Source organism: Silene latifolia, chromosome X, assembly GCF_048544455.1.
Source record: "Silene latifolia isolate original U9 population chromosome X, ASM4854445v1, whole genome shotgun sequence".
NCBI lineage: Eukaryota > Viridiplantae > Streptophyta > Magnoliopsida > Caryophyllales > Caryophyllaceae > Silene > Silene latifolia.
The window spans coordinates 207677200-207821378 of NC_133537.1; the positions used below are offsets into that span (position 1 = coordinate 207677200).

At 37.9% G+C, this 144179-nt stretch overlaps 1 non-coding gene across 1 annotated transcript; it reads right to left on the bottom strand.

Annotated features, from left to right (window-relative positions):
• Window positions 1-57547: 57547 nt before the first annotated feature.
• On the bottom strand, window positions 57548-57654 carry LOC141624418 (small nucleolar RNA R71). Its single transcript, XR_012534224.1, has one exon. It is a non-coding gene; the product is annotated as a small nucleolar RNA R71 (small nucleolar RNA).
• Between the last annotated feature and the right edge of the window lie 86525 nt (window positions 57655-144179).

The window sequence follows — 144179 nt, forward strand, 5'->3', positions numbered from 1 at the left end:
CCCAATTTGTGACACCCCTAAGACACCACTAGTTGCAATAGAAATCTCATTTCAATACCCGTCCCTTGGGATCCGACCTTTACTTGCCTCTTTACTAATTGTAGAGTTGTTTGCGAAGCTATAAATTGTGTTTTGATTCGGACGTGACCCAACGACCAAACCTTAAATTGTGAACACGAAACGGTCCGATCAAAAATGGCGCCGTTGCCGGGGACGGTGTTTACTTGATTTAGATTTCCTTAATTGTTATTAGTCGTGTCTTTATTTTCCTTGGGGAAGTTAAACGCCTCAAGGTTTGTTCTAATCGTTTTCAAGTTGTTCGATATTTTGCGAGATGGACTTTATAGATTGTTTTGTAGAGGACCACTTAAGTATACCTTTCTTCAAAGATCCCATGCAAGCATTGGAGGCCTTGGAAGCAAGTAAGGCTAAAAATATGTATTGGGAATTGGAGGTGGATCTTTTTGAGGCCGCTCTAGCTGACAAAGAACTTACTCATGCACAACCCGAATTAGTACATAACATCCTTGTGGAAGCATGTCAACCCATAGAAGATGAGCAATCCATCCTAGAAGATATTTTACAAGCTCAAGAGCAAGAGGAACCCATCATGGAATTTGAATATGATGAGGTTGATGAAAATGAAGTTGAATATGCTATGAGAATGGAATGTCAAATGGAGATGGAGCAAATTCTCAACGAAACTCCAAAGGAGGAAAGTGAGGTACAAACTCCTACTTTAAAACCCCTTCTCCCAAACTTGAAATATGCTTACCTTGATGAATCAAAGACCAAACCCGTGATTGTTAATGATAGACTTGATGATGACCAATTGGGAAAATGGCTTGATGTGTTGAAATAACATGAGAAGGCTATAGGTTATAGTCTAGATGACCTTAAGGGGATAAATCCCAACTTTTGCATGCATAGAATTCATCTAGAGGAAGACCATAGACCTACCATTCAACCCCAAAGAAGATTGAACCCCCACATGCAAGAAGTTGTCAAAGGAGAAGTTATGAAATTACTTGATGCGGGAATCATATATCCTATATCGGATTCTTTGTGGGTTAGCCCCGCCCAAGTGGTTCCTAAGAAAGGAGGCACCACGGTAATGACAAATGAAAAGAATGAACTAATACCCACAAGAATGATCACCGGTTGGCGTATGTGTATTGACTATCGAAAATTCAACTCCGCAACAAGAAAGGATCATTTTCCCCTACCATTCATTGACCAAATGCTTGAGAGGTTAGCCTCCAACAAATTCTTTTGTTACCTTGACGGGTATTCGGGATTCTTCCAAATCCCTATACACCCGGATGACCAACATAAGACCACCTTCACATGCCCCTATGGTACTTTTGCATATAGGAGGATGCCTTTTGGTTTATGTAATGCCCCCGCCACTTTCCAAAGATGCATGATGAGTGTCTTTTCCGATTACTTAGAGACCATAATGGAAGTTTTTATGGATGATTTTAGTGTTTATGGAAAGGACTTTGACTCATGTTTGCATAATCTTTCTCTTGTATTGCAAAAATGTGAAGATGTTAGTCTTGTTTTAAATTGGGAAAAGTGTTACTTCATGGTCAATGAAGGAATTGTTTTGGGTCATTTGATTTTGGAAAAGGGCATCGAGGTCGATAAAGCTAAAGTTGAGGTGATAGAGAAACTCCCACCTCCCGTGAATGTTAGAGGGGTGAGAAGTTTTCTCGGTCACGCGGGTTTTTATCGTCGTTTCATAAAGGATTTTTCAAAAATAGCGAAACCCCTCACTCAACTTTTGCTTAAAGATGACCAATTCCAATTCACTGATGAGTGTGTTGAAGCTTTTAATAGAATCAAGGAAGCATTAATCTCGGCACCAATCATCCAACTACGCCGTTGGAGCGGTTCTTGGCCAACGGGTAGGGAGAGCTCTTCACGCCATCTATTACATAAGCAAGACCCTCGACCCTTCCCAAGTGAATTATGACACAACCGAAAAGGAGCTTCTCGCCATTGTCTATGCTTTGGATAAATTCCGTTCCTACTTGCTTGGATCCAAGGTGATTTTATTTTCGGATCACCGTGCTCTCCGACATCTCTTGATAAAGAAGGAGGCAAAACCAAGATTGTTGAGATGGATTTTGCTTCTTCAAGAATTTGACTTGGAAATAAGAGACAAGAAAGGAGCCGAGAATGTAGTGGCGGATCATTTGTCAAGGATCCGGTTTCATGATGAAAACGGAGAAACCCCGATCAATGACTCATTCCCCGACGATATTTTGATGGCCATTCAAACACAACTTGAAAGGCACATCACCCCATGGTTTGCCGATTATGTCAATTATATTGTTGGAAAGGTACTCCCTCCAAATTTGAACAACAACCAAAGGAAGAGATTCCTATTCGAAGTGAAGAGGTACTTTTGGGATGACCCAAACCTCTACAAGGAGTGTGGTGATGGGCTCTACCGGAGATGCATCCCTCAATGGGAAATCCAAGGAATCTTGGAAGGATGTCATTCATCACCCTACGGTGGGCACCATGGAGCAAGGAGAACCGTTGCAAAAATTCTTCAATCGGGCTTCTATTGGCCTACAATGTTTCAAGATACAAGAGAATTCATCATTCATTGCGATGCTTGTCAAAGAACGGGGAATATCTCTTCGAGGAATGAAATGCCACAAAGGGGCATTCTAGAGGTGGAGATCTTCGATGTTTGGGGAATCGACTACCAAGGGCCCTTTGTGACATCCAATGGGAATAAGTACATCCTTGTAGCCGTAGACTACGTCTCAATGTGGGTGGAGGCAATTGCCACCCCAAATGATGATGCAAAAACGGTCACCAAGTGTGGACAGTAGGCCGCCCACGGGGGCGCTTGGTGAAAATGAAACAAGCGTTTGCATTTTGTATGGAGTCGCCACCAATTTTTATGGGAAATTGGAACCGTTCGAATACCTCGTGTCATGTCAAGACACAAAGTAGTGACATGAACACTAAGCAATCGTTACCCTTAGCATTCTATGTCTAGAATGACTCTCGTAGATGCCAATGAACACGGGTGCTCACGGAGATCTGGAGTAAGGGGTGAGGGTACGTATTAGGAAGCTCTTTTGATCGAACACCTAATCCCGCCCGCCTCGATAGCGGTCTCTACTAATGATTAGGGAAGTTATTCGTACTCGATATATCGTCGGCTATATGCATGCAATGCAACATCCAAGTTTTAATCCTAACATGTGGAAATTTAACTAAGTCGGTTGACAATTAGTTAGCAAACAATTAATGTCGAAGTAGGATTTAATGCTCATTTACATGTGAAAAACATACAAATGATAAAAGAAATACAATAAATATAAATTACAATAATGAAAATTACATTAATTACAAAGGAATAGGCGATTTATGTCGAAAATACCTTTAAAACGGATAATTTGAGAAAAAGAAATAAAAGAAAGAAAGAAATAAATTAACGAACAGGAATTAGGGTTTCGGAGACTCTTTGGAAGTGAATCTCGGAAAGATATGAAAAAGATACGAGAAACACGCAGAAAAGGGCCAGGGGAGAGGCGCAGCAGCCACTGCGTCTCTTGGAAGAGGCGCAGCACCTGCTGCGTCTATTCCCAGGAGGTTTCCTCCTGCTGAAGAAAGATTTCCGCGTTTGAGTTATGGTAGGACGGAAATAATTCGATTTCCTTAATATCTTATACGAATATTACGGGATATTATTTGCCAAAAGATAAAATTTGTGAAATATGGAATAGAAATATCCGGAACATTCCAGAACATTCTGACTCAGGATTTAACGGTTATCAGAAAATGGAGACGGTTTTAGGCCCGGACTCCGAATGTACTCTAATTACTGCCAAAACGACCGTATCGGGACATAGATAACAACTAAGAGGTCGACATTAATATTTGAGGAATCACTTGACGATAATCTTACGAACTGTCACAAATCGTTCCGCGTATTAAACATGCGGCCCAATCATCACCGGGTGGTTTGCGGGAGGTGCAGAAATGAGGTATCTACAGAGCCCCCACTTTGACTGAGGCTTGGACAAGGCGAAAGTCAAAGTATAGCCATCAGGTCAATCGAAGATTAAAACCTGACGACTATGGTGACGCGAGGCGGTTCAAGGGGTCTGAACCAAGGACCTGTCGTCGGGAACATTTTAGAGTCTGTCGACTATCGGGGAGGGTCGTTTAAAGTCCATTAGACTACGTAAGGAGGCTCGCCAGCCATAAGGAGAGACCATACTTGAGACTTCTTCCTCGAGATGCTTCCGGAGTTGCATAGGAGCTAAGGTTGAGCATGGGAGCTAAGGGTAAGACCTAAAGGGTATATAAGGATTGTGCTAGGGTGTGGGACCCTAAAGGAAAGCATTGACGGGAAGGAGGCCTAAAGTAAGTTCAACTTAAGGGGTAAACCGGAGGTTGGGTATAGGAACTCTATCGGTTTGGGGAATTTGAAGGCTTATGAACCTAGAAGGAGTGGGATCATATAGTTAAAAAGTCCTAATTTCGGGTTTATGAACCTAAGAAAGAAGGTTTTGGGTTTGGGAACTTCTGGAGAACGACATCCTCGTCGGACTCCGCGGGGAAACACGAAATATTGAGAGTAGCAGGACACGGCTGGGAACTGCTGAGAGGAAACTGTTTGGATAATCTTTGGGAAAATATTGCAAGTAGCAGGACACGGCTGGGAACTGCTGGAGGGAAAACTGTTTGGATAAATGTTAATCATCACGTCTTGAGAGAGACAGTATGTCCGCTTACTCTCGCTGGAGACATCATGGGGAATTATTCTTCTTGTCATGAGAGGGAAAGTATATCCGCTTACTCTCGCTTGAGACATAATGAATGTGTGTCGAATTTTCGTGAATAAGTAAATGCTCGTTGCGACAAGCAAAATGAGTCTTGGAAGGAATAAACAATCTGCTTTGGGAAATGCGAGAGAACGAAAGAAAATCGTCGAACGGACCGAAAGAGTAAAATAGCATCGGGCAAGAGACGCACCAAAGACGGGCCCACGAATAACGAACTTATAACGAATTTTTGAAAATCCGTATGGAGAGAACAAAAGGAAGAGGCGCAGCAAGAGCTGCGTCTCTTGGAAGAGGCGCAGCGCCTGCTGCGTCTATTCCCCAATTTGGCTTTCCTGCGTAAAAACGCGAAAATCAGAGGGATTGTTTCATTTGCATTTGAAACACAAATCACTCATTTCTCTCTCAAATCTTCACCATTTACGCCAAGGTTTGATTCAAAAGCTTGCTTTAAACATGACTAATCGAGGTATGTGTCTTAATCTTGCATTAATCATTTACATTTGTTGAATTTTGAGCCGCGAAATCTAGGGTTTTCGACCCTTTTGATCGAAAATTTGGGGCTTTTCCCCCAAATGGATTTGCCATGTCAAATTGATGTTAGAAACGGATAGTAGGTGATGTTAGGAACATAACCATGTATTTGTTTCGAATTTTTGTCGAGTTTTGAGCCTTTGAGTGAAATTTTGAGACGGTTTTACAGCTAAACCGTAAAGTGCTTCGAAAATAGCCTTAGGATTGCCCATTTGCGATGAAATTTGATATTTGGGATCCTTGGGTGATGGGTAAACCTTCTACCATCTCGGAATTTTGGTTTGTAACAACTTTTTCAGGACACCTTTCTAGGGCATAATCGCCGTTATAGCGAAATGCTGCCGAATTTTCGACTTGAACCCGGAACTAGGCTTCGAATTGGACTTGACTTGACCCAATTTATCACATGAGTGATCGGGTTGATGGGAATATGGCCAAGGATGGCAAGTAAAGGGCGTTTTTAGGGCTTTGAAGGCTCGAAAACTCCTTAACAAAGGCTTGTCGTCATGTGACGCGGCCTGAATTTGCTTTAACGTTGCAGGTGATGAGGCTTCTACTTCTGGGAGAGCTCCCATGGAGATAGACGCCGCTAATGTTGAGGAGGCTTTAGAGCAGGCCTTCACCGCTGCGGTGATGGCTGCTAAGTTTCACGAGGAGGAGGCCGTCGAGGAGGAGGCGATCCCGAGACGAGCCAACATCGGGCGAGGAGGTCGTCAGCTGAGGGGAGCTCCTGCATGGGCTGAGACCTGAGAGAGTAGGCACCTCGTGTAGGCCGCAGAAGGTCACCTGTCCTACAGGACGGTGAAGAGCTTGGCAAATAGGAATTCACTACTCACCACCTGTCCTCTTTCATTCTTTTTGTCCAAATTTCTTTCAAATTTCATTCAAAACTGAAGATAGCTTTGTTTCAAATCATAATAGGAGGCCGGGAACATCAGGTCGTTCTCGGGTTACACGACAGCGATGGAGCACTACGAGCAGCGGTCGGCGGAGGAGAGGGCCATGATCGAGCGTGGAGCGTTCGGTCCTCTGGTTCGTGTCCGGAGGGATATCGTGAAGAGGAAGTTGCGAGGCTAACCTTAGCCTTGTCCGCGCTTTCTTGGACCGATTCTGGGATACGACTTCCACATTTCACATGCCTTTTGGTGAGTTGGGAGTCACTTTGCGGGATTACGGCATGATTTCCGTCCGCCGTGTGGGACCGAGGAGATGGTGTGGCCGAGACGCCATGAGGGCGGACTCGGCCGAGGCGAGGAGATTGATCGGCCGGAACTTGTCGCCGAAGGTCACATTCTGACTGCCGGTTTGGTACCCGTTCTTACGTTCGAGACTACTTTGCGGGAAGACCCGTGCGCCGGTGACGATCGATGGGAGGGAGACGGCTCCTCCCCTGTCTGAGCAGGGGCTCGTCGTGGCTTTGGTGGTTTCTGTCTTCGATTTACCTCGGAGACAAGGGCGAGAGGCATCACGACGAAGCTCCTTCCCTTTCTTTCGACCGAGTTCCCTAGGGCGCCGGGACCGGGTCATCTTCTGGTTTTGCGGTCCTCATCCGCTTCATGAGGGCCATGGTTCGTCCGGAGCGGATGGAGAAGGGGACTTCTCCAGGTGCTGTCGGGCCTGGACTACTGTTGGAGGTATGAACCTTCTTTTAGACCAAAGTAAATTCCTTTCTTTATCAAATCACGAAAGATTGTCATTGATTATTCTGCTTTACAGGCGTGGGTGTACTCCTACTTCCCGAGTCTCGCGCCCATGAGGACGGAGCACCGGGAGGGGCCTATCCTGTGGTGAGGGATTGGGTGATGTGCCGGACGAAGAGCAAGCGTTCTTCTCACAACGTCTACCGGCGGGACGTGAACGCCCTTCAGCTGAGCAGCGTGAGTATCCCATTCGTATTCACTTATACTTCTTATACTTTCCCTTTACTTGATCATAGGAATGATCTTTGCCTTATCTTGTCATAGTGGGTGCCCAGACCTTGGGTGGAGTATGCTGGAGCGCCTCCTTTTGTCGCTGAGGTCCTTCGACCTAGGAGCCCGAGCCGACTGTTGTTGAGGACGTCGATGGGTCCTGTGTGGTACTTGGGCGAGCGTTTGGCTCGTCAGTGCTCTCGGGATGCGTTGACGGTTCCCGTCGATCCTCCCAGGACGATGTTTAGGGAGCCTTCGAGGCCGAGAGGGAGGCGGACTTGGGCCGGTGCCGGTGGCGACGACCTTCTTCTCCCCGGCGAGGACTACTCGGCGTTCCTTTACGGGAGGTTGGCGTGCGGCGGTAGTGGTGAGTATCTTTTACTTTTTCTTGATTTGATTTTGAGAATTACGACGAAAGATCATCGATTGGTGAGAGCTATTTGTCTTTGCAGGAGGTCGAGGCAGCGGGCATCGAGCCCCCAGTGTACCCCGAGACCCTCGAGTACACTGACGCGACCGGGAGGACGACGATCTCCGAGCTGCGTGACTTTGACGTAGCTGTGACGGATGCTGGCCTAGACGACCGGCAAAGATCGATTCGGAGGGTGAGCCTCTAACTTGTATAACTTTCGTGGAGGAACACGTTTGATTGAGCTTGTTCAATTTGCTGAGAATTTCCTTTGAAAATGCAGGTTGCGCCGTCCCGCTTCGTGGCACTATAGAGGGTGGCCAACCGGCTGCGAGCTACTGCCATCGAGGCACTCGTCGGTGGTCGAGGTCGTCAGGTATGAACCTTATTTGATTTTTTGATTTTTGATTTCCAATTTTGCTTGCATCGATTGACATGAGCCAATTTATTGTCATTTTATGGGGTGACCGCGAGCCGGAGCGAGAGTTGACCCGATCTCGGGAAGAGACACTCGCGTGTTGAGGGAGCTCGAGGTTCGGGATGCCGAGATCGCCGCTCTTGTGGCGAGAGTTGCCGAGTTGGAGGGCGCCAGCGAGTTTTGTGTAGTTTTGTAGACTTGTACATTTGGACATCGATTTTGAACATTTTTGGACTTTGTTTGGGGGCGCAAGCCCCGGTTTGCTTGTACATTTGCTCTCCGTTTGGTGTATATACGACACTGAGTGCCTTTGCTTTCTTGGGTTGTGTTGCTTGTACCTGCAAGTTAGTTCTTGAACAGGTTTGGTAGACAACGGTTTACGCCGTCATACATCCCGAAATTTACATAGAAATCACGCAAAACATACATTTATATATACATATGGCCTTAATTAGCGCAAAATGAGACTCAAAAGACCACAAAAATGCAAAAATTTTGTCGGAAATGACCGGACGGTAGGGAGGGTTACCCCCTAAAAAAAAAAAAAAAAGATAAATCTATAAGTTAGAAAATGTAGAAATGAAATGCTGAAATTCGTTAAAAACGAAAACAAAAGAAAATTATTTCCCAAAAAGAAAATGAAAGTTATTTCCTAAAAAAGAAAATGAGAATTATTTCCTAAAAAGGAAAGGAATTAAGTGTGATGAAATGGCGAAGGTGTCGACGCGTGCGTCTCGAAATGCGTGCCCGTGAATTTAGGAAACTCGAAACATGGTAATCTTCTCGTATTTACCAAAATAAAACCCCGCAAGAATAGGAAATCATGCGTTATAGAATTAGGAAAGATCCAACGCGGAAATCACGAAGTGAGATCGGGAAGAGGCGCAGATGAGTCGCGTCCCTTTGAAGAGGCGCAGCAGTCTTTGCGCTGTTCCCAAGCCGGTCCGTTCGCGGATTTTTGGAAACAAAGAATTAGTATAAATAGAAGCGTCGACGGAGCTTTATTTCACATAAATCTTCCGTCTCTTCTTCGTCTATTCACATAAAACTCCCAAAATAAATCTTCAAAAGAAAATTTTTCATTATGAATACTTTGGAGATCCGCTTGAAGGAATGGACCAATGAATTTTCAAATATGGAGAAGCATGACATCGGTGCTTATAACCTTGGGTCTTTATTGAGTTTGAAACTCATTAAGGTTGTAAAACCGTTCTTGGATGCTTGCCTTGACTATTGGGACCCGAATTATCATGTTTTCGCGTTCCCATGAGGTGACATTTGCCTATTTCCTGAAGAAATTGATGCTATTGGTGGGTGGGACCCCGAACATTTACCTGCCATTCCTTCCACTTCACAAGGGTATAAGAGCAAATTCAGAGACTTGCTTGGACTGACCAGACTTGAGGTGGATCGTCTAGTTACCCCGAAAGGCGTGAGAATGTTGGACTTTGTGGACCGATTCATCAACAGGGCCGACCCTACTGTTTCTCATGTTGCTAGGAGGAGGGCATTTGGCTTTTGTTTGTTGCATGTGTATGTCTTCCAAGGGCATGTTGATGAAGACTTGAGAGGTGATCCCCGTCTTTTGGGCCTTATTGAGCAAATGGAGCTACGCAGGAGCCCAGCTTGCTTATGCTTAGGAGAGATTATTTTGGGCCTGGATAATAGGAAATCCAACCGCGATCTGCCGTTCTTGGGGAGTCCCGTCATTCTGCAGGTAAAGACACACTTTTTTTTCTTTTTCTTTTTTTTTTTCGTTTTCGTTTTCGTTTTTTTTTTTTTTTTTTGATGTCTAATACCTGCTTTTGGTAGGTTTGGCTTATGGAACGGCTCCGATTGATCGAGCCCCCAGTTCATGCACTTTCCTATCATTCCCGTTCGATTGCGATGAGGACGCGGTTGTACATGGTGGACTTCACTCGGGTCTGTGATTATTAGAAGAATAAGCTGAAGAGTGATGATGGCCCGTTGTTCAGGTGGGTCGTACCGTGGTGGCATCTCAAGTCTGTCACTGGAGTGTCTTCTTTGGATCCTACTAGGTCCGCGCATTCCTGGATTGGAGTTTATGGTATGCATCTTCCCGGAAAGATTGATGAGGCAAGTTGGGCTGAAGTAGATGATCCCGAGGCTTGACACCGTCCCGCAGACTGCTATGGCGCTTACTACCGAGAGCCGAAGGGAGTGGGCTATTAAATGGGCCCAAAGAAACATGTGGTTCTTGAACTTCTCCGCCAATGCTTTGTGGGTGTCGATTCTTATCTCGAGGTGGAGAAAGGCCGCAACTCCGGAAGAGCGCGAGAGATCGAGGAAACGCGAGCCCGTGACTACAAGGTGCGCGAGGGAGAGAAAGAGAAGGAGAAGCATCCGCGGAGGGGGAAGAAGAAGCCGGGTTTCAGGTCATTCATCCTTCGAAGAAATCAAAGACTACTCCTGTCGCAGAGATGGTGATTGGCAAGAATGGAAGAGTCAGGCCTCGAGAAAGACCGTTGATGATTAGTTCTGAAGTGGTGCAAGAGCGCCCAGCTCGAGGTCGTGACAAGAAATATGACAAGAATGACAAGGGCAAAGGGAAGATGGAGGAGTAGCCCGAGTCTTTATTTATTATTACTTGGTTATTATTATTATTATTGTTGTAATAAAAGGTGGGGTTTTTAGAATCCTAGCCTATTCTATTTTTATTATGTAACGTACTATTATTATTTTGGAAACGAATGAAATAAAAGGTTAAATGGTTATGAAACCGTTGGGATTTTCTACTTATTATTCTTGTCGAATTTCAAATGCAATGCAAATGTCCTTCTATTTAAATTTGATATATAATGGGTTGAATCCTGTGAAGGATTGCCTACGTATTCACTTAAAAAGCGAAATCAAACCCTTGCGCGTAGTTCGAGTAAATGTAAAAGAATAATCGTTCGAAACAAGAGCTTGTAATGAACATAGAAAATAAGCATGAGCTTTTGCTTACTCTGGAGGTGCGAATTTAGTTTATTTGATGATATGAGGATGACAAACTTGTCAAAATGCAAGAGCACAGTGACATCAGCTTATTTCACCGGGGCCGGGGGCGTTTATTTAGTGCCACAAGAGCGACACATGGGTTTACGCGAGGCGCGTGTTTGGTCCTATTCTAGGCATAGTACCGTTTCAGTTGGTCAAGGTTTGTGGGGTTTGAAAACTCATTCCCATCTAGGTCTGTAATTCTAACCACACCCCCTGGAAGTATGGATTTGACTAGAAATGGTCCGGCCCAATTAGGTTTGAATTTTCCCCTTGGGTCAACAGGTAAAAGAGCCCTAACCGATTTGAGTACTAAGTCTCCTTCTTTGATGTTTCTTGGCCTAACCCTTTTGTTGAAAGCTCGTTTGATACGTGCTTGATATGTTTGGACATTATGTAAGGCACGTAGCCTACGCCCATCCAGGAGGATGAGTTCTTCATATCTATCCTTCTTCCAATCGGCCTCCGGGATTTGACTTTCTAGTAGAATACGCAGGGATGGTATTTCTAGCTCGACTGGTTGTACGGCTTCCATGCCGTAGGTCAAATAGAAAGGAGTACCCCAGTGGGCGTCCTAACAGATGTACGGTATCCCCATAAGGCAAAGGGTATTTTGCTTGGCCAATCTCTGTAGTTGTCAATCATTTTCTTGAGAATCGTGACAACATTCTTGTTTGCCGCCTCTACCGCGCCGTTAGTCTGTGGTCTATAGGGCGAAGAGTGGTGATGCTTAATCTTGTATTTGGCTAGCAATTGCTCGGTTTCAGCTTGGAAGTGTGACCCATTATCGCTAATGATCTCATGTGGGCAACCATATCGACAGATGATGTTGTTTTGTATGAACTTTGCTACATTTTTAGCCGTAAGACCAGTGTAGGAAGCCGCTTCTACCCATTTGGTAAAATAGTCAATTGCCACTAGAATGAAACAGTGACCTCCTATTCCGGATGGGGTTATCTTTCCGATTATGTCAATTCCCCATGCAGAAAATGGCCAAGGAGACGTCATTGTGTAGAGCAACGAAGGAGGGACATGTTGTACGTTCCCGAAGATTTGACAATTGTGGCAATGTCTTACGTATTTGATGCAATCGGATTCCATTGTGGTCCAATAATATCCCAGATGTGTGATTTTCTTTGCCATCATAGGCCCACTCATGTGAGGACCGCATTCTCCGTCGTGGACTTCTTCCATCACCTTTCGTGCCTGTGAATGATCAAGGAAACGTAGGACTACACCAAGAGGTGTTCTTTTGTATAATTCTCCTTGCATCAGAATGTATTGGGAAGCTAATAGGTGTATAGCACGTTGTCCCCTCTTGTCCATATCCGGTGGATAGGTACCATTAAGCTTAAAATTCAGGATTGCTTGGAACCAGGGCTCTTGTGTGATTTCCTCTTCATCGGTGATTTGGTTGACATAAGCCGGCTCTGACCGTCGTTCGATGCACAGAGGCATTTTCATCATGTGATCTGGCATTTTTGTCAAAGATGCAAGTTTCGCAAGAGCGTCTGCAAATTGATTTTCCTCCCGAGGTAGGTGTAGGTATGTTACGTGATCAAAGAATTGAGCGACTTGGTCTATCCTAGCCTGATAGGGTGCGAGGCTTTCACTTCGGATTTTCCAAGATCCTGTAACTTGGTTGATGATCAGTGATGAATCCCCATGTACTCGGAGGTTTTTAATGCCTAAGCTTACTGCCGCTTGTAGTCCAATGAGACAAGCTTCGTATTCTGCAGCGTTGTTTGTCACCTCGAAGTCGAGTTTGACAGCAATCGGTGTATGCTCACCTTCAGGAGAAATGAGCAACACTCCTATTCCGAATCCTCTTAAGTTTGATGCTTCATCAAAGTATAGATCCCAGGAGTCTACATCTGTTTGAAGTATATCCTCGTCGGGAAATGACCAAGTATCTATGGTTTGTCCGTCGTTGATAGGATTTTCTGCGAAGAATTCGGCGATGGCGCGACCTTTTATGACTTTCAGTGGCACATATTTAAGGTCGAATTCTGAGAGCATCAGAGTCCATCTTGCCAGACGTCCGTTGAGGACGGGTTTCTCGAAGAGGTATTTGACTGGATCCATTTTGGAGTATATCTTGACGGAGTAGCTAAGCATGTAGTGACGTAGCTTCTTCGTTGCCCACACAAGAGCGAGGCATGTCTTTTCGAGTTGTGAGTATTTGCACTCATATTCCAAGAACTTTTTACTTAGATAATAAATAGCTCTTTCTTCACTTCCTACATTTGAGCCAAAGATGGCACCCATGGTGGTTTCGATTCTTCGTGAGATATAAACCAAGAGGTTGATCTCGTTGTGGCGGCATGAGCACTGGTGGTTTAGCCAATATCTCCTTGATTTGGTCAAACGCCTTTTGACAATCATCATCCCACATGGTGTGGTCTGTTTTCTTGAGTTTCTTGAAGATAGGCTCACAAATCATCGTAAGTTTCGATATGAATCGACTTATGTCTTGTACTTTTCCCCAGAATCCTCGACTTCTTTTTCTCGTTTGAGGTTGTGGCATTTCAATCAGAGCTTTGATTTTGGAAGGATCTATTTCTATACCCCGTTGGCTAACAACGTATCCCGGAGTTTGCCGGATGTTACCCCAAATGTGAATTTCGAGGATTGAGCCTCATGTTGTACTTTCGTAGCCTTGCGAAGAACTTGCGAAGGTTCGCAATATGTCCCTCTCTTTCTTTAGATTTGACGATCATGTCATCTACGTATACCTCAACTTCTTTGTGCATCATGTCATGTAGGAGTGTAGTTGCGGTGCGTTGATATGTAGCTCCGGCGTTGATCAATCCGAACGGCATTCTCAGATAGCAATAGGTTCCCCATTGGGTGACGAATGCGGTCTTATGCATATCTTCCATGGCCATCTTGATTTGGTTATAACCCGCATATCCATCCATGAAGGATAGTAATGCGTGGTCTCAGATTGTCCACTAATATGTCAATGTGAGGTAGAGGAAAGTCATCTTTTGGACTCGCTTTGTTCAAGTCCCTAAAATCAACACAAACACGGATTCTCCCATCCTTTTTGGGTACGGGTACTATGTTAGCTACCCAAATCGAATACTCGAAACTTTGATGAACCCAGCTTTGAATTGCTTGTCAACTTCTTCCTTAATCTTTAGAGCCCACTCCGTTCTCATTCGTCGAAGCTTCTGTTTCACAGGTTTGAAACCCGGCTTAATCGGAATCCTATGTTCGGCAATATCCCTGTCGATTCCTGGCATGTCTTTGTAGGACCAAGCAAAAACGTCTTTGAATTCATTTAGGAGGTCTATGAAATCGGCCCTTTCGGTAGAGCTCAAGGTAGTTCCTATCCTAAGTTCTTTGGGTTCTAGTTCGGTTCCTACGTTGATGGGTTCGGTGTCCTCTATTACTGGTCCCCCTTCCCCTTCCTGTAATATTTCTTTGGCTACGTAGGGAGGTAGTTCGATTGAGTCCGGGTCCTGGTCATCCTCGATCATCGTAAACGAGCAATTGCACTCAAGATAACACAAAGAGTAAAGCGAGAACCCGATTTATTCATATTAAGATTTGAGTAAAGTTGAAACAAAGAAGCCAACCGATCCATGGTCAAGTGGCGGCAAAGGGACAAAGATGGTTGGGGCATTTCCCGAACTACCGTGACTACTCGAGGCTAAGCTAGGAGAAACGAAGGAGTGGGGATGACAACAGAATAGACTCTCTAATGACTTCCCTAGACTCCGACTCCGACTCCGACTCCGACTCGAACTCATCGTCTTCCGGTTCTCCTTTGAACATCTCTCCTTCTCAAGTGGTGAGCTTGAAGAGTCTTCCTTGATTGTTGGTCCATTTGATTGATTTTCTCCATCCTTTCTGCGCTTCGCGTCGGTTTACGTGATCAACGCGGTGGGGTTGAAGCGATCGTCTTGAAGTATCATAGTAATGATCTCATCCTCGCGCGCCCTAACGAATCGATCTTCTCCAAACAATAGGCTAACAACTTGTTCGTCTAAGCAAGGTGCTTGACGGGTTTTGACGGTAGGAACCGTTTCCGGAGGAATGAAGTAGCAATCGTGAAAGATCTCGATTCCGGCTAACTTCCTCTCAAGATAGTGCCAAGGTTCGGGAAATCCATGAAAGAGCTCCGAACTTCCTTCTTGAACAAAGTACCCATTTAAAGTGGGGAGATATGGCCTCATTTGGATTCCCACGTGCTTGCGGTTTTGGACTTGGGCGAGCATTTCGAGAACTTCTTCTTTTGTGGGTTTGTACCCTAGTCCAAGTGGTATCCTCTTTGAGTTGCCTTCCTTGTATGGTGCGAAGGTATTCTTCCGAATAGGGTTCAAAGGCATTCCAAGGAAGTATCCCTGGGATTTGAGTATGTGGTTGACCACCAAGTTGGAGTAGGGATTATAGTATAAGGGTGCCAACTCACTTTGTATAACGCTTACACTTTGGAAGCCCCCAAGTTCGTATACGGGATCCGCAAGGACTTGATTGTTTGATTGCTTCTCGATTATTGCCTTGATGGGTGACGAAGTGATCGTCACTACTTTGCCATTTAGTGGGATGTTGATCTTTTGATGAAGGGTGGATGTTACCGCTTTGGAAGCATGAATCCAAGGCCTTCCCGTATATGTTGAATGAAGCTTCGATGTCCACTATTTGGAAGTTAACCTTTCGTTCGATTGGTCCCGTGGCTATGGTTAGGTTAGCAAGTCCTACCACTTTTCGTCGTGTACCGTCATATGCACGTACACCTTGATTGGTGGGAGTCCAATCCGACTCTTTCATGCCTAGCTTGTATGCCGTTTTGAGGGGTATGACGTTGATCAAGGAGCCATCATCTACCAAGGTCATTGGCACATTCTTCTTTAGACAAATGACGGTGATGTATAGAGCAAGGTTGTGATTAGCGCCAAAAGGTGGCAAGTCTTCGTCTGAGAAAGTAATAGGATTACTTAGCTTAGGTGATTCTTGGAAGACCAAGTTGACTATATCTTCAGGAGTAGAGTTATGTGCTACATTTAGTTTGGCCAAAGCTTGCAGTAAAGCTTGCGATGTGGGAATGAGCTTGCTACTAGTTGCCGGACGAAAGATCACCTTTGTTTTCTCGTAATTGCTTGAGCAAATGGTCGGTGGGGTCATCTTCGTTGTCATTTGGTGTGACGACGTTGGTTGGACCGTTTTGAGTAGTGTTTTGATATGGGCGACCCGAACGAGTTAGGTGATCCACATCTTGGTCTTCACCATTTTGGACTATTTCTTTGACTATGGAGTTTTCAATGAGATACTCGTCCTCATCGTCATCGGCCCAAACCCCATTGATTGCAGCTAGTTCCCTCATTCTCATGATATCACCTTCTAGCCGTATGATTTGATCGACTAGTTTATCAACCACGGTGACTACTTCTTGCATAGTGGCATTTTGAGAGAAGATCAATGGTACACGTTCTTTGGGTGTTGCGTTGGGATTGCGTAAGGTTGTTACCATGCTTTCTAGTTCCCAAACTTGTCTATCTACACTCCTTGCCCATGTGATGAAGTCGGAAATGGTAGGGGAGATAGTAGAGTAGAGCCCTTCTTTCTCAATTGCATGAATTTCATTTTCGGTGGGAGAAATGAGGTGTGAGCAATCTAAGGTAGATTCATCACTTGTAATCACTAGAACTCCAAGAAGATTCTGAGTGTTGTTGGGTTTACCTCCTGGTGGTATTGGGAGTCGACCGTCTTCAATCATATCTTGAAGCACGTGTTTCAACTTGTAGCATTTTTCTGTGTCGTGCCCTTTGCCCCTATGGTATTCACAAAAGATGAATTTTTATCCCAGAACTTGGACTTCCTTTCGGGTTCGGGAGTGGGTCCAATGGGTTGGAGTTTACCTTGCTTCATTAGCCTTTTTAGAGCGTTGGAGTAAGTATCCCCAAGGTTTGTGAATTTCCTTGGTGGGGTAGTTTTCTTGGATGGCTCGAGAAGGTTAACCTCATCGGTCTTACTAGAAGAGCCGTATGAACGACTTGTGGACCCTTGATATCCTCGACCTACCGTTTTGGACAAGAGTCCTTTACGGATGTCATCTTCAATTCGTGTCCCTAATATGGTTAAGTCCTTGAAAGTCTTGATGTTTTTATATCTCAAATGATTGGCATAGATGGGTTTGAGATTATCCACAAACTTTTCCACAAGAGTAGCCTCATCCGGGCGCTCAACTAGTTGAGTGCTAGTCTTCCTCCACCTACTTAGGAAGTCGGTGAATCCTTCTTTGTCATTTTGGGTAAGAACCTCTAGAGTACGCATGTTGACTTGGATCTCGGCATTATCCGCATATTGTTTAGAGAACTCGATTGCGGCGTCCTCCCAAGTAGCGACCTTCTTGTGATCTAAAGTGTAGAACCATTGCTTCGGGATGGTGTCAAGAGAAGAAGGAAAGATCCTTAAGAACATCTCGGGTTTGATGCCTTTGATAGACATGTAATCCTTGAAGGCACGGATGTGGTTTAACGGGTTCTCATGTCCCTTGAACTTAGGGATATCCGTCATGTTAAAGTTAGTTGGCAATTTGGAATTGACGGCTTCATACTTGCGATTGTACTCCCTATAAATGTCATCCCCCTTAAGGTACATCAATTGCTCCTCTAGGTATTGGAGTCTTTTCTCAGCTGCAGTCATCCCCATGAAAGGATTCTCATCCCTGGATTCATCATCGGAGTTACGTAGTACTTCACTCTCAAGAGGAGGCAACCTTCCCTCTACGGCGTAGATACGGCCTTCGATGAGTTCAAGGCGGTCATAGGTTTGTTCTTGAGTAGATTGCATTTGGGCTAGCGCGGCCAGGATTCGATCATTACTATTCTGGAGTTGGTGGAAGTTTGTTTCATCACTTGATCCGGGCATCTTGGAAACTGAATAAGAGATCGGCGACGAATCAAAACACGATCGACCATTCTATCACACTTGCTAAAAGAGGAAAAGTTTCGACTCGTGAAGTGGGTGTGTGCCACTTGTGTTGAGTGAATTTTGAAGAAAGAGAAGGTCTTTGAAAATGTGTGTCATAGTCAACTGTAGTGTAGTTGTAGGAGTGGACTCGAAATGAGGTTTTGAAATGGGCTTGTGGCCCGAATTTTGACACGACAAACGGACAGAGTTTTGACCGGATTTTGCGCTAACTGGAAGCCCTATTTCGAAATTCTTGTTTGAAAAAGGGTTTTGATTTTTGAAAATTCGTCATGGTTTTGTTTAGAAATGGTGATCACGTAAGGTTTACACATTTATACAAGCATTATAACGGATGTTGAGTGCATTTAGAAGGGTTTTGGTTTAAAGGGTGGGTTGCCATACCGAACCATCAAACCCGAAGTCTGTGGAGAGGCTCGTGCCAAAAAAGAGTAAGGCCGATTCCTAGTCCATTTCCTCAAGTAGTGAAGGCCCTTGTTACAAACAAGAGTAAGCATCATGGTATGGATGACGTCAATCGCTATCCATCCTTAGGCCCAAATAAGAATTAGGACCGTTTAGACGGGACGATTGGTCGAATGGGTTGGGTTGGGCCTAGGAAGGCCGAATTAAACGGTCTAGGAAGACCGAGTTATGAAAACCGACAATTGTCTTGTACAAACTATTCCCTAACCTTGTTCAAGTTTCACCCTTGGCTACACGTAAGTGTATTATCCCCCGAGTCGCCAAATCGTGACGACGGGCCGCCCCACGGGGCGCTTGGTGAAAACGAAACAAGCGTTTGCATTTTGTATGGAGTCGCCACCAATTTTTATGGAAAATTGGAACCGTTCGAATACCTCGTGTCATGTTAAGACACAAAGTAGTGACATGAACACTAAGAAATCGTTACCCTTAGCATTCTATGTCTAGAATGACTCTCGTAGATGCCAATGAACACGGGTGCTCACGGAGATCTGGAGTAAGGGGTGAGGGTACGTATTAGGAAGCTCTTTTGATCGAACACCTAATCCCGCCCGCCTCGATAGCGGCCTCTACTAATGATTAGGGAAGTTATTCGTACTCGATATATCGTCGGCTATATGCATGCAATGCAACATCCAAGTTTTAATCCTAACATGTGGAAATTTAACTAAGTCGGTTGACAATTAGTTAGCAAACAATTAATGTCGAAGTAGGATTTAATGCTCATTTACATGTGAAAAACATACAAATGATAAAAGAAATACAATAAATATAAATTACAATAATGAAAATTACATTAATTACAAAGGAATAAGCGATTTATGTCGAAAATACCTTTAAAACGGATAATTTGAGAAAAAGAAATAAAAGAAAGAAAGAAATAAATTAACGAACAGGAATTAGGGTTTCGGAGACTCTTTGGAAGTGAATCTCGGAAAGATATGAAAAAGATACGAGAAACACGCAGAAAGGGCCTGGGAGAGGCGCAGCAGCCATCACGTCTCTTGGAAGAGGCGCAACACCTGCTGCGTCTATTCCCAGGAGGTTTCCTCCTGCTGAAGAAAGATTTCCGCGTTTGAGTTATGGTAGGACGGAAATAATTCGATTTCCTTAATATCTTAAACGAATATTACGGGATATTATTTGCCAAAAGATAAAATTTGTGAAATATGGAATAGAAATATCCGGAACATTCCAGAACATTCTGACTCGGGATTTAACGGTTATCAGAAAATGGAGACGGTTTTAGGCCCGGACTCCGAATGTACTCTAATTACTGCCAAAACGACCGTATCGGGACGTAGATGACAACTAAGAGGTCGACATTAATATTTGAGCAATCACTTGACGATAATCTTACGAACTGTCACAAATCGTTCCGCGTATTAAACATGCGGCCCAATCATCACCGGGTGGTTTGCGGGAGGTGCAGAAATGAGGTATCTACACCAGGCTCTTCAAGAAGATAATCTTGCCAAGATTTGGAGTTCCTAGAGCAATCATTAGTGATGGAGGAACGCATTTCCATGAGAAGAAACTTGCATCTCTTTTGACCAAATATGGTGTTCAACATAGAACCGGCTTGGGATATCATCCTCAAACAAGCGGTCAAGTTGAGATTTCAAATAGAGAGATCAAGCAAATCCTTGAGAAAGTTGTGAACAAGACTCGGAAAGATTGGAGCACAAAGCTTGACGATGCTCTTTGGGCTTATAGGACGGCCTATAAGACTCCCATAGGAGCCTCCCCTTACAAGCTTGTCTATGGAAAAGCATGTCATTTGCCAATCGAATTGGAGTACAAAGCTTATTGGGCAATCCAAGCACTTAATCTTGATCTCAAATTGAGCGGTCAAAGGAGGATGATTCAAATCCAAGAGTTGGAGGAATTCCGACTACAATCCTATGAGAATGCGAAGCTTTACAAAGAAAGAACGAAATTGCTTCATGATAAGAGAATTAGACAAAAGGCCTTGCGCAAAGGAGACAAAGTCCTTCTATTCAATTCCCGCTACCGACTCTTTCCGGGAAAATTGAACTCTAGATGGATGGGTCCTTATGTGATAACCGAAGTTGGAAAATACGGAGATTTCGAACTCAAGGCGGAAGATGGAAGCAAGTTTAAGGTTAATGGTCAAAGATTGAAGCCATACTATGAAGTAGCGTTTACTGGAGAGGTCGATGTCACCTACCTCGGGCCTTCTAATCCTTGAAAGAACTATCGAAGGGAGAGTTTGGTGGAGTCCTCCCTAAACCACCACTTGTAAATATACTAACCCTCTAACTTGTATTTATTGTTTTATTGCTTTTCTTTCAATAATTAGCATGAACTCTTTTCGTGAGCGTAAGTGAGGGAGGGTTACTAATGAATTTTGAATGAAGGAAGGAACCAATTTTCGAATGTGGGGACGCATCTAAAAGAGGAGAGAAAGTCAAAGGATGAATTCACAGCCTGAACACGTGCGTGTTCCCTGGAATCCGGCCGTCTTGCCGGAATCCGAGCGTTCTGAGGACAATCCGTCTGTCCCGCTACGCTGAGAATTTGAAGATTTTTGGACTGAGGTTGAATTCGAGCGTCTCAGAAGGAGAAACGCCCGTCTTGAAGAATCTGGCCGGATTTGAAGAAAGTCGCCCGTCTTTCTACCTATGCATTTCAAGGAAAATCGCTGTAAAGGAATCCGTCCATCTTCAGAAGAAGACGCCCGTCCCATTGAAAAAGAATCTGAACGTCTTATGCTCGGGACGCCCGTCTTTGAGGTGTCAAATTTTGGAAATTTTCGCTGTGACAGAATCCGGGCGTATTACCCAGAATCCGCCCGTCCCGAGGAGCACGAATCCGAGCGTCTTCAGCTCGAATCCGCTCGTCCTCCAACGGTGTTTTGACCCGACTTTTCCCTAATTAAATTACACCCCACCACACATATAGAGACACATCACTACTCCTTCCACTTGCATTATAAAACCCACCTCCTTATGACTCCCATACATATCCAAATCACTCTCTTCACCCACAAAATCAAAAAGCCCCAATTTTCTAGGGTTTCCAAAGGCAACACTCAATCAACAAGGAGCATCTTTATTCCTTCACAAATCAAAAGAATCCAGCTCAATAATCAAGAATGTCACCAAGGAGATCCTCTTTTAGGAATGAAAGAAGACCAAGGATGAGGGGAAGTTCTTCCACCTCCCATGTCAACACTTTAAGAAGGGAGCATGAAGAGATTGTAGATCTCACAAGGCTTGATGACATCTCAAATGTGGAATTTGTCAATGATGTGCAAAGATTAATCTTCCACCGGCTTCTAAGTAAGAACATTCTTCCCACTAAGTTTTTATGTCATGATACCTTGAGGAAACTTGGAATTTATCACCAAGTAGAAGCTCTGTTTGAAGTATTTGGTCTCTCTACCCTTTTTCACATGCATGAACCAACTTATCGATCTCTTGTGCTTGAGTTTCTGAGCTTTTTGAAGATTACAACCTTGAACAAAAAAATTTACATAGAGTTTAGGCTAGAAAATGTTTCAAGGATAATGACCCTTGTAGAATTCGCAAATGTGTTCGGACTCGATGTTTCGCCTACCCGAACATCGAAGCCAAAGAAATACAGTGTTGAGCCTTTGTGGAGGGCCATGACCGGCCGGGATTTCGTACACAACAAAGAATGTCTCGCTTTTCATATTCAAAATCCGATCTTGACACTTACTTATCGATTCCTCTCAGGTACTCTCTTTGCTCGCCGAGATCCGGCGATCGTGAACCAATTAGACCTTGTGTTTATGGAATCCTACCTCAATATTCAAGGGAGAAGTGTGTACCACCTCAATGCACCTCTAGTGCTAGTCGAGAAATGGGCAAAGTTTAGGAATGGTGACGATGATGGAATGAAACACATTGTGAATGGAGGACTCATTACTAGGCTTGCGAAGCATTTGAACCCAAGATTCAATGAGAATAATGAGTATACTCCTCTTTTGGGAAACACGAGGATAAATGAAGATCTTCTTCTTATTCAACATCATTGGATAACCCTTGAGGGGGTTGACAAGCGCATCAAGTGGATAACGAAAGGATGTGATCCGATTTTTCTTCCAATGAATGGCTTACCACGAGTTTCTCCGAGAAGAGGACATTTGTCTCCAATCCCATCCTACCTCATCCCTCCAAATCCAACCCAACCAAGGCAAGCACCACCACCACAACAACAAGAACAACAAACTCAAGATGATAAGATAAAAGTGCCTCCCTACCCATTTCCTTACCAACCGTACAACCATCCAAATCCCTTCATCCTCCCCCGTGACGACTTTGTCACGGGAATCTTACAAGATTTACACTACCGTCAATACAAAACCTCCGTGGACACCTACTATGCACTCTATCCTCAATATCACGAGATGGTTCGAAGAGGACGGATTAGTGAGGAAGGAGCATTTCCCTCATGGGCTCAATTGGATTTGCTCTTCCCCAACTCGGAGAGAGCTAATTAAGGGGCGAACGGTAGACAAGAGGAGGGGAGTGGCAATTCTTGTGGAGGAGACACGGTCGAGATTGAGAGTGAAGAAGACGAATTCATGGTCCCAAGTTTGAGTGATGCTTCAAAGGAGATTTGGGATAGCGATGTAGAGGGAGATGATGCCGATGTCTAGAAGACTACTTCATCACTAGGTGGAGCGGGCGAGAGGCACCCACCTAAGTTTAAGTGAAGTTTTCTCGTCTCTCCTCTTTATTTTTCAAAGTTGCATGAAAAGAAGTTCGTGTCTTGTTACTTTTGTTTTAATTATTTTCTTGATCATTGTTGGAGTAGTCCTAGCACCATAGAGGACTCACACCTCAGTACCATTAAGGTGTTCTCATTTTATTGTTCCCACTTTCAAAATCCAAAATGACAAATTAGTTTTATGCATTGCATAGTGTGTGCATAAACTACACCCATCCTTGGACATCAGCAATAGTGTCTAACTCGGTTTGGGGAAGTTAATGCATACACAATGGGATGTAATCTAAATTATCCTCTCTGTCATAACAAAAACCATGCATCATGTAGTGTAGACTAGTGTAGATTGCATTTAGTATAGAAATCATGCATCATCTTTGCATAATTTCCCATCATTTTGGCCATTGAGGACAATGCCCATATTAGTGTGGGGATGGGGAATTCTAACTTAACTTTATATTCCAAAATGATAAAAATTGAAAATTTTTGAAAATCATAAAAATTTGAAAATTGAAAAGCCAAAAACATGTTTATTTCCTTTTGTAGTGTAGTCTTGTATATATTATTGTATATATTGTGTTTGTTCTATCCTTGTTCACATTGATTGACTACGCCACATCCGAGACATGAGGATCATGAAGACCGCATGGTATGATCTTTCCAATCTCCTTTTTCCTCTTTATGTTAATGACTATGTGGCTTTATTTTGTTTGATGCGGTATAACAATGTGAACTTAGGACTTGCATTTAGTTTATATGTCATATTAGTTGATAGAATCACTTGCATTAGGATGTTTATATTAGTTGCATCATAGCATATAGTTGCATTTAGATAAAAGTTTTGAAAAATGCCTAATTAGGAACTTTGACAAGAGCAACTAACCCATTACAAATACTTGTTCAACTTAAGACTTTGGCTACTTGAATGGTTGTAAAACACCCTAGATAGTGTCATACTAGTGTCTTTTGACCCATCACCCAAAGCCTAGTCAAGGGTTTGCATGTGAGTCACCTATCCAACCCCGTGATGCGATGTGGACTTGGTTAACTTGTCTAGGTGACCTTGATTGACCTTGTGGTAAGGCAACCCAAAAATATTTTCTATCAATAAGCTTGAAGTGCTCATTTCAAAGAATTTTGTCATGTGGAAGTAATTTAATGCCAAGGAAACCTCAAATGTTATGAATTGTTGAATGTTGAGAAATTTAAATTGTTTTGATGGAGGCGTACCACTTCGATGTGCTTTGGAGCGGGATCCATTGAATTGGGCCCCCACACGGTTGTGAATTCGGCCGCCCAGAGACAGAGTGACTATCACCCCGAAAAGCTATTGTCTAGCGGTTAACCGGTTGCCTAATAAGCGATTGGCGAAAGCAAAGGACACTAGCTCGGAAGGGACAAACCCCATCTTAAATTTTTGAAATGTGAAAGTGAAATGAGGACAATTTTGAATACTAGTCATATCCACCCGTTATGTATAAAGTGTGTAGCATTTCATTCCCAAAAAGCCTTTTTGTCAAGCCACTTTGTCGAGTTTGGGACGATCCATGACCTTTACTTTTGTAGAGAATTCGAGACTTGCCATGTCATATGCTACTAGCATCATAGGGATCATCATTCCACCCCCATCCGATCGCTCTTGACGAATGCATTTGGAAATTGAGGACGAAAGTAGTCTAGTTTAACACCATTTGGAGGTGATTTAGTGCCATCCTCTTAGCCTTAGTAATTTGTTGAACTAGTATTTGTGAAGGATTACATGCTCTTAAATTTGTTCCTCTTTAGTGCCTCCGCCGCTTGATGAGGAAGTGGCTATTCTTTTGTAGATGCATCCATTATGTGATTTTGTGTGCTTAATGTTTGGATGTGTCGCCATTTTGGCAAGACCCACCTTGCCTTGCAAGAATGCATCCTACCTCATGGTTGTCTTGTTGTGAGTTGAAGGGGCGGAGTGAGACCCGCTAATTGTCTCATATCGGCTATGTTATTAGGTTAGTTTAAATAATGGTCCTAGTCTTTGTCACCTCTTTTCTCGGGACGAGCAAAGGTTCGGTTTGGGGATATTTGATGTGACCATAATTAGCGCATATTTAGCCCCCGAATTAGCCTTGTTCCCATGCTTTTTAGTGCATATTTGGGTCGTTTATTATCTTTAGTTCTTTGTTTTGCATATTCTTTGAGATTTTGATCCCTTGGTAGGAAAGGAGTAAGAATCTTGCATTTTCATGGCAAAACGAGACTAAATTGATCGAATCCAATGACCAAGCATCAAGGAGAGACAAGATTAGAAGGCCTTTGTACATATTATAGTAGATGAGCAATGTTGAGAAAGGATCCTTGAGTCCCTAAGGAAATCCCCAAGGAATTTATGAAGAAAAGGGAAGAAAAGAAGAAGAAATCTTACTGAAGAACAATCCGTGCGGATTAACAACAATCCGGCCGTCCTCCACCTGCACAATCCGTGCGGTTTCATCCCAAGACGCTCGGGATAGCACTGCCACAATCCGCCTGGATTCCTCCAAAGCCGCTCGTGTTCCACCGCCAGAATCCGCCCGTCCCGACACTAATCCGCTCGGATTCCTCTACAGCGCAATTTCGTCTTCTCCAAGCTACAAAGAAAGAAGCCCTTCCTTCGAAAAATACCGGCTCCTCCTTGCTCAATCTAAAAAGTATAATTACTAGTTTAGCCCTTAGTTAACCCTAATGCATCCCCCTAATTTCCACTATAAATACCTCATTAGTCTAATTAGAAGAGCATGTTCTTCTTATCAATAATTAGAGTAGTTAATATCAATCAAATCTCTCTTTAATTTTGTAATTAACAATTAATCAAGTTCTAATACAAGTTTTATTTCCTTAATCTCTCTTTTGTTCATCCTTTATTTTGGGTAATTGAACATATTTGGGTTATTATTGGGAGATTGACAACCTCTCAATCAAGCATCAAGTACTTCTTTTGTCTTTGCTTTATTATTGGAATCATTAGTAGGTATAATTCTCTTAATCCCTTTTTAATTATTGTTAATTACTTTCATTTATTCATCATGTTTCATTTTGTTGGTATGATTGACAACCTTGCTAGCATGATCAACATGATAATGAGTGAGTAGTCTCTTAGCTAGGGTTAATGGGTGATTAAGGGAAACCAACATGGGGAATGATTCATGCTTAAATTAATATGCTTTCATGTTTTATTTACTTGCTTGTTTTGATCTCAACTCATGCACATGTTATATTTGATGAAATGCTAAGCCTATGATTCCTTGCATTTACCACCATCTCCTATCTTTTCAATGAGACTTGTAAGACATAACCCAACTCGAGTTTCATTAGACCAGGCATGTTGTTGAGTAGGGAAGACTAAGTCGACTTGTAGGTGTTGTACAATCTAATCGATTCGGCTCCGGGACCCAAACTTTCCTAGGATTGTAAGATATAACCCAACTCAATCCATCACAACAATAATTGCTTGCTTATAATTTGAGAACATGTTTGTATGATCAATTCCCATGATTCCCCTATGATCCCATGACACCCTAGTGCTTTTTATCAATTGTTTACAACCCTTTTTATTCATCTTGCTTGTTTATTTCCATTGATATTTTAGTTTAGTGACCTTCTACATCAACCCAATTTGTGACACCCCTAAGACACCACTAGTTGCAATAGAAATCTCATTTCAATACCCGTCCCTTGGGATCCGACCTTTACTTGCCTCTTTACTAATTGTAGAGTTGTTTGTGAAGCTATAAATTGTGTTTTAATTCAGACGTGACCCAACGACCACACCTTAAATTGTGAACACGAAACGGACCGATCAACAGGTGACCCTCTGCAGCCCAAAGTAAGTGCCTGCTGTCCCAGGTCTCAGCCCACGCGGGTGCTCCCCTCGGCTGACGACCTCCTCGTCCAACGTTGGCCCTCCTCGGGGCCTCCTCCTCCTCAACAGCCTCCTCCTCGTGGACCTCATCCTCAGCAGCCATCACCGCGGGGGTGAAAGCCTCCTCCAAAGCCTCCTCGATGGTACGAGAAGGGTCCACAGCAGCGTCTATCTCCATGGGAGCTCTCCCAGAAGTAGAAGCTTCATCACCTGCAACATTAAAGCAAATTTAGGTCGCGTCTCGTGACGACGAGCCTTAGTTAAGGGATTTTCGAGCCTTCGGAAGCCCAGAAATCGCTCTTTTCTCGCCATCTTTGGCCGCATTCTCATAAACCCGATCACTCATGTGGTAGTTAGGGTCAAGTCAAGCCTAAGTTGAAGCCTAGTCATGGGTTCGAGTCGAAATTTTGGCAGCATTTCGTTATAACGACGATTATGCCCTAGAAAGGTGCCCTGAAAAAGCCGTCACAAACCAAAATTCCGAGATGGTAGGAAGTTTACCCATCATCCAAGGATCCCAAATATCAAGTTTCATCGCAAATGGGCAATCCTAAGGCTATTTTCGAAGCAATTTACGGTTTAGCTGTGAAACCGTCTCAATTTCACTCAAATGCTCAAAACTCAACGAAAATTCGAAACAAATACATGGTTATGTTCCTTATACTACCAATTATCTATTTCTAGTACCAATTTACAAGGCAAATCCATTTAGGGGAAAAGCCTCAAATTTTCGAATCAATTGGGTTGAAAACCCTAATTTTTTCGTTCCAAATTCACCCTTTATAGAAGATTAATGCAAGAATAATATACATACCTCGATTAGTCATGATGAATGCAAGCTCTTGAATCAAATTTTGGCGGAAATGGTTTAGATTTGAGAGAGAAATTGAGGGATTGTGTTTCGAACAAATGAACTTAAACCCTCTGTTTATCGCGTTTTTACGCAGAAAAGACACCCTTGGGAACAGACGCAGCAGGCGCTGCGCCTATTCCAAGAGACGCAGCTCTTGTTGCGCCTCTTCCTGGTGTTCCCTCCATACGAGTTTTCAAAAATTCGTTATGAGTTCGTTATTTGTGGGCCCATCTTTGGTGCGCCTCTTCCTCGATGCCATTTTATCTTTTTTGGTCCGTTTGACGATTATCTTCCGTTCGGACCCGTATTTCTAAGCCAACAAAGAGATTATACATTATACATCACTTCCAAGACTTTTCTTGTCACAACGAGCGGGTATTTCTTCACAGGTGTTTCGACATGCCTTCATTATATTCTTCAACGAGAGTAAGCGGATAGACTATCCCCCTCGAGACATGGAGATAAGTTCCCTATTATGTTCCCCAATGAGAGTTCACGACCGACAGTCACTTCCTCTCGAGACATGGAGATCAACATTGACCCCGAATTCTTCCAAAGTTTGTTTGAAGCTGAACACGAACAGATTTCTCCCAGCAGTTCCAGACTGTATCCTGCTGTCTTTCCTCAAAATCATCATTTCCTTATAATCATTCAGATACCTCTTTTTTAGGATAAACCCTTCATGTCCTTCAGGTACCCTTTTTCAGGATAAGCCTTCATACCTCCAGACACCAATTTATCTTCAGACCAAAGAGTTTCGTCGAAGCGTCTTCAGTCTCGTTTCGTCCAGAAGTCTCAGGTATGGTCTCTTCTTATGGCCGGCGAGCCTCCTCACGTAGTCTAATGGACTTTAAATGACCCTCCCCGATAGTCGACAGACTCTAAAATGTTCCCGACGACAGGTACTTGGCTCAGACCCCTTGAGCCGCCTCGCGTCGCCATAGTCGTCAGGTTGTAATCTTCGATTGACCTGATGGCTATACTTTGACTTTCGCCTTGTCCAAGCCTCAGTCAAAGTGGGGGCTCTGTAGATACCTCATTTATGCACCTCTCGCAAACCACCCGGTGATGATTGGGCCGCATGTTTGGTACGCGGAACGATTTGTGACAGTTTGTAAGTTCATCGTCAAGTGATTGCTCAAACACTATTGTCTACCTCTTAATTGTCATCTACGCGCCGATACGGTCGTTTTGGCAGTAATTAGAGTACATTTGGAGTCCGGGCCTAAAACCGTCTTCATTTTCTGACAACCGTTAAATCCCGAGTCGGAATGTTCTGGAATGTTCCGGATATTTCTATTCCTTATTTTATAAATATTTCACAATCTTTTATTCTTTGGTAAACAATTTCCCGTAATATTCATACAAAATATTAAGGAAAACCAATTTATTCCGTCATTCCATAACTTAAACACGGAAATATTTCTTCCGTAGGAGGAAACCACTTGGCAACAAACGCAGCAGGTGTTGCGCCTCTTCCAAGAGACGCAGTGACTGCTGCGCCTCTTCCCAGGTCCTTTTCTGCATTTTTCTCGTATTTTTTTCATATCTTTCCGAGATTCACTTCCAAAGTCTCTCCGAAAACCCTATTCCTTCACGTGATTAGTATAAATAGGAGCCTTTGCTCCTCATATTTCTCACGCGAGTGTCCGCCCTTCTCTTCTCCCTTTGCATTCTAGACCTTTGTTCTTACTTTTTGGCGTCTACGTGCTTGAACATTCGACCACGTAAGCTCGGATCCTTCTGAGTACCAGCCTCGTTTGCATGACCGGCCAATTTGACCAACTCCACAACTAATCAACTTAATTAATCTAATCGTTTTCCTCTTACGAGGGCACTTTCGTCTACATTCGAGTCGAGCATCACTAATCGATAACTTATTTCTTCTCGTTTCGTCAAACATGTAAGTCTGAAGTGTAAATCTCTCTTTTATTTATTGTTTTTTACTTTTTGTATCATCATTAATGTAAGGTTATGTCGAAAACACCTTGTTAAAACCGATTTCTAAAACCGTGCTTTAAAACCGTCCTTACGGATTTCCAGAAGACAGACCATCGAGAAAGGACGCAGCAACTGCTGCGCCTCTTCGAAGGAGCGCAGTTCCTGCTGCGCCTCTTCGTGAGGCTGCCGCAGTTCCTGCTTCCTTTCTTCTTCCTTCGTCCTCTGTGATTCCTTCTTTGTTTGTTTTCCTTTATTTTCGTTAATTCTTTGATACGATAGCATAATAATTTCACATGTGTATTATTGTTCATTGATCAACACGTATAATTCATCATTAAATCCGACCCAAATCCCTTATCAATACTATATATTAAATCCAGAAACCAAGGGACTTTAATGTAATTAAAGAAAGTTATACAAATTAATTATACTATATAGTTTTAAATCAATAGCACCGTGTAATGGACCCGATTAAGGGATCTCAATGCAAATATTATATAGGCTGGGTTAAAATTAAATTATATAGAAGTTTGGTAATTTTTTCTAAACATCGTCAATTTCCTTAAAATAAAATAATTAATTAAGATGGTCAATTTCCTTAAAATAAAATAATTAATTAAGATGGTCAATTTCAAGGAGACTAAAAGAAAGAAGATGTCTGGTAATTTTTCTAAATATTTATAGAAAACTAGAAGATGGTCAATTTCCTTAAAATAAAATAATTAATTAGTATAAACATGCACACTTATGGTATTAATTATTATCATCATAAAATAATATATTAAATTTAAAATCTATGCAATTTTATTAAACATTATAGTTTATTAGATGTATAGAGATGTTAATTATTTAACATACAAAAATATAATAAGTAGGTTATAAATAATTCAAGTTAGATTCCATAATATATAATATTGCATAATTCTTTCCATTAGAATAAATCCATATATGTATATATTTATATAAATATATAATTCTCTTAAAATTACATGCCTAAGTAGTAAAAGTAATTTTGCCAGTAAAGAAAAGAATTGTAGTAACGTTGGATATAGCTATATGATAGTAATCACTCATTTGAATAATAAAAGTCACAATATTATCAACGAGATTAGTGAGAGTGGTAGAAACAGCAACGGAAGTAGTGAATAGTCAATATTAATGCGACAATAGTGAAAGTAACAATAATTACGGCGTGAGTAGTGAAATTATCAATATTAATGCGGCAGTAGTGACAGTAACAATAATTACGGCGGGGTAGTGAAAGTAACAATGATTACGGACAAGTAGTGATATGTTATTACTATTGTTTCATTAATAAGAGTAAAATATTAATAGCGGGAGTAGTGAATTTGTCTTAAAATTTATTTCATCGTAATTTTAGGATATGTTATAAAAAATATATTAATGATAAATTTATGGGTTATGCAACTTTAAGTAATTTTATTTAATGAAAAAAAAATTTAATGATAAGTAGAGGTAGCCCGGGCGAAGCCGGGCACCAATACTAGTAATCTCATATTTGCGGGTTTTCGTCATTAAACTCAATCCGGGTTGTAGGAATTTGATTTGTTCATATCGGGTTTCTTGAATTCGATCTTTGATTTATTTTCATCAGTGTTTTATCGTATCCGTCATTAATTTGTCACTTATTCGTCATATTTAACCTATTTCGTTCAGCCATGTCACTAATCGATCTTTCATCCATGTAATAAATTTGTTTGCATCCGTCTCATCCATGTTTTATTGCTTTTATGACCTTCATTCACATGTAAATAATGTGTTAATCACTTCCATCCGAGTAAGTATATTAATTAACCATTAAAAACACCAATTTACATTAACGATTTGCAGTTCGGGCTTCACAGCCAGAACCCACCCTTGGAACAGACGCAGCAACTGCTGCGCCTCTTCCAAAGGGCGCAGTCCTGCCGCGCCTGTTCCAGGTTGATTTCTGTCCCTGAACTCCGTTGTTGCTTGACCCAGTTTAATTAGTTTACGTATAATTGACTATTAACCGTATTATCACCCACTGATCTGTTCGTTAATTCTTTCTTTTATTCTTTTTCTCAAACTATCCGTTTTAAAGGTATTTTCGACACAAATCAATGAACCCGTAGTAATTAATGTAATTTTTCATTATTGTAATTTTTTTTATTATATTTATCATCGTATCTTGTATCATTTGTGTGTTTTCACATGTAATTGAGCATTAAATCCTACTTCGACATTAATTGTATGCTAAATTACGTGTTAACCGACTTAGTCTATTCTTCACATGCTAGGATTAAAACTTGGATGTTGAATTGCATGCATATAATCGACGATATATCGAGTATAGATGATGTCCCTAATCATTAGTAGAGGCCGCTATCGAGGCGGGCAGGATTAGGTGTTCGATCAAAAGAGCTTCCTAATACGTGCCCTCACCCCTTACTCCAGATCTCTGTGAACATCCGTGTTCATTGGCATCCACGAGTGTCATTCTAGACATAGAATGCTAAGGGTAACGATTGCTTAGTGTTCATGTCACTACTTTATGTCTTGACATGACACGAGGTATTCGAACGGTTCCAAATTCCTATAAAAATTGGTGGCGACTCCACAAAATGCAAACGCTTGTTCTCTCACCCAAGCGCCCCCGTGGGCCCATTGTCCACACATCTTGACTAGTCCGAAGACGGAGTACCGCGGCCAGAATTTGAGTATTACCATTTACTTCCGGACCATGGACGCTTGCTGCGCTTTCATCATTTGTTGTGACCATCTTGGGCTGAATATAAGAACCGACAACGAATCAAGACACATTCAACTATTTTGCACACTTACTCAGACAAGACTCGTGGGTTGACTAAAAAAGAAAATAAGAAGAGACACGTGTGTGCCATGTGAGTTAGAAGAAAGTTGATTTTGAAATGTTGTCCTAAACAATCATTGTGTGTGATCGTAGGAGTGTTGACTTTGAATTTTTTTTTTTTCGAAATGGTTAACACATTTTTTAAATTTTGACAGAGTTTCGACTTGGCTTTGTTGATTTTGAGCTTTTTAGGCCTTATTGAAATATTTTCATATTTTTATTTTGAAGAAAGATTTTTTGAAAATTTCGTCAGAGTTTTGTTTATGAAAGGTGATAACATACAAGCTGTAAACACAAACATGCGCATTATAACGGTATGCTAAGTGCTTTTAGAAGGTTTTGGTTTAAAGGGTGGGTTTCCACACCAAGCTATCATACCATGGTCTGTGGAGAGGTCCGTGCCAAACATAAGTCGGGTCAGTTCCTAGTCCATTCGCATGAGTAGTTGAAGCTCTTGATACAAACATGGGTAAGCATCGAGGTATGGTTGACGTCAATGGTTATCCATCTTTGGATGAAAATAGGAACTTGCACCGTCCAGACGGAATGATTGGTCGAGTGGGTTGGGTTAAGCCTAGGAAGGCTGGCTAAAACGACCTAAGAAGGTCGAGTAATAAAAACTGAAAATTGTCTCATATAAACTATTCCCTAAACTTGTTCAAGTTTCACCCTAGGTAACACCAGACTTAGTCTTAGCGTATCATCCCCAGTGGAGTCTCCAAATTGTAGACACAGCCACCCACGCCGCGCGCACCTGCGCGTTGATTTCGAGGCGACGACGCTTCTTCCACGGAACTCCGGCGCGAGGCCGAGGCACGTCATGGGCCGTTACCAATTTTAAAGGCATTGAAACCGGTGAAGGTTTGACAAGCGTGCATTTCTGAAGTCGCCACCAATTTTTATGGAAAATTGGAACTGTTCGAATTCTTCATGCCATGTCAAGACACAAAGTAGTGACATGAACACCAAGAAATTCGTTACCCTTAGCATTCTATGTCTAGAATGACTCTCGTGATGCCAATGAACATAGATGTTCACAGAGATCTTGAGTAAGGGGTTAGTGTACGTATTAGGAAGCTCGTTCATTTGAACACCTAATCCCGCCCGCCTCGATAACGGCCTCTACTAATGATCGAGGAAGTTGTCTATACTTGATATGTTGTCAATTATATACATGCTATGCAACATCCATATATTAATCCTAGCATGTGAATATTAACTATGTCGGTTGACAAATAATTTACATCCAATTGACGGTCGAAGTTGGAAGTCAGATCAATTACATCTGAATTGCCAAGTAAGTAAATCATACATAATGAATGAATTGCAATAAATAAATTAAGTGAATTAAATTACAATGGAATTACAACGAATAATTGAATTTATGTCACAAGTATTCTTAAAAAAGGGATTTTAAAGGAATTTAAAAGAATAATAAAAAAGAATTGGAAGGAATTTGAAAATATATCGAATTTGCGGCGATAATAAGGGTAATAACCGGTTAAAACCTAATTAGAAAGCCTACGTCAAAACAAGATGAGTTCAGAGGCAGAAACCACCTCTGAACAGGCGCAGCTTCTACTGCGTCCCTTAGAAGAGGCGCATCAGTTCATGCGAGTGTTCTTGAGTTGGGCTCTGACTGTGAAAGTCAGGCTCATTAATTCTTATCGTTGATTGTTTGATTATTATGCATTATTGATATACAACTCGAGTGAAGGTGATTTAGCCAGATTATATGCATCGTGAAACATCATAAAGCAACTAAAAACGAATTAAATCAAATTTTTTCCAAGTGGGTGGGTGGTTGGCGGCAGGTGCAGAAACGAAGTGTCTACACTATGGTGGAATATGCACCCTTAAATTGATTCCCTTTTAGTTGATTTCCGCCACTTAGATGAGGAAAGTGGTTATTCTTTTGTAGATGCATCCTCTGACATGTTTTGTGTGCTTAATGTTTGGATGCATCTCCCTTTTGGCAAGCCCCACCTTGTCTTGCAAGAAGACATCTTACCTCATAGATGTCTTGTTGTGAGTTGAAGGGGCGGAGTGAGACCCGCTAATTGTCTCACATCGGCTATGTTATTAGAATAGTATAAATAAAGGTCATAGTTTTAGTCACCTCTTTACTCGGGACGAGCAAATGTTCGGTTTAGGGATATTTGATGTGACTCGTATTTATGCACATTTAGTCTCCTAACTAGCCCTATTCCTATGCTTTCTAGCATGCATTAGGGTCGTTTCTTATCTTTAGCTTCCTATTATGTGTATTCTATGAGGTTTTGTGCCCTTGGTAGGAGAGGAGTGCTAGCCTTGCTAAAACGGAGCAAAATGGTGCTAAATTGATTACATCTAACGACCAAGCAACAAAGAGGAGACCAATACTAAAGGCCTAAGTCAATAAAACAAGTAAATGGGCAATGATGAAGGACCCCCGCGACCTCTGAAGGACTCCCAAGAGTTAGGGGGCAGCGAAATGAAAGAAGAAGGAAAACTGCAGGACGTGCATCCCAGAGCCATGACGGGCGTCCGAATGCTAAGGACGAGCGTTCCCTAGCTCAGCCTGAGCGTCCCTCAGTGCAGGATAAGCGTCCATCTGAAGGAGGTTGTGCGTCCCAAGATAGGACTTGCAAGGCGTGGAACTTCATTTAAGGGGCTTAATCGTCATTTAAGCCCTTAGTTAACCTAATCCTTGTACTTAGTATAAATACTCCTTTGTAATAGGAGATTAAGAAGAACTTAATAAGAGAGTAGAGAGAGATCAGACATCAATTAGCTTAATTATACTTTAATCCTTCCTTTATTATTGTTCAATAATTCTTAGATCTAGTTGGGTAATTGAAGATTATTTGGGTTTTTATTGGAGAATTGACAACTTGACAAATCTTTATCATCAATCAAAGTTTTCTTCTATTATTCTTTCCTTTCCATTTGCTCATATTAAGATTGGTGTAATTTCTTTACTCCTTACTTAATTATTGCTTATTGCTTTACTCTTCCATCATGTTAATACTTGTTAAGATGATTGACACCATTGTTAACATGTTTTCCATGATAATGAGTAAGTAGTTCACTAACTAGGGTTAGTGGGGGATTAGTAATCATGAGGTAGATCTATACAAAATAAGTTTGTAACACCCTAAGTATTTGAGAGGAGATTTGTCCCACATCGGGAAAGTAACGAGTTTATGATATGTTTATAAAGGATTCTACCCACCACTTAGTAACAAGGCCTTGTGCTTTTGGGCTTAAGTGAGGACAAATAATAGGCCCAAAGGTACACATATCATCTTATTTAGGTTGTGTTACGACGTGGCGGGTCGGGTTGTTATAAATGGTATCAGAGCAACCCTGTGACCGTGTGTGAGCCTGTGGTCAGGAGTACCCGGGTCACCCACCTAGCGGGGGAGGATTCTGGGCTTTGCTGCGGTCAGCCTCTGGGCGCAACGAGGACGTTGTGTTCTTTAAGTGGGGGAGTTTGTAATACCCTAAGTGTTTGAGAGGAGATTTGTCCCACATCGAGAAAGTAAGGAGTTTATGATATGTTTATAAAGGATTCTACCCACCACTTAGTAACAAGGCCTTGTGCTTTTGGGCTTAAGTGAGGACAAATAATAGGCCCAAAGGTACACATCTTATCTTATTGAGGTAGTGTTACGACGTGGCGGGTCGGGTTGTTATATAGTTCATATGAATGCTTGCTTGTTGTAATTTCGAATTATGCACATGTTATGCTTGATGAAATGCTTGATTGACAACTTAGCATGGTTCTCTTATCCTTTCAACAAGACTTATAAGACGTAAAATAACTCAAGGCTTGTTAGACCGTGCATATAGTTGAATAGGGAAAACTAAGTCGATGTAGGTGTAGTAAAGTTTTGATCAACTCGGCTCCGAGACCTAAGTCTCCCTAGGAATTATAAGATATAAAGTAACTCGAATCCATTACAACAATAATTGCTTCCATCTAGATAACTTATTTATGTGATCTTATCATGATTCCCCTATGAACCCCATGACACCCTAATGTTTTTAATCAATTGTTTACAACTCTATTTGCGTACAATGATTTGCTTTCATTTATTTACTTTTCCTTTGTTAACTAGTTTAAATTGCAAATCTCAACCTCAAACCAAATTGTGACACTAAGACATAGCTATTTACAACCGGTAAGTCAATACAATACCCGTCCTTTGGGATCCGACCTCTATTTACCGCTCTACTAAGAGTAGTTTCTTAAGATTATAAATATTTTTTGAGGGCATAGAATAGACGACCATTGTAGAGCTACATCAGTCACTCAATCTCACTGCACCCCCCGAAAGGATTTTCTTGACTAGGTATGGTCCTGTCCAATTTGGTTTGAATTTCACCCTCGGATTGACAGGTAACGGTGCTCGAACTAACATGAGGATCAAGTCGCCTTCCTTGATATTTCTGGATTTGAATTTCTTGTTGAATGCACGTTGTATACGTCGTTGGTATAGTTAGACGTTGTGCCAGGCGTTGAGTCGTCGTTCGTCTAGGAGGGTAAGTTGTTCGTCTCTCGACGGGTCCATTCCGCCTCCGGGACTTGACTTCCGAGTAGAATGCGTAAAGTGTTGGAGTATGTGTCCTCAACAATAGTGCGATCACATGTTTAAATCTCATATTAAAAATGCACCGCGAATGATTCAATATATAGTTAACTGATCAACATTAATCGGTAACGATTGGCTGACTAGAGTTTGACGTTACTGTCGTTTGACGGTGGTGATCAGTTGATCCCTTAAGGTCACACCTATAGGACAATTTCTTTAACTGATAAGTTAATTGATTGTATATCGATACAGATTAGTTAATTCCTTAAATTGAACAAATTTCATTTGTGAGTGAGAATTTTATATCTTATTGTAATGTGATTAAATAAGATTCAATTTAGTAATTAATATGTTATATTACTAAAATTGATTAATGTTTATGAAAAATTTGAGATAAGATTAATTAGTTAGTTATAATTACAAAATGTTGTACATTATATTAACTAAATCTTAAATGACCCATTTTGTATACATATAATTGTGAATTACAACTTATGTTGTTAAGTTTAATTAATTGAATATGTAATGATATTTAATTTCTTAAACATACATACATTGTCTAATAACATGTCATGTGTCACATGTCACACATTATATGAAAATTGACAAATTGTGAAAGTTAAAATGGAGGTCCATTTTAAGTGTATGGGCCGGTTTTTAATTATGGTGGTTAGGGTTGTGATTAGTTGGTTGTTTTAATGCATAAACACCATGATTACCTAAACAACCTAGACCCTACTCTATTGTTTTTGGTAAGACAAAAAAGAAAAGGCATTCCCTTCCCCATGCTCATTAATCCGGCCACTCCTCTCCCATAAGTAAGATAATAAGTTCTCTTATTATGACTACTCAACATACTCATGCGAAAACTCTCTTTCTCTCACACATAAAAATAGTTTTTATGCTTGAATTTGTTCAAAATTTTCTAATATCACAAAACCATTACTAGTGTAGTAATAATAATATTATTACAATAAATTTAAGGTTACTAGTAATATTATCTAGTTAATAATATTATTAGTGTTATGGGTAATGCCTTGGGTGCAACTAAGATGGGTGTTTCTATCCTTGAAACTTGAAGATCTTGGAGGATCATCCTAAAATACTTTTAGCTCAAGAATAAGGCTAGGAAGGTGTCCTACCTTGTGCCCAATAAATCGGTGCAACATTTTGTAAGGATAAGTCCATTTTCTCCTTATTTCATTTATTTACATATTGCATGCACTAGATCTATTATTCTAAATTAGTGAGTAATTTAAAAAACTAATTAGAAGAGTCTAATAAGGTGTTAATGAACCCAACAAGGGGTATCAGAGCTTTGTTGATGCATGCAAATCGTTTTTTGAGTTTTTTACGAGTTATTTGACGACTAAAATAAAAACCGGAAAATTTGTGTCAATGTAGTTTATACACAAACTTTTTCATGCATGTATACATTTTGGTCCTAAAATAAATTAGGTCATTTTAAATGATTTATGGAATTTTTATTGCTCACTTTTATAATTATTGGATAATAATAACATTTTAATGAGTAAAATGGTTGTTTATTGACTAAAAGTAGTTAGACTTCGAATCTGGCCACAAAATTTTAATATGATTTCACATGCATATTTTAGTTATTGTATGTAAACGTTTAGATTATTGTGATTAATTTGCATGATTTATGATTTTAATGGTTAAAATGGAATAAATCGAGATTATATAAGCTAAAAATAGCTAAAACGAATTTCATAGCATGAGAAAATTATTTTAGGTTGCATTTATGTCCTAGAATCAGATGTAAAGTTGGAAAATTGATTACATTAATTTTCGTATGCTTTAGGCATTTTATTTGATAAAACCGATAAATCGCAACTATATTTTTCTTTAAATTAATTCGAATTTTTTAACCCATATTTTTGACATTATGAAGTTAATGATAGTATTCTAGAATGTTCAAAATTTAAATTTCAAATTTATAAATTATTGTAATTAAATCTGGAATTATTTCATAAAAGTTATGATAAATAGGGTTAAATATGAGCAATAATATAAAAACAAGTTGAATTATTGTCAAATTATTAGTGTAGACTAATTTTTGAGTCTTAAAACTGTTAGGATAATTAACTTAGCCTTAAATTTGATTTAAGTATTAATCAGTGATTTTTAATAAGTTAAATATCACACATTTTCAAAAAAACCGAGCTATATACGATATAGTAAGGCGATTTGGCACATTCATTTTGCCTGTTTGAATACATATATTTTGTTGCATATTTTTGGGATGAATGTAATTTTAATTTATGTAATTTTTGAATGTTGTAATTTGTCTTAGTATGGCCTTAGTTTTTAATCGGTATTACCCGTAATGTAAGGGAATATCGATTTGGTTGTAATTTTAATGTGATTTCGCATCACCGTTTAATAATTTAATAGATTTATTTTTATTACAAATGTATAATAGGAATAGCTATGTATTTTATCATTATTTTGTAATTCCGGAGTTTCCTAAAGATGGAGCCATTCGGAAATGAGTTCTGATCAAGACAGTGTTTCCTTGGGAGGCGTGTCACATCAAGTTCAAGGGACCAAAGGAGTTGATTTCTGAATTTGTAATAGATAATTAGTTTTTCTATTCTAGGAAAGGCCATACTAGGAAATTATTTTTCCTTACAAGTTCTATTTTATATGTTTGCATGCATGCCAAATCGCCATAACATCACTTGCATATCTTTTTATATCGAATCATTGACCTTGTCAATTATAATTATCGATAGATTACTAATTTAGTTCACTTAAAAGAGATAGATAATAAATTGACAAGACCTTCACATTTCTAAAAAATTGAGACTTAGCCTAACCAAATAGTAGGAACCCATGAATCCCAATTACATTAGGGGTACATACGGTATTGAAATACTATATCGGGGTGCCTTCTTTTTACGTTGGCTAAGTGGGGTAATAAAAGGTTATTACATTTCGAAATTTGGTTGATCTCAATGGAAGTATTGGAGGGACCGTAGTCTCAATAGGTCTGGGCTAAACATGAACTTAATGTAATTTCATCGACCGAGAGTTCTAAGTGTAGAATCGGTTAAATGAGTTAACCTATCAAATTATATTAATAAGGCTGTAGAGGGCCCGTTGGCTGACAACCGAGTTAATATGAATTTGGGTCTTGGAATCGTTTATATAATTGGATGGAAGTCATTATATAAATGCTAAAACTTGCTAAAGTTTTCATATATTACGATGAATGTTAGTTTTCCCACTATTTCGTTGTTTAAATTTGTTCTATATCTTTGCTCCTAGACATATACGATGTCATTTCGATTTTAACTTATGTCTCCATTAAACCACTATAGCTAAAGACAAAAAGAATCTCCTTTATAAAAGCCTCAATTGAACCGTTTAAATAGGGCATGAACTAGCTCCATAGGAATTGTTCTATTCCATAGAACTTCATAGGAATTGTCCTATGTTATATAAGATTAGCATTTTAAATTCCTAACATACCTATGTATGATATCTTATGAAAAAGTATGAATAGAAGCAATGATTAGTCAAAATATGTTTTGATAATATCTTCTATGCATCCACGGTTCAAAAGTCATATTGCTCAACCTAAACACTTGTCATCAAGCACTTATATAATTAAGAACATGACAATGTTAAATTGGTAAATTGATTTGTTAGAAATTTTGATTAACCAAATATCACAATAGAGTTAACCCTTGTGAAGGATTAACTAGGAATTTAAATGAAGATAAGTCTTCATCAAGTAGAAATTCTTGAAGTCAGTGGGAGCGATAAGAAGTAAGTACCTATCTTAAATTGTTAAGGATAGAACTAGGCTCAAAAAGGAAAGTGTTAGATACTAAAATAGATACAACCCAAAATAAGTAAAGATAAAGGAAGTTGGTTGTGTGACATCAACATATTCCTTCTTGAATATCTATGACATTGACATTGCATTCTTGCTAATTAGCACATCATGAGTATTTGATACAAATTTGTGGATTTCATCATAATTTTTGACATTATCGTGTGACGACTAGCAAGAATAAATTCAAAAATTTACATGAATGGAACTAAGGTAGTTGCCATTTCATCCAAGAACATATAAATGTTATAGTGTACTCATTTTAGTTTTGTATTTAGAAGTCTATCTCAATAACTTTTATGATATACACTAACTCTAAATAAGAATATAATTCAAGTTTTGTATAAAACGCAAAGGGTTTTACTATTGTAAAATTAAAACAAGCGTTGTGCCCTTACATACCACGATTAAGTTTATGGTTAGACCATACAAATCAAGGTAATTATATTGTAATTCAAACTAAAAATAAATGTCATATATATGTAAGACTCAAATTGGTGATCCCTATCATTTCTAAATTCTCGATTGAAAATCGCATTTAGAAACTAGTGTTGACTAGTGACTAGTGTTCCATACCATTTCATTAGAAATCTCTTGGTGTGTGAGAATCTTCTATTCAAAGCAAGATAATTCATGACCTTCTTCTTGAAAAGGATTACGAATAGAGCAAGATATTCACCCTATTTACACTTTGAAGTGTAAGGACGAATACAATTTCAATCAGGATAGGTTATTACTTCTTCATCTCTTTTACCAATGAACTAGGTAGATACTTTGTATCCACTTAATGAGGTAATAAGAGAAATTCTTTGAATAAGTTCAATGAATTCTTTTTTTAAAGTATCAAAACGTAGAGATTATAAAACCAAAGTATTAGTACCTTGTTAAGGTAGGGAACAATAAAGTAATGACTTTGATTTGAACTAAAAAGAGTGTGATATGGTATCACAAGTTCACTTTCAGAAGCACATAATATTAGATAGAGTGTGTTAGGAAGTAACAAAGAATCCTATATGATATGATTTAATCTTTACAATAAAGTTGGAGGTAGTTTCTGTTATAAAATTTGTCTGGCATTTATATTTTCCACTGAAACATAACATAGTTAAAGAAATCATCTACATTACATATGAGATATGGTTAGGCATGGTACCTAAATTATAGCTTGTTTCGACACTTAACATGTGCTCATTTTTCCTACATGATCACGAGAACAAAGGGTTTGTGGCTCGTCATGCTGCCTATTAAGAAAAGAGGATTATTTCTTAATAAACAGAGTGGGAGAAAATGTTCAAGAGCCACAGACTGATCATAAGACGTAAGAAAATGCTCCTTCTTGGTCAAAATCAGTAAAATATTTCTTCGAAACCTAAGTGTACAAGAGTCATATTATTTTGGAATGTGACAAACCTGTAACTTATTAAGATGCTTTATCTAGTTTCAACTCCACAAAAGTCCGAACTGAACATAAACTTTAAGATGTTTTCTTAATTTGGTTGATTGGTGGTAACTGGTTTGCACCAATTGCAACACTTCATTAAATTCGAATTTCATAATATTATTTGACTGTTGGATTTTAACATCATCTTGCATAAGTTTTGTAAATCGCAATTATCCTAAGGTAGGATGCGAACTTAAGAAGAAGTCTTAAGTAGAAGTCAAGGAGTTGAATGGTATGTTTTAATCATGTGATAAACCTTTCTCGAGGTCGTGTAGTTTTATTCATACATGAAGTTTAGTCGGAGTAGGGTGGTATTATTAGTCTTATATGTGAGTGACATATTGATAACTATGAGTGATGCAAGACTTAGAAGAAGAATAATACATCTCTAAGAGATCCAGTTCAATGGATATTAGTGTAAAGTTAATATTCTTATTTAGTAAGAATCTTGACAAGTTCAAAAGTATTGAACATGTGAAAATTGAATCCATTTGCTTCCGCTGCTGGATTAATTCATTATGCTAAAATGTATCTCTATTCTTATACTTCTTATACTTAGAGCATGACGAGAAATTAAAATCGAATATTTGTGAAAATCACTATATAACCATATAGTTCATCCGTTAGTTCTCAAGAAGGACTAAAGATATGAAGCTAAATGTTTGGAAATAATTGTTGGGTTTATGTCAATTAGTTACACAAAAACAATATTCTAAACACATAAGGATGGCTGGAGAACCATCTTTGCTATGATTATTTGAGGAGTAAATCTGCGAGAAACGTTCTAGACAGTTGAACAATGAAAAATATACAACGGGAATTATATTGTCAACTGATCAACATTAATCGGTAATGATTGGCTCACTAGAGTTTAACATTACTGTCGTTTGACGGTGGTGATCGGTTGATCCCTTGAGCACACTAGTAACTATGAGATTTGCAAGAAGGATGAATCCCACACATTGTGAGGATAGTGGGAGCCATCCCAAGGCAAGAGAGCTAATGTCTAGATTGGATCTAAACACGTGCTCAAAAGGTTTTATAGTACAAGATTATAGATAACAAAGGGAAATAGTATATAATGTGGTTAAGTAAGGTGCAAGATGTTGCTAAAACTTGTTAACCAAGGCCTTCTCATAGGCTTAACATGATAAGTCATGCCATTTCAATTGAATTGAGATGTACGATTATATACAAAATTAAATATGGATTATAGATTATGTAGTAATTGATATTGTATTAATTTTCCATATGCGATAATGCATTCATCAATTGAGTTTTATTCTAAACACTTTTACTTTGTTATATCCAAATAAGTTGTAAAGACAACCTTGAACCCTGTTAAAGTGAACTAGATTAACATAGTATTGGCCCCTAGTCACTTATTGTTGGAATATGTGTCCTCCGACAATAATGCGATCACAACTGTTGATCATGATGATCACATGTTTAAATCTCATTTTAAGAATACATGTGGGATGTAATATTTTACAGTCAACTGGTCCACACATATCGTTAATGATTGGCTGACGAGAGTTTGACATTACTGTCGTGCAACGGTGGTGATCAGTTGATCCCCTTAGGTCATACCTAAAGGGTGACACTCTTAATTGATTATTTAATTGATCGTATGACGATACGGGTTAATTAAATTGCTTAAAATTGACGGACGATTTTGTGAGTATTGTTGACGTGTCTTATTGTAATTCGGTTAAATACGATACGGTCTAAGTAATCAAATTGTTTTATTACTTAGATAAAATTATTGTTTACGAAACAATTAAAGCTGAATGAATAATTTATTATAAATACAAGACGTTGTGATTTATAATTGATAAACCGTTTTGGTACAACTAATTATGAATTACTAAGTCGATTTTGTATAAGACGTATTTTTATTGATACGTTGATTTTTAATACGTTAAAAATACATTACAATTTCACATGACTTGTAACATGTGACAATTGACAAATGACAAATATAAAATGGACCTCCCTTTTTATAATTGCCGAAAAAATGAAGGGGTATTATGTTTAAATTGTGTTAATTGTTTGAGTGGAAAACAATATGATTGCACACCTATTTGTAGACTTGTAAGTCTAGTTTTTCTTGAGAAGAAAAACAAGCCCATGCATTGGGCACCATTACCCTCTTCCAACCGGTTTTAGAGGAGCATCATTAGGGGTTTTTCCTCTTGATTATTCATAATCTTTCATAATATAATTTCTAAGGTTAAGAAATTATTTTTCTCTCTACACATAAAAAACTCATAGAAATTTTAGAGAGAAATTTACTCCTACTTCTTTCCTCTCTTGACCGAAATCAAGAGACCAAAATCAATATTTTTGGGTCATTTTAGTAAGATTAATATTGTTCTAGATCTAATAATATTAGTCTTTTAAGAGGTCACCTTGGGTATTCACTTTTGGGAGGGATTCTATTTTGGATCCTTGTGTTCATCCATTGTTAGGAGAGCTCAAGAACAAGTGAGAAGGTGAACTCATTTGTGCCCATAAATCCGAAAATCATATGGTGAGAAAACGATTTCTTCACTTATCTATTCTAGTTTGCATGCATAAGATTTGTAATTAATTTTATGACTAAATTAATTAGAACATATATGAATATGTTGTATAATGAGATAATGTTTTCTAACAAGCGGTATCATGAGCCTTAGGTTGTTTGCATGCAAATCGGTTATAGTTTTTCCGAGTTATACGATTAACATATAAAACTTATAAATTTGTGTTATTATGATATATCACGAAATAAATTATGTATGTTAAAGTTTCTGGTCCTAAAATGTATTTAGGATTTTTTTGTTAATTTATGTATTTTTATTGTTCATTTTATATAATAATGGCATTAAAATGTGATTTTATGATAAAAATGTCATTTTCGGACTAAAATTAGCTAAACTTCGAATTTTCCAGTGGTTTTTGGATATGTTTTCACATATATTATTTTTAGATGACCTGTAAATTTTCAGAAGTTTTGGAGCTATAATGAAGTCTTTATGCATGATTTATGAATTTTTGATGAAAAATAACATAAATAGTAACTTAATTAGTGAATAATTGCTAAAACATACTTCATGACTAAGGAAAAACGTCACATGTTGCATTTTATTACCTATTTCAGATCTAAAATTGAAAAGTTGATAAATATAATTTTTCTCATGTTTTATGATTATATTTGATAAATCCGATAAACCGCAACATAGTTTTTCCGATAAATTTTCGAAATTTTAACCTAAGTTTTTGAACATTATGAGTGTCATGGTATTTTTCCAGAATGTTCATGAGTTTAAATTTCAGATTTTGAATTTATTTGAAATTTTTATGATTTATTTGGAGTTTATGGCATTTTATTGTAATTTTGAGTCCATTAATGAACAATTTTAAGAAATATAAGTCAATTATTGTCATAAGTTAGTGGAGACTAATTTTGAGTCCTAAGTTGGTTAGGGTAATTAACTTGTGCATAAATGTGATTTTATGTAATTTATTGTGATTTTAAAAGGCTGAATCACGCAAATCCGTAAAAACCGTTTAATATATGATATTGGCTCCTTAAAGGCGATTTAGCTTTCAATTGGGCATGTTCATACATAATATAATTCTGCATTTATTTATGATTGTCATAATTTTATTTTATGTAATTTTATTTTATGTAATTTCACTTAGTATGGCCTTAGTTTTTAATTGGTATTACCTGAAATGTGTGGGAATATCGATTCGGTTGTAATTTATTGTGATCTCGTATCACCGTTTTGTAATTTAATAGATTTATTTTTATTTTAATTACAAATGTATAATAAGAAATTATGTAATTTGTTATGTAATTTAATTATTCCGGAGATCCTTGAAGACGGTGTCACTCGAAAAGGAAATCCACTAAAGACGGTGTTACCTCGAGATGCGTACCTCAACCGAAGTTCAAGGGACCAATGGAGTTGGTTTCCGAATATTTAATAGTTAATTAGATTTTCTATTTTAGGAAGGTCATACTAGGATTTATTTTTATGCTTTGCATTTTATTTATATGTCGCATGCATCGCTAAATCGCCATAACTAAAACATGCATTATCATTTTTTAATCGAGTTTATCGACCGTGTCAATTACAATTATCGTAGTTCACCGCTTTAGTTCACTTAAAATGTGATAGATAATAAATTGACATGACTTCTCGCTAAAATAAACAATTGAGACTTAACCTTACCAAATAGTAGAAACCATGAAAACCTATTTCGTGAGGAAGTGCACTCGGCTTTACCGGGGTACAAACCTTGTTACGTAGGGGAAGTGGGTGATAAATGTCTACCCACCGAATTTATTAAGATGGGGGTTGTATTCGGCTTTACCGATGCCCAAATTGATGTAAATTTGGATCATGGACACATTTATTCGAAATTTGGGTTGAACTCAACGAAAGTATTCTCGACGGTTGCCGGATGTGTTTCGGGCTAAAGATAAATATTAATGTAATTTTATAGACCAAGAGTTCTAAAAGTAGAATCGATTAAAGAGTTAATCCACTGAGTTATATTGATAAGGGTTGTATTCGGCTTTACCGATGCCCAAGTTAATATGAATTTGGATCTTGGAATCATTTATCATAGTTGGGTAGAGGTCACTATGTAAATGCTTTACTTGTCATTTACAAGTATAATAAAACGATAAATGTTAAGTTTTCCACTGTTCCGTTATTATATTGTTCTATTTCTTTACCACAAATCATATACGATATCATTTCGATTTTAATTCAAATCTCCATTAAAACATCGTAACTAAAGACAAAAATGAATTTTCTTCTAAAACCTCATATGAACCATTGCTAAGGATCTCTTGTGAAGAGTATAGATAAAAGTTATTCATTATCAAACAGGTTTTTGATTCTTGACTAACACATCTACTTGCAATGGATTGTTTTTCATATACTTAATTGAATTAAGTACCTTGAAGCGATAAATTGTTTTGGTAATTAGATTTGTCGGAAATCGTAATAGACCAAAATACCGCAACCACTTCAATGAAAGTTTTAAGACTAAACAAACGAATGAAGAGTAGTCTTCATGAATATAAGTTTGCTTCTCAAAGCAAAGACTCATTGAAATGAGTGGGAGCATTCTCTTAAACCGTTAAGAAAGGGATGAGGTTCAAAGAAGTAAAATTAGAATGGAATTGATACAAGGTAATGTTAAAAGTAAAGTTATTGAGAATAACGATACTAAACCTATCAAATCCCGACCAATAAAGTTTCCATTGTCTTAATTGTTGGACACTAGAAAGGAAACTACCCCAAATTATTGAAGAATCAACAAGTTAGTTGTGGGACATCTAATGGGACCTTTTTCTTTAAATGTTTATTTGATTAACATAAATTTTGCTAGTACTACTTCGTCAATATTAGAAACCGGTGGTGGTTTTCATCATTGTACTTGATACATAGGATGATTAGAATATGACGACTAGCAACAATGATGTTGAGAGATAGAGTCATTGTGTAATCAATCTAGTTTTGGGTTTATATTTATACTTTAATTATGACTATAAGTGAATAAACTTTAAATAAGAATACAATTTTGTTAAGATACAAAAGAGGTTCCACTTTTGTGACCCTATACACCATGATTTAATGTATGGCTAGCCCATTATCAAGGTGATTATATTCTAAACCAAACTAGAATGATATATCATGTAGATGATGCAAGACTCAAATTGGTAACCCAAGATTGAACCTTAAATTCTGGAATAATGAACGCAAAGAGTTATCGAGTACTCTTGAAACCATTAGATCTTATGGTATATGCGTATCTTGTATTCAAAGCAAGATATCTCGTGCCTTTTGGTTGAAAAGGAGATCGAGGTTGTAAATCATTGATCCAAAATAGGTTGATCATTTTCTTTTATCAACGATTTAAGTTGACGCTAATGTGTTCACTTAATAAGGTAAATAAAGAAATCTTTGAAGAAGTTCAAAGAGTTCAAGGAATCACGATTTACTCGTGATGGGATTATCAAAGTGAAGACTTTGATATAAGCCAAATGAAATGTGATATAGTATCACAATTTAATCTCTCTTAGCACGCATTATGGGATAATGTGTGGTTGGATAAGAAATTAAACGCTATTCGATATGGTTTGGACTTCAATCAAGTTACTTTGAGTTACTTGATCCTTTTGGGGATTTTTTCATTTTGTCTAAATTATTTTTCCACTAAATCTAAAACGAGTCATATGAGATATGAAATGGTAGGGTACTATGTTTGTATGTTTTCGAAAGAAACAAATGCTCATTTTTTCCTTATTATAATCACGAGTACAACGGGTTTGTGGCTCGTGAATCTGTCTTTCTAAAATACAAGTTTATTTCTAGAAGACAGAGTGGGAGAAATTATTCAAGAACCACAAAGAATGTTATGTCGCAAGAAACTGGTCTTTCTTGGCTACATGAGACGTTTTGTGTAAGACGTTGTTTCTTCAAAACCTAGGAGGTTAAAGTCATCACTTGTTGAAAATGATGAATTCATGTTACTTTTAAGAAAGTAAAAGAAAGTAAAGAGCTTACAACTTACAAAGAAATTGTTTGATTCAAGTTACTTCTGGAAAGTAATGAATATATGACTTACATAAGAGTGTTTAAGTCACAACTCAATACAAGGCTTTGAGCCATGAAAATCCGAAATAAAAGGCTTGATTAGTTGCAAAGGGTTTTGCACTAATAAAGAGATATTTCAAAGCTTGATTGGTTGCAAAGGGTTTTGCACTAGTTGAAATGCTTAAGTCTATTTGGATCTTCTTAGGGATTGTGTTTCATTATGATGATATACATATAGCGAGTGAATCAAAGACTCACTTCTTCAATTAGAAGGAATGTATTCAATACATGTCTTGAGTTTTGTAGATTCTTGCAATCCTAAGATAATGTGAAACTTAAGAGGGGGTCTTAAGTAAGACATCAATGAGTTGGAACTAACATTTTGATCATGTGATGAAACTTTTCTCGATAAGTCGAGAAGTTGTGTTTATACATGGAGTTTAGTGGGAGTTACGGAAATTTTAATTAGTCTTATATGTGGATGACATATTGATCATTGGGAATGATTTAAGACTTTTGGAGTATTATAATACATCTTTAATATCCGGATTTATGGAGATAAATCTACATGACTTTAGCGTCAAAGAAGAAGTCTTATGTTGATAAGATTCATGACTAGTTTAATCAAGTTGAACATATTTGATTGATTCCATTTGCTTCATTTGGGATCAATTAAATAGGAAATGATGTATAACACTTCATATACTTTGAGTATGATGAATTGTTTCAAATCGAATTTAAGTAATAGTTACCAAGTAAGCCATAAAGATTACCCTTAAGTGCTTGTAGAAGCATTAAGGATGTAATGCAAAGTGTCTTTGATGCAATTTTGTGTAAGGGTGTTACACAAATGACAACTGACAATTGAGATTGCGCATGGTTTCCGACAAAACCATAATCAAAACACATTAGGATGGTTAAGATACCATTGTGGCTATGTTATTTAAGAAATAGATTTTCTAGAATCGTTCTAGGCAATATAGAACAATGAGAAATATTTACAACGGAAATTGAGTACACTTGCAATCATGAGATGTGCAAGAAGGATGAGTCCCGCACACTGTGAAAACAGTGGGTGTTATTCTAAGGCTAGAGGGCCTATGTCTTGATTAGATCTCGACACGTACTCAGAAAGTTTTGTAATGCAAATGTATACATTACAAAGAAAAACGAGTATGTAGTAAGGTTGAGTGAGGTACAAGAAGTTGATAAAACCTACTAACCAAAGCCTTCTCATAGGCTTAACATGATGAGTCATGTCATTTCAATTGAATTGAGAACAACTACATTCAAGATTAAACTGGATTATAGAATATGAAGTAGTAATCAAGTTATGACTACTCATGTGATAATCACATTTATCGTTCGAGTTTTTAAATCAGAAAACTTCTTTTATACTTTGTTACATCAAAACGGGTTGTAGAGACAATATTGAACCCCGTTAAAGTGAACCCGGATTAACAGGGTATTCGCCCATAGTCACTTGCATGAGGTGACGTCTCGAAGTGACTAGAGTGTGATGCGATTGATGGCAAGTTCAAGTGCCATAGAGTCATGTGAGATGACTAGTCGATCACATAGGCAGACTGTTAGGAACACTTTGTCGGGCCTTATGACCGCTTATAGAGTTCTAGCAAATTTATATAGCCTGGTCATGGCGAGAGCTACTATAGTATTCTAATGAGTCGATTCTTTTGACTAAAGACTGTTCGCCTAAGGTGGCACAGTTTCAGATTAACTTCGACTTGTGTTACTACGACCTTCGTAAATGGGGTCAAATGGGCATATTTATTGGGTTATGATGGCTGTGGCTAGTCGAAGGGAATAAGTGCGATATAAATTGTCCACCCCTTGTCAGGGTTAAAATAATATCTCAAGGCCACTCGAGGAGTAAGGAACTGGAAATGCGTGGCAACTCTCGGAAGGTATCTATGGTAGATGATTCTGGTTAATCAGTTATTCTCCAGATCGAGGAAACCACTCTCGATATGATCACTTGCAAGTACGACCTGAAAGACACCTTGCATTGAGTGGGAGATAGTAATAGGACAAGAGAATTGGTGACGCACACTTGTCGAGGACAAGTGGGAGATTGTTGGAATATGTGTCCTCCGACAATAATGCGATCACAGCTGTTGATCATGATGATCACATATTTAAATCTCATTTTAAGAATACATGTGGGATATAATATTTTACAGTCAACTGGTCCACACATATCGGTAATGATTGGCTGACTAGAGTTTGACATTACTGTCGTGCGACGGTGGTGATCAGTTTATCCCCTTAGGTCATACCTAAAGGGTGAAACTCTTAATTGATTATTTAATTGATCGTATGACGATACGGGTTAATTAAATTGCTTAAAATTGACGGACGATTTTGTGAGTATTGTTGACGTGTCTTATTGTAATTCGATTAAATAAGATACGGTTTAAGTAATCAAATTGTTTTATTACTTAGATAAAATTATTGTTTACGAAACAATTAAAGCTGAATGAATATTTATTATAAATACAAGACGTTGTGATTTATAATTGATAAACCGTTTTGGTACAAGTAATTATGAATTACTAAGTCGATTTTGTACATGACGTATTTTTATTAATACGTTGATTTTTAATACGTTAAAAATACATTACAATTTCACATGACTTCTAACATGTGACAATTGACAAATGACAAATATAAAATGGACCTCCCATTTTATAAGTGCCGAAAAAATGAAGGGGTCTTATGTTTAAATTGTGTTAATTGTTTGAGTGGAAAACAATATGATTGCACACCTATTTGTAGACTTGTAAGTCTAGTTTTTCTTGAGAAGAAAAACAAGCCCATGCATTGGGCACCATTACCCTCTCCCAACCGGTTTTAGAGGAGCATCATTAGGGGTTTTTCCTCTTGATTATTCATAATCTTTCACAATATAATTTCTAAGGTTAAGAAATTATTTTCTCTCTACACATCAAAAACTCATAGAAATTTTAGAGAGAGATTTACTCCTACTTCTTTCCTCTCTTGACCGAAATCAAGAGACCAAAATCAATATTTTTGGGTCATTTTAGTAAGATTAATATTGTTCTAGATCTAATAATATTCGTCTTTTAAGAGGTCACCTTGGGTATTCACTTTTGGGAGGGATTCTATTTTGGATCCTTGTGTTCATCCATTGTTAGGAGAGCTCAAGAACAAGTGAGAAGGTGAACTCATTTGTGCCCATAAATCCGAAAATCATATGGTGAGAAAACGATTTCTTCACTTATCTATTTTAGTTTGCATGCATAAGATTTGTAATTAATTTTATGACTAAATTAATTAGAACATATATGAATATGTTGTATAATGAGATAATGATTTCTAACACTTATATGAGGTGAAGTCTCCTAGTGACTAGAGTGTTAGTCAATTGATGGCAAGTTCAAGTGCCATAGGGTCATGAGAGATGACTAGTCGATCACATAGGCAGATTGTATGGGACCCTCTGTCGAGTAGTGACCGCTTATAGAGTTCTGGTAATTTTTATATAACCTGGTCGTGGCGAGAGCTAGTATAGTATTCTTTTTGAGTCAATTCTTTGACTAGAGACTGTTCGCCCAAGTTGGCATAGTTTCTGATTAGCTTTGATTTTTGCTCTACGACTTCCATAAATGGAGTGCAAATGGGCATCTTTTGGGTCATCATGAACTGTGGTTGAACAAAGGGAACAATGCGATAGGAATTGTCCCCCCTCCCCCCCTTGTCAGGGTTATCTAAATCTCAGGGCCACTCGAGGAGTAATGAATTGGAAATGCGTGGCCATGCTCGGAAGGTATCTACGGTAGATAATTGTGGTCAAAACAGTTACTCTCCAGATCGAGGAAACCACTCTAGATATGATCAAATGCAAGTACGACCTGCAAGACCCCTTGCATTGAGTGGCAGATGTAATAGGACAAGAGAATTGGTGACGCACACTTGTATCGGACAAGTGGGAGATTGTTGGAGTATGTGTCCTCAACAATAGTGTGATCACATGTTTAAATCTCATATTAAGAATATACAAGGGATTATTCAATATATTGTCAATTGATCAACATTAATCGGTAACGATTGGCTGACTAGAATTCGACGTTACTGTCGGTTGACGGTGGTGATCAGTTGATCCCTTAAGGTCACACCTATAGGACAATTCCCTTTACTGATAACTTAATTGATTGTATATCGATACGGATTAATTAATTCCTTAAATTGAACAAATTTCATTTGTGAGTGATAATTTTATATCTTATTGTAATGTGATTAAATAAGATTCAATTTAGTAATTAAAATGTTATATTACTAAAATTGATTAATGTTTATGAAACATTTGAGATAAGAGTAATTAGTTAGTTATAATTACAAAATGTTGCAGATTATATTAACTAAATCTTAAATGACCCATTTTATATACATATAATTGTTAATTACTACTTTAGTTATTAAGTTTAATTAATTGATTATGTAATGATATTTAATTTGTTAAATATACATACATTATCTAATAACATGTCATGTGTCACATGTCACACAATATATGACAATTGACAAATTGTGGAAGTTAAAATGTGGTCGAGTCCACTTGGAGCTTAGATTTCGTTTACTTTTCGTTAGGAGCACCTAGACCAAAACAATATTTATAACTTCACAAACAACTCTACTACTAGTAAAGAGGCAAGTAAAGGTCGGATCCCAAGGGACGGGTATTGATGTAGGATTTTCGATTGCAAGTAGTGGTGTGTAGGGGTGTCACAATTTGGGTTAAGATAAGAAGATCACTAAACTAAATAACAATAAAAGTAAACAAGCAAGATGACTAAAATGAGATGTAAACAATTGATTAAATGCAATAGGGTGTCATGGGTTCATAGGGGATTCATGGGAATTGATCATACAAACATATTCTCAAATTATAAGCAAGCAATTATTGTTGTGATAGGATCGAGTTGGTTTATATCTTACAATCCTAGGAAGGTTTGGGTCTCGGAGCCGAATCGATTAGATTGTACAACACCTACAAGTCGACTTAATCCTCCCTACTCAACTATATGCATGGTCTAATGAGACTCGAGTTGGTTTATGTCTTACAAGTCTCATTGAAAAGGTAAGTGATGGGTAAAAAATGCAAGGATTCATAGGCTCGCATTTCATCAAACATAACATGTGTATAAGTTGAGATCACAACAAGCAAGCAAATAAATTATGTGAACATATTAAATTAAGCATGAATCATCCCCCATGTTGGTTTCCCCTAATTCCCCATTAACCCTAGTTAAGGAAACTACTCACTCATTATCAAGTTTAACATGTTAACAAGGTTGTCAATCATAACAAGGCAAAACATGATGAATAAAAGAAGATGATTAACAATAACTAAAAAGGAATTAAGAGAATTATACCTAATGATGATTCCAAAATAATAATACAAAGAATAATAGAAGTACTTGATGATTGATAGAAGGTTGTCAATCTCCCAATAAACCCAAATAATCTTCAATTACTCAAAATAAAAGATGAACAATAGAGAAATTAAGGAAATGAGATTTGTATTAAGACTTGATTAAAAGTTGATTACAAGATTAAAGAGAGATTAGAATAATATATACTACACTAAATATTGATAAGAAGAGCATGATAATCTAATTAGACTAATGGGGTATTTATAGTGGGGATTAGGTGGACAAATTAGGGTTACTAAGGGCTTAAATGACGATTAAGTCCTTGAGGAATCGCTCCTCTCAAGAAAAGATGCGGGTCTCCTTTTAGCTAGTCTTCCAAAAATATGCGCATCTCAAATGAAGAAAGAAGGAGGCGTGTTTCTGATCTGACCATAATTAGAGCATATTTAGTCCCCGAATTAGCCTTGTTCCCATGCTTTTTAGTGCATATTTGGGTCATTTATTGTCTTTAGTTCTATGTTTTGCATATTCTTTGAGGTTTTGTGTCCATGGTAGGAAAGGAGTGCAAACCTTGCATTTTCATGGCAAAATGAGGCTAAATTGATTGAATTCAATGACCAAGCATCAAGGAGAGACAAGATTAGAAGGCCTTTGTACATACTATAGTAGATGGGCAATGATGAGAAAAGATCCTTGCATCCCCGAGGAAATCCTCATGGATTTTATGAAGAAAAAGGAAGAAAAGAAGAAGGAAACAAACTGCCTGACAATCCGTGCGGATTGCCCTGAAGACGCCCGTCCACCACCACAATCCGAGCGTCTTTCTCCACAAGACGCCCGGGCAGAACCTCCAGAAGACGCCCGCCTTCACCCTCTGGACGCCCGTCCTGAAGCTCCCAAATCCGCCCGTCCCGTGCTAAAGACGCCCGGATTCCCAGGCAGTTCCATTTCGTCTTCTACAAGCTTCAAGGAAGGATGCACATCTTTTTCTAAGACCGGCGAAAAAGAGACCGGAGTCTCCCTAGATACCGGCGATTCCTCAAGGACTTAATCGTCATTTAAGCCCTTAGTAAACCCTAATTTATGTACCTAATCCCCACTATAAATACCCCATTAGTCTAATTAGAAGAGCATGTTCTTCTTAGCAATCTTTAGTGTAGTTAATATCAATCAAATCTCTCTTTAATCTTGTAATCAACATTTTATCAAGTTTTAATACAAGTTTTATTTCCTTAATCTCTCTCTTGTTCATCCTTTATTTTGGGTAATTGAAGATTATTTGGGTTATTATTGGGAGATTGACAACCTTCCAATCAAGCATCAAGTACTTCTTTTATTCTTTGCTTTATTATTGGAATCATTAGTAGGTATAATTCTCTTAATCCCTTTTTAATTATTGTTAATCACTTTCATTTATTCATCATGTTTCACTTTGTTGGTATGATTGACAACCTTGCTAGCATGTTCAACATGATAATGAGGGAGTAGTTTCCTTAGCTAGGGTTAATGGGTAATTAGGGGAAACCAACATGGGGAATGATTCATGCTTAAATTAATATGCTTTCATAGTTTATTTGCTTGCTTGTTGTGATCTCAACTTATGCACATGTTATGTTTGATGAAATGTGAGCCTATGAATCCTTGCATTTTTTTTACCCATCACCTATCTTTTCAATGAGACTTGTAAGACATAAACCAACTCGAGTCTCATTAGACCATGCATATTTTTGAGTAGGGAAGATTAAGTCGACTTGTAGGTGTTGTACCATCTAATCGATTCGGCTCCGGGACCCAAACTTTCCTAGGATTGTAAGATATAAACCAACTCGATCCATCACAACAATAATTGCTTGCTTATAACTTGAGAATATGTTTGTATGATCAATTCCCATGAATCCCCTATGACCCCATGACACCCTAGTGCCTTTTATCAATTGTTTACACCCCTTTTTATTCATCTTGCTTTTTTACTTTCATTGCTATTTAGTTTAGTGATCTTCTACTTCAAACCCCAATTGTAACACCCTTAGACACCACTAGTTGCAATAGAAATCTCATCTCAATTCCGTCCCTTGGGATCCGACCTTTACTTGCCTCTTTACTAATTGTAGAGTTGTTTGTGAAGTTATAAATTGTGTTTTGGTCTAGGTGCTCCTAACGACAAGTACTGAAAACTAAACCCCACGAGGGATCACGACCAAAAATGGCGCCGTTGCGGACTATGTTAACTTGATTTAGATTTTCTTGTATTGTTATTAGTTGTGTCTTTCTTTGCCTTGGGGAAGTAAAACTCCTCAAGGTTTGTTCTAATTGTTTTCGAGTTGTTTGATATTTTGCATGTCTAGAAGATCACAAGGTAAGTTGTTACCCTTTGATCACGAAATTGAAAGGACTTTGACAACCAATAGATGATTTGCTAGTAGAACTTTGAGAGGTATTGGTGAGGTTGTAGATATTCAACCAAATACTATTGAGTTCATTAACCCTTTTGAAAGAGAAGTGAGGAGAACCCAACACAAAATCCAACACAGAATCAACCCACAATGCCTAAGTTTTCATCACATTCCGTACCCACCGAGGAGAACCTGCCCAATGGTACTCCCACACCACAACACTTAACCGGAAATTTTATTGCCAAATCCGCATTTATCCAATTAGTCAAAAGAAGCCAATTTGGGGGGATGCCAAGTGAAGACCCTCATTATCATATGGAGACTTTTTGTGACTATTGTGATGCGATTTCTCAAACCGGTGTAACTCAAGACCAAATTCGATGGGTCTTATTTCCTTTTTCTCTAATTGGCACCGCGAAACAATGGTTGAAAGGCCTTGATAAGGCTACTCTCGGAATTGATTCTTGGAAGAAGTTGGCTCTAGCTTTGTACAAAAAGTTCTATCCACCGGAAAAGACTAACATGCTAAGAGCTCAAATTACGGGCTATAAGCAAAGGGATGAGGAATCTTTGTATGAAGCTTGGGAGCGCTTCAAGGGAATTTGTCGCTCATGTCCTCATCATGGACTTAGCGAGTGGTTCTTGGTACAACAATTTTGGAACGGTCTTTATGAAGATTCAAGGAACATTCTTAACATGGGGTCAAATGGAATGTTCACCGAAGTTGATGACAATCAAACTTGGAACAAAATTGAGGAAATGGCAGTCCATAACTCACAATATAGTAGACCTCGCAAGGCTACTAGAGGAGGAAAGCATGAAGTGGACTCCATTACTCAATTGGGTGCTCAACTTAGTGCTCACGTTGATACCATCAATTTGAAGTTTAAAAAAGCTATGGCTAGACTTGAAGAAGCCTCAAAATCACCAAAGTATCATGTTAATGCCATGACGGCATCTTCATCAATCCCAAGTGGGATATGTGAGAATTGTGGAACTTTGGGACATGACCAAAGTGAATGTAGAGGAACAAATGAAGAAGTAAATGCTTTCCAAGCATATAAGAGTGGTACCCTTTATTCAAACTATTATAATGAAAACACCAAATTCCATCCAAATCTCTCATACAAAAGCCAAAATGTTCAAAACCCTCAACCAACATACACCCCACCTCCCATGAGAAACCAAAATCAAAGACCCTTTTACAACCAAAACCAAGGTTACCAAAATCAAACTCCATACAATCAACAAAATGACCAAGGTTTTGATGTTCAAAAAGCGGTCCTCCAAATGCAAAAGAATCAACAAGAGTTTTTCACTCAAATGCAAAAAGATAGTCAAGCAAAGGAAATCACCATCAACAACATCCTAGCTCACACCAAAATGTTGGAAACCCAATTGACTCAACTAGCATCTTCAAGCTCACAAAGACAAAAGGGATTACCACCTCAAAGTAATCCCCCAAGACATGAAACGGTTAGTGTCATTCACTTGAGGAGTGCTACAAGGTATGAAGCACCAAAGAAGCAAGTTGAGGATGAAGTTGTGGAAGCTAGTGACAAAGAAGAAATTGTGCAAAACTCCAAGGATAGAGAATCATCAAAAGAAGAAATTTCAAAGAAAAATGAAGACAATGTCAAGGAGAAGGAGCCCATTGTGATTAGACTTCCTTTTCCAAGTCGTCAAGCCAAGCCCAAATTTGATGACCAACTTGGAAAATTTATGGAAATTGTGAAGAATTTGGAAGTCTCGATTCCTTTCACGAAATTAATCAATCACGTGCCAGCCTATGCAAAATACATAAAAGACATCCTCACAAATAAGAAGTCGATCCGTAAGCTTGAGACTATTGCCTTCACTAAGGTGAGTAATGCAATACTTCAAGGTTCTCAATACCGTGTACCATTGGCGACACCACGATCAACAAAGCCTTATGTGATCTAGGGGCTAGTGTGAGTGCTATGCCGTACTCGGTGAGTAAAAGGTTAGGTATGGGAGAGCTTAAATACACCAATATCACACTCCAAATGGCCGATAGATCGACGAAGATACCATTAGGGATATGGGAAGATGTTCCCGTAAGAGTTGGGAAATTTTTCATCCCGGTGGACTTTGTCATTGTTGACATGGAAGAAGACTCCAACATTCCAATCATTCTAGGAAGACCTTTCTTACACACCGCGGGTGTGGTGATTGATGTGAAGCATGGAGAGCTCACTCTAGAAGTGGGAGATGAGAGCATAACTTTCAATCTTGACAAGACCATGAGAGCTCCCCGTTTGCATGAACCATGTTTTATGGTTGATCATTATAGCCGGAAGGATGATAGGAAGAAGTCGGAATTCCAATGGAAGAAGAAAATTGATGATGCTCCATTCAAAGAGCAAGTGAATTGTAATAAAGAGAGCTTGAAAAGCTCACCAAAGTCAAGCAATGAAGAGGATGGCCTCATTGGCCAAGACAAGAAAGTGGGAGAGTTGTCTCTACCAACTCAAGAGATCTTTAGTGATAAAGTAGATGAAGTTTGTGGTCTTTGGGACGATGAGTTTGAAGGGATTTTCAATCCCTATATTGGTAATGATATCGATAAAGACCGACAACAAGGGCAAAGGTCTATTGAAGATCTTTATCATGATAATGAACAAGCTTTTGACTACTTCTTCAAGGTGTTGAGCAACATCAACAACACCTTGGACATGCCCCCATGACATCTCACTAAGGATGAGAGTTTGGTGGAGTCCTCCCTAAACCACCATTTATAAATATTTCTAACTCCCTAACTTGCATTTTAATTCTTACATTGCATTTTTGTCATTTTTGGATTTTTATGCTTTGATCAAGATAATTATCATTTTTGAGAGAAGTGAGGGAGGGACTAATGATTTAATTGATGTGTAGTGCTTTAGCTTAGTTTGGGGATAGCAATTGTCTAGGCTATTCATGCCTTAGTAGTGCCCCTACAATGAAGAACACGGGATTTGAAGAATGAAAAATGACACGGGATATGCAAGTGCACGGATGGAACTGAATCTGGGTAAAACAGGGAGAATCCGAGCGTCTTCAAGGGAATCCGCTCGTCTTCAGGAAAGACGCCCGTCTTTGCCAGAATCCGCCCGTCCATTTTAACTGAGAATTTGAAATTTTGGGACTGTCGAAGAATCGAGCGTCCTGGTAGAGAAGACGCTCGTCTTCAGAAATCCGCCCGTCTTTTTGCCTGTGAAAAACAAGAAAGCTTGCTGTCTCAGAATCCGCCCGTCTTCAGAGGAAGACGCTCATCCTGCAATCAAAGAATCCGAGCGTCTTTATACAAATGGGTTTTGTCCAAACTATTACAATTGGATTTCTCATGGAGAAGCATATTCTCCCGAACAACCTCAAATCCAACAAAATGAGAACCCATATAGAGATATGGTTGTTGATGCCTTTGAGTCTAATATTTTCAATAATGACGATCATCTTGTAATGAATGAAGAAGAACCACCGAATCCACAAGCAAAGGTCTTTTTTGACATGTTAAAAGCTTCTGAACAATCATTATATGAAGGGAGCAAAATGTCATTGTTACAAGCCGCCTCTAGAATAGTAACGGTGAAATGTGAGTTTAATATGCCATTTAATGCAGTTGATGCCATTGCTTCTTTGCTTCTTTGCTTGAGGATGCTCTCCCCGAAAATAATGTCATGACCCGAAGTTTCTACAATACCAAAAAAATAGTTAAAGGTCTTCAACTTCCGCATCAAAAGATTGATGCATGTCCCGAAGGATGTATGCTCTTTTGCAAAGATGAGTCTTTCCTTGACAAGTGCAAGAAATGTCAAAGAGATAGATATGAGACAAGGGAGGGAGATATTGTTTTGAGGAGAAAAAAAGGCAACAAGGGTTGTAAGAGAGGTGGCAGGAGTAAGAAACCAATATCAATAAACCCGCCATTAATTACTTTTCACTCGCTCCAGGACTTCAAAGAATGTATGCAACAAAAAATATTGCCGAACAAATGAGATGGCACAAGGAAAATCCTCGTACTCCGGGAAAGATGTGTCATCCGAGTGATGGGGAGGAATGGAAGCGTTTTGATATGATCTATCCTGATTTTGTCGATGAACCCCGCAATGTGAGACTTGGCTTGTGTACAGATGGGTTTTTTCCATTCAATCAATTTGGTAAACCTTATTCATGTTGGCCTGTAATGGTCACTCCATACAACTTACCACCTTGGTTGTGCTTGAAAAAGCAATTTATCTTCCTGTCACTTATTATTCCCGGTCCAAAGAATCCAAAAAGTAATTTAGATGTTTATTTACAACCATTGGTGGAAGAGTTGAAACATTTGTGGGAAGTTGGTGTGGAAACATATGATGTGTCCAAAAAGCAAAATTTTCAACTAAGAGCTTCACTTTTATGGACAATAAATGATTCTCCCACTTATGGAATGTTATCGGGTTGGTCTACTGCTGGGCAAAAGGCATGTCCTTGTTGCATGGAAGAGAGTAAAGCATTTTATCTCCCTAATTACAAGAAAATAAGTTGGTTTGATTGTCATAGACACTTCTTATCGGAAAGACATGGACATATGAGGAACAAGAAAGCTTTCTTAAAAGGTAAAGAGGTGCGTGACGATGCTCCGGATCGACTTTCGAGGGATGAGGTATAGGAGTTGATATGTGATTTTCCAACTACCGTTGATGGTACAGAAGAAGAGTTTAAAGAGTTGAAAAAAAATGGTTGGTTTAAAAGAAGCATTTTTTGGGACCTTCCGTACTGGAAAACAATGTTAATTAGGCACAACTTGGATGTAATGCACATAGAGAAAAACGTTTTTGAGCTACTGATTCATACGATTATAGATGTAGAAGGAAAGTCATGTGATACTATTGCTGCAAGAAAAGATATAAAGAAATTTTGTGACCGTCCCAAATTGCACATTCGGAAAGACGGGTCAAAGCCAAAATCCATTTTTACTCTTGACAAAGCTCAAAGGTAGGTATTGTGTGAGTGGTTACGAAAGTTGAAGTTTCCAGATTGATATGCATCGGATTTTAAACGATGTGTTGATATGAAGAAGCTAAAGTTGCAAGGCTTGAAAAGCCATGATTGTCATGTCTTCATGGAACGATTATTACCTGTTGCTTTGAAACATCTTCTCCCGACTACCGTGTGGAATGCAATTGTTGAGATTAGTCAATTTTTTCGAGATTTATGTTCCTCCTCAATATGCGTTGATGACATGATACGTCTCGAAGAGCAAATACCAGAAATATTGTGTAAACTTGAGATGATCTTACCTCCTACATTTTTTAATTCCATGGAGCATCTACCGATTCACTTGCCTTATGAAGCCAAAGTTGGAGGACCCGTCCAATATAGGTGGATGTATCCATTTGAAAGGTAATAAAAGTTAACTAGTATTCTTTTATACACTTTAATTTTTTAACTTTATCAACTTTTAATTAAGCTCTATAATTATATTATAGGTTTCTTAAACACATGAAGAAAAAAATTGGTAACAAAGCTCGGGTAGAAGGTTCTATATGCAATGCATAATTAACAGAAGAGATTGCAAATTTTTGCTCGCTTTACTTTGAAAAACATATAGAAACCAAGGCAAAATACTTGAACATTGACAAAGAGGATGAAATTTATGCAATTTTACCCGAGTTTTTTCAAACTCATGATGATGAAGGTTGCTCAACAATTGGGGGGAACAAGATATTTGGATGACAAAGAATATAGTCGTGCTCACCTTTACGTTCTATCTAATTGTGAAATCTTATAACCATATGAAATGCACCTTGTGACTGATTTCATGAAAGAGCATCCTAATGTGAGGAGGGATAATGTTTGGAATAAACACGAGGAGCAATTTCCATCATGGTTTGACTTGTAGGATGCTTTTTTGCGTGAAAAAGAGAACACCCCCGATAGGCCCGATAATGATATTTGGTTTGACTTGGTTGAGGGGTATAAAAAGGGCTCGGTGTATGGAACCGGAGAAGCTCATGGAGTTTTCTTCAAGACGCCAAAAGCAAGGACTTCTTCAAAGTCCAAACAAACTTATGAGCCGGGAATTGTAAGTGTCTTACAAGCACAACTTGATGAAGAAAGGCGCCAAAATGCCGAAGAAAGGCGCCTAAACGCCGAAAGGGATCAACAAATGGGGGAAATGAAAGCAAAGTTCGACCAGATGCAAGCCTTCTTCAGTTCGTGCAACTCCAGTCCCCGTCCCCATTGGCAAGATCCTAATGATCCATCCGGAGGAGGTGGTTTCGGCGCGGGTGCTTTTTTTCCTTGTGCTTGACTTATGTGCCCCTTTCCCAAAACTTAAGAACATGGTAGTGTTAGTTAGACTTGTGACGGATTTAGTTTGATGAGGATTTGTTGGTAACTTGTTAACTTGGTTTATTCTCATTTTATATATGAGATTTGGTTATTGGTGTTCCATTTGTGTTGTGTTGTGAGTTTGGTTTGCTCAAGTTGGTGTTATAGTAATAGAAATGCAGGTAAGAGCAATGAAAAGGATTGGGTAGTATGAAAAACCGAATTTTCATACCAAAATTACAATGGAAATGGCGACTGAAATGTAATTTTGGCGACTACTTTCAGTCGCCAAAACAGAGCACCCAAAAAAAAACCTCTTGATATGCCAGTGCCAAAGGCGACTACTAGGCGACTGGAAGTATTCGCCAAATTGGCGACTAAAGGCAAAGTAGTCGCCAATTTGGCGACTGAATATCAAGAAGGGCGACTGATTTCATTTGCCAATTTGGCGACTACTTTACCTTTCAGTCGCCAATTTGGCGACTACTTTCAGTCACCAATTTGGCTATTTGGCGACTACTTTGTCAGTCGCCAATTTTAGCGACTGACTTCAGTCGCCCGATTTCCAATTGGCGACTAAGTGTTGCTACAGTGCTCTAGCGACCAATTTCAGTCTCCATTTTCGTTTTAGCGACTGATTTCAGTCGCCAAACGTAGTCGCCCGAAACAGGATTTCTTGTAGTGATTAAGACTTGATTAAAAGTTGATTACAAGATTAAAGAGAGATTAGAATAATATATACTACACAAAAGATTGATAAGAAGAGCATGATAATCTAATTAGACTAATTGGGTATTTATATTGGGGATTAGGTGCACAAATTAGGGTTACTAAGGGCTTAAATAACGATTAAGTCCTTGAGGAATCGCTCCTCTCAAGAAAAGATGCGGGTCTCCTTTTAGCTAGTCTTCCAAAAATATACGCATCTCGAATGAAGAAAGAAAGGGGCGTGTTTCTCTGGAGGACAATCCGAGCGTCCAAGGGTCGGGACGAGCGGATTGTATAGGGCTTGGATGAGCGGCCTGACAGCTTGGATGAGCGGCCTGGGGTGTTTCTGGACGGGCGTCCCAAGGGGAGAGACGCTCGGATCTAGGCTCAGCTTGCCATTTCTTCTTTTCTTCTTCCAACAATCCTCCAGGATTTTGTCGGGGATGCAAGGATCTTCTTCATCATTGCCCATCTACTACATTATGTACAAAGGCCTTCTAGTCTTGTCTTCTCTTTGATGCTTGGTCATTAGATTCGATCAATTTAGCTCTATTTTGCCATGAAAATGCAAGGTTTGCACTCCTCTCCTACCAAGGAGACAAAACCTCAAAGAATATGCAAAACAAAGGACTAAAGATAGTAAATAACCCAGTTATGCATTAAAAAGCATAGGAACGAGGCTAATTCGGGGACTAAATATGCTCAAATATTGATCACATCAAAATGGAGGTCCATTTTAAGTGTAGGGGCTGGTTTTTAATTAGGGTGGTTAGGGTTGTGATTAGTTGGTTGTTTGAATGTATAAACACCATGATTACCTAAACAACCTAGACCCTACTCTATTGTTTTTGGTGAGACAAAAAGGAAAAAGCATTCCCTTCCCCATGCTCATTAATCCGGCCACCCCTCTCCCATAAGTAAGATAATAAGTTCTCTTATTATGACTACTCAACATACTCTTGCAAAAATTCTCTTTATCTCACACATAAAAATAGTTTTTATGCTTGAATTTGTTCTAAAAATTCTAATATCACAAAACCATTTCTAGTGTAGTAATAAGAACATTATTAGAATAAATTTAAGGTTACTAGTAATATTATCTAGTTAATAATATTATTAGTGTTATGGGTAATGTCTTAGGTGCAACTAAGAGGAGTGTTTCTATACTTGAAACTTGAATTTCTTGGAGGATCATCCTAAAATACTTTTATCTGAAGAACAAGGCTTGGAAGGTCTCCTACCTTGTTCCCAATATTCTGTCCCACACATGTGTAAGGAATAATTGTTTTCGCCTTTTACTCTTATTTTGTTTGCATGCAATTAAATTCTTCACATCTAAATTAATTAGTAACTTAGATCTACATTATAAATGTCTAATAAGAGGGTTATAGAACCTAACATAAAGATGGGACTTTCGGCTCTACTGGTTGTACTGCCTCCATACAGTATGCTAGGTAGAAGGGTGTTGCTCATGTTGGTGTTCGAATGGAGGTTCGGTATCCTCAGCGTGCGAACGAGAGTTTGCTCGGCCAATCTTGGTAATTGTCCTGCATTTTCTTGATGCTTGTGTTGAGTGTTTTGTTTGCCGCCTTTACTGCCCTATTAGTTTGGGGCCGGTAGGGAGATGAGCGGTGTCGTTTGATCTTGTACTTGTCTAACAAGTCTTGTGTTTCGGCTCGAAAATGGGAGCCTTGGTCGCTACTGATTTCGTGGGGTACCCCGTATCTGCAAATGATCTTATCTTAGTTAAATTTGGCCACTTGCTTAGTGGTCAAGACTGTATAGGATTGTGCTTCTAAGCATTTTATGAAGTAGTCGATGGTGACTAGGACGAAAGAGTGTTCTTTGGTGCCTATTGGATTGAATTTGTCGATGATGTCGATGCCCAAGTCGAGAAAGGCCAGGGTGATGTCATGGTGTATAGAAGGGATGGTGGTGTGAGTTGTAGGTTGGCTAAGATTTAGCAATTGTGGCAATGTTTGACGTAGTTTTAGCAATCAGCTTCCATGGTGGTCCAAGAGTAGCCTAACCGTATGATTTTTCAGACTAGCATCATTGCGTTCATTTGACCCATACTCTCCATCGTGCACTTCTTCCATAACTTTCTTGGCTTTGTTGCGGTCAATGCAAAGGCGGGGGACTCTTTGAGGTGTTCTATTGTAGAGTTGGTTTTGATTTATCATGAATTTTGATGCAAGTAAACGGATGGCTCTTTGTCTCCTTAGATAAGAGTTGGGAGGGAATTCGTTTTTTGTTTTGTAGTTAAGGATGGCTTGGTACCAAGGCTCGGTATGGTTTTCCTCATCGTGGTTGATTGTGAAGATGTGAGCTGGCTTGCTCCTTCTCTCGACGCATGAGGGCATGGAAGTCATGTCATCATGTATGTTGATGAGTGGAGCCAGTTTTGCTAGGGCATCGGCAAATTGGTTTTTCTCTCTTGGCAAGTGAAAGTGGTCAATTTGGTCGAAGAATTTGGCCTCTTGATTTATTTTTGCTTAGTAATGTGCTAGGCTGTCGCTTCAGATCTTCCATTATCCGGACAGTTGATTGATGAGGAGCAAGGAGTCACCATGGACCCTCAATCTTTTGATGCCAAGTGTTATGGCTGCTTGTAGGCCGATGAGGCATGGTTCGTATTCAGCAGCATTGTTGGTGACGGAAAAGTCTAGCTTTACTGAGATCGGAACGAGTCCTCCTTCAGGTGATATTATAAGGATTCCTACCCCAAAGCCTCTTAGGTTCGATGCACTGCCGAAATATAGGTCCCATGCGTCGGTGTCAGCACAAAGGATGTCTTCATCAGGGAGTGACCAGGTGTCGGTCGTTGGGTCCTCATTGACGGGGTATTCTGCTAGGAAATCGGCGAAGGCCCTTCCCTTAATGACCTTGAGGGGTCCAAATTTGAGGTCGTATTCAGATAGCATGAGCATCCACCTCGATAATCTTCCATCCAATATGGGCTTTTCGAAGATGTACTTGATGAGGTCCATCTTAGAGTAGATGTGAACCATGTAGCTGAGCATGTAGTGTCATAGCTTCTTTGTGGACCATACCAAAGCGAGGCATGTTTTCTCCAATTGGGCTTATTTGGTCTCATAGTCGATGAACTTTTTGCTTATGTAGTAGATGACTCGTTCTTCGCCGTTGACTGTCTGTGCTAGCATTGCTCCAATGGTCGTGTCGGTGTCGGTCATTTATAGGGCTAGGGGTGTTCCTTGCTGTGGCGGCATGAGGACATAAGCCTTGTCTTGGATTTTATTTATCCTGTCAAAGGCTTTTTGGCAATCATCGTCACAATCGGTGTGATCGGTAATGCGGAGCTTTTTGAAGATAGGCTCGCAAATCATGGTGAGCTTGGCTATGAAGCGGCTGATGTATTGAACTTAACCTAGAAATGCCCGAATATCCTTCTCATTCTTAGGACAAGGCATTTTCTGGAGAGCTTTGATTTTTGTTGGGTTGAATTCGATCCCTCTTTTACTGACAACATGTCCCAGGAATTTTACGGAGGTGACCACGAATGCACACTTCTGAGGATTTAGTCCCATGTTGTATTTTCGAAGACGGGGGAAGAATTTTCGAAGGGCGTGGATATGGCCATCTCGCTCTTTTGATTTAGCGATCATGTCGTCGACTTACACCTCCACTTCTATATGCATCATGTCGTGTACAAGAGTGGTGGCGGTTCATTGATAGGTTGCTCCGGCGTTGATTACACCGAAGGGTATGACGGTGTAGCAATATGTGCCCCACTGTGTAGTGAAAGCGGTTTTGTACATGTCATCCTCCGCCATTTTGATTTGTTTGTATCCGGCATACCTGTCCATGAATAATGAGAGGACGTGTTCGGCGGTGTTGTCCACCAAGATGTCGACGTGTGGTAAGGAGAAGTCATCCTTTAGACTTGCCTTATTCAGGTGTCTGAAGTCAACGCAGACCCGGATTCTCCCGTCATTTTTGGGTACGGGGACTATGTTAACCAACCAGTCGGAATATTTGGAAACTTTGATGAATTCGGTTTGAATTGTTTGTCAACCTCTTCTTTGATTTTCAATGCCCATCTCGGGCGCATGCGGCGCAACTTTTGCTTCACGAGTTTGGCTCAGGGCTTAATGGGTATCCTGTGCTCTACGATCTCCCTGTAAATCCTAGACATCTCTTTGTAAGACCAAGCGAATACGTCCTTGTATTCGAGCAAGAGGTCGATGAATTGTTGTTTTTCCGAGGGGTCAATGGTGGTCCCTATCTTAGGTTCTTGAGGTGTTTGGTCAGTCCCTACATTAATAGGTTCGGTGATAGGCTATCGCACACCTAGCAAAAATACCCAAGACTTAGCTAACAAATTAATGTAGTAAAGTAGGGGTCGAACACAAGGAGACGGGACTTACGCTATGAAATGCTATGAGTAGAATTCTATCTAGGTCGGTTCGATTGTTTGTTTGGTTTGGTTTGATAAACTTCTAAATAAAATGAGGTAAATTATTAACGATAAAAGAGTCTAAGAGAGTCGGGTCAGACATGCAAATATGTAGAGGCTCATGTGTGGACATGGGCCCACCCGCACGCCAAGCTAACCCGTCGAAATGCAACGGTCGGAAAGCCACGCTCGGTGGCGTATTAAATGCTTTCGTCCGGATCGTTTTAGATCGGTCGGTTTCGTCTCAGCAAGGGTCTCGAAACGATGTTAGAGATGTTTGGAGTCGCCACCGAGCAATTACGGGATGCTTGGAAATCGTTCGAATCCACTTTATACCTAGGTCGATCAAAGGCAAAAAGCCGTGTTTGACATAGGTACTATTGATAAGGAATCATCCCTCTTTAGCATCCTATCTCTAGAATGACTCTCGTCCACTATCCAAAGTTTCTGAGTAAGAGGTAAAGGTTCGTATTGGGAAGCCCTTTAATCGGACACCCAATCCCGCCCGCAGTAGCGGCCTCTACTGATCGATCTTGGTTGGTTGAATGCAAAAGTTGATAAAATGGGTAAATGCATGAATGTGCATCCACAAGTTTAAACCTAACATGGGTGATAGAAATATCTTCCTTGCCTGGGGAACAAGTAGGGAAAACGAGAGAAGGGATTAAGGCTTGGATAAGGGTTCGAAAAGGGCTCGGGAAAGGCCCTTGTTTTGCCGCGCAAAACAGGGTGCGGGTGTGGGTTATTTGGGTGGGTTTTGGTACGGGTTTTTCATGGGTAAGGTGTTGGGTTAATGGTTCAGATGTTGGTGTGGTGTTGGTTGGGTTGGGTTGGTGTTCGGGTGGTGTTGGGTGTTGGTGTTGGGCTCGAAAACAGGGGAAGGGGGAATGGGTTTGTGTCTTGGGTCGTGGTGGAAAAAGGGAAGGGAAAGGGAGGTGGTAGTGGGGTTCGAACATGGGATGTATAGGGAAATGGGTTGGGTCAAAGCAAGCCTCGAAAATCGTGCCAAAATCCATTCAAAAGTCGAGCTAAAACCCGTCTTAAAATCGAGTTAAAAATCGCTTGAAAAACTCGTATGAAAACCGCTTCAAAATTAATTTTTCAGATTAAAAATAAATCGATAAAATGAAACCGTCACATTCTCATTTCAAATAAATTCAAAATAAAAACATTGAACGATAATTTATTTTTCAAATAAATTATAAAAACTTCAATTTTAAATAAACTTCGAAAATATGAAAATCGATGAAATATACTTTATTTATTTCAAAATAATTTAAATTTCATTTAAATTATAAAACCGTCAATTAACGCTTGTCCCGCGCATCACTAAACGAAATCCGCTAACGAGTGGTGTAAGTAAACATGTGTCCTATCATCGTCAAGTGTTTTGTCGGGATTTCTGAAAATTCTAATATCGACGGATACGGGTATCTACAGAGCCCCCACTTTGACTGAGGCTTGGACAAGACAAAAGTAAAAGTATACCCCAGGTCCCTCTCGACCAGAGGATTCCGCGGGTCGTTTAGAGTCCATTAGACTTGCGTATGTAAGCTCGCGAGCCATAAGAAGAGATCATACCTGAAACTTGCTGGAGGTTGACTCTTGCTTCTATTGCATCAAATCATCATCATTGGTCGTCGTCCCGTAAACTTGCATATATGGTGGATTGAGCCTTATCCTTAGGCGCCTACGTATCCATTGTGACGAAATCAAACCCGCATCGTAGTTCGGCCAACATTGATCTTGGCATTTTGCTGTGTGTGTCCAAATACTCCTGGTATGCATTCTACTAACTATACCCAAATGCTGCTGGTATGTGTTCCGCTAACTATACCCAAATGTTGCTGGTATGCATTCCGCTAACTATACCGAAATGCTGCTGGTATGTGTTCCGCTAACTATACCCAAAACGGAGCTTTCCGAAAGGAGGTTGCCGTCATACATTGGAGATACTTGTCCCATACTGTCACCCACTAGAGTTAACAGCTTTTCATCATCATAGCTTGCCTGAGCTATAATTCCTAGTGCCCAACTTTGAGCAGTATTGTTGTAATATCATTGGTTGCATTCCGCTGGGGAATATTTTCGTCTTAGTAACCCAACACGGATCACTTTTACTTGATGGAGACTTCTCCGTACATCATTGTGGCCGTCTCTGGAGCTTGGAAAGCGAATAGAGCCCCCAGTTGCATTGGGTCTAAAGTTTCTGAATTTAGGGTGCTTGGCTGAAACGTACCTTTTAAAACTTGGACATGTATCATAACAAAAACATATACTGCTATCCCGTACTTTCGGAAATTATAGCTCGAACATGGAGGGGCTTAAGGCCCGGACTAAAACATTGTATTTCTTAATTTGCACGTGGAAAGGGCTTTGCCCGGAATCACTGTTTCATTTTGAAAATGGGCTTCACCCGGAACATACATTTGAAAATGGGCTTTGCCCGGAACATCTTGCTTTGAGAATGGGCTTCGCCTGGAACATACATTTGAAAATAGGTTTCGCCCGGAGCTGGAGTTTCATTTTAAAGATGGGCTTCGCCCGGGAACATTTCATTTTGAACATGGGCTTCGCCCGGAGCTAAATTTTTATTTTAAAATGGGGTTCGCCCGGGACATTTGGAATTTCATTGGAAAACCATGAGTAAACATGTTTCGAGTTTCTGACTCGGGGGATCGACCCGTAAAACATAAAAAAACCGAAGTGTATATGGGTTTTTTATTCGAGTATGGACTCAATGGGGTCCAAGAAAATATAGATTGGCCATTCTCGCCCGCGAAACATAAGTAAAGCCCGTGACAACGAAATTTGGTACAACAAGCGATAAAGAGATGTACGGAAAACCTGGAGGCCCGCGCCCCAAGGCTTCTATCGAACAGCTTGCGTGGCAAGCAAAGACTTTCCTAAAACCCTTGGAATTGTCTCCTTGTTTTTTCTGTATAAGGAGATCATGATAGGAGGTAAATCATAACTTCTTTTTTTTCATCACACAAAAAAAAAACGTTTGTTAAGTATGAATTATCTTCGAAAAATAATGTCATGCTGGGCTTCTGATTTCAAAGGATTGGATTCTCAAATACTCTTTGATACAGGATTAAAACAATTAGTCCCGTTAAGGCATGTCTTGCCCGAAATTGTCTTTCTTGATGAATGCTTAAAATTTTGGGACCCTACCCATCATGTTTTTGCCTTTCCGGAAGGAGAAATGTTTCCCTTTCCAGAAGAAAATGTCATTCTAGGAAGTTGGAAGATGAGATGACTCCCGTTATTCCTGACTTTCAGAGGGGATGGGCTAACAATTATTATGATTTCCTTGGTTTGTCACATGATAAGGCACGTGCCTTTGTTGATGGGGAACGAGTAAAATTACTCGCTATTACGCAAAAGTTTGGTCGTGCTGACGACCCATTGATTCTTGCGGCGTTCCGTCGTAGGGCTTTTGGATTGATTATGCTTCATCTTTATGCTTTTGAAGGGCATATTGAGGTACCAACTTGTTACGGTAAAGTGAAGTTCATTTGGATCGTCGAACAAATGGAGCAACGTAGGAGCCCGACTTGGCTCATTCTTGCTAAAATCATTGGTGGGTTAGCTCCTCGAAAGGCCAACCCGAATCTTGCTTATACTGGATTAACACGTCTTCTACAGGTATGTCTTTCGCTGTCCTTTTTTCTTTTTGCAGCGTCTTTTTTTCTTCTTTTTTTCGTTTTTTTTTTCGGTTTTTTTTTTGCCCACCTTCTCTCTTTTTAGTGGGTTTTGACATCATTTCCTGTAGTGTGATTCACTTTCGGTCCTTTTCACAGATCTCGCTATGTGAGAGACTTCAGTTGGTGGAACCACCAAAAGTTTCGGGTGCATACGAAGTGAGAAGTTTCACTTCTCATCATCGTCAATTTCCTACTGGGAAGAAGGAGCCTTTCTAGCGACATCGTCTTTCTGCTAATGCTAGGTTGCATGTTAGATGGGCTTTACCCTCGCTTCGCCTTACTACCGTCATTGGTTTGTCTAAAACTGATAGAACCAGACATCTCACTCTTTTGGGCTTAGAGTGGTCCACCCATATCTATCCGGCCTGTGTTCTTCGACAGGTCGGTCGTCGGCAACGGATTGCCGCTGTTAAGCCTGTTCGCGGCCAAGTTCAAGGAGTGACTCTCGCGAGGTTCAATGCATGGTTAGAGTCCTGGACTCGGAGGACTATCTGGCATATTCTGAGCCATTTACTTCTACTTGGGTGTCACCCTCTTATTTGCAGTGGACTATTGGACCTTATTTTAAGGCCCGAAGAAAATTTTACGAGGATGAAGCCGTTGATTACAAATACCACAAGAGAGGGGAGAAGAACCGGGAATTCTTTACTGGGACGACCCCGATTTCAACTAGGCCCGAAACAGAGACTCACTCGACTCCTAGGACTGGCTCTTTGGTTTCAGATGTGTGGAAGAGGTCGGTCCGATAAATGCAAGTGGGTTGACACTTGCGGAAAGACTCGGTCCTCGACCTAATGTGAAAGACAGACTGGCCCCTCGGGAAGAATTGATGATTCCTCCGAAGAAGAGAGCCCGAGTGATGATGGGTGAGACTTTCTCTCGTCGTCATGGGGCGTATGGCGCGGCTGAGGGTAGCAAAGAGTAGTCTTCGACATTACTATCTACTATTACTATGAAAGGATTCATTAACCCCTAATTAAACTCATTTTAGTTAGATCTAAATTAACCATTGATTTAGTCTTTTTGAATCTAGTGCATGCATAACTTAAAACAAGAATGAGGAGAAAACGGTTTTCTTAAAATGGTGATGAGACGGAAATGGGCACAAGCAAGGACACCTTCCTATGCTTGTTCTTCAGCTCACTAACATGGGATGATCCTCCAAAACTCTATAGGTTCAATAATGTGAACACCCCCTCTTAGTTGCCCCAAGACAATCCCAAAATGCTACTAATATTAGCAACTAGATAATATACGTAGTTTACCTTAATAGTAGAACTAATATTATTTTTATTTACTACATTAGTAAGTATAAAAATATTAGATTGTTTGAACAGATTTTTCATAAAACCATTTTATATATTTTGAGAAAATATTTAAGATAAAGAGAGATAAGCATAAGACTATTCATCATCAAATGAGAACATCACCCATCCCCTTAAAGGGAGAGGGGTGACCGGTTTTTGCATGTATGGGAAAGGCCATGCTTTTGCTTTTTTGTCTTATCAAAATTAGTACGATGAGGTCTAGTTGCATAGGGTGATCATTATGTTGCAAATAGTATAAAATAATCACCCAATAACCCCTATATAAACAGGTTTTACACTTAAAATGGACCTCCATTTTATCTTTTTAATTTGTCATTTGTAATATATTTTGAAATGTGACATGTAACATGTCATTAGTAATATAAATGTATATTTAACTAATTAATTATTGTTATATATTAAATAAATTACAATTAACAAATTAACAAGTAATTCACAATTACATGTATATAAAATGGGTTATATTAAGTCTAGTTACTATAATCTACAACATTTTGCAATTATGATTAACCTATTACTCTTATCTCAAATGTTTCATAAACATTAATCAATTTTAGTAATATAACATATTAATTACTAAATTGAATCTTATTTAATCAAATTACAATAAGATATAATATTCTAACTTATAAATCAATTTGTTCAATTTAAGGATTTAATCAATCTGTATCGTCATACAATCGATTAACTTTATAATTGAGGGAATCGTCCTTTAGGAGTGACATTAAGGGATCCGCTGACCACCACCGTCAGCCGACAGCAATGCCAAACTCTAGTCAGCCAATCATTACCGATTAATGTTGATCAGTTGATTATATATAAATCTTGAATCATCCCTTACGTATTCTTATCATGAGTTTCGATACTGTGATCGCACCATTATTGAGGACACATACTCCAACAATCTCCCACTTATCCGAGACAAGTGTGCGTCACCAATTCTCTTGTCCTATTACAATCTCCCACTCAATGCAAGGTGTCTTGCAGGTTGTACTTGCATTTGATCATAACTTGAGTGGTTTCCTCGATCTGGAGAATAACTGTCTGACCGGAATTATCTACCGTAGATACTTTCCAAGCGTATCCATGCATTTCCAGTTCACTACTCCTCGAGTGGCCTTGAGATTTCAAATAACCGTGACAAGGGGTGGACAGTTCCTATCGCACTATTCCCTTCGTATAGCCACAACTCATCATGACCCAAAAGATACCCATTTGACCTCATTTACGAAAGTCGTAGAGCATAACTTAAAGTCACTTAGAGACTGCCGACTTGGGCGAATAGTCTTTAGTCAAACAATTGACTCAAAAGAATACTATAGTAGCTCTTGTCACGACTAGGCTATATGAATTACCAAAACTCTATAAGCGATCACTGCCCGACAAAGTGTCCCTTACAGTTTGCCTATGTGGTCGACTAGTCATCCCTTATGACTTTATGGCACTTGAACTTGCCATCAATCGACTCACACTGTAGTGACTTGGAGACGTCACCTCATACAAGTGACTAGGGGCGAATACTATGTTAATCCAGTTCACATAAATAGGGTTCAATATTGTCTCGACAACTTATTTGGAAAAACAAGGTATTATAAGAAAAGAGTTTTGAATTAAACTCAAACGATGAGTGTATTATCACATATGTAAAAATGATACAATATCAATTACTACATAATCTAAAATTCATTTGATCTTGTATATAGTTGATCATCTCAATTCAATTGAAATGGCACGACACATCATGCTAAGCCTATGAGAAGGCTTTGGTTAGTAAGTCTTTTCAACACTTTGTACTTTCCTAGGCTTACTATATACTTTTTCCTTTTGTTATGTATAATATTTATTATAAAACTTTTGAGTACGTGTCTAGATCCAATCTGGACATAGGCTTGTTAGCCTTGGAATAACTCCCACTGATCTCACAGTGAGTAGAAATAGGACCTTCGGTTATTGGAACGAACTACCATAGTTCCTCCAATTTACAAAACCGAATCCTAATATCATCCCTTCCTTCTTGCATATCGCATTACTGCAACTGTACTCAATTTCTGTTGTATATATCTCATTGTTCAACTGCGTAGAACGTTTCTAGCAGATATCCTCCCTAAATAATATAGCCTAGATGGTTCTTTAACCATCCTTATGTGTTTAGAATATGGTTTTTGTGTAACTCCTTGCACATAAATCCAATAATTATTTCTACACACTTATCCTCTCTTATCTATCATAGATTCCGATACTAAAGATGTCTTGCACCTCTTCTTAGTCTCCCAAACACTTCTTCATGGAAGAGAGTATTGGCCCATCATTCTCAATGAATAATATGTTATCAACATATGAGACATAAAAGACGTATCATTAGTACTTCTTGAGTACTAATGGATAGACTATATGGCTATATAGTGACTTTCACATAAATTCGATTTATAACCTTTCGTCATACTCTAAGTATATGAATCATAAGAGTAGCTATACATCTTAGCTTAATGAATTAATCCTGCAACGGAAGCAAGTGGATTCAATTTCTACATGTTCAATACCTTTGAACTTGTATAGACTCTTATCAATATTAGAATATTCATTTAACGCTAATATCCTCTTAGAACTATCTTTATAGGTCTGGATACCTTAGAGATATATTATTCCTCTCCTAACTCTTTCATCATTCACAATGATCAATATGTCCCTTACATATTAGACTATTAACACCACACTACTCCCACTAAACTCCATGTATAAACAGAACTACTCGACAATTCGAGACATGTTTATCACATGATCAATACATACAATTCAACTTCTTAACTTCTACTTAAGATTTCTTCTTAAGTTTGTATCCATCTATATCAAATCATATCCGAATACAATGAAGCATTGTTGTTGCGTGCAAAACCTTTGCCACCAACTAACCAAGCTAAATAAACATTTTCATGTTTATGCTCGTTTCGGACTTTTGCGGAGTTGAAACTAGATAAAGCATATTAATAAGTTAAAGGTTTGTTACTTTCAAAAAATAACATTGTTCCTGTTTACTTAGATTTCGAAGAAATATTTACTGATTTTGACCAAGAAGGAACATCTTCCTACGTCTTATTCTCAGTTTGTGTCTCTTGAACATTTTCTCCCACTCTGTCTATAAGAAATAATCCTCTTTTCTTTAATAGATAGCATCACGAGCACAAACCCTTTGTTCTCGTGATCATGTAGGAAGAGAGACCACTTTTTAACCATCGAAACAAGCTATAATTTAGGTACCATGCCTAACCATATCTCATATGAAATGTAGATGATAGCTTTAATTATGTTTTGTTTTAGTGGAAATTTAAATGCGAGACAAATTTTTATAACAGAAACTTCCTCCAACTTTATTGTAAAGATTCAATCATATCATAATGAAAGTGAACTTGTGCTACCATATCACACTCGTTTTGGTGCATTTGAAAATCTTCAGTTTATTGTTCCTTATTTTAACAAAGTACTAATGCTTTGGTTTAATAACTTCTAGGTTTTGATACCTTTTAAACATTCATTTGAACTCACCTCATTAAGTGGATACCAAGTATCTACCTAGTTCATTGGTAGAAGAGATGAAGAAGTAATAACCTTTTCTGATTGAAATTGTATTCGACCATACACTTCAAAGTGTAAATAGGGCGAATATCTTGTTCTATTCATAATTCTTTTCTAGAAAGAGGTCATGAATTAATCTTGCTTTGAATACAAGATTCACACACAACAAGAGATTACCAATCAAATTGTTTGGGACACTAGTCAAAACTGGTTTCTAAATGCAATTTTCAATCAAGAATTTTGAAATGATTGGGGTCACCAACTTGAGTCTTATATAATATATATGACATTTATTTTTAGTTTAAATATTTACATTGATTTGTATGGTCTCACCATAAACTTAATCGTGGTATATAAGGGCACAACGCTTGTTTTAATTGCACAATAGTGAAACACTTTGCGTTTTTCTACAAAAACTTGAATTACATTCTTATTTAGAGTTGGTGTATATCATAACAATTATTGAGATACATTTGTAAATATGAAACTGAAATGAGTACACTACAACATTCATATGTTCATGGATGACAACTAACCTAGTTCCATTCATGCAAAAACCCTCGGATTGTGTTATAAACACATCCTCCTCTAAATACCTATTTAGAAAGGAGGTTTTGACATCCTTTTGCCATATTTCATAATCATGAAATGTGGCTATTTCTAACATTATTCACAGATTAGTATCAAATACTCATGACGTGATGATTCGCAAGAATGCAACGTCATTGATATTCAAGAAGGAATATGTTGGAGTCACACGACCAACTTCCTTGATCTACTTATTTGGGGTTTGTATCTATTTTAGTGTCTAAAACCTTCTCTTTCGAGCCTAGTTCTATCCTTAACAATTAAGATAGGTACTTACTTCTTATTCCTCCCACTCACTTCCAGAATTTCTACTTGATGAAGACTTATCTTTATATAAATTCCTAGTTAATCCTTCACAAGGATGAACTTTATTGTGGTATTTGGTTAATCAAAATTTCTAACAAATTAATTTACCAATTTTACATTGTCATGTTATTAACAACTTAAGTGATTGATGACAAGTGTTTAGGTTGGCCAATAAGACTTTTGAACCATGGATGCATAGAAGATATTATCAAAACAAATTTTGACCAAGTACTACTTCTATTTATATCCTTCACAAGGGATTAAAGGTATGTAAGGAATTTTAAGATGCTAATCTTATATTTGCATAGGACGATTCCTATCGAGTTCTATGGAATAGAACGATTCCTATGGAGCTAGTCCATTACCTATGATATGGTTCATTTGAGGATATAGAAAGAGATTTTGTCGTTAGTAATAGTGGTTTAATGGAGACTCGTGTTACAATCGAATTGATATCGTATATTAATAGGAGAAATGATAAAGAACAACATAAAACACAACGAAATAGTGGGAAAATGAACATTCATCGTTAATATATGAAAACATTTTAGCATGTTTTAGCATTTATATAATGACCTCCACCCAATTATATAAATGATTCCGAGATCCAAATCCATATTAATTCGGGCACGGGAAACCGATACATCCCTCACTAATATAACTCGGTGGGTCAACTCTTTAACCGTTTCTACAATTAGAACTCTCGGTCGATGAAATTACATTAAGTTCATCTCTAGCACCGGAACATAAGACTAGTCCTCATGTCCCGTTGAGACAAACCAAATTTCGCGTCTAATAACTTGTTATTACCCCACTTACCCGATGAAAAATGAAAGTACCACGGGAAACCGAATCTACCCCAAATGTCAAAGGGATTCATGGGTCCTAATATTTGGAAAGGCTAATCTCAATTTTAAATATCTGAGAGGTCTTGTCGATTTATTATCTATCACTTTTATGTGAACTATATTAGTGAACTACGATAATTATAATCGACACGGTCGAAAAACGATATATACATAAAAATGCATGTGGTGTTATGGCGATTTGGCAATGCATGTAACATATAAAGAGAAACGCAAGCAATAAATAAATTTCCTAATATGACCTTCCTAAAATAGAAAATCTAATATTCTATTACAAATTCGGAAAGCAACTCCATTGGTCCCTTGAACTTCAAGTGACACGCCTCCCAAGGAAACACCGTCTTGATCGGAACTCCTTTCCGAATGGCTCCGTCTTTAGGAAATTCCGGAATTACAAAATAATAATAAAAATACATAGCTATTCCTATTATACATTTGTAATAAAAAATTTTAAATCTATTAAATTACAAAACGGTGATGCGAAATCACATTAAAATTACAACCAAATCGATATTCCCTTTCATTACGGATAATACCAATTAAAAAAAACTAAGGTCATACTAAGATAAAATTACATAATTCAAAATTACATAAATTAAAATATGACATTCATCAATAAAATATGCAGCATTATAATATGTATATAACATGCCAAATTAATGTGTCAAATCGCCCTCCTTAAATCTTATATCGTATATAATCCGGTTTTATGGAAATTTCCGATTTTTAACTTATTTAAATCACAAAATAATACTAAAATCTAATTTTAGTCCAAGTTAATCACCCTAACATCTTAGGACTCAAACATTAGTCATTACTCACTTTTTGACAATAATTCAACTTGATTTAACATTCGTGCTTATAATAGACCTTAAAATCATAACCTTTATGAAATAAATCAAAATTAAATTACAATAATTTCAAAATTTGAATTTTAAATTTTTGAACATTCTGGAATAATTCCATGACACTCATAATGTCAAAAATAAAAGTTAAAATTTTCGTATTTATTTAGAGAAAAATATAGTTGCTGTTTATCGGTTTTATCAAATAAAACATCTAAAGCATATGAAAATTAATCTAATCAATGTTTCAACTTTAGATCTGATATGTGCGATAAAAATGTAACTTAAAATAACTTTCTCATGTCATGTAATTCGTTTTAGCTATTTTGCTAAAATAGTCACTATTTATGTCATTTTTACACTAAAAATTCATAAATCATGCAAAATGAATCAAGTTGATCTAAAATTTTACAAACAGTGATTAAAATGTGTATGTGACAACATATTAAAATTTCACGGCCTTTTTCGAAGTTTAACTAATTTTAACCATTTTACCTCCATTTATGTCATTTTTATCTCATAAAAATTATAAATCATGCAAAATAAATCAAATTTATACGAAATTTTACATACAATAAGTAAAATATGCATGTGAGGTCATATAAAAATTTCAAGGTCAGAAACAAAGTCTAACTATTTTTAGCATTTTAAGTACCATTTTACTCACTAAAATGTAATAAAATCACTAAAAATTATTTAAAATGAGCAAAAATTACCATAAAACATCAAAATGACTTAAATATATTTTAGGACCTGAATGTATTACATGCAAACAACTTCATGGCTTTATCCTTATAAATAACAAATTTTAGTTTTAATTAAGTTACATTTAACTCGGAAAAAGCAAACCGATTATGCATGCAACAACCAAATGCACTGATACAACTTGAAAGGATTTATTAACCCTTAATTAAAATCATTTTAATTAGATCTAAATTAACCATTGATTTAGTCTTTGTGAATCTAGTGCATGCATAACTTAAAACAAGAATCAGGAGAAAACGGTTTTCTTACAATGGTGATGAGACGGAAATGGGCACAAGTAAGGACACCTTCCTATGATTGTTCTTGAGCTCACTAACATGGGATGATTCTCTAAAACTCCATAGGTTCAATAATGTGAAAACCTCCTCTTAGTTGCTCCAAGACATTCCCAAAATGCTACTAATATTATCAACTAGATAATATTAGTTTAGCTTAATAGTAGATCTAATATTATTTTTATTTACTACACAAGTAAGTATATAAATATTAGATTGTTTGAACAAATTTTTCATAAAACTGTTGGAATTTATTAATCTCATTATTTGACATATTCATATATGTTACAATTTAATTTAGTCATAAAATTAAATCTAGATCTTATGCATGCAAACTAAAATAGTCAAGAGAAGAAATCGTCATTCTTACAACAGTAGTTTCGGATTTAGGGCACAATTGAGTTCTCCTTCTCACTTGTTCTTGAGCTCTCCTTACAAATGGAAGAACAAGGATTCAAAGATAGAATCCCTCCTTAAAGCATATACCCAAGATGACCTCTTAAAAGACTATTATTATTTGATCTAGAATAATTATAATCTTACTAAAATGACCCAAAACTATTGTTTTGATCTCTATTATTTCGGTATAGAGAGGAAGGATTTTAGAGTTTTTATTTCTCTAAACTTCTTTAAGTTTTTGGTTGTGAAAAGAATGAATAATACACTAGAGAATGTCTTAGTGTATAGAACAGGGGGACGATGGGAATACCCCGTTGAAAGTGTACGTTTGTCCGTTACAAGCGGAGTCTTTTGCGATCGTTGCTACATAGACTTTCGTCTTCAAAATATAAATTTTAAAAACCCTTTGCCTTTGCTCTAGGAAAACCGGGTATAGGGGGGTGGCAATGGCCAATGCATGACCAAGATGCTTTTCACAAAAGCAACTAGGTGTGCATGGCTATCAATTAGGTTTAATGATTATGCTTCTTATACAATATAAAACATAATACAAACCCCAACCCACCCCATTATTTCGCATATATATTGTAAAATGGAAAGTCCATTTTACAATTTATTTGTCAATTTGTCACATGTAACATGTTCCATGACATTATGTGTATAAAATGTATTTTTAACAATTAAAAATCAACATATTAATAAAATATGTCACTTATAAATTTAACCTAATAATTCATAATTACTTGTACCATAATGGGTTTCCGAATAAAAAATTACAACATTCTGTATTTATAATAATTTATTCATTCCGATTCAATTGTTTCTGTAAACAATAATTTCATCTAAGTAATAAAACAATTCGATCACTTAGACCGTATCTTATTTAATCAAATTACAATGAGACACGTAAATATTACTTCCAAGATCGTCCGTCAATTTTAAGTAATTTAATTAACTCGTATCGTCATACGATCAATTAAATATTCAATTAAGAGTATCATCTTATAGGTATGACCTTATGGGATCAACTGATCACCACCGTCGTATTTGACAAGAATGTCAAACTCTAGTCAGCCAATCATTACCGATATGTGTGGACCAGTTGACTGTAAAATGTTACTTCCCACATGTACTCTTAAATATGAGATTTAAACATGTGATCATCATGATCAACAGTTGTGATCGCATTATTGTCGGAGGACACTTATTCCAACAATCTCCCACTTGTCCTCGACAAGTGTGCGTCACCAATTCTCTTGTCCTATTACTATCTCCCACTAAATGCAAGGTGTCTTTCGGGTCGTACTTGCAAGTGATCATATCGAGAGTGGTTTCCTCGATCTGCAGAATAACTGATTGACCGGAATTATTTACCATAGATACCTTCCGAGCGTAGCCACGCATTTCCAGTTCATTACTCCTCGAGTGGCCCTAAGATATTGTTATAACCCTGACAAGGAGTGGACAATTCCTATCGCACTTATTCCCTTCGACTAGCCACAGCCATCATAACCCAAAATATGCCCATTTGACCCCATTTACGAAGGTCGTAGCAACATAAATCAAAGTTAATCTGAAACTGTGCCACCTTAGGCGAACAGTCTTTAGTCAAAAGAATCGACTCTTTAGAATACTATAGTAGCTCTCGCCACGACTAGGCTATATAAATTTGCCAGAACTCTGTAAGCGGTCATAAGGCCCGACAAAGTGTTCCTAAAAGTCTGCCTATGTGATCGACTAGTCATCTCACATGACTCCATGGCACTTGAACTTGCCATCAATCGCATCACACTCTAGTCACTTCAAGACGTCACCTCATGTAAGTGACAATGGGCGAATACAATGCTAATCCGTGTTCACTTTAACGGGGTTCAATTTTCTCTACAACCCGTTTTGATGTAACAAAGTATAAGGTGAGTTAATAATAACTCAAACGACGAATGTCAACATCACATTTGGGTAGTCAATACCATATTACACTCTTGTGATGTATATCGTAAGTGTGTAAACACTTGTAATACCCCGTATTTTATATATAATCAATTAAACGAATATTAATATATATTAATTATTATACATTTTATATATTACTAAATAAGTCGGGTTAATTGTTGAGTCGATAATTACGTTGAGCTATCGTAAGTTAATTGAGACGGGTTTATATGGAATTCGAAATGTGAGCTAACCTATTTGAGTTGGCCCAATAATATGTTCAGCCCAATTAATCCTAAGCCCATTTAACCCTAAACCCTAACCCTAATAGTACCCTAACCCTACAAACCCTACTCCCTCAACCCGCCTCCCTCAACCCGCCTCCCTCACTTCATCAACATCAAACATCAGGCTTCACGCAATTCGAGAGAGAGAGAGAGAGAGAGAGAGAGAGAGAGAGAGAGCGTGGGCATTGACGGCGCAGCAAGGAAGCCCTTAGGGTGGTTGGCGACGACCGTGGGTGGCCCTGGTGGCTGTTGTGGTGGCAGAAAAAGGTAAGAGTGCAACCTTTCTCCTCTATTTTCATCTTTTCTGTCGGGTTTTTGGGGGGGTTGTGCGTGTCTTGGTGAGGATGCTGGTGGTTGTTGGCAGGGTAAGGGAATAGGGTGGTAAGTGACGAGTGTAGTGGTGGTGGTTAGGGAGGTTTTGGGTGGTGATGGTGGCTGTGAAGGGCGGCAGCGACAGGGGGATAGCAACGGGTTTTAGCAGGGGGTTTTTCAGGCGGTTTAGATGGTTAGGTTGGGGTGGCACCACCGTAGACTCGGGGGAGCTCAAAACGGTGGTGCCACGGCGTTTGGGTCCGTGGGCTGACGGCGAGCAGGACCGGGGTGGTTTGACAGGGGTTTGGTGATTGTTGCGGTGGTGGTGAGTCAAGGACAGTGGGCGTGTGGTGAGGCACGGTGGTGAATCATGCCAATTAACGGCGCTGGTTCGACTCGCCGGCGAGCGTCGACCCTGGTGGGGGTGGTCGTTGGTGGCTGGGTCAGAGTGGGGGTTTGGGCTGGTGGCTGACACGGCCTAGTGGTGGCGCGTGGGAGTGTGGGGGTGCGTGTGAAGGGACGGTGGTTGATGACGGGTTGTTTTTAGTTTTGAAACGGGTTTTTCATAGTTTAATCGTTATAATTCGTTATTTGGTCGTATTCTTAATTAATTAATTTAATTCCCGAGTTATTTAAATAATTAAAGTCGGGTTTTTGAGTCGGGTTGTTAATTGTTCAAATTAATTAATTCGGGTTTTCTTAATCGCATAATTCGTTTAATCCTTTAATTATCGTTTTGGTTTTAGTTCCGAGTTATTTAAGATAAAATAATAATTAATAATAATTAATTAATCAGAGACGGGTTTAATAGAAAAGCTACTATATCGGGAAAGTCCATTTTAGGAAATTCTATTTTTAGTAACTTCTATTTTGGGAACGGGAATAGTTAAGTAATTGTTTATCATTTAATTATCTTTCAGAGGGCGAATTGTCGTGAAATATTACTGGACACCCGACCATTTGACTGCAGTACTGAGGTAGGGAAATACACTTGACCTGTTATCGTTGTTGTTGAATTGTGTTGACTTGATTCATGGTTGTTGCTTTACGTTATGATTCATATATGGGAAGGTGATTAACTGAATTGATCGTATTGAGTATGATATCACAACCTCGGGTAACCGGCATGATTTTATGATTTATCAGTTCATTAATATATATATATATATATTATGTTGCATTAATTTCTTTTGAGCATTCACATGCATTGGAGGTGGAGGATGTGGTGGTGATGTGGTGTGGTGATGATGATATTGTGATAAGGCCCAGGCGGGTTCTGCAGGACTTGCCCTGGTGTCCTCAGCTGCGAGCTGGCAGATCGGCTACGGTCGATATATAAAGTCTACCGGGGATCGGTATGGCTGGGCGTTCCGGGTTATGATATATGAGGCTGGTTATGAGATATGAGTTGAGATGGTGATGGAGGTGACGGAGGAGCATGCATATCATATTTTTGTTGTTTCATTGTTTTCCCTACTCAACCTCGTGGTTGACCCTGTGTATTCGTGAACACCTGTGATGACCCAAATATTGGCGAGTAGACTTGACAGGTTTAAGAGATAGAACGGGAGCTTGGTGGGCGTGAGACACTGGATTAGAAGACTTAGTAGCTAGATCATCATCTAGAAGACTTTCACTTTTATTTATGTTAGTTCTTTGTAATTTGACGTAAAAGAGGTTTTGTAATAATTAAGTTAAAGTAATTATATAATTTTGCCTTGGAGTTTAATTTGTTATTCACTACCTCGGAAACCGAGATGGTAATGAAATCCCGGTTTATTAGGGAATGTCTTGCTAAAGGCTCCTTCATAAATCGGGGTGTTACAAAGTGGTATCAGAGCGAACGATCCTTAGGCCTAAACCAATGAGCCCAATGAACATAGGAAGAGTCTAAATAAAATGAACCCCGGGATAGAACTGTTAGGAGCCCACTAAGGTAAGGGATGAGTTAGGGGCCCCCTCACACCGAACCGGGCCCCCTCTCGGTTTGACCCGGAAACCCCGAGTGTATATGAGAGAAAGGGTAGAAAAGTTGCATGAGGTTGAGCATGAAATTCCTATATCGTTGCCTAAGTGTTAACTGATTGATACATTGATTATTGCATAAAAGAGTTGATGTATACCTTGAGATCCATATATTCTAACCATTCTGCAGGACAACGCTACGGTAAGTATTTTGTATGAATGATGACGTGATCATATGATGTTGTGGAGACGAGAAATAAATTTTCGAGTTCAGGTTAATAATCAATGAAGTGTTGTGGTAGTCGTGAGCGTGAAAATAATTGCAAATTGATGATATACATCTGGGTGGATGTTGAATGATGTGTTGATAGTACTACTATGTCTAGTAATATGAGGTTATGTGATCCCGAAGCCATACTAGTATAGTATTGTGATAGTAATTAGAAACACTATTGAATTGCATGTTTATAGTCATAGCAATCGTGATTAGATGTAAGGAGTAGATCGAGATGCGAAGGGATTCTATGGGATAGATGTTCACGTAAGTACAGTGTGAGATTTAAGTTAGGATGAGTTAGTATCGATAGTATGGTTGTAAGAGTTTGGAACATAGAAAATGAATGACATAGTGCTGAAACTCGTTTAGTTTGATGTTACTCTTTAATTGACCTTACTGTCATTTCTTTTCTGTCTATTGCCTATGGATGAACATTATATGAGAGATAGCCTTGTGAGTTAGTGTTCATTTGGCGTTGGTTTCATGCTTATATGATATACGGGTTAGGAGTAATAAATATTTTAGTGAGCTATGGTTAGGAAGTTCCTGTGCAGTGATGTTTGATATTAATAATTTTTGCATAATTCCAACTCCATCGATCCAAAGAGTCGCATAGGTTTTCAAATTGATAAGCCACGAAAATTCTCGATGTCTCCATATTAAACGGTAGGTTTTGCAAACTGACCCAAGTTTTGGACCAATTGCTGTCACATGTTTGTTTGGACCAACTGAGTTGTAAAATTCTTTAAAAATGAAATTCTTGTGCTTTAGACCTAATTCTTTTTCCCCTGTGTTTTTAACTCTCCGTGTTTTATAAAAATAATATGAATCAAGTTTTAATCGAACGGTTATTTATTCGTGATCTTTGAAAGTTACAACGTGAAACATGACTTGTAAAATGTGTGTTCTAGGTTGAGTTTCATACAGTTGTTTGATTAATTCATGAGCCTTAGTAATGTGAATTTATAATGCTTTATATGACGATAGTAGCACGCATGTTCAGTAGTTATATATCTTAACAAGTGATAAAATTAAAACTTAGTTGATAACATTGTTGGCATGACAGCATGAGTAAAATTGGATAGCTTAATTTGATTCTTAATCGAGGGTGAAATGTTTATACGAGTCCAGCTGTTTGCATACTTTGTATACATTTGGCATGTTGTAATGTCTCTGGGTGTGCATCATATTTGCATAGTGGTCGGATATATATATAAATATAAAACTATATTGTCATATCTTGGTAAGTTGATGGCGTTAAAAGTTAATTGATTGTTCTAATATACACGCATGAATAATTATAATAATTATGTCTAAATGTTTACACATGGATGGTAGTAATGAGTATGTCTAAATGTTCACACATGTAGGATGCATCTGAGTTCTATTGTCTTTCATATGAGTTGTGTGCCCATAGTTATATTTATTACCTTCATCGCATTAAATTATTTCAGTTGGACCTACACCTATAACATGATAATAAACAGTGTTGTTATTCCTTATTGAATATGTTCGTTATTACAATGTCTTAAAATGCTAAAGTGATTCTTGTAATTGTATGGGTGTGATATAAAGGAAACTGTTTGATATAACACGACAATCGGCATATCTATATTCTCGAGTCGTTACTATCAATTATATTATAATAAAGATTGTTATGATAACTATGTTGACAATTATAATAGGATAACCCTTTGATGATTCACATGATATGCATTGGTTTAAATGATAGTCGTTATAGTTACGTTTAATTAAGCCTACGAGTTGCCTAATTATTCAAACCGTACAAATCAGAGAAGCTGTTCAAGTTGTTAATCTTTTATCATAGCTAGTGTTCTACAAAGTATATGATGGCAAATGTATATGTCTAAGTTATTTATACGATATCTTTTGTTTTGCTGAAAATGAGTATACTAGGTTGCTAGACACAATTGAAAGATATGATTGCTAAAATGTGAAACATATGTGGGATATGAAAGTGATGTTGTTGTTGTCATAGATCATATGTAGTTACTTTTATTGGGAAATATGTTTTCAGAATTGATATCGTGCAAACAATTTTTATAATTTAAAATAGGAATTATGAGTATGTTGTTGATTGCCTAAATTCATCGACCCAATTCGTGACCTAAACCAGTGAGTGAGTAAATGGTTGTACGGACATGACAATAAGATCCTGTGAGTGTGATGGATGGTAGTAGTAGATCTATTTTCTGTGATATGTTTGCAATGTGAGAAGTTCTTAAATTGTTTTGTTGATTTTGCTCTCGCTCGTTCATAGTCTATAATTGATCATCAAATTTGTTTGGTGGTGAAACCGTGTAAACCTTGGTCCCTTTCTTGTTGTTCTTTAGTTTGATGTTGTGTTTTTAAGTTAAGCATGAGCTAGTAATAAATGTTACTTGTTGACAATCAGTTAATTCCATAATAAAACCTTGTTTCGACCTTAATGTTAATGCGCAATCTTTTATCATATGTTCTTTCCTGTCACATGTGGTTGATAATGATTTTGTTGCATATGTATATAAAAATTGAAAAGAGGTTACGAGGACGTAACCATGTTTCTAGTCGGGTAGGATTGTAAAATCTTAATGTTTATATTGCACTTGTTTGTAGATGGTAGTTTTGATCAAGTAGATGTTCGTTGTGGGGTACCTATGCAAATGAGTTCTATATGTTTTATTCCTACTTCTGTTAGTTGGTTGAGGTGTAAAAGGAGAGTGTAGTTAAACTTCTGGTATTGAGTTATGAGTTGTGGGGCCTTTGTGCCAAGTTACGTTTACGGTCCAGTGAGACCATGGTTATTGAGTTACTTGAGTCTGAGATCGTAATTTAGATGGATGATGACGGTGTTCTCAGATAAATATTTAGCTGTTATACATTGGTGTTCTCAGGTAGTTATTAGTCGTAGTTAATTGGGTTAAGTAAAGACGAGTTAAACTTCGGGACGAAGTTTATTTTTAGGAGGGCAGAATGTAACATTTCGTGTTTGTTATGTTAATTGATGTGTCAAAAGTGTGTGTTAACCGTGTTAGAAATGCGTGACGTCCGTATGTACGATATACAATACCCCTTCTGAGGTTTGAGTACGGGAGCGAACTTCGGGACGAAGTTCATTTTAAGGGGGGAAGACTGTAATACCCCGTATTTTATATATAATCAATTAAACGGATATTAATATATATTAATTATTATACATTTTATATATTACTAAATAAGTCGGGTTAATTGTTGAGTCGATAATTACGTTGAGCTATCGTAAGTTAATTGAGACGGGTTTATATGGGATTCGAAATGTGAGCTAACCTATTTGAGTTGGCCCAATAATATGTTCAGCCCAATTAATCCTAAGCCCATTTAACCCTAAACCCTAACCCTACAAACCCTACTCCCTCAACCCGCCTCCCTCAACCCGCCTCCCTCACTTCATCAACATCAAACATCAGGCTTCACGCAATTCGAGAGAGAGAGAGAGAGCGTGGGCATTGACGGCGCAGCAAGGAAGCCCTTAGGGTGGTTGGCGACGACCGTGGGTGGCCCTGGTGGCTGTTGTGGTGGCGGAAAAAGGTAAGAGTGCAACCTTTCTCCTCTGTTTTCATCTTTTCTGTCGGGTTTTTGGGGGGGTTGTGCGTGCCTTGGTGAGGATGCTGGTGGTTGTTGGCAGGGTAAGGGAGTAGGGTGGTAAGTGACGAGTGTAGTGGTGGTGGTTAGGGAGGTTTTGGGTGGTGATGGTGGCTGTGAAGGGCGGCAGCGACAGGGGGATAGCAACGGGTTTTAGCAGGGGGTTTTTCAGGCGGTTTAGATGGTTAGGTTGGGGTGGCACCAACGTAGACTCGGGGGAGGTCGAAACGGTGGTGCCACGGCGTCTGGGTCCGTGGGCTGACGGCGAGCAGGACCGGGGTGGTTTGACAGGGGTTTGGTGATTGTTGCGGTGGTGGTGAGTCAAGGACAGTGGGCGTGTGGTGAGGCACGGTGGTGAATCATGCCAATTAACGGCGCTGGTTCGACTCGCCGGCGAGCGTCGACCCTGGTGGGGGTGGTCGTTGGTGGCTGGGTCAGAGTGGGGGTTTGGGCTGGTGGCTGACACGGCCTAGTGGTGGCGCGTGGGAGTGTGGGGGTGCGTGTGAAGGGACGGTGGTTGATGACGGGTTGTTTTTAGTTTTGAAACGGGTTTTTCATAGTTTAATCGTTATAATTCGTTATTTGGTCGTATTCTTAATTAATTAATTTAATTCCCGAGTTATTTAAATAATTAAAGTCGGGTTTTTGAGTCGGGTTGTTAATTGTTCAAATTAATTAATTCGGGTTTTCTTAATCGCATAATTCGTTTAATCCTTTAATTATCGTTTTGGTTTTAGTTCCGAGTTATTTAAGATAAAATAATAATTAATAATAATTAATTAATCAGAGACGGGTTTAATAGAAAAGCTACTATATCGGGAAAGTCCATTTTAGGAAATTCTATTTTTAGTAACTTCTATTTTGGGAACGGGAATAGTTAAGTAATTGTTTATCATTTAATTATCTTTCAGAGGGCGAATTGTCGTGAAATATTACTGGACACCCGACCATTTGACTGCAGTACTGAGGTAGGGAAATACACTTGACCTGTTATCGTTGTTGTTGAATTGTGTTGAATTGATTCATGGTTGTTGCTTTACGTTATGATTCATATATGGGAAGGTGATTAACTGAATTGATCGTATTGAGTATGATATCACAACCTCGGGTAACCGGCATGATTTTATGATTTATCAGTTCATTAATATATATATATATATATATATATATATATATATATATATATATATATATATTGTGTTGCATTAATTTCTTTTGAGCATTCACATGCATTGGAGGTGGAGGATGTGGTGGTGATGTGGTGTGGTGATGATGATATTGTGATAAGGCCCAGGCGGGTTCTGAAGGACTTGCCCTGGTGTCCTCAACAAGCGAGGTGCGATCGGCTAAGCATCTGTCGATATATAAAGTCTACCGGGGATCGGTATGGCTGGGCGTTCCGGGTTATGAGTTATGAGGCTGGTTATGAGATATGAGTTGAGATGGTGATGGAGGTGACGGAGGAGCATGCATATCATATTTTTGTTGTTTCATTGTTTTCCCTACTCAACCTCGTGGTTGACCTTGTGTATTCGTGAACACCTGTGATGACCCAAATATTGGCGAGCAGACTTGACAGGTTTAAGAGATAGAACGGGAGCTTGGTGGGCGTGAGACACTGGATCAGAAGACTTAGTAGCTAGATCATCATCTAGAAGACTTTCACTTTTATTTATGTTAGTTCTTTGTAATTTGACGTAAAAGAGGTTTTGTAATAATTAAGTTAAAGTAATTATATAATTTTGCCTTGGAGTTTAATTTGTTATTCACTACCTCGGGAAACCGAGATGGTAACAGTCCATTTTATTAGGGAATGTCTTGCTAAAGGCTCCTTCATAAATCGGGGTGTTACAAAGTTGATTGCAATAGAAGTTTAACATACCATGTGTCCATGTGTTCATACTTCTTGTATTGCACTTTCCTTTACATTCATGTTATCTCTCATAGCATGAACCTTACCAAGTACACATCTAGGTTCCCAACCTAGGTTAAGGTTCTTTATCTTGAAAGAACTTTCTTGTTGTTTATCACATAACCAACAAATTGTGGTGGATAATATAACTTGCCCTGGTCAAGTGTTCTACCAACTCGCAAAGCACTGGGTATACGTTTTGTAGGGTCTTGCAACAATTGTCAAGATGATTAGCCTAGCACTTCTCATAAGTCCTAGCATATTAGAAAATATTAGTTTTGAGTAACTTTTTACTATGACAAGTATCTTTTCAAACTTCTTATTTATCCTTTTAGCTTGAATAGCTTAGGATTTTCATAAATCCTTACATATTTACAAATTTCAATATGTGCAACTTCTTGTCACATAACAGAGTGTTCTGTCAAACACTAAAATAGCTCATTAGTTCTCCTCGAGAATTCATGACGATTCTTCTATGGCTTACCAATGAGGCATCATGCTTTTAAGCATATGATTCACTATTGGACATGTTCATGATTACTCTAATGGCGGAAACATTAGTAATTTTTAATCATGTATGTGATCAACCATTCTTAGGTTCAATGAATGACCATGACTGCTTATGGTAATTCCAATTTCATTGACATGAACAACCTACGTTTCTCGTTGATTTGATGTGTATATCTCAATACCTATCCAACATCCATGATGTGTTTGGATTCATCATAGTCCATTTTCATCCAGAATTGAAAACTCAAATACTTCTTTGTAAAAGATAATACTAGCTCGTCATTCTCAATGAGTAATGAGTTATAAATTTTACAAGATGATTGCTCCCACTAAATTTCATGTCTTCACATGATAATTTCAAACTCCCACATAATTCCACATGTTTCGCAATTGACTACTCAATTGAAACATTTCAAGAATTGAAACATTTCAAGAATTGAAATACATTTTGCTTTGCCAAGTCATTAAGATTAAAAGCATATATGTTCTCAACATATCCTTTCAAAATACCTATTTTGAAGAGATTTCAATCTTAAACTTATGGAAAGAGATTTTAATCTCTAACTCATTCATTTTTATAATGATGCGTAGCAATGTCATTATTTAAATGTGAAATTCTATTTAATACATGTCCTTCTCAAAATACCCTTTTCCGGAAGGAGGTTTAACCATTTCATTTTCATAATGAGGTTAAGTAATGACACTAGCGTGGTTAACAATTAACTTAGCTTTTGTAGATATCGACATATCTTCCTTTGCAACTTTTAATCATAAATCTCATTTATTTTCAAGGATGCAACTTTGTTTCATTTAGGCTCTTAAGTAAATATCAATATTGAAACTCTATTTCATATGTTGTTCATAAACTAGCTAAATCTCTTGTTAAGACTTTTCTTTAGTCATTTCCTTTCAAAACTTTCTTTTGGTCTCCTCGTGTAGTTATCTTAAGAACATATTCTTTTGATTACTTCACTTGGTCTCTTTGTCATGTAGATCTCATCTATTCGAGACCATAGATCTCATCTATTCGTGCATACTATCTATTTAGGTATACAAATCATTCTTACTTTCGTAGATCTTATTTACTCAAGTTTACAAATTATTATTTGTATTCTTTGTGTCTTCATTTTTCTCCCACTCTATCTTTAGAATAAATACACTAGATATTCAAAGATAGCTTATGAGACACAAATAATGATTTTCAAGTATAAGGAGGACTATGTCATAGATTGACTAATAGTTTTTGATGAGTGTACTTGGTAATTGACATTCCTTTAGAAGAGTTCATCAACTCAACATCACTTTATAATTGATCATACACAAGCTTTAAGCTTGTGGACATATAATGAATCCCATCATTATAGTTGTCCATTGGATCACTTTAAGTAGATGATCTTATGTTTCTATGTACAAGCATATAAAGACGAATTTTTAGAACAAACAAATACGATAAAAGGGGTGACTTGGGTTGCAAACTAAGCCATCATAATCCAAAATGCAACTATTGTTTAGAAAAGATCAACCATTTCCATATCGAACACGGAAATCAAAATAGTTATAAAAATTCGAAACACAACTTAAAATAAGACAATAATAAAAAGCCAAGCTACATTGGTAGCTACTCCTAGCTCCTTGATGATTTCTCAAGCTTGCTTTTCCTTTCCCTTGTCTTTGCTTGGAGAAGGCCCTATTTACAATAAAAGGGGATACATTATCACAACTTTGTATCAAAATACCATAGTTGAATTAGAAACATAAAATAAAGGATAGTCATTTACCTACTGGAGTGATTTTTCCAGCTTTGATGTCACGAAGATACTTGGAACAATTCCTTTTCCAATGTCCAACACCATTACAATAATGGCATTTGTCAAGAGGACCCTTCTTGGTCTTGAAAGTGCTAGCTTCAAAAGTCTTAGCCTTGGTGAAAGTGGGAGCTTGCTTCTTACCTTTCTTCCCATTCTTTTTGAACTTCCCCTTGCTCTTGGTGCTTATGTTAAGCACATCCTTAGGTGGGTTAACATTTAACCCCATGTCTCTTTCGGCTTACACAAGTAACTTGTGGAACTCTTCAAGAGACACGTCCTTGTCTTTCATGTTAAAATTCACCCGGAATTGAACATATTCCTTGACTTTGGATAAGGAGTGTAGAATCGTATCTACAATGAGCTCTTTGGGGATTTCAACTTTTTGAATCTTCAAAGTCTCGACTAGCTCCAACAATTTGAGCACGTGAGGGCTAACCTTTTGGCCCTCCTTGAAATCGAGATCAAAGAATGCCGAGGCCGCCTCATATTGGACGATCCTCGGTGTTTGTGAAAACATTGTCACAAGTTTGGAGTAGATTTCATTAGCGGTGCCCATTTTAAAGGCTCTCCTTTTGAGATCCCCCTCCATAGCAAAAATCAACACATTTTTCATTGCGGCGGACTCTTTGTGGTAAGCCTCATATGCTTCCCTATTGGCGGCACTCGACCTAGCATTAGGTTCGGGTGGAGAGGCCTCGGTGAGTTAACGAAGCTTGTTGTCACCTTGGGCGGCTAATTTGAGGTGGGCATCCCAATCGAGAAATTTGACCTATTCTTTTCATGTTTACAACGATCCATGAAGGATCGGAGCCATGAAACATTAGTGAGAGGTGCGGCGTTGGTGTTTGGAACGGCCATTTGTTATGAGAAATAAAAGTGGTCTACAAAAAAAAAAAAAAGGAATAAAACATTTGTCGTTTTAAAATAATAATAATACTCGTCAAATTTTAATTTAAACAAGTTTTATGCATTTATCTAGTGACCTCTACCCAACTTGATAAATGATTCCGAGACCCAAATTCATATTAACTTGGGCACGGCGTAGCCGATTCATCCCTTATCAATATAACTCAGTGGATTAACTCTTTAATCGATTCTACTTTTAGAACTCTCGGTCGATAAAATTACTCTAATATTTATCTATAGCCCGGAACACATGCGACTACGGTCACGAATACTTCCGTTGAGCTCAATCCAAATTTCCAATAGATGTGTCCATGATCCAAATTCACATTAACTTGGGCACGGGGTAGCCGATTCATCCCTTATCAACATGAATTCGGTGGATAGACATTTATCACCCACTTCCCCTACGTAACAAGGTTTGTACCCCGGTGTGGCCGAGCGCACTCCCTCACGAAATAGGTTTCCATGGTTTCTACTTTTTGGTAAGGCTAAGTCTCAATTGTTTATTTTAGCGAGAGGTCATGTCAATTTATTATCTATCACGTTTTAAGTGAACTAAAGCGGTGAACTACGATAATTGTAATTGACACGGTCGATAAACTCGATTAAAATGCATGTTTAGTTATGGCGATTTAGCGATGCATGCAACATATAAATAAAATGCAAAGCATAAATAAAATCCTAGTATGGCCTTCCTAGAATAGTAAATCTAATAAACTATTACAAATTCGGAAACCAACTTCTTTGGTCCTTTGAACTTTGATCTTGGCACGCATTTTAAGGCAACACTTTCTTTAATGGATCGCCTTCTCGAGTGGCACCGTCTTCAAGGAACTCCGGAATAAATAAATTACATAATAAATTACATAATTTCCTATTATACATTTGTAATTAAAAATAAAAATAAATCTATTAAATTACAAACGATGATACGAGATCACAATAAATTACAACCGAATCGATATTCCCATACATTTCGGGTAATATCAATTAAAAATTAAGGCCATACTAAGTAAAATTACATAATTCAAAATTACATAAAATTAAAATATGACAATCATAAATAAAATGAAGCATTATAATATGTATGAACATGCCCAATTTTATGCTAAATCGCCTTTAAGGAGCCAATATCGTATATTAATCGGTTTTTACGGATTTGCTTGATTTAACCTTTTAAAATCACAATAATTACATAAATTCATATTTATGTACAAGTTAATTACCCTAACCAACTTAGGAATCAAAATTAGTCTCCACTAACATATTGACAATAATTAACCTATATTTCTTAATATTGTCCATGAATGGACTTAAAATACAAAATTATGTCATAAACTTCAAATTAAATCATAAAAATTTTAAATAAATTTGAAATTTGAAATTTAAACTCATGAACATTCTAGAAAAATACTATGACACTCATAATGTTCAAAACTTAGGCTAAATTTCGAAAATTTATCGAGAAAAACAATGTTGCGGTTTATCGGATTTATCAATTATTACCATAAAAATATGAGAAAAATTATTTTTATTAACTTTTCACTTTTAAATCTGAAATATATGATAAAATTCAACATGTGACATTTTTCCTTAGTCATGAAGTATGTTTTAGCAGTTTTACTAATTAAAGTCACTATTTATGTGATTTTTCATCAACAATTCATAAATCATGTATAAAGACTTCGTTATAGCCAAATATTTTACACACATCTTGTAAAATTGCATGTGACAACATACTAAATTTCTATGACCAGATTCGAAATATAACTCATATTAACCTATTTTCCCATTTAAATACGATTTTAACTTGAAAATCCATATTTCGAGCATAATAACTCATTTTATTATGAAACTTTACAGGCTATCAGTAGATAATATATGTGACAACATATCCAAAAACCACTGAAAAAATCGAAGTTTAGCTATTTTTAGTCCAAAATTGACATTTTTATCATAAAATCACATTTTAATGCCATTATTATATAAAATGAACAATAAAAATCCATAAATAAACCAAAAAATCCTAAATACATTTTAGGACCAGAAACTTTAACATGCAAATAAATTTCGTGATATTTCATAATAAACACAAATTTATACGTTTCTTTTGTTAATCTTATAACTCGGAAAAACAATAACCGATTTGCATGCAAACAACCTAAGGCTCATGATACTGCTTGTTGGAATTTATTAATATCATTATTTGACATATTCATATATGTTACAATTTAATTTAGTCATAAAATTAAATCTAGATCTTATGTATGCAAACTAAAATAGTCAAGAGAAGAAATCATCATTCTTACTATAGTAGTTTCGGATTTAGGGCACAAGTGAGTTCTCCTTCTCACTTATTCTTGAGCTTTCCTTACAAATGGAAGAACAAGGATTCAAAGATAGAATCCCTCCTTAAAGTATATACCCAAGATGACCTCTTAAAAGACTATTATTATTTGATCTAGAATAATTATAATCTTACTAAAATGACCCAAAACTATTGTTTTGTTCTCTATTATTTCGGTATAGAGAGGAAGGATTTTGGAGTTTTTATTTCTCTAAACTTCTCTAAGTTTTTGGTTGTGAAAAGAATGAATAATACACTAGAGAATGTCTTAGTGTATATCACAATATAAATTGTAAAAACCCTTTGCCTTTGCTCTAGGAAAACCGGGTATAGGGGGTGGCAATGGCCAATGCATGACCAAGATGCTCTTCACAAAAGCAACTAGGTGTGCATGGCTATCAATTAGGTTTAATGATTATGCTTCTTATACAATATAAAACATAATACAAACCCCAACCCACCCCATTATTTCGGTACATATATTGTAAAATGGAAAGTCCATTTTATAATTTATTTGTCAATTTGTCACATGTAACATGTTCCATGACATTATGTGTATAAAATGTATTTTTAACAATTAAAAATCAACATATTAATAAAATATGTCACTTATAAATTTAACCTAGTAATTCATAATTACTTGTACCATAATGGGTTTCCGAATCAATAATTACAACATTCTGTATTTATAATAGTTTATTCATTCCGATTCAATTTTTTCTGTAAACAATAATTTCATCTAAGTAATAAAACAATTCGATCACTTAGACCGTATCTTATTTAATCAAATTACAATGAGACACGTAAATAATACTTCCAAAATCGTCCGTCAATTTTAAGTAATTTAATTGACTCGTATCATCATACGATCAATTAAATATTCAATTAAGAGTATCATCATATAGGTATGACCTTATGGGATCAACTGATCACGACAAGTATTTGCAAAGTAATGTCAAACTCTAGTCACCAATCATTACCGATATGTGTGGACCAGTTGACTGTAAAATGTTACTTCCCACATGTATTCTTAAATATGAGATTTAAACATGTGATCATCATGATCAACAGTTGTGATCGCATTATTGTCGGAGGACACTTATTCCAACAAAAACCATTTTATGTATTTTGAGAGAATATTTAAGATAAAGAGAGATAAGCATAAGACTATTCATCATCAAATGAGAACATCACCCATCCCCTTAAAGGGAGAGTGGTGACCGGTTTTTGCATGTATGGGGAAGGCCATACTTTTACTTTTTTGTCTTATCAAAATTAGTAGGATGAGGTCTAGTTGCATAGGGTGATCATTATGTTGCAAATAGTATAAAATATTCTCTCTTATAAATCAATTTGTTCAATTTAACGATTTAATCAATCTGTATCGTCATACAATCGATTAACTTTATAATTGAGAGAATCGTCCTTTAGGAGTGACCTTAAGGGATCAACTGACCACCACCGTCAGATGACAGTAATGTGAAACTCTAGTTAGCCAATTATTACCGATTAATGTTGATCAGTTGATTATATATAAATCTTGTGCAACACCCCCTCATACCAAGGTACCTTACCAAGGACTACCCTAGCATGAGAAGTTGTTACCATCTCGGTTGCCCGAGGTTAGTATATCAAAAGTAACAATCCAAAACAACTATATTAAAGTATAAAGAGTTTAACGATTACATTATCTCAGACCAACCCAAAATAAAAGTGTAAGGGCCTCAATACAACTGAAATCAAAGACAGCTAAACTCGTAACAGCCGAAGCTAGACTCGAAGTGATGACTCCCCATGATTGTCCCATAGCTAAACATCTGCATTACGTGTCATAATCTGCTCACCATCCCCGAATGGATCACCGCAGGTTTTACAAAACAACAAAACGGGGTCAGTACCGTTCAATCAAGATAAGACAAACAAACAACTTAAACCGGCTCGTCATCCTCCACAGTAACCGACTACACACCGAAGTGTGTAGCCTTGCCAGATTACCCATCGCAACAGGTAATCCACTCCGCCAGTGGGTGACCGCAGCCCATCCCCACCAAGTCCAGCTCATCAACGAGCGACTAACAATCCCTGTCCCTTAATGTGCACATCCCCTCCCGTGACGGGTTCCACGGAGGGCGAAATAGGGTGTGAAGCCACTCCCGCAAGTGACTCCACCATAATCACACACACTACAGCATCACAGCTGTCACAACCCACAACCGCCACATCACAACCACACCAACACCGTCACCACAACACCCATCCTCCGATGATCAGCAGATAACATCAAATATGAAACATATGCAATCTTAATCAATTAACAGTACTGAGTAGGAGAAACCCTAACATTTCGCAATCTGCTATGCTGCAATCAATCATACAAATGCATAACAAATACCACATCGTCACCTACAACAATGGTAATCAACAATCAACACATATATGATGAGCAAACCCTAAACCCCCAAATTAATCCAAACTAGGGTTTGCCAACTTATAAGAACAACAATAGATCAATAAAGATAAGACACTTACTATGACGACTGACACAGAATATGGTGCTAGAACCCACAATCGATGACCTTTGCCTTGGAATTGATGAAGATGATTAGAGGGGGGGAGAAACGTAGTTTATGTTTTGGAAGAAAATGCCTTTAGAAACTGACAAACGATTATATAAATAATCTCTAATCATTTTAATCAAAACCGCGGAAATAATACCCGACAGACCGGATACTCGGTCGAGTATAAAGTATACTCGGCCGAGTACCCTCTACTCGGTCGAGTATTCAGCATACTCGGCCGAGTGTTCCTGGGCAGTAGCCAAACAGGCTACACGACACACTCTACTCGACCGAGTAGGCCATACCCGGTCGAGTACCAGCCTATAAAATCCATAGTATTACATCTTGAATCATCCCTTACATATTCTTATCACGAGTTTCGATAATGTGATCGCACCATTGTTGAGGACACATACACCAACATACTATTACTGTTTGTGTGCTTTCCTTTTTAGTTGTGTCTGATGGCCTTCGCCCGGAATAAAATATTGTAACAGCCTTCGCCCGGAATTTAGAATAAATAAAAACTTATTATTTATTAGAAATCTGATGTGACTCATATTTGCACACTTTTAGTCCTCGAACTAGCCTCGTTCCTATGCTTTCTTGCATGTATTAGGGTCGTTTCTTATATTTAGCTTCCCTCTTTGCATATTCTTTGAGGTTTTGTGTCCTTTGAAGGAGATGAATGCTAACCTTGCATTTATGGAGCAATTTGGAGCTAAATGGGTTGCATCTAACGACCAAGCAACAAGGAGGAGACCGATACTAGAGGCCTAAGTAGATAGAACAAGTAGAACGGGCAATGAAGAGGACCCCCACGACCTGTAAATGATCCCCACAGATCTTGAGGCAGTTAAGAAAAGAGGAAGCCAAGCTGACCCATGATCTTGGCGTCACGAGAGCAGCCCAAGCCTCCTGAAGAACAACCCGGGTGTCCCATAGCTCAGACTGAGCGTCCCTCCAGTAGGTCGGGCGGTTGGGTAATTTGAAGACTATTTGGGGTTTCTTGAAGAATTGACAACTCTTCATCATCCATCAAGTTTTCTTCTATTATTCTTTGCTTATTAATTGGATCATCCTTAAGTTGGTATAATCTCTTTTACCCTTTGCTTAATTATTGTTTATTGCTTTGCTCATTCACCATGTTTTACTTTGTTATTATGATTGACACCCTTATTAAGCATGTTTACCATGATCATGAGTGTGTAGTCTTCAAGCTAGGGTTAATGGCGGATTAGGGGAATTATTCATGGGGGTAGATCCATACTTAATTTATTATGTTTTCATATGAATGTTGGCTTGTTGTAGTTTCAACTTATGCACATGTTATGCTTGATGAAATGCTTGATTGACAACCTAGCATGAATCTCTAATTCATTCAACAAGACTTGTAAGATATAAACTAACTCAAGGCTTGTTAGACCATGCATATAGTTGAATAGGAAGAAACTAAGTCGACTTGTAGGTGTTGTAAAGTCTTGACCGACTTGGCTCCGGGACCCAAATCTTCCTAGGATTTGTAAGACATAAACTAACTGGATTCCACTACAACAATAATTTGCTTGCATCTATGTAAACTTGTTTGTATGATCTTTACCATGATTCCCCTATAAACCCATGACACCCTTGTGCCTTAATAAATTGTTTACATATCCTATTTGTTTGCTTACCTTGTTTTTCTTTCATTTCTTTACATTTCATTGTTAAGTAGTTTAGATTGCAAACCTCAAACTCAACCCAAATTGTGACACCCTAAGACATAACTCTCTACAACCGATAAATTAATACAATACCCGTCCCTTGGGATCCGACCTTTACGTGCCACTCTACTAAGAGTAGTTAGTTGATATTATAAATATTGTTCTGATTGGTTAACTTAGACGACCAAGTCTACACCGAATCAACAATGGCGCCGTTGCCGGGGACGGTGTTCAATTGAATTCTTATCATTTGTTATTTTTAGTTGTGTCTTTCTTAGCCTTGGGGAAGTCAAATTCTGAAAGGATTCCATAACCCTCTAATTAAACTTCATTAATTTTAGATCTAAATTACTCATTAAAATAGATGTTGATCTTATGCATGCATAACAAAATAAATTATAAAAGTAAGAACAAAGGTCCTTACATTGATGAAATCGGAATATAGGGCACAAGTAAGAACACCTTTCTTACTTGTTCTTGAGCTCAAAATAAATGGATGATCCCCTTTGTCTAAAAAGTATGAGAACCTCCTATCAATTGCACCAAGACTACCCCTTAAAACTACTAATTAATTGACTATATTATATTAGTAGTTAACCTTAAATATAATCTAATATTATTTTGTATTACTACTTTCTAGTAATTTATAAATTAGATTTTTTAGAACAATTATTTCTCAAACTTTATTTTTAGAGAAAATGTGTAGAGTAAGAAGTAAGTAAAAATGTAAGAATGAATGTATGAATAAGAACAATTCTTATTATTGTTGGGGGAGTGGAAAACCGGTGGAGGGAGAGGAACAAGGGAGCCAATGCATGCAAAAATACATTTTCAATTGTTCTTCTCAAAAATACTAGGGTGTACTTTAGGTTTAGAAGGGAATCATTGTGTTTGCCACTAATAAAACAATTTAACCATTCCACCTAAACCACCCCATAAAACAGGTGCCCCTTGGTTAAAATAGAGTCCATTTTATTTTTGTCAATTTGTTATTTTGTCATATAATGTGTGACATGTGACATGTGACATGTAACATGTTATTAATAATATTAATGCGTATTTAACAATTGAATATCATTACATATATTAATACAATTATATATAACAATTGACTAGTAATTTATGATTACAAGTATATAAAATGGTTTAGGTTAATATAATCTACAATAGATTGTAATTATAGTTAACCGGGCATTCTTAATTTAATTGTTTCATAAACAAAGTTTTAGTAATATATAACATTTTATTTACAAAAACGAATCTCATTTAATCGAATTACACACTACTACAGATACAGGCTATAACAACGGTCAAAAACCGTTGTTATATAAAAAAGCGGACGTTGTTAAAGCGTCCGTTGTAGAAGGTTTTAACAACGGTTGGTTTACTTAAGGAAACCGTTGTTAAAAATATTAACCACGGTTTTATGTATAAAAACCCGTTGTGGAAAGTGTGACTCAATTTTGGGGGGAAAGTTATAACAACGGGTTGTAATATACAAAACCGTTGTTATAACTAAAGACAACGGGTTGTTTTAAAATAACCGTTGTTGTTTGTTCTTAAAAAATAAAAAAAAAAAAATTAAATATTACTAGATGCATGCATAATTACGGCTGTTAGAATTCCAATGCATGCATTATTACCGACATTCACTTTGTACATATGAACGGATAATATGGAATGAGAAGGGTTAGTAATAGGATTTGAAGCATCATTATTGAGAGAGATGATGATGATTATGGCACAACTTCCTAACATATATATTAATTAAAAAGCAATTAACTCAACCCACACATTGCTTAGTATAAATACATTGCATATCTCAACTAACATTTCCATTATCTCATATATTCATCTCCAAACTCTAACTGTTAAAACAAACTCTACTTAATCTTTCAAATCAAACTCAAAAAACTCTAAGAAAATGAATGATTTCATCCTAAAGACTCTTACCATGATCGAGAACAACAACAACTTCATCCGCCGGTTCCTCCATATTGAGGAACGTTTCAGGAGCTACCTTGCGGATGCTCGATCCGCACCGAAGCACGCCAAAGAAGATGGCTTGACGGAGCAAAGCAGAGATTGCGGCTATATGACGATATAGCAACTGCTGAACGGAACCTCCAAATAGCCAAGGAGGAGAGGATGGATACGATAGAGCACAATAAGATCCTCCATGAAAATATAAGAATTGCATTTTTACATATGTAATTTTTTTTTTTTAATTTATGTATTTATAAATATATATATATATATATAGTAATTATGTTTATCTTACTTCTTCATCTTGCTTCTTCATTGTTTTAGTAACTAATTATGCGAACAATACTTAAACAAATAACATAATGGTCGATAAAAACACATATATGCAAAAGAAATAAATAGAAAAAGAAAATAATGACGATGACAAGGATTTGAGATTTACCTGATAAATACAGAACGTAATAGACGATGAAATCACAATGACGGCGAGAAGATAAAGCGACGATGAGAAAGAGAGAAATAGAGAAAGAGAGAAAGAGAGTGTGTATGTGTTTTGTGTTTGTTTGTCTGCTGTGTTTGTGTTTGTGTATTAAGGGTTGTGTTTTGTGGGCTCAGCAGACTTCTTTGTGTGGTTTATAGTATGGAAGGTATTGACAACGGTTATTAAACAACAACCGTTGTGAAATATGTTTTAACAACGGTTGTACAAAACACCCGTTGTTAAATAAGTTTTAACAACGGGTTTAAAAAGTAACCGTTGTGATTACTTTTCACTAACTTTGCGCCAATTTTGCGCCAAATTATTAACAACGGTTCCGCATGTGTGACCCGTTGTTAAAAATAATAACAACGGTTTTTATAACTATACCCGTTGTAATTGATTTTAGTAAAATTCGCGCCATACATTCTACAACGTCTATTGTGATTTTCGTGAATAATCGTTGTTAAAGGGGCGTTGTAGTTGCCTAAATTTGTAGTAGTGACAATAAGATTCATATTCTCGCTCACATATGTAAATTGTTCAATTTTAAGGAATTAATCAATCCGTATCAGCATACAAATAATTAATTTATCTATTAAGGGAATCGTCCTTTAGGTGTGACCTTAAGGGATCAACTGATCACCACCGTCAAACGACAGTAATGTCAAACTCTAGTTAGCCAATCATTACTGATTAATGTTGATCAGTTGATGTATAAATATGAATCATCCCTTCATGTATTCTTATCATGAGTTTTAATAATGTGATCGCACTATTGTCGAGGACACATACTCCAACAATCTTCCACTTGTCCGAGACAAGTGTGCGTCACCAATTCTCTTGTCCTATTACTATCTCCCACTCAATACAACCTGTCTTGCAGGTCGTCCTTGTAAGTGATCATATCAAGAGTGGTTTCCTCTATCTAGAGAGTAACTGTTTGATCGTAATTATCTACCGTAGATACCTTTTGAGTGTGGCCACGCAGTTTTAGTTCACTACTCCTCAGTGGCCCTGAGATTTTTATATAACCATGACAAGGGGATGGACAATTCCTATTGCACTATTCCCTTTGTTTAGCCACAACTCATCATGACCCAAAAAATGCCCATTTGCCTCATATACGAAAGTCGTAGAGCATAATTTAAAGTCACTCAGAAACTGTGCCAACTGGGGCGAACAGTCTCTAGTCAAAGAATTGACTAAAAAGAATACTATAGTAGCTCTTGCCATGACCAGGCTTTATGAATTACCAGAACTCTATAAGCGGTCTCTGCCCGATAGAGTGTCCCTTACAGTCTGCCTATGTGATCGACTAGTCATCTCTTATGACCCTATGGCACTTGAACTTGCCATCAATCGACTCACATTCTAGTCACTTAGAGACGTCACATCATGTAAGTAACCAGGGGCAATTACTTTGTTAACCCAGTTCACATTAATAGGGTTCAATGTTGTCTCAATAACCTATTTGGATATAACAAAGCAAAAGATTAGTTTTAAGAAACTTAAATGATAAACGTGATTATCACATATGAATAGTCAATACCATATTACTACTTCATATCTTATAATCTAAAGTGCACTCTTTACATTTGTCAAGGTGGAATAAAAACTTGCTTAATGGACATACCAAGTATCCATAAAGTTCAACTATATGAATTTATTTTTCCTTCTATTCAATGTCATTTCTAATGTTATGAATTCTATGAGTACATGTCTAGACTTCTTCATAGACTTGGGCCTTTTAACTTGTAAAATGCTCCCACTGTTATCATATAACTTGTAATAAAATACTTGGCGAAATGATCTACTCATAGTTCCTTTATTAATCACCATATCACAACGTACTCAGACTGCATTTGTAGAACTTGCAATGATTGATACTAGAACACTTTTCTAGTCACTTACTCCTAAGTCAATAAAATCAGTCTTGGATTTCGATAAATCCTTATAGGTTTGGAAACTAGAGTTTGTGTAACCCTTCCACATAACTTATTATGTCATCCAAACACAAAAACGGATCCTTAGTTCTTTTCAAGAATTATAATGGACGTTCTTTGATGGTTTTCAAATAACCTTATCATATGAAATAACTTGTCATTGACTTATTATGCACGAAGCATATGTTGCATCAGGGGATATGCATTTATTGGCGTACAAGATCGTTCTAATTGTGAAAACATTAGCAATCGACCTCATGTGATCAACAACTCATGGGGTTCAGTGGAATGACTATGACTCTCTCATAGTCAAGTGGAATTAAATCGATCTCATGCATTTATTGGCGTACAAGATCGTCCTCAACCTATGTTGATATTAAACAGATAAAGATTCTTATCAACATAAGATACTAATCCAAGTGCTAATTTAAATTTCCCTATATCATAATAGATTTGGAATTTTAGAATGCATCATATCTTCTTTCATCGAGAATTGAAAACAAAAACACTCCTTCATTGATGGCAGTGTTAGCATGTCATCCTAAATGACATTAACATGAAAGACAATTTCTCCCACTGATCTCCATGTCTAAACATGACAATATTGACTCCCACTTAAATCCATGTATACTTATGGCTTCTCGATAACTCGAGTGAAACCATTTTCTCATCACATAATTGTAATGATCATTGCAATTTTTAAGTGTTAATTAAAACCTCTTGCTTGTGTCACACATACACTCTTTTCTAAATACCTATTTAGAAATTGGTCTTAACTTGCTTATACACTATGAGGTGTAGCAATGATGATATGGATCTTAGCTTGGTTACATTTTAACTTAGCTTTCTAAACAACTTAAGTGTCTTTCCATGCAACTCTTATGCATAGACTTCACATTGGTTCATTAGGCTCTTATGTAAAATTGAATTGAAAATTACTTGATACAACCACTTCATAACCTTTATTGGAGAACACTTTATCATGGTCTAAGGAGCTTTCTTTTGGTCTCCTCACTAGCCTTGAGTTTGACCTAATAAGCTTTCTTTTGATCGCCTCACTAGCCTTGAGTTTGACGAAATAAGCTTTCTTTTGGTCTCCTTACTAGCCTTGAGTTTGACCTAATAAGCTTTCTTTTGGTCTCCTCACTAGTCTTGATTTTGACCTAATAAGCTTTCTTTTGGCCTCCTCACTAGTCTCGAGTTTGTTGCTTAATTTCTCCCACTCTATCTTTTGAAAAATACGCCTATTTTTCTCGAAAGATAGCTATGTAAGCAACAAACAATTCTTAATAGATGACCCTCTTGTAATGACATTTTAATCTAGTAGTAAGATATACTAACCTTTATATGATAAAGGATTGGATTCATATCCATGTCTTATACAATTTTAGGATCTTAAGCCCTCCCATATCTCGTATGGAGTCTTATAACTGGTTACAAGTCTTAACTATAAGTGGTGTTTTCAACTGGTTTATTAAATTCCCTACCTTGAGTTCAAATAAGTCCATTTGACTTTACAATCGTTCTTCCTTATCTCAAATAAGATGTGATATTTAGTCATAAAAGCATAAGGGGGAATCAAATTCATGGCTTATGAACTCACTACAATGATCCAATCGTTGTAATTCTTTTATGATCAATTTAAGTCAAATCAATTTATGTTGTTGATGTAAAAGGTGTATAATGATAAGTTTTTAGAACATATAAAAATTCCATAAACCGAATGACTTGGGTTGAAAGCCAATTTATTAAAATTCATACAACCATTGTTTGCTAAATGGAAATAAAATAAATTTTCATCTCCAACACGGAAATCAAAATGAGTTCTAAAACAACAAGTCAAAATACAATAACACTAAGAAGACAATACAAAATAAAAGCCAGGCTTCTATAGGTCTTCTACTATGGGCGGCTACCCTAGCATCGCTTTGTTGAAGATCTTCCTCAAGCTTGCTTCTCCTTGCCTTTGTCTTTGCTCACATGCCCTATATTACATTTAAAAGGGGTGAGAATCACAACTTGTATCTAAATACCAAAGTTGAGATTTATATCAATAACATAATAGATTAGAGAATTTATTACCAACTGGAGTCACACGTCTAGCTTTAACATCTCCAAGATACCTTGGGTAGTTTCTCTTCCAATGGCCTATAACACAACAATAGTGGCACTTATTTTCCGAAGAAGCACCCTTTTTGGGTTTGGAGGAGCTATTCCCAATAGCTTTCCCTTTGCCCTTGTTGGGAGTGGGTTTCTTACCCTTTCTAGCGCTTTTCTTAAATGTCCCCTTGCTCTTTTCATTAATATTGAGCACATCCTTAGTCGCACTCACATTGAGAACCATGTCTCTCTCAGCTTGTACAAGCAAGTTGTGCAATTCATGGAGAGAGGTTTTCATGTTTTGCATATTGTAGTTTACCCTAAACTGTACATATGCTTTGATGCGATTCAAAGAATGGAGAACTCGGTCAATAACGAGTTGTTCGGGAATTTCAACCCCTTGCAATTTGAGTGTCTCAACATGCTCAATCAATTTGAGCACATGAGGACTAACCTTTTGGCTCTGTTTGATGTTGAGCTCAAAGAATAAGGAGGCCGCCTCATATTGGATGATTCTAGGGGCTTGCAAAAACATGGTCACAAGCTTGGTGTAGATCTCATAAGCGGTGCCTATCTTAATAACACTCCTTTGGATATCGGCTTCCATTGAGAAGATCAAGACATTCTTGATCGCGGCCGATTCTTTTAGGTAAGCCTCATATGCCTCCCTAACCACGGCGGATGACCTAGTGGTAGGTGTAGCGGGAGCGGCTTCGGTAAGGTAACGAAGCTTGTCGTCACCTTCCGCGGCCAAGCGGAGTTGCGCATCCCAATCGGCAAAGTTAGTTCCTTTCTTTTCCAATTTACATTGATCCATAAAGGATCGGAGCCAAGAAGCATTAGTGAGTGGTGGAGCGGTTCCACTTATGGAAGCGGATGAAATCGGAGTTGTCACTGCAAATTAATCGAATTGACTACAAAAAAAGAAAATGAAGGAAACAATTAACATTTATCATTTTACTTGTAAATATTTTTAACAAGGTTTTAAAATTATGCATTTATATAACGACCTCGCACCTAAATTATACAAATGATTCCGAGATCCATCTTTACACAAAACATGGGCACGAGAAACTGATACAACCCATACTTGCATAAATTTGGTGAATTAACTCTTTAATTGATTCTACTATAGAATTCTCGGTCGATGTATTTCATAAATTCCATCTCTAGCCCCGGAACATAAGACTAGTCTTTATATCCCGTTGAGTCCAACCAAATTTCGCGTGTAATAACGTGTTATTACCTCACTTACCTAATGAAAAATGAAAGTACCCCAAATGTCAAGGGGATTCATGAGTCCTACTATTTGGTAAGGCTAATCTCAATTTTAAATATGTGTGAGATCCTTTTGATTTATTATCTATCATCTTTAAGTGAACTAAGTCGATGAATACTCGATAATTATAATTGACAATAGTCGATAAAACGATAAAATATGCATGTGAAATTATGGCGATTTGGCAATGCATGCAAACATATAAAGCAAGCAAATTAAGAAAAAGAATGTCCTAGTATGGCCTTTCCTAAAATAAAAAAATCTTATATTCTATTACAAATTCGGAAACTAACTCCTTTGGTCTTTTGAATCTTCACATGATACGCCTCCCAAGGATAGACACCGTCTGTAATACCCCGTATTTTATATTGCCTATCGAGTCGAGTAATTGTTTAGTCGTGTTGATATCGTAAGACCAAGTTACTCGTAAACTTGTTGAGACGGGCTTAACTGAACGATAGCTTACCCATGACCCATATCACGTTACCCATACCCATGACCCATTTACCTTCTAACTTGATTGTTTAACCTAAGTTTTTAACCTAATTTTACCCTAACCATACACACCCCTCATCTCACACGCCTCCCTCCTTCACCAACACCAAAACACCGAAATTCACGCATAGAGAGGGAGAGGGTGTGGCGTGAGTGTTGACAAAGAAAGCAAGGAAGGGCTAGGGACTTTTGTCGACGGTGTGGGTGGCCGTGGTGGTCGTTGTGGTGGCGGCAAGGTAAGAAGTTAAACTCCCTTCTCTGTTTTTGTTTTATGTCGAGTTATTGGCAGTTGTTGTGTGTCTTAGGGAGGGGATAATGGTGGCTGGTGTCTGGGTATACGTAAAGGGTGGTTGGTGACGAGTGCTTTGGTGGCGGTTAGGGTGGTCGTAGGTGGTTGTAGGGGCGGAGAGAGCGGTGTCGATAAGGGGGTAGGAAACAGGTTTATACACGGTTTTCAGGGGAGTTTAGACCAGTGGGTTTTGGGTGGCACCACCGTCGACTAGGGGAGGTCGACGAGGTGGTCTTTGTGTTGTCGGTGTTCATGGGTTGGCGGCGAAAAGAATGGTGGTGGTTTGGGCAGGGATTAGTTAATAGGAGCGGTGGTGGTGAGTGGAGAAAAGGGATGTTTGGTGTTGCGTGGTGGTGAACCAGGTGTTTTGGCGGCCGTGGTTCACCTCGCCGGCGGGAGTCGACCCTACTGGAGGTGGTCTCGGGTGGCTGGTTTGAAGTGGGTGTTGGGGCTGGTGGTTGACACGGCCTCACGGTGGCCTGTGGTGGTGCGTGGGTGAGTGTGAAGGGGTACGGGCTGTTTTGGTTGTTTGAAACGGTTTTTATTGATTTAATCGTTATATTTCGTATCGGGTCGTATTTTAAATTAGTTAATTAATTCCCGAGTGCATTAAAATAATTAGAGATGGACTTTGAGTCGGATGGTTAAAATGGAAAGTTACTATAAGGGGAAAGTTTCTATTTTGGGAGATTGCTATATTTAGTAGTTAGTAATTATAAATATTATAATGGTTTTAGGTGACGGACTCGTGAAGGATCGATAATCAAATTCATTGCCTTATTTCTGGACTGCTTAACTGCTTAGTTGGATTCGCTGGCACTTTGAGGTAGGGGAAACACACTTGACTCCTTACCGTATTATTGAATTGAGTTGACTTGTTTGTGTTTCATATGACCAAGCTGAGATCGTTGACTTGTTCGTGGTTGTGATTGATGTTATGTTTCATGTAATGAGGTGGGGTTGACTGAATCTGTTAGTGTTGAGTATGTTATTCCAATCTTTTGATAGTGGGCATGATTTCATTCATTAATATACACATTGTGTTGCATTATTATTGTTGAGCATTTCATATGCATTGGAGTTGGAGGATGGTGTAGGAGTGACGATGTTGAGATACGATGTGGATTGTGATAAGGCCCAGGGGCGGGTTCTGCAGGGACTTGCCACAGTGCCCTCAACAAGGAGCCGGCGGATCGGCTACGGTCGATATATATAGTCTACCGGGGATCGGTATGGGCTGGTTGTCCGGTTATGAGATATGAGAAATGAGATATGAGATATGAGTTGAGATGGAGATGGAGGTGACGGAGGATCATGCATATCATATTTTGTTGTTCAATTGTTTTCCCTACTCAGCTTCGCGGCTGACCCTGTGTATTCGTGTACGCCTGTGATGATCCAATTATTGGGGAGCAGATTGACAGGTATTTCAGAGACTGATAGAAGCTGGCCGGGAAGAGAGCTTGGATGACGGACTTAGTGCTTAGCACACCTTAGTCTTATTAGTATTTTTAACAGACTTCCTCTTTTGGGTCATATTTTGGAGGCTTTGTTTTATTCCAGTTGTAATCTCACTATAAGAAATTAATAAAGTACTGTGTTTCTTTCCTTTGTTATCTACTGCCTCGGGTTTCCGAGATGGTAACACCGTCATTTATCTGAGGAGTCCTAGTTCAGGCCCTTAAATAAATGGGGGTGTTACAAAGTGGTATCAGAGCGAACGATCCTCAGGCCTAAACCAATGAATCCAATGAACATAGGAAGAGTCTAAATAAAATGAACCCCGGGATAGAACTGTTAGGGGCACACTAAGGTAAGGTATGAGTTAGGGGCCCCCTCACACCGAACCAGCCCCTCTCGGTCGACCGGAAACCCTGAGTGTATATGAGGGAAAGGGTAGCAAAGTGGCTTGAGGTAGAGCATGAAATTCTTACATCGCTGTCTAAGTGTTAACTGATTGATACATTGATTATTGCATAACCGAGTAATGTATACCTTGCGACCCATATATTCTAACCATTCTGCAGGACAACGCTACGGTAAGTATTTTGTATGAATGATGACGTGAGCATATGATGTTGTAGAAATGAGAAATAAAATTTTCGAGTTCAGGTTAATAATCAATGAAGTGTTGTGGTAGCCGTGAGTATGAAAATAATTGCGAGTCGATGATAGTGCCTAGTTGGATGTTGAATGATGTGTTGATTATACTATTATGTCTAGTGATATGCGGTTATGTGACCCCGAAGCCATGCTAGTATAGTATCGTGATGGTAATGAGAGGCACCATAGAATTGCTTGTTTCTAGTCGTAGCAAACGTGATTAGATGTAAGGGGTAGGTCGGGATGCGAAAGGATTTATATGGGATAGATGTTTACGTATATACAAAAGTGCGAGATTTAAGTTAGGATGAGTTAGTGTCGATAGTATGGTTGTAATAGGGTGGAACATGGAAAATGAATGATTTAGTGTTGAAATCCGTTTTGTTTGATTTTACTCTGTAATTGATCTTGCTGTCATTTCCTTGCTGTTAATTTTATATGGACGAAAATTTTATGAGAAATAGTCTCGTGAGTTAGTGTTCTTTTGGCGTTGGTTTCATGCTTATAGGGTATACAGATTAAGAGTAATAAATGTTTTAGTGGGCTGTGGTCGGGAAGTTCCTGTGCAGTGATGTTTTGACCAACGTTTTTGTAAAAATCCTCATTTAATTTGTGTAAATGATTTTTGCATAATTCCAACTCCATTGACTAGAGGTTTCGCACACGTTTTCAAATTGATAAGCCACGAAAATTCTTGATGTCTCTATATTAAATGGTAAGCTTTGCAAACTGACCCAAGTTCCGGACCAATTCTTTGTCACATACTTGTTTGGACCAACTGAGTTGTAAAATTCTTTAAAAATTGAATTCTTGAACTTTCGACCTCATTCTTTTTATCACGAACTATTAACTCTCTGTATGTTATGAAAAGTAATGTAACTCAAGTTTTCGTTGAACGGCTGTTTATTCGTGATTTTCGGAAAGTTACAACGTGGATCATGACACATAAAATATACGTTTTATATTAAGTCTTCATACAGTTGATTGATAAATTCATGAGCCTTAGTGATGTGAAATTATAATGTTTTATATGATGGTAGTAGCACGCATGTTCAGTAGTTATATACCTTAACAAATGATAAAATTTAAAACTTAGTTGATAACATTGTTGGCATGATAGCATGAATTAAATTGGATAGCTTAATTTGATTCTTAATCGAGGGTGAAATGTTTATACGAGTCCAGTTGTTTGCATACTTTGGATACTTTTGGCATGGTGTAATGTCTCTGGGTGTGCATCTTATTTGCATAGTGGTCGGGTATATATATAAATATAAAACTATATTGTCATATCTTGGTAAATTGATGGCGTTAAAAGTTAATTGATCGTTCTAATATACACACATGAATAATTATAATAATTGTGTCTAAATGTTCACACGGGTAGGATGTCATTCGAGTTCTCATGTCTTTTATGTGAGTCTGTGTGCCTATAGTTATACTTATTACTTTCGTTGCATTAATTTATTTCAGTCCAACCTAAACTTATGACATGATAATAAACAGTGTTGTTATTCTTGTTATTGAATATGTTCGTTATTACAATGTCGTAAAGTACTAAAGTGATTCTTGCAAATGCATGGGTATGATATAAAGGAAACTGCTTGATATAACACGACAATTGGCATATTTATATTCTCGTGTCGTTACTATCAATTATATCAACATGAAGATTGTTATGATAACTATGTTGACAATTATAATAGGATAACCCTTTGATGATTCACATGATATGCATTGGTTTAAATGATAGTCGTTATAGTTACATTTAATTGAGTCTACGGGTTGCCTAAGTATTTAAGTCGTGCAAATCAGTGAAGTTTCCAAGTTGCTAATCTTTTACTATAGCTAGAATTCTACAAAGTATACGATGGTGAATGTATGTTTAAACTATTTATGCGATATCGTTTGTTTTTCTTTGAAAATGAGTGGTACTAAGTTCTTTGGACACAATTGAACGATATGGTTGCTATGATGTCAAACACATGTGTGATATGGAAGTAATGTTGTGTTGGCATGGATCATATGTTGTTACTTTTATTAGCGAATATGTTTCAGAATTTATATCAAACAAGTTGGCCAATTAAATTGTTGTATGTCCGATGAGTAAAAAGGTTTTGATTACGTGTTATGTTTTCTATGGTTTCGAGGTGTTTAAGTAATGCTCATGTACCGCATGTTTTAATACTCCTGGTGATTTATTAGTAGCAGATTGTCCAATTATTCGGAATTGGTAACAGTTTTGACTTGGGAGTGGAATTTGGTGTGGTCAATGTAGATTGTATCTTTGGTTTACGTGTATTCTTGCGATTGATATTTCTAAAATGATTGTTCTCTGGTAGATAATGCGAATTGTGATGATCTTGAGTTGACCAAAACCCTGGTATTACAACAGTTACCCTGAAAACTTGTTATATATCTTTCGCACACTTAAACCTCGAGGATGAATCCCTTGTCTTAACACCCTTGTGTCTAAATTTGTTAACCTTCCATTTTGTAGGATGGATCCCTACAATGTACACCCGCAAGATCATTATATGTCACTTGATGCTGACTTTAATGAGCATTGTGAGAGACTTTGCACTGCCATGGACATGTATGGCCATAATGGGCACCAAGAGTATTTAACTAATACTCGATTAAGAGCGTATACCCTTATCGATTCTATTCGACTCATATACTAAAGGACAAAGAAACGATTTTATATGAGAGAGTTGACCACCCATTGCATGAGGCTATTCCGTGACCCCAATTCTCAAGCGGGGCCAAATACCCGCCCGAGCATACTTGACTTTATAGCGGGCGACCCGAGACACGAATTTTACGCTAATGTACACGATGCCGAAAGTCGATCAACCACCCATGCCGGACTTGAGGAAGAGGTGAACCAGAAGGAAATGACATAGAAGTCACGAAAAAAGAGAGGAAGCGCGACCTAAGGACCGTTAGGTTAGGGCTAGTAACACCATGATTGGTCTGTTGTGAAACCGTGTAAACCTTTGGTTCCTTCTTGTTGTTCTTTTAGTACGATGTTGTGTTTTAAGTCAAGCATGAACTAAGTAATAAGTGATACTTGTTGACAATCAGTTAATTTCATAATAAAACCTTGTTTTCAACTTTAATGTTCTTTACGCAATCTTTTGGTCATGTGTTCTTTTCTAATTACATGTTGTTGATGTGTTTTTGTTACATTGGAATATGAAAGTTGAGAAGAGGTTACGAGGACGTAACCATGTTTTTAGTTGGGTAGGATTGTAAAATCTTAAGGTTTATGTTCCACTTGTGTATAGATTGTGGTTTTGATCAAGTTGTAGATCGTTGCGTGGTACCCATACAAATGAGTTCTCTATGTTGTGTAATTAAACTGCTGCTGTTATGGCGCTCCGATAGTTGCACGAGTTCATGAGTGGTGATAGATTTGCATGAAGTAAGTTCCGGGACGTAACTTTCTTTTTAGGAGGGTAGAATGTAACATTCCGTTTGATCCGCTTGAGTTCATGAATCCTCGTACTAGAAAATCTGTTTGGTAGTTGAGCGAACTTCGGGACGAAGTTCATTTTAAGGGGGGAAGACTGTAATACCCCGTATTTTATATTGCCTATCGAGTCGAGTAATTGTTTAGTCGTGTTGATATCGTAAGACCAAGTTACTCGTAAACTTGTTGAGACGGGCTTAACTGAACGATAGCTTACCCATGACCCATATCACGTTACCCATACCCATGACCCATTTACCTTCTAACTTGATTGTTTAACCTAAGTTTTTAACCTAATTTTACCCTAACCATACACACCCCTCATCTCACACGCCTCCCTCCTTCACCAACACCAAAACACCAGAATTCACGCATAGAGAGGGAGAGGGTGTTGCCGTGAGTGTTGACAAAAAGCAAGGAAGGGCTAGGGACTTTTGTCGACGGGGTGTGGGTGGCCGTGGTGGCTGTTGTGGTGGCGGCAAGGTAAGAAGTTAAACTCCCTTCTCTGTTTTTGTTTTATGTCGAGTTATTGGCGGTTGTTGTGTGTCTTAGGGAGGGGATAATGGTGGTGGTGTCCGGGTATACGTAAAGGGTGGTTGGTGACGAGTGCTTTGGTGGCGGTTAGGGTGGTCGTAGGTGGTTGTAGGGGCGGAGAGGCGGTGTCGATAAGGGGGTAGGAAACAGGTTTATACACGGTTTTCAGGGGAGTTTAGACCAGTGGGTTTTGGGTGGCACCACCGTCGACTAGGGGAGGTCGACGAGGTGGTCTTTGTGTTGTCGGTGTTCATGGGTTGGCGGCGAAAAGAATGGTGGTGGTTTGGGCAGGGATTAGTTAATAGGAGCGGTGGTGGTGAGTGGAGAAAAGGGATGTTTGGTGTTGCGTGGTGGTGAACCAGGTGTTTTGGCGGCCGTGGTTCACCTCGCCGGCGGGAGTCGACCCTACTGGAGGTGGTCTCGGGTGGCTGGTTTGAAGTGGGTGTTGGGGCTGGTGGTTGACACGGCCTCACGGTGGCCTGTGGTGGTGCGTGGGTGAGTGTGAAGGGGTACGGGCTGTTTTGGTTGTTTGAAACGGTTTTTATTGATTTAATCGTTATATTTCGTATCGGGTCGTATTTTAAATTAGTTAATTAATTCCCGAGTGCATTATAATAATTAGAGATGGACTTTGAGTCGGACTCAAGTTAAAATGGAAAGTTACTATAAGGGGAAAGTTTCTATTTTGGGAGATTGCTATATTTAGTAGTTAGTAATTATAAATATTATAATGGTTTTAGGTGACGGACTCGTGAAGGATCGATAATCAAATTCATTGCCTTATTTCTGACCGCTTAATCGCTTAGTTGGATTCGGCGGCACTTTGAGGTAGGGGAAACACACTTGACTCCTTACCGTATTATTGAATTGAGTTGACTTGTTTGTGTTTCATATGACCAAGCTGAGATCGTTGACTTGTTCGTGGTTGTGATTGATGTTATGTTTCATGTAATGAGGTGGGGTTGATCAATCGTTAGTGTTGAGTATGTTATTCCAATCTTTTGATAGCTGGCATGATTTCATTCATTAATATACACTTTGTGTTGCATTATTACTTTTGAGCATTTCATATGCATTGGAGTTGGAGGATGGTGTAGGAGTGACGATGTTGAGATACGATGTGGATTGTGATAAGGCCCAGGCGAGTTCTCGGGACTTGCCCTGGTGCCCTCACCGCGGTGGCAGATCGGCTACGGTCGATATATATAGTCTACCGGGGATCGGTATGGCTGGGTTGTCCGGGTTATGAGATATGAGAAATGAGATATGAGATATGAGTTGAGATGGAGATGGAGGTGACGGAGGATCATGCATATCATATTTTGTTGTTCAATTGTTTTCCCTACTCGCCAAGCGGTGACCCCGTGTATTCGTGTATGCGCTGTGATGATCCAATTATTGGGGAGCAGATTGACAGGTATTTTAGAGACTGATAGAAGCTGGCCGGGAAGAGAGCTTGGATGACGGACTTAGTGCTTAGCCCACCTTAGTCTTATTAGTAGTTTTAACAGACTTCCTCTTTTGGGTCATATTTTGGAGGCTTTGTTTTATTCCAGTTGTAATCTCACTATAAGAAATTAATAAAGTACTGTGTTTCTTTCCTTTGTTATCTACTGCCTCGGGTTTCCGAGATGGTAACACCGTCATTTATCTGAGGAGTCCTAGTTCAGGCCCTTAAATAAATGTGGGTGTTACACCGTCTCGATCGGAACTCCTTTCCGAATGGCACCGTCTTTAGGGAACTCCGGAATTACAAATAATTAAATAAAAAAAATGTACATTGTACTTCCTATTATAAATTTGTAAAATAAAAATGAATAAAATAAAATAAAAGTGATACGAGATCACATTAAATTACAATCGAATCAATATTCCCGTACATTACGGGTAATATCGATTAAAACTAAGGACATACTAAGATAAAATTACATAATTCAAAATTATATAAAAGAAATATGACATTCATCAATGGAAAAATGCAGCATTATAATATGTATCTAACATGCCAAATTATGTGCGAAATTGCCCTATTTAAACTTATATCGTAAATATAAACCGGTTGTATGGTTATTCGCTATTTTTAACTTATTAAAATCACAAAGTAATACTAAAATCAAATTTTAGTCCAAGTTAATTATGTTGGAATATGTGTCCTCCGACAATAATGCGATCACAACTGTTGATCATGATGATCACATGTTTAAGTCTCATTATAAAGAATGCAATTGGGAAGTATTTTTACTGTCAACTGGTCAACATATATCAGTAATGATTGGCTGACTAGAATTTGACATTACTGTCGTGCGATTTGGTGATCGATTGATCCCCAGGTTATACCTATAGGGCAACACTCTTAATTGATCAATTAATTGATCGTATAACGTTACGAGTCAATTAATTTAATTAAAATTGACGGACGATTTTGGAAGTAATATTTACGCATCTCATTGAAATTGATTAAATGAGATACGATGCCCGAGTAATCGAATTGTATCATTACTCAGATGAAATTATTGTTTAAGAAAACAATTAAATTTGAATGAATTATTATAAATACAAATTGTTGTGATTTATAAATGGTAAAATATTTTGGTACAAGTAATTATGAATTACTAAGTCGATTTTTGTATATGACGTATTTTTATTAATACGTTGATTTTTAATTTGTTAAAAATACATAACAAATTTATGTAACATATGACATGTGACATATTGACAATTGACAAAAATAAAATGGATACCATGTTATCCATATGTGCCGAAAATATGAGGAAGATTAGGCAAATATTAAGTTATTTTTATTAGTGGTAAACAACATGATTACCTACTAAACTAGCCTTGCATACCTATTGCTCATTGTGAAGAACAACTAGGGCATGCATTGGCTCTTTTGTTCCAACTCTCCCACCCGGTTTTGGGGAAGAAAACCCTTGTGGTTTTTCTTCTTATTTTGCTTAATATTCACCACACAAAAACAAGAGTTTTTAGAAAGAGAAAATTACCTTCCGTTCTCCTCTCTCTCAACCGGTTTTGAGAGCAAAACCAAATATTTTTGGGTCAATTTTTCTTACAAAATTAATATTATCTAGTATACATTATATTAATTTTATTAAGAGTGTGCTTTGGGTATTAATCCTTGGGAGAGATCCTACACTTGGGTCTTTGTTCATCCAAAGGAAAGATCAAGAACAAAAGAAAAGGAGATCTCTTTTGTGCCCATATGAACCGAAATTCCAATGTAAGGATGAATGTTTCTTCTTTATTTTGTTAATTAGTTTGCATGCATAAGATCACTTGTTAATTTTATGACAAATTAAAATAGAACATATATGAATATGTTAGTATATAGATCTACTTTTCCATCAATCGGTATCATGAGCCATGGTTGTTTGCATGCAAATCGGTTAAAAGTTTTTCCAAGTTATAAAGATTAACATATAAAACTTGTATAATTTGTGTTATTATGATATATCACGAAATTAATTTATGCATGTTAAAATTTCTGATCCTAAAATGTTTTTAGGATATTTTGGTTAATTTACGGATTTTTATTTTTCATATTATACAATAATGGTATTTAAATATGATTTTATGAGTAAAAATGTCATTTTCGGTCTAAAATTAGCTATACTTCGCATTTTCTAGTGATTTTTGGATATGTTGTCACATATATTATTTTGAGATAACCTGTAAATTTTCATAATTTTTGGACTTCTTATGCTCGAAAAATGGATTTTTCATTATTAAATTCGGATTTAGGTGAAAAATAGGTTAATATGAGATAAATTTCGAATCTGGTCATAGAAATTTAGTATGTTGTCACATGCAATTTTACAAGATGTGTGTAAAATAATAGGCTATAGTGAAGTCCTTTTGCATGTTTTATGGATTTTTGAAGAAAAATAGCATGAATGGTGACTTTATTAGTGAAAAATTAATAGAACATACTCTATGACTGAAGAAAAACATCATATGTTTCTTTTTATTATTATTATCAGATCTAAAATTGAAAAGTTAATGAATATAATTTTTCTCATGTTTTTATGATTATTTTGTTAAAAACCGATAAACCGCAACATTGTTTTTCCGGAAAAATTTCGAAATTTTAACCTAAGTTTTTGAACATTATGAGTGTCATGGTATTTTTACGGAATGTTCATGAGTTTAAATTTCAAATTTTTAATTTATTTGAAATTTTGTGATTTATTTGAAGTTTATAGCTTATTTTTGGTATTTTTGGTCCATTAATGAACAATTTTAGAAATATGAGTTAATTATGGTCAAATAATTAGTGAAGACTAAATTTTGAGTCCTAAGAGGTTAGGGTGATTAACTTATGCATAAATATGAATTTATGTAATTTTTTGTGATTGTAAAATGTTAAAATCACGCAAATCCGTAAAAACCGAGTAATATACGATATTGGCAAATTAAAGGCGATTTAGCATTAAATTGGGCATGTTCATACATATTATAATGCTGCATTTTCTTTATGATTGTCATAATTTTAATTTATGTAATTTTTGAATTATGTAATTTTACTTAGTATGGCCTTAGTTTTTTAATTGGTATTTCCCGAAATGTTTGGGAATATCGATTCGGTTGTAATTTTATTGTGATCTCGTATCACCGTTTTGTAATTTAATAGATTTATTTTATTTTATCTTAGTTACAAATGTATAATAGGAAATTATGTAATTTGCTATGTAATTTAATTTATCTCGGAGTTCCCAAAGACGGATTTCTTCAAGATTGCGATACATAAAGACGGTGTTACCTCGAGATGCGTGCCACAACCGAAGTTCAAGGGACCAATGGAGTTGGTTTCCGAATATGTAATAGTTAAATAGTTTTTCTTTTTAGGAAGGCCATACTAGGATTTATTTTATGTTTGCATTTTATTTATATGTCGCATGCATTGCTAAATCGCCATAACTAAAACATGCATCATCATCTTCATCGAGTTTATCGACCGTGTCAATTAGAATTATCGTAGTTCACCGCTTTAGTTCACTTAAAACGTGATAGATAATGAATTGACATGACCTCTCGCTAAAACAATCAATTGCGACATAGCCTTACCAAATAGTAGAAACCATGAAAACCTATTTCGTGAGGGAGTGCACTCGGCCACACCGGGGTACAAACCTTGTTACGTAGGGGAAGTGGGTGATGAATGTCTATCCACCGAATTCATGTTAATAAGGGGTATTTCGGCACACCGTGCCCTAAGTTGATATGGGTTTGGATTATGGACACATTTATTCGAAATTTGGGTTGTATTCAACGAAAGTATTCACGACGATTTCCAGATGTGTTTCGGGCTAAAGATGAATATTAATGTAAATATCATCGACCAAGAGTTCTAAAAGTAGAATCGATTAAAAGGTTAATCCACCGAGTTATGTTAATAAAGGGTATTTCGGCACACCGTGCCCTAAATTAATATGAATTTGGATCTTGGAATCATTTATGATAGTTGGGTAGAGGTCACTATATAAATGTTCATATCTTGTTAATATTTTACAAGTATGATTTAAAAAGACAAATTGTTAATATTTCCTTTTTCCTCCATATTTGTAGTTCATTACAATGAATCCATCAAACGCTACCGCACCGATAACTATTGAGTCTTACCACAATGTTTTTGACGACGTTTTGCTCCAACAATGATTTCGACACTACTAGAGAACTTCATTTTGGAATAGGTTCGGATGGAAACCTTAACTTCATCACTTCTTCTAAACCACCTACTACTACTAGACCTCGTGTGAGTCCGTCTCAGGAAGACTACCTCATACAATCTATAGGGTCTTTGTCTCTGGAAGATAAAGATGCCAAAACTAGTGGGAGCTCAAGCAATCAAGTTCTTGCTTCTAAGGGCAAAAAGTTCAAGAAGAAGGGAAAGAAAATCAAAACCTTCAAGCAAGTTAATGATGAGTGCCATTATTGCTATGGCATGGGACATTGGCTTAGGAATTGTCCCGTATATTTGCGAAATATAAGGGAAGGAATCATCACTCGAAAAGGTAAAATTCCTAAGGAAATTTATGTTATTGATATAAATTAAACTTCCACTACGACATGGGTACTAGATACCGGTTGTGGTTCTCACCTTTGTAATCATTTACAGGGTTTAAGAGATGTGGAGAGGCTTAGCAAGGGAGATGTGGATCTACGCCTTGGAAATGGAGCTCGAGTAGCGGCTGAATCCAAAGGAACTTATGTTTTAGCTTTGCCTAATGGATTTGAGTTGTATTTACATAATTGTTTTTATGTGCCTACACTCTCTAAAAACATTATTTCAATCGCCATGCTAGACATGGACGGTTTTTGTTTTGTCATTAGGAACAATCATTGTACTATTTCTAGGAACGACTTGGTTATAGGCCAAGCTTCCTCTATCAATGGCATTTACATTTTAGAGACCTCAAATCCGACTAATGATATCTATAACATTCAATCAAAGAAACTCAAATCAAGTGACCCAAGTGAAGCGTTCATTTGGCATTGTCGATTAGGTCACATAAACGAGAATCGCATCAAAAGATTAATTTCGACTAATGTGATTACACCATTTGATTATCAATCATATGGTACATGCGAATATTGCCTACTTGGCAAAATGACTCGTAATCCTTTTAGTGGTAAAGGGACACGAGCTAGTGAACTATTGGGACTCATACACACCGATGTATGTGGACCAATGAGTATCACCGCTCGTGGTAATTATGACTACTTTATAACCTTTACCGATGACTTGAGTAGATATGGGTATATCTATTTAATGAAGCATAAGAGTGAAGCGTTTGAGAAATTCAAGGAATTTCAAAACGAAGTAGAGAACCAATTGAACAAAAGGATTAAGGCACTATGATCCGATCGTGGTGGAGAATACCTTAGCCTTGAATTTGATTCACACTTGAAAGGTTGTGGTATTATATCACAACTTACTCCACCCGGAACACCCCAACTCAATGGTGTTGCCGAAAGGAGGAATCGAACCCTACTTGATATGGTTCGATCCATGATGAGTCAAACCGAGTTACCAAACTCGTTTTGGGGATTTGCGATTCAAACCGCAATAAAATCCTTGAACGTAAGTCCAACCAAAGCAACCGAAAAGACTCCATATGAGATATGGAGAGAAAAAGTTCCAAATTTATCCCATATGAAAATTTGGGGTTGTGATGCTTATGTCAAAATTAAAAATGATAATAAGTTGGCACCACGATCCGAAAAATGCATTTTTGTAGGATATCCCTGGCCTCACGAGGCTATTACTTCTATAAGCCGCAAGAGAACAAAGTGTTTGTGTCTCGAGATGCTGTCTTCCTAGAAAGTGATTTCATTTCTAGGAGACAGAGTGGGAGAAATTTTGAACTCGATGAAGTTCAAGAGCCACAAACCGAGATAGAGACGCAAGAAGAAATTCCTTTGTCGTCTAATGCGCTTATTCCTCCTCCTCTTAGAAGAACGGGCCGTGTTATTCGCCATCCTGATCGATATTTGGGACTTATCGAAGAAGATGGAACACTTGATGTGTTGCTTATAGAAAGTGACGAGCCCGCTACCTACAAGACCGCAATCTCTAGTCCTAATTCCTCCTTATGGCTTGAAGCCATGAAGTCCGAAATGGATTCTATGCATGAAAACCAAGTTTGGGACTTGGTAGATTTGCCTAAAGGGGCAAGACCCCTTCAATGCAAATGGATATTCAAAGTCAAGAATGGCATAGAAGGACATGACGATGTCTACAAAGCTAGGATAGTGGCAAAAGGATTTACCCAAGTCCAAGGTCTCCATTATGATGAGACCTTGGCCCCCGTAGCCATGCTAAGATCCATACGATTTTGTTAGCGATTGCCGCATTTCGTATGGTTATTCCTCCTCCTCTTAGAAGAACGGGCCGTGTTATTCGCCATCCCGATCGATATGTGGGACTTATTGAAGAAGATGGAACACTTGATGTGTTGCTTATAGAAAGTGACGAGCCCGCTACCTACATGACCGCAATCTCTAGTCCTAATTCCTCCTTATGGCTTGAAGCCATGAAGTCCGAAATGGATTCTATGCATGAAAACCAAGTTTGGGACTTGGTAGATTTGCCTAAAGGGGCAAGACCCCTTCAATGCAAATGGATATTCAAAGTCAAGAATGGCATAGAAGGACATGACGATGTCTACAAAGCTAGGCTAGTGGCAAAAGGATTTACCCAAGTCCAAGGTCTCCATTATGATGAGACCTTCGCCCCCATAGCCATGCTAAGATTCATACGGATTTTTTTAGCGATTGCCGCATTTCATGATTATGAAATATGGCAAATGGATGTCAAAACCGCTTTTCTAAATGGGCATTTAGAAGAGGAGGTGTACATGATACAACCCGAAGGTTTTGTTGATTCTAAAAATCCTAACAAAGTGTGCAAGCTTAAGAGATCCATTTATGGTCTTAAGCAAGCATCTAGAAGTTGGAATCATCGATTCAATCATGTTATAAAGGAAAATGGTTTCACTCGAAGTGTTGAGGAACCATGTTTATACATGAAATTTAGTGGGAGCAATGTTGTGTTCCTAATCTTGTATGTCGATGACATACTACTCATTGGAAATGATATTCCGATGTTGTCTTCTGTTAATAAGTGGTTAGGTAACCACTTCCAAATGAAGGATTTAGGAGAAGCACAACGCATATTAGGTATCCGGATCCATAGAGATAGATCCAAGAGGATATTGGCACTAAGTCAAGAGTCTTATGTTGATAAGGTTCTTCGACGGTTCAGCATGGACAAATCCAAAAGGGGTTTGGTACCTATGGTAACTGGGACCATATTGAGCAAGACTCAATCTCCCTCCGAACCCCATGATGTTGAACGCATGAAGACGATCCCTTATGCTTCCGCTGTCGGATCAATCATGTACGCCATGATATGCACACGTCCTGATGTCTCGTATGCTTTGAGCATGACGAGTAGATATCAAGGAAATCCAGGTGAGAGTCACTGGATTGCCGTCAAGAACATCCTTAAGTACTTAAGAAGAACTAAGGATTCTATATTAGTGTTTGGAGGTGACACCGAACTTCGTGTTAATGGATACACGGACTCGAGTTTTCAAACAGATAGAGATGACATGAAATCACAAGCTGGTTTTGTTTTCATGCTCAATGGTGGTGCCGTTAGCTGGAGAAGCTTCAAGGAAGTTGTAACCGCGGATTCGACAACGGAGGCTGAGTACATTGCGAAGATCGAAGCTCGCCAAGGAAGTGTGTGGATCAGGCAATTCACGGAAGGTCTAAGAGTAGTACCTACCGCCAATGATCCCATCACTCTCTATTGTGATAATAGTGGGACAGTCTTCCAAGCTAAGGAGACAAAGTCTAGTAATAGATCTAGAAATGTACTTAGAAAATATCATGTAATAAGAGATTTCATTGAGAGAAAGGAAATTGCGATTTGTAAGGTTGGGACGGATGACAACATAGCCGATCCGCTCACCAAGCCTTTATCGCAGGCTAAGCATGATGGACATGTTGCGTCCATGGGACTTAAACGTGTACCAAGTTTTTGTTAGATTTTGAAATGAAATAAAAGTGTTGTTTTTGTTCATGTTCACAATCACATTTGTCTTTTATCTTTAATTTATACATTGTTACATCCAAACGGGTTGTAGTGACAACTGAACCCTGTTAAAGTAAACACGGATTAACATAGTATTTGCCCATAGTCACTTGTATGAGGTGACGTCTCGAAGTGACTAGAGTGTGATGCGATTGATAGCAAGTTCAAGTGCCATAGAGTCATGTGAGATGACTAGTTGATCACATAGGCAGACTGTTAGGAACATTTTGTCGGGCCTTATGACCGCTTATAGAGTTCTGGCAAATTTATATAGCCTGGTCGTGGCGAGAGCTACTATAGCATTCTAATGAGTCGATTCTTTTGACTAAAGACTATTCGCCTAAGATGGCACAGTTTCAGATTAACTTTGATTTGTGTTACTACGACCTTCGTAAATGGGGTCAAATGGGCATATTTTGGGTTATGATGGCTGTGGCTAGTCGAAGGGAATGAGTGCGATAGGAATTGTCCACCCCTAGTCAGGGTTATAACAATATCTCAGGGCCACTCGAGGAGTAATGAACGAAATGCGTGGCCACGCCGAAGGTATCTATGATAGATAAATCCGGTCAATCACTTATTCTCCAGATCGAGGAAACCACTCTCGATATGATCACTTGCAAGTACGACCTGAAAGACACCTTGCATTGAGTGGGAGATAGTAATAGGACAAGAGAATTGGTGACGCACACTTGTCGAGGACAAGTGGGAGATTGTTGGAATATGTGTCCTCCGACAATAATGCGATCACAACTGTTGATCATGATGATCACATGTTTAAGTCTCATTATAAAGAATGCAATTGGGAAGTATTTTTACACAACTGGTCAACATATATCGAATGATTGGCTGACTAGAGTTTGACATTACTGTCGTGCAACGGTGGTGATCAGTTGATCCCCTAGGTCATACCTATAGGGCAACACTCTTAATTGATCAATTAATTGATCGTATAACGTTAGGAGTCAATTAATTTAATTAAAATTGACGGACGATTTTGGAAGTAATATTTACGCATCTCATTTAAATTGATTAAATGAGATACGGTCTGAGTAATCGAATTGTATCATTACTCAGATGAAGTTATTGTTTAAGAAAACAATTAAATTTGAATGAATTATTATAAATACAAATTATTGTGATTTATAAATGGTAAAATATTTTGTTACAAGTAATTATGAATTACTAAGTCGATTTTTGTATATGACGTATTTTTATTAATACGTTGATTTTTAATATGTTAAAAATACATAACAAATTTATGTAACATATGACATGTGACATATTGACAATTGACAAAAATAAAATGGATACCATGTTATCCATATGTGCCGAAAATATGAGGAAGATTAGGCAAATATTAAGTTATTTTTATTAGTGGTAAACAACATGATTACCTACTAAACTAGCCTTGCATACCTATTGCTCATTGTGAAGAACAACTACGGCATGCATTGGCTCTTTTGTTCCTCCTCTCCCACCCGGTTTTGGGGAAGAAAACCCTTGTGGTTTTTCTTCTTATTTTGCTTAATATTCACTTAGATAGAGACTAGTGATTATTATTCATTCATCACACAAAAACAAGAGTTTTTAGAAAGAGAACATTACCTTCCATTCTCCTCTCTCTCAACCGGTTTTGAGAGCAAAACCAAATATTTTTGGGTCAATTTTTCTTACAAAATTAATATTATCTAGTATACATTATATTAATTTTATTAAGAGTGTGCTTTGGGTATTAATCCTTGGGAGAGATCCTACACTTGGGTTTTTGTTCATCCAAAAGGAAAGCTCAAGAACAAAAGAGAAGGAGATCTCTTTTGTGCCCATATGAACCGAAATTCCAATGTAAGGATGAATGTTTCTTCTTTATTTTGTTAATTAGTTTGCATGCATAAGATCACTTGTTAATTTTATGACAAATTAAAATGGAACATATATTAATATGTTAGTATATAGATCTACTTTTCCATCAAATTATCCTAACCATTTAGGACTCAAAATTAGTCATTACTCAATTTTTGACAATAATTCAACTTGATTTATCATTTATGCTCATTTTTTACCTTAAAATTCATAACCTTTTATGAAATAAATCCAAATTGAATTACAATAATTTCAAATTTTGAATATCAAATTTTTGAAAATTCTGGAATAATTCCATGACACTCATAATATCAAAAATCAAGGTTAAAATTTTCGAATTTATTTCGAGAAAAATATAGTTGCAATTTATCGGTTTTATCTAATAAAACATCTAAAGCATATGAAGATTAATTTAATCAATGTTCCAACTTTAGATATGATATGTGAGATAAAAATGAAACCTAAAATAATTTTCTCATGCCATTTAATTTGTTTAAGCTATTTACGATAAAATAGTCACTATTTATGTCATTTTTACACTAAAAATTCATAAATCATGCAAAATGAATCAAGTTTATATAATATTTTACAACCAGTGAGTAAAATATGCATGTGACTACATATTAAAATTTTATGTCCTGTTTCGAAGTTTAACTAATTTTAATCAATTTACCTCCATTTATGTCATTTTTATCTCATAAAAATTATAATTCATGCAAAATAAATCAAATTTATACGAAATTTTACATACAATAAGGAAAATATGCATGTGAGGTAATATAAAAATTTCAAGGTCAGAAACTAAGTCTAACTACTTTTAGCATTTTAATTACCATTTTATGCATTAAAATGTAATAAAATTACTAAAAATCATTATAATGGGCCAAAAATTACCATAAATCATCAAAATGACCTAAATACATATTAGGACCAGAATAATTAACATGCAAAAAAAATTCGTGGCTTAATTATATAAATCACAAATTTCTAGTTTTAATTAGTCGGAAAAAATAAGCCGATTATGCATGCAACAACCTAAGCTCTTGATACCACTTGAAAGGATTCCATAACCCTCTAATTAAACTTCTTTAAATTTAGATCTAAATTACTCATTAAAATAGATGTTGATCTTATGCATGCATAATAAAATAAAATATAAAAGTAAGAACAAAGTTCCTTACATTGATGAAATCGGAATATAGGGCGCAAGTAAGAACACCTTCTTTACTTGTTCTTAAGCTCAAAATAAATGGATGATCCCTTTTGTCTCAAAAGTATGAGAACCTCCTATCAATTGCACCAAGACTACCCCTTAAAACTACTAATTAATTGACTAGATTATATTAGTAGTTAACCTTAAATATAATCTAATATTATTTTGTATTACTACTTCTAGTAATTTATAAATTAAATTTTTTAGAACAATTATTTCTCAAACTTTATTTTTAGAGAAAATGTGTAGAGTAAGAAGTAAGTAAAAATGTAAGAATGAATGAATGAATAAGAACAATTCTTATTATTGTTGGGGGAGTGGAAAACCGGTGGAGGGAGAGGAACAAGGGAGCCAATGCATGCAAAAATACTTTTTCAATTGTTCTTCTCAAAAATACTAGGGTGTAGTTTAGGTTTAGAAGGTAATTATTGTGTTTACCACTAATAAAACAATTTAACCATTCCACCTAGACCACCCCATAAAACCGGTGCCCCTTGGTTAAAATGGAGTCCATTTTATTTTTGTCAATTTGTTATTTTGTCATATAATGTGTGACATGTGACATGTATAACATGTTAGTGATAATATTAATGCTTATTTAACAATTAAATATCATTACATATATTAATTCAATTATATATAACAATTGACTAGTAATTTATGATTACAAGTATATAAAATGGTGTAACACCCCTAAATACCAATGAGCCTTAACAAGACCTTCCCTAGCATATAAAGGCGTTACCATATCGGTTGCCCGAGGAAAGCAATCATCAAAAGTCGATAAAAGAACATTTATAATTTATTACAAGTGATTAAACCAAAACTACTGATACAAAAGATACCACTCAACATCCTTATGTGAACTATCTTTGACGTAACTTGTGAAAGACCCATCCCTGCCAAGACTCCAGCTAACTTCCAAGACATTACCTGTAAGACCGACTGCTCACCATAAGGGATCACGGCAGACACAACAGAAGCAAACAAGAAACAACCACACAAGGTCAGTAACTGAGGAAAGACACAACATCAACAACCAACATACTATAGACGCAACCAAGCACACACGCAAACCACAACCCTACTCCACCCAATCACCGTCACCGACTGTCCACTGGACCAGCCCTGCCAGTGGGGGACCGCACCTGCACCCACCAAATCCCCGCTCATCATACCGAGCGATAAACCCATTACCATTAATGTGCACATCCCCTCCTGTGGCGGGTTCCACAGAGGGCGAATCAAGGGAGTGAAGCCACTCCCGCAAGTGACTCCACTCAGCCAGGGAAGCGCCCCGAATATCACAGACAGTTATACAACAATCACAAACACGTCAACCGAGAGAACACAACACCCACCAATTATCACAATCTATCAATCACACCGACACAATATTAACCAACTCACATCAAAAGACAAACTAAACAACCAACAGTACTCAGTAGGCGAACCTACCTTTAGCCAACCGCAGCGATTCCTCGTTCAATCACATGACATCAACCAAGCAAGCAATACACCTATACAAACAGTACAAACACCTATTACTATCACTACAACCCTACAAGAAACAACAACGACAAAGATGACGATGATGACATACCTACGCATAGCATACCGGCGTTAAGACCGCTACCCGACTTAAGCAACCTATCCCCAACGCACAAGCATCCTCAAAGGCTCCAATGGAAGAGGTTATGGTGAAGGGAAAGAGAAAAGCGACATCTAGGTTTGGAGGAATGAGGCGGAAATGATTTGCGATTATACCAAAACACGATTATAAATGCCCCCTGAAAAGACGTTACTCGATCGAGTAACTGACTTACTCGATCGAGTACTCAAGCTACTCGATCGAGTAGCCTCGACTAGATTGAGTACCACTCACCCAAAGCTTATCATGACACAAGACATCTCCTGTACGATTTCCCAAAGACTACAACAGGCCCCTAGGGTCGGTCAACGTCAGTCAACGGGTCCCTAAAAGGACGGGTATTACAGTCTTCCCCCCTTAAAAAGAACTTCGTCCCCGAAGTTCTGCTCATCCTCTCCCGAACCGCACGACGAAGGACTAAAGTCAACACCACCGTTTACCCGGCACAAGTCAACAAAACTGTTTAGAAATATTATCCCACTACGTATGTCTATCAAACATCCATCATCGTCAACCATCTAACACACGTCACACACTCAAACCTCAACAACTACTAACTTCCTCTTGAGCTACTGAACACATATCATACACCAATACGATCAACTCGACTATCACTTATGCTACTACATCGAATTACTCAGACATGTACCAACACGATTGTGAGACTATACTTTCATTCATCACCGGTCAACAACTACCACTTACCAAAACACACAACCCAACTGATTTGTCACAAGTTCACCACGACACCTGTTTCACTATACTCAATTACCCTGACCTTACAACACAATTCTGCTAAAATCATTAAAGTCTCAAGTCATCATAGCGAATATTACCGAAATAAAGTATACAACATGCTATATCATTCGACAATTATTAATTCTTACTCAATTGCACTAAGATCGCCATGAAGCTATCCAAAATAATCATATGAAACTTATTCAAACCGTCATTCACATACTTAAAAATATCATAAAAATACCGCAACATTGTTATAATTACCTCATTTTTCTTTTGCGACATTACTCTTCCCCTCTTAAATGGAACTTCGTCCCCGAAGTTCACCATCAAACAGCTTCCCTGTCCCTCAGACCAACACAAACAGCACTACTTTGGCATTACTCCTTAACCACCAAAACAACATTGGTTCACATGCACACTACTTACTAACGGACATTACGTGATTACAACTTTTACAAATGTAAACCACTGGAATTACGTACTACATCATGGATATATACATTGTGACAAACTAATAGCGACCCAATAATTATATTATACGACCATAGTGAACAAGTGAGAACATTATAAACATAATATTCGATTCATCGAATTTAACCGCATACCTTTACTAAGTGACACAAATAACCCTTAAAACTGAGGAAAATGATCAAAACCCATACTCACAACATATATATATATATATATATATATATATATATATATATATATATATATATATATATATATATATATATATATATATATATATATATATACAAATACGAACTTAAACAACATCACTTGCACACTAAGTTCCTGCAACAACATGTCTTATCATTCCGACGCCCCTATATTGCATAAAACTTTACTCATAACTCAACCACAAGCCAATACACGACCAACGGTGAAGCTAAAACATGTTACTAAACACCAACAACCATGAGCAATATAAAAAAATCCAAGAATATGAAGATTCAAACAATTTAATCCTTGAAATGTGCTTGTAACAGTGACACTCGATCGAGTTGGTCAGGCACTCGATCGAGTTGGCTCTACTCGATCGAGTCTATTAGCTACTCGATCGAGTAGCCCAAGATCAGAACACCCCTCCAGATGACACACTTGCAGCTACTCAGTCGAGTGAGGGAAACTCGATCGAGTTGCCACAAGTCAAAAATTGCCCAGAATTCCAAACACAAGATATATAATTACATAAACACGAGTCGAGATGCTAACCCGACCCACAAATCCTGTAAAACAAGTCCAGAAGTACGCAAGTACGGCCTTATGGCCACCGATACAAACCAAGTTCGAAAAAGTATCAACCAAAACACAGTAATATCCATCATAAACTACAAACATAAAAGAAGGAAATGGAGTATCATCACTCCTGCTGCTGCTCATCCATCACTGCATCCTCATCACCACCGCCACCCGAAGTGCCTGCTCCCGACGCACCAAGACACGCATCACCACCAGCTCTAGCATCTGCTCTCACATGCCAAGGGGTCAAACCACCATAGGGGTATGACTGAGGCTCTCCCCAAGTCGACATGTCCACACCAAAAGAGTGGAAAACACCACTGCTGACCCCGACTCCCCTCCACCAAACTGGCTGAGGTCCCGTGGTCTCTATACCCTGAACATAAGTCATCTCATGTAGGTTCCGGAGTGTCAAAGTAGAAGACGCTCTCTCGGCAAGGTAACACTCACGTATCTCCGGGCTATAAAAATGAGGGTAACCCGGGAACTGATACTGTGGTGGCGTTGGCTGCTCTGGCTGAGTCTCAGCCATCCTCTCCCGCACTCGACGTGGCCCTCTCCTTACTCTAGGTTGGTCCTCCTCCGCTCCCACATTCTCCCCTCTGCTTGGCTCTGGCATAACCTGAAGAATGTCCGGGTCAATAAGGTACGTATGCTCGCAGAACGCCCCTCCTCCTCCTCAGCCTCGTCACAGTCGGCAGACACCACTACCGCGGGTAAGGGCTCCGTCACTGGGAGATGCTCCGAGGCTGGTATCCGCATCCAACTCATACCTCTGTAGATACCTCATTGCTGCACCTCCCGCAAACCACCCGGTGATGATTGGACCGCATGTTTGGTATACGGAACGATTTGTGACAGTTCTTAAGTTTATCGTCAAGTGATCGCTCAAACACTTGTGTCTACCTCTTAATTGTCATCTACGTGCCGATACGGTCATTTCGGCAGTAATTAGAGTACATTTGGATTCCGGGTCAAAAAACCGTCTTCATTTTTTTAATAACCGAGTAAGAATTTTCTGGAATGTTCCGGATATTACTATTCCATATTTTCCAATCTTTTGATCTTTGGTAAAATATCTTCCGTAATATTCACACAAAATATAAAGGAAACGAGATTAATCCGCTATTCCATAATAGAAACGCAGAAATCTTTCTTCCCCAGGAGGAAACCACTGAGGAAAGGATGCAGCAAGTGCTGCGCCTCTTCCAAGGGACGCAGTGCCTGCTGCGCCTGTTCCTCATTCCTTTTCTGCGTATTTTTTGTATCTTTTCGAGATTCACTTCAAAAGTTTCTCCGAAAACTCTAGTTCTTTCATGTGATTAGTATAAATAGAGACCTTCGGTCTCACATATTTTTCACGCGAGTGTCCGCCCTTCTCTTCTCCCTTTGCATTCTAGACCACGTTCTTACTTTTTGGCGTCTACGTGCTTGAACTTTCGACCACGTAAGCTCGGATCTTTCTGAGTACCAGCCTCGTTTTGCATGACCGACCAATTTGACCAACTCCACAATCAATCAACTTAATCAATCCTATTCGTTTTCCTCCTAGAGGGCACTTTCGTCGTACATTCGAGTCGAGCATCACTAAACGTTTACTTAGGTCATCTCGTTTCGTCAAACATGTAAGTCTGAGGGTGTAAATCCTTCTTTTGTTTATTGTTCTTTATTATCGTAATTAATATTGTAAGATTTATGTCGAAAGTATTCTTAAAACCGATTTGTAAACCCTTGTTTAAAAACCCTTTTTACGGATTATCAGAAGACAACCGTCGAGAAAGGACGCAGCAACTGCTGCGCCTCTTCGAAGGGACGCAGCATTTGCTGCGCCTCTTCGAAGGGACGCAACACTTGCTGCGCCTCTTCGTGAGGCTGCCGCAGTTCCTGCTTCCTTTCTTCTTCCTTCATCTTCTGTTCGCCATTTTGTTTTTTCGCTTTGTTATCAATTGTTCATTGTTTTATTAACATAACAATTTGAATATGATAATTTTGACCTTTAATTCATTAATCATCATTAATTAATTCATCTTTCAAAATCCCGACTTAAATCCCTTATAATCCATATTTGCGGGGTTTCGTCATTAAGTCAATTCGGGTTTTAAAGATTCGATTTACCCATCTTGAATCTCTGGAATTCAACTTTCATATACTTGTATCTATTATTTATCGTCACCATCATTAATTCATCATTAATAACTTGTTTAGCCTAATTAATTTGTTTGGTTCGCTTAATTCTTTAATTAGTCTCATCTCGTAAATAATATCTTAATCACTTTCATCCGAGTCAAATGCCATTTATAGACCATTAAATTCACTAATGAACATTAACGAGATGCGACTCCGGCTTCACAGCCAGAACTCAACCCAGGAACAGACGCAGCGACTGATGCGCCTCTTCCAAGGGACGCAGCTCTGCTGCGCCTGTTCCCGGTTGATTTCTGTCCCTGAACTCCCGTTTCTGCCTTGACCTAGTTTATTAGTTTACGTATTTAACTAACTATTAATCGTATTATCACCTAATTTCTGTTTGTTTATTTATTTATTTATTCTTTCTTTTCTAAAATTATCCGTGTTAAATGTATTTTCGACATAAATCAATAAATCCCAATGTAATTATTGTAATTTTTCTTTATTGTATTATTACTGTATTTCTTTTATTGTATTGTTTGTATGCTCTCACATGTAATTAACCTAAATTTCTACCTCGACATTAATTGTATGTTAAATTACGTGTTAACCGGCTTAGTTAATTCTCACATGTTAGGATCAATTTATAGGATGTTGCATTGCATGCATATAAATCGACAATATATATAGTATAGACAATTTTCCCTAATCATTAGTAGAGGCCGCTATCGAGGCGGGCGGGATTATGTGTTCGATCAAAAGAGCTTCCTAATACGTACCCTCACCCCTTACTCCAGATCTATGTGAACATCCGTGTTCATTGGCATCCACGAGAGTCATTCTAAACATAGAATGCTAAGGGTAACGAGTGCTTAGTGTTCATATCATTACTTTGTGTCTTGACATGACACGAGGTATTCGAACGGTTTCCAATTTTCCACAATAAATTGGTGGCGACTCCACAAATGCAAACAAACAAAGGGGAAAAGGTTGCTTCGCTTTTCGCCCACGGTTAGGCCCGCGTCCACAGTTTGGCGACTCCGCTGGGGATAATACACTTACGTGTAGCAAAAAGGGTGAAACTTGAACAAGGTTAGGGAATAGTTTGTACAAGACAATTGTCGGTTTTCATAACTCGGTCTTCCTAGATCGTTTCATTCGGCCTTCCTAGGCCCAACCCAACCCATTCGACCAATCGTCCCGTCTAAACGGTCCTAATTCTTATTTGGGCCTAAGGATGGATATCGATTGACGTCATCCATACCATGGTACTTACTCTTGTTTGTATCAAGGACTTTCACTACTTGAGGAAATGGACTAGGAATCGGCCTTACTCTTGTTTGGTACGAGCCTCTCCACAGACCTCGGGTTTGATTGTTCGGTATGGCAACCCACCCTTTAAAACCAAAACCCTTCTAAATGCACTGAGCATCCCGTTATAATATTTGTATAATGTTTGTACCATATGTGATCACCATTTCTAAACAAAACCATGACGATTTTTGTAAAATCAAGATCCCTTTTAAAATGTAAAAATTTTCGAAACATAAGCCTAATATTAGCGCAAAACCAGTCGAAACTTTGTCCAATTGTCGAGTCAAAATTCGGGCCTCAAAACCCATTTCAAAACCTCACTTCGAGTCCACTCCTACAACTACACTAAAGTTGACTAGGACCAACATTTTCAAAATTTGTCATTTCCTCAAAACTCAGTTGACACAAGTGGCACACTCCCACTTCACGAGTCAAAACATTTCTTTTTTCGAGTAAGTGTGCTAGAATGGTCGATCGTGTTTTGATTCATCGTCGATCTCTTATCCAGTTTCCAAGATGCCTGAAAAGACGTGAGCCACAACCAACCCCGGAATGGTAATAATCAAATCCTAGCCGCACTAGCTCGTCTCCAAGTCACTCAAGACCAAGTGTATGATCGCCTTGACACAATCGAGGGCCGAATATTTGCCGTGGAAATGAGGATGCCTCCTCGAGAAAGTGAAGTGTCTGATGAATTTGTGAATAACTTCGGGGACGAAAACCCTCCCATAGGTATGACTACAGCTGAGAAACGACTCCAATACTTGGAGGAAGAATTGATGTATCTCAAAGGGGATGACATTTATAGGGAAAATAATCGCAAATATAAAGCATTGAGTTCCAAGTTGCCAACCAACTTCAACATGATGGATATCCCTAAATTCAAGGGGCATGAAAACCCTTTGAACCATATCCGTGCTTTCAAGGATTACATGTCTATCAAAGGCATTTAACCCGAGATGTTCTTAAGGATCTTTTCTTCATCTCTTGACACCATCCCAAGACAATGGTTCTATTCTCTAGAGCACAAGAAAGTTGCTACCTGGGACGATGCCGCAATTGAGTTTGCCAAACAATATGCGGATAATGCTGAAATCCAAGTCAACATGCGCACTATAGAGGTTCTTACCCAAAATGACAAAGAAGGTTTCACCGACTTCCTAAGTAGGTGGAGCAAGACTAGTACTCAACTTGTTGAACGTCCAGATGAAGCTACCCTCATGGAGAAATTCGTGGACAACCTAAAGCCCATCTATGCAAGTCATTTGAGGTACCAAAACATTAAGACCTTCAAAGACATAACCGTACTAGGAACAAGGATCGAAGATGACATCCGTAAAGGGCTCTTGTCCAAAACGGTAGGTCGTGGATATCAAGGCTTAACAAGTCGTTCTTACGGCTCTACTAGCAAAACTGACGAAGTTAACTATCTCGAGCCATCTAAGAAGAGTACCCCACCAAGGAAATTCACAAATATTGGGGACACATATTCCAATGCTCTAAAAAGGTTGATGAAACTGGGTAAACTTCAACCCATAGGCCCTACACCCGAACAAGAAAAGAAATCCAAGTTTTGGGATGAGAATTCGTACTGCGAATACCATAGAGGTAAGGGACATGATACAGAGAAATGCTACAAACTGAAAAATGTACTTCAAGACATGATTGAAGACGGTCGCCTACCAATACCGCCTGGAGGTAAGCCTAACAACACTCAGAATCCTCTTGGAATTCTAGTGATTACAAGTGAAGAATCTACCATAGATTGTTCACACCTCATTTCTCCAGTCGAAGATGAAATTCATGCAATAGAGAATGAAGGGAACTACTCTACCATTTCCCCAACCATCACTGATTTCATTTCATGGGCAAAAAGTGTGAATAGGCAAGTCATTGAACTAGAGAGTGTAGTGGCAACCCCACGTGATCCCAACGCAACACCAAAAGAACGTGCACTACTAGTCTTCTCTCAAAACACTACGATGCAAGAAGTAGTAGCCATAGTTGATGAACTAGTAGACCAAATTATCCAATTGGAGGCCGAAATCATAAGAATGAGGGAACTTGCTACTGTCAATGGAATATGGGCCGATGATGATGAAAATGAGTATCTCACTGAACACTACCTAGTCAAAATCAGTGAGCAAATAGTCCAAAATTGTGAAGATCAAGATGTAGACCACCTTACTCGTTCGGGACGTCCATACCAAAACACTTCTTAAAATGGTCCCATAGCGAATGTTCCAAACAATGTGGTCAGACCAAATGATAATGAAGATGACTCTCCCGACCATTTGCTAAAACAACTACAGAAAACAAAGGCTGATCTTTCAGTCAGGGAACTAGTGGCAAGCTCATTCTCACATTGCCAAGCTTTACTGCAAGCCTTGGCCAAACTAAATGTGGCACATAACTCCACACCCGATGACGTAGTCAACTTGGTATTCTAAGAATCACCTAAGCTAAGTAACCCTGTTACTTTCTCGGATGATGATTTGCCACCCTTTGGTGCTAGTCATAACTTGGCTCTTTATATCACTGTCATTTGCTTAAAGAAGAATGTGCCAATGACTTTGGTAGATGATGGCTCCGCAGTCAATGTCATACCCTTGAAAACGGCATACAAATTGGGCATGAAAGAGTCGGATTGGACCCCTACCAACCAAGGTGTTCGCGCATATGATGGCACACGACGAAAGGTAGTAGGACTTGTTAACCTAACCATAGCCACAGGGCCGATTGAGCGAAAGGTTAACTTCCAAATAGTGGACATTGAAGCATCGTTTAACATACTTCTGGGAAGACTTTGGATTCACGCTTCCAAAGCGGTAGCATCCACCCTCCACCAGAAGATCAAGATCCCACTAGACGGTAAAGTGGTGATAATCACCTCATCACCCATCAAGGCAGTAATAGAAAAGAAGTCAAGTAATCAAGTCCTTGCAGATCCAGTACATGAACTTGGGGGCTTCCATAGCATATATGTCATAGAAAGCGAGTTGGCACCTTTGTACTTCAATCCCTACTCCAATTTAGTGGTCAACCACATGCTCAAATGTAACACCCCCATTTATTCAGGAGTCATTAGCTAGGCATCCCAAGTAAATGAGAGTGTTACCATCTCGGTTTCCCGAGGTAGTGAATAACAAAGTACAAGAAACCAAAGTATTTTACATTAAAACTTTAGTGAATACATGTTTATTACAAATTAACCAACTAAAACTTAATATAAAATATTACAACTCGCAGCAGAAATAAATAAAGTAATCTCATAATCTATGTGGTCTAGACTTCTAGGTAGATTGGCCAGTCCTCACGCATCCCATAGCTCCCAAGTCAGCTAATCTTTAGTACCTGTCAAATCTGCTCCCCATAAAATGGTTCATCGCAGGTGTTCACGAATACACAGTCAACCACGAGGTTGAGTAGGATAAAATACATTAAAACAACCAATCTCTCACAACTGTCAATATTCCAATCTCAACTGCTCACCTGTCACATATCGACATCAACCATCCACGTTATCCACCAGAGACTAAGCCTAGGGCAGTCCAATTCTCATAACCATTCCATAATATAATCGTATAAAATATACACAACTCCAACAACTGACATTAATCACTCAATTAACTTAATTAAATAAGCAGTCATAAACCAATCATCCTTCCAATAACATCCACGTATTAAACACGCAAACAGATATAGTTGAGTAGATTATCCTACCTCGTCAGCAAATTCCAATAACGCAATCCGAGTAAACATAAATCCAATTAATACAGCTTCTCACAACTCCGTCACCTAGACAAGTAATTATTATAATTACTAATTATTCACTTGTTCAAATAATTCCATTAATTATAAATTAATTAATTAATTACGTTAATTATAATCTCGTATAATATAATTCAAAAACCCGTTTCAATAAGCCAAAACCTGATTACCCATTAAAACCCATGTTTACCCCTCTTTAAAAACCCCACTCAATCCCGACTAATAACCCGCTCTACAACAAATAAAACAAACTTATATCACCAACACTCTTCACGACTTAAAACTTTGCAGCACTCACACACACACCTCGCAAGACACCCCTCGGCAGCACCCGACTCACACAGCCTCCACCGTGGACCACCCAGCCACGGTGGCCACAACCTGACCAGCACCACTTCCGCCCAACACTCCCTGCAACTCCCTCAACAGTAGTAGGTAGAAACGATAACAAGCACGGCCTGCACACCATAACATATCACGACACACCAAGCACCACCACCCATACACCCACAAACCGGCAACCACCACCACCTGAAACTCTCTACGCCACCCCAGCCACGATACCAACCGACACTGTTAGAAATCTATATCTCATTACTTAACATATTCATATATGTGATGATTTAATTTAGTCATAAAATTAAATACAAATCTTATGCATGCAAACTAAAATAGATAAGTGAAAAAATCGTTTTCCTTACCATCTAAATTTCGGTCATCATATGGGCACCAACAAGATCTCCTTCTTGTTAGTTCTTGAGCTTTTCAATAATGGATGAACATTCATGACTTCAAAATAGAAGCCCTCCAATTAGTAGCACCCAAGACTATCCCGAAATCCCACAAACTAATATGTACTAGATATTTGTAATGTGGTTTACCTTAAAATCGGTTACTAATACTCATATACTACTACTAGTATTATTAGTGATTGATATGAACAAATTAGATTCATAAAAAGGACTTTTATGAAGAACAAGAGAGAGAGAGAGAGAGAGAGAGAGAGAGAGAGAGAGAGAGAGAGAGGTATTTTCATAAAAAGTGTAAGAATGCATAATAGAGAAAAATCTCTCTATTTTTCTACCCAAAAACCGGTTGGCACAATGGCCATATAGGCCATTTCTCTTTTTCCTTTTTGTCTTCACAAGACAAAATGTGTAAGCCTTTGTCCATAGTCATGTCACTATCAAGCATTTTGGACAAATGAATAAGACAAATGGAAAAAGACAAAACTACTCTAAAGCTCACCAATATTTCGGTTTATGTAGTAAAATGGATTCCATTTTATTTTTGTCAATTGTACAATTGTATGTCATGTGACATGTGACATGTCTTATGTCATGTTTTAATTTAAAATGCATATTTAACAAATTAAATATCATTTACAAATTAAATAAATCACATTTAACAAATTGACTAGTAATACAAAATTACTTTCACATAAAATGGTCATTTAATTACTAGTTAGTATAATTCATAACATCTTGTAATTATAACTAACTTATCATTCTCATCTCGCGTGTTTCGCAAACACCGATTAATTTTAGTAATATAACTTCTTAAATTACTAAATAAAATCTCATTTAATCACATTATAATAAGATGTCATATTCTCTCTTATGATAATAATTTGTTCAATTTTAAGGAATTAATTAATCTGTATCGACATACAATTAATTAACCTTTTCAATTAAGGGAATCGTCCTTTAGGTGTGACCTCAAGGGATCAACTGATCACCAACGTCGCACGACTGTAATGTCAAACTCTAGCCAGCCAATCATTACCGATATGTGTTGACCTGTTGACTATATATGTAATGTATCATCCCTTTCGTATTCTTGATATGAGATTTAAATATGTGATCAATATGATCGACAATTGTGATCGCATTATTGTCGGGGACACTTACTCCAACAATCTCCCACTTGTCCTCGACAAGTGTGCGTCACCAATTCTCTTGTCCTATTACTATCTCCCACTTAATGCAAGGTGTCTTTCGGGTCGTACTTGCAAGTGATCATATCGAGAGTGGTTTCCTCGATCCGGAGAATAATCGATTGACCGGAGTTATCTACCATAGATACCTTCCGAGCGTGGCCACGCATTTCCGTTCATTACTCCTCGAGTGGCCCTGAGATATTGTTTTAACCCTGACAAGGGGGTGGACAATTCCTATCGCACTCATTCCCTTCGACTAGCCACAGCCATCATAACCCAAAATATGCCCATTTGACCCCATTTACGAAGGTCGTAGTAACACAAATCAAAGTTAATCTGAAACTGTGCCACCTTAGGCGAACAGTCTTTAGTCAAAAGAATCGACTCATTAGAATACTATAGTAGCTCTCGCCACGACCAGGCTTTATAAATTTTCCAGAACTCTATAAGCGGTCACTTCCCGATAAAGTGTTCCTAACAGTTTGCCTATATGATCGACTAGTCATCTCACATGACTCTATGACACTCGAACTTGCCATCAATCGCATCACACTCTAGTCACTTCGAGACGTCACCTCATACAAGTGACTATGGGCGAATACCATGTTAATCCGGGTTCATTTTAACGGGGTTCAATGTTGTCTCTACAACCCATTTCGATGTAACAAAGTATAAAAGGAGTTTTTTTTCAGCTTAAAAAACTCGAACGACAAATGTGATTTTCACATATGAATAGTCAATACCTGATTACTATTTCATATTCTATAATCTAATTTGATCTTTTATGTAGTTATTAATCTCAATCCAATTGAAATGACATGACTCATCATGTTAAGCCTATAAGAAGGCTTTGGTTAGTAGGTTTTATCAACTTCTTGTACCTTACTCAACCTTACTACATACTCGTTTTCCTTTGTAATGTATACATTTGCATTACAAAACTTTCTGAGTACGTGTCGAGATCCAATCAAGACATAAGCTCTCTAGCCTTAGAAAATCTCCCACTGTTTTCACAGTGTGCGGGATCCATCCTCTTGCACATCTCATGATTGCAAGTGTACTCAATTTCCGTTGTGAGCATCCTCATTGTTCTTTATTGCTTAGAACGATTCTAACAAATCTATTCCTTAAATAACATAGCCACAATGGTATCTTAACCATCCTAATGTGTTTTGATTATGGTTTTGTCAGAAACCATGCGCAATCTCAATTGTCAATTGTCACTTGTGTAACACCCTTACACAAAATTGCATTAAAAACACTTTGCTTTTACTTCCTTAATGCTTCTGCAAGCACATATCATAATCTTTATGGCTTACTTGGTAACTATTACTTAAATTCGATTTGAAACAATTCATCATACTCAAAGTATATGAAGTGTTATACATCATTTCCTATTTAATTGATTCGGCAGCGGAAGCAAATGGAATCAATCAAATATGTTCAACTTGATTGAACTAGTCATGAATCTTATCAACATAAGACTTCTTATTTGACGCTAATATCATGTAGATTTATCTTCATAAATCCGGATATTAAAGATGTATTATAATACTCCACGAGTCTTAAATCATTCCCAATGATCAATATGTCATCCACATATTAGACTAATTAAAAATTTCCGTAACTCCCACTAAACTTCATGTATAAACACAACTTCTCGACTTATCGGGAAAAGTTTTATACCATGATCAAATCATTGATTCCAACTCATTGATGTCCTACTCAAGACCATCTCTTAAGTTGCACATTATCTTAGGATTGTAAGAATCTATAAAACTCATGACATATATTGAATACATTCCTTCTAATTGAAGAAGTGGGTTTTAGATTCACTCGTTATATGTATATCATCTTAATGAAATACAATCCCTAAGAAGATCCGAATAGTGCAAAACACTTTGCAACTAATCAAGCTATGATATCTCTCTTAGATATCCAACAATTCCACTCGAAATTTATTTCGGATTTTCATGGCTCTAAGCCTTGTATTGAGTTGTGACTTAAACACTCTTATGTAAGTCATTTATTCATTACTTTCCAGAAGTAACTCGAATCAAACAATTTGTTTGTAAGTTGTAAGCTCTTTACTTTAAGCTCTTTACTTTCTTAAAAGTAACACTAATTCATCATCTTCAACAAGTGATGGCTTTAACCTCCTAGGTTTTGTTGAAACAACGTCTTACACAAAACATCTCATGTAGCCAAGAAAGACCAGTTTCTTGCGACATAACATTCTTTGTGGCTCTTGAATAATTTCTCCCACTATGTCTTCTAGGAATAAACTTGTATTCTAGAAAGACAGCTTCACGAGCCATAATCCCGTTGTACTCGTGATTATAGTAAGGAAGGATGAGCATTTGTTTCTTTTGAAAACTTACAACCATGGTACCCTACCATTTCATATCTCATATGATTCGTTTTAGATTTAGTGGAAAAATAATTTAGACAAAATGATAAAATCCCGAAAAGGATCAAGTTACTCAAAGTAACGTGATTGAAGTCCAAACCATATCGAATAGCGTTTGGTTTCTTATCCAACCACACATTATCCCATAATGTGTGTTAAGAGAGATTGATTTGTGATACTATATCACATTTTCTCTGGTTTATATCAAAGTCTTCACTTTGATAATCCCATCACGACTTGATCGTGATTAATGGAACTCTTTGAACTCCTTCAAAGATTTCTCCTTTTACTTTATTAAGTAAACATATTGGTGTTAACTTAAATTGATGGTAAAAGAAAATGATCA